This window comes from Pelophylax lessonae (assembly GCF_965119305.1).
Source record: "Pelophylax lessonae genome assembly, chromosome: 4".
Classification (NCBI taxonomy): Eukaryota; Metazoa; Chordata; class Amphibia; order Anura; family Ranidae; genus Pelophylax; species Pelophylax lessonae.
Genome location: NC_138771.1, coordinates 356423133 through 356567311, shown reverse-complemented (window position 1 = coordinate 356567311; position 144179 = coordinate 356423133). Strand labels below are relative to the sequence as shown.

General features: G+C 44.1%; 1 protein-coding gene across 1 annotated transcript; it reads left to right on the top strand.

Annotated features, from left to right (window-relative positions):
* The first annotated feature begins 29446 nt into the window (after nucleotides 1-29446).
* LOC309554343 (uncharacterized protein) lies at nucleotides 29447-93837 on the top strand. Its single transcript, XM_082256001.1, has 4 exons — nucleotides 29447-29599; nucleotides 40149-40193; nucleotides 61714-61845; nucleotides 93688-93837. Exons 1-4 carry the CDS (start codon nucleotides 29474-29476, stop codon nucleotides 93784-93786), a joined length of 402 nt encoding a protein of 133 aa, XP_082112127.1. The 5' UTR covers nucleotides 29447-29473; the 3' UTR covers nucleotides 93787-93837.
* Nucleotides 93838-144179: the final 50342 nt, after the last annotated feature.

Here is a 144179-nt window from a genome sequence, read left to right as displayed (position 1 = left end):
AAGGAGTTCTACAGTTCTCAGTCTTGGATCTACTAGACTATAGGTCTGGGATTCAACACTTACTCAGTTGTACAGAGTGTTCTCAGAGTCAGTGAGCATTGGCTGGCACTGGCTAGCGTCAAGGAAGCGCCAACGGGCATTTTTCCAGGATCAAATTCCAATTGTAATTTAGTTCAAGCCAAGAGGAGTATCCCACTCATTCCCTTCTCCCATCCCCTTAATTCATAATAAAAACCACAAACAAAGATGCCGGAGTTTTCACTGTTTCAATTGTCACACCTGGGGACTCAGCCCACATGGGCTGTAGAGGATTCTGGTACTAATGGCAGACCCACATAAGGCCACAGGCCTGGAAACCCTGTTTTTGTGATTATGCTACTTGCATAATATGCTGTTTCTTACTATATTTGTAAACTGTAATTTGTTCTTCAATTAAACATTTATGGGGAAAAAAAAACAAAACAAGCCAAAGGACTGATTTCTGTGTCTGGATGCAAGAAGGAAATGCTATGTGACTGGCCGTGTAGCAGTGGGGAACCCTGACATTAGCAACTCCTACGGGGGGTACTGCTACATTTGGGGGCTCGTCTGGGATTTTCCCATGGTAAGCTGCATGGCCATTGCCCCTGGCAACTGGAGATCCTTGAGCCAGAGACTGTACTTTGCTGTTTGTAAATCCTAAGGGGAATGATGGCGGGAAGCCGGCATTATGTACTGCTGCACTGTGAGTGTCAAAAAGGTGTTCAAGTGCTGTTGTTAAAAGACCATTATGGGGTTGCTGCCAACCAGCTCCACTGCATGCCCAATTGCTCTAACCATGGCTAGGGTGGCCACTTGTGCTACACCAGAGTCTGCCTTGATTAGTAAGAACTGTGTTGTTTGCTGTCGCTCGCGGCACCTATGGCGAGCAATCAGGCCCATGGATTACAAAGTGTCCAGCTGTCTGATCATGGCTGGGGAAAGGGACTATGTGCCGGAACATCCTGCTGAAACCAGTACAATGTACAATGTTCATGGATGTGTCTGTTGTTACCCGTGACAACCTGTGTGAGCTGGTGGCGGGATTATGTCTGTCGGCTTTTCAACCAAGGCTGAAGTGAGAGACTGTCAAGATACTATTGAAATCAGTATGACCTGTACTGTTGTTGTTGCCCATAGCAATCACTACAAACTTTTATCGTCACCTGCGCTCAGCTATTCAGCCCTGGCTGGGGTCAAGGGGCATGTTTCAACAAGTTCTGAAAATTTCAGTACATGTAAAGTGACTTTGTGTATAGCGTCTGTATCTGCAAAAGTCAGTTTGGTCAGAAAGGAATTACAGAGTGTGCGGGAACAAGCTTGCTTATCAAAGCTGCTGGCGCCAACCTGTCTGGAAGCCTTGGGGTAGAGCCAGAGAAACCCAGCATACCAAGCACCTGAGAGCGGAGGAGGAGTGCATCATGGCGGGTTACCTACAGCCCTGTGGCCAGTTCATAAGCTTCCCTGATATGCAAGTACTGGATGGTAGATACCAGAGGGTGAATACCGGTGTGCGGCTAAAGCACTTAACAATGCTGATGCCCAGCGACCAGCCACTGGAGACTTATGCTGTGAACCTGTCATCAGGACTTTGTGTGAAGTAGTGAGCAGAACCACGGTTTGCCGGTTGAAGTCTAAGGGAGGGTCGTGTACAAGACTGCAATTGGTTAGGCGTCCACCGCTACTCTTGTGGAAGAGGCTGGAGAATAGCAGTGGTTGAGAGATTGGGGGGAAAAGAGCCACAGCAGGAGATGAGAGATGCCAGTTTAGCTCAAGTTACCCCATGGAGAAGCCCGCTGCTGAAGTCCACATTGTCAGCCCCACCTGGAAGCAGCCAGCTGTTGAGGACCATAGGCCTTCAGGTCAGCCAGAGGGGAGTGGCAGTGGTGGCGAAATAGATTTGGGGTCTCCCACACTGGAGGCTGAGTTGGGCCCCTAGAAGTGGAGGCTGAGTGGTCCCCGGAGAGCGAGTCAAAGGAAGAGTGGACTTGGGGGGGATTGCTCGGGAAGCTTAAGATCTGACAGCAGGGATAACCGGGGGAGAGTGAGTTGAGAGGACTTTTACCCCTGATGGGGCAGAGTGGGCAATGGAGGAGCAGCAGCAGCCCACATCCACCTGCACAGATGAACAGCTAACAACTCCTTAAAATCAACCCTGTTGTGCCCCTGCCCTATCCCCTATCCTTACATACAGTATCTTACAAAAGTGAGTACACCCCTCACATTTTTATAAATATTTTATTATACCTTTTTATGTGACTACCCTGAAGAAATGACACTTTGCTACAATGTAAAGTAGTGAGTGTACAGCTTGTATAACAGTGTAAATTTGCTGTCCCCTCAAAATAACTCAACACAAAGCCCTTCATGTCTAAACCGCTGGCAACAAAAGTGAATACACCCCTAAGTGAAATTGTCCAAATTGGGCCCAATTAGCCAATTTCCCTACCCGGTGTCATGTGACTCATTAGTGTTACAAGGTCTCAGGTGTGAATGGGGAGCAGGTGTGGTAAATTTGGTGTTATCGCTCTCACTCTCTCATGCTGGTTATTGGAAGTTTTATGTGGCACCTCATGGCAAATAATTCTCTATGGATCTATAAAAAAAATTTTGCTCTACATAAAATTGGCCTAGGCTATAAGAAGATTGTGAAGACCCTGAAACTGAGCTGCAGCACGGTGGCCAAGACCATACAGTGGTTAAACAGGACAGGTTCCACTGATAAAAGGCCTCGCCATGGTCGACAAAAGAAGTTGAGTGCACGTGCTTAGCATCAAATCCAGAGGTTGTCTTTGGCAAATAGACGTATGAGTGCTGCCAGCATCGCTGGAGAGGTTGAAGGGGTGGGGGGCTCAGCCTGTCAGTGCTTATACCATACGCTGCACACTGCATCAAATTGGTCTGCATGGCTGTCATCCCAGAAGGAAGCCTCTTCTAAAGATGATGCCCAAGAAAGCCTGCAAACAGTTTGCTGAAGACAAGCATACTAAGGACATGGATTACTGGAACGGTATAATGGTAGGTGGAGGAGCGCAAGGTCTCTAACATCCACCAGCTCCATGATGTCGTCATTTAGGAGTGGAAGAGGACACTAGTGGCAACCTGTGAAGCTCTGGAACTGCCACACTACAGCTATTTGGTGATTTTCATCAGAAGTTCTTTTATACTACAATATCCACAATTCCGTTGGAATACCAGGGTGCATTGCTTCACCGCACAGCCTTTTGGGGGAGGCTTTATAAAGGAAGGGAGGAGCCAGGCTCTCTCTCTTGTCTCCTCACACAACACCTAGAAGGAAGCAAGTGCTGTGGGCTGATGCTGCGGACTAGGCCTGAAGCCTGAAGCCTGGGCCTGAAGTGACTGAGTGGAAGCGCTTCATCTTCAGTAAAGGAGCCTTCCCAGAGAACCCATCGATGCTCTGCAGAGACTGGTGTCGCCCACATCTAACCAAAAGCGCGGCTGGTGACAGAAATCGGAGGTGGAGAGCTCCTAAAGAAAGAGGCCATTTGGTGAGCAGGGCACATGCCCAAATCTGATTCTCGCTTGGAAGAAAGTAACTTTAGCTTCAGATAGTACGCAGTACACTCAGCGGCCTAGTGCACCTTCTAGGAGACTAAGCATTTAAACACAAGTACATAAGGTGTCAGGGGCCTATATATGCACCACTAAGAAGATTCATACGCCCAATTACGCAGTAACATTGCGGGTGATTGTAACCTTTTTTTCTCACCCTTTTTGACTATATATCCTTACTTTTGGATTACAAATAGCTTGTGCACCAACGATTGCTAGCGAAGATTCCAAACCAAAAGGAAGGAACTGTGTGTTGGATTCAAATAGGTTCTGCCTACCTGATACAAGAGACTAGACGCGTGTAAAGTGTAGTCTGAATTGGGTAAAAGAAAGATTATGAGTTATCTTTTAGTTGCATAAGTATACAAAAATAGCTATCTTAATCATATTGTTTATTATTGTGACACTAACTTTATCTTTCTTAGTTGACTCTTGTGATGTCTTATGGAGTCAACTTGTACTTTAATTCTCAGTAAAGATACTTTGGTTAAGCAAAAGTCTGTATGTTGCACCTTGTGTCACCCAGAGGGACTGCGGCTGGAGAAAGGTAACAAGTTATTATTACTTATTGGGGTGATATATCCTGAATTGTGTTCTCCTGTAGCCATTTGGTATTATAGTCCCATTTCGTGTCAGTTGTGCCTAGGGAGGGTTCGAGCCAATTCCAGGGGTTGGTAGGCAGGACGTAGACCCAATAATCTAATCAGCAGCTCCTCAGGGAGTGGTGCTACACGTGGGGACTCGTCCGGGATTTCTACGGTCCTGCAACAGTTCCCTCTCAGTGACGAAATTCCTGTTCGCACAGAAATGGACCCTACCGCTGCAGCCCGATGGTGCGCAGAAGAAAATGTCCTTATCGGCAATGGTCTGGTGATTGAAATCAAAGGAGAGAACTGGACAGAAGAGCAACTACTCTCAGTTCTGAGAACATACTCCAAGGACAGGAAACTTTGGGTGATGGACATGAGGACAGATACCAACAATCAATGCACCTACGCATTGTGTAAATGGAAGAAGGGGGTCCCAGATCACTTCAAGGGCACCAGCATAAAAACTACAGATCAAGTAGAGTTATTCCTGATACATCCAGAAGGTTCAGATGAAGACCCTATACCCACTACTACAGGGGGACTGAGCACAGAAGAAAGTGCCCAAAAGGAGGGATTCAGGGCACCACCTTTGACTACCCTTAGCTCAGAACTATGCGTTGTTCTCGGGGAAATAGTAGCCAAATGTAACAAGGATCCTCCAAACTATCTGATGGCTGGATACAGGAAGCTCAGGACTTTTTCTGGGAAGCAACCTGTACCTTCAGTGGAAGATGGGTTCGAGGAGTGGCTAGATAACGCTACTCAGGCCCTGGAGGAGTGGGAGATACCAGAACAGCATAAGAAAGAGCGAATCACAGAGAGTTTGAAGGGGCCTGCATTGGAGGCCATACGCAACCTCAAGCTGAGCAAGAAGGATTGTACTGCACAAGACTATCTGGATATTCTACAACATGTGTTTGGCCGGACAGAAAAGGTTACTGAACTTCTTTACCAACTGGAGCACTGTTACCAGAGGGAAGGAGAAAAACTGTCTGAATTCATCGGGCGTTTGGATAGGATCATACATCAGATTCTGGTAAAAAAGGGGTTGGATCCCCGGAAGGTGGATGAGACTCGAGCACAACAGGTGCTGAGGGGAGCTCAACCTCTAGACCCTATTGCTATACTTTTGCGAACTCGCCAGGACGGTGGCATTCTAGAGTACCCTGATCTGATCAGGATGGTCCGGGAAGAAGAGGTCATGTTGGATAACAAAAGGAAGAGCCAAGAACGAGAAACGACCGCCAGAGTTAGAGTGATAAGTGCAGAATAAGGCGGCTCACAAGTTGAGCTCTTAAAGACTCAGGTGTCACAGCTAATGGAAATGGTATCCATCCTGAACAGTCAGGCATCTGCTCTATCCAATAGAAACACAGAAGAGAAGCCTGCTAAACACCCTAGTTCCAGTGTTGAACCAGAACAGAAACCTAGGAGGCCGATAACCTGTTTCAATTGTGGAGGGGTAGGGCATGTCAGAGGAGTATGTCCCAGTCCAGAAGAGGCTGCCTCCAAACACCGCAAGCCGGCGGAAAACTTCAGAGGGCACGGGTGAAGGAGTCAACCGGGCGCCCAACAGTTTTAACGGACTCCAAGAGATCCCTTAAATTCAAGAGCCACAGTCATGGAGTAAAGCCCTCTTTAACTGCCTCTCATTCCACGACTTGGGCCGATAAATGGCAGGTAATCAATGCACACCAGGCCCAGGAGGAGATGAGGCCCGGTAGAAACTCAAAAAGGAAAGGAGTACGGGTGCAGATAGCGGAGCCAGGCAGAAGGGCTACTCTAAAAGAATTTCCTGTCAAGCTAGTGGGGCCTTCCCCTGTAGTCTCAATTCAAGTGGAAGGAATTTATACAAAGGCTTTACTGGACACAGGAGCCCAGGTGACTCTCCTGTATAGGGATTTCTACGATAGACACCTCAAACATCTGCCCCTGCAGAGGCTGGAAGACCTGGAGATATGGGGTATTGGAACGCAAAGTTTTCCCTATGACGGGTATTTGCCAATCAAGTTAACTTTTGACCACTCCTTGGCTGGGAAAGCTGAAACCTTCGATACGTTAGCAGTGGTATGCCCTCGCCCACCAGGGGCCAATAAGAGTTCCCTCATTATAGGGACCAACTCTGACCTAGTCAGGCGATTGCTGACACAACTAGTCCAGGACAGGACGCCCCAACTCTGAAAGTTCATCCCATGTTAAGGCAGGCCTATCAACGTCTAGGACTGGAACAGAAGGCCCCTGCCAAAGGAGTTGGAAAGATCTGGAAGCTGGATAAAACAGAGAAGGTGTTGCAGCTGGGAGAGGTGGCCTGCTTGAGGGCTTCTGTCAAGCTCACTTGGAAGCAGCCAGGCCCTTTCATGGTTCTTGAATCAGGCCCATCGGAGGCACAGAAAGGGATAGAAGTGATCCCCGAAGTGATCCCATTGAAGGCATTACAGAAAAGTAATGGAAAGGTTTTGGTGAGTGTCAGAAATACTGCTACTACTCCAGTGAAGGTGCCGGCCAGGGTGCTGTTGGGCCAGGTGAACCCGGCCACCCCAGTTGCCCCATCGGATTTGAAGAGGGAAGACGGGGGCGAAATCATCATAGAGGAGCTCTGCTCTGGAAATACAGCCCTCCCACTGGAATGGAAGAAGAGAGCCAGGACCCAACTGATTCGATGGAAAGGAATATTCTCTAGAGATGAATTCGATGTGGGGTGTGCAAAGAGTGCCACCCATAAGATCCGCCTACATGAAGATAAACCCTTTCGGGAGAGAGTCCGACGGGTTCCCTTGGGTGACTTAGAAGATCTACGGGAACAGTTGGGGGAACTCAAGAGAACAGGGATTATCCGAGAATCCAGGAGCCCGTACGCTTCTCCAATAGTGGTAGTCCGGAAGAAAACTGGGGCCCTGAGGCTCTGTATCGACTACCGAACACTGAACAGAAGGACCATTACAGACCAGTATACCATCCCCCGGAGTGAAGACGCTTTACAAAGCTTGTCAGGGGCCAAGTGGTTCAGTGTGATGGACTTGAAAAGTGGATACTACCAGATCCCCATGCACCCTGAGGATAGGGAGAAGACACCCTTCATCAACCCGTGGGGTTCTTTGAGTTTAACCGCATGCTTCAAGGGCTGTCAGGAGCCCCAGCCACCTTCCAAAGATTGATGGAGAGTACCGTTGGGGATATGAACGTGATAGAGGTACTGGTATACTTGGACGATGTTATTGTGTTCGGCAGAACCCTAGAAGAGCATGAAGAGAGGTTGGAAAAGGTCCTCAAGAGGTTATATGAAGAAGGCCTGAAACTTTCTCCGGAGAAGTGCCAGTTTTACCAGTCCTTGGTCCATTGCCTGGGTCACATTGTGTCTGCAGAAGGAGTGTCCACCGACCCAGAGAAGCTGGATGCTGTTACTTCCTGGCCGAGGCCCACAAATGTGACTGAGCTCTGATCATTCCTGGGTTTCTGCTCCTATTACAGGAGATTTGTGGAAGGGTTTGCCAAAATTGCCTGACCCCTCAATGAATTACTCAGAACCGAAGAAGGGGAAGATGATGTTCCAGAACTAGTCAAACCAGTGAAACCCGCCATGGGGCCTAAAAAGCCTAAGGAATCTATTCAGGATCAGTGGACCTCACGATGTGAGGAAGCCTTCATTCAGTTGAAGAAGAGCCTGACCACGGCCCCTGTGTTGGCCTACGCAGACCCCTCAAAACCCTACGAACTACATGTCGATGCCAGCAGAGATGGGCTAGGTGGGGTGTTGTACCAGGAGCATGACGGTCACCTGCGGCCCGTTGCTTATGTGAGCAGACGTCTGATACCTTCCAAGAGGAATTACCCCACACACAAGCTTGAATTCCTGGCCTTGAAGTGGGCTGTAGTAGACAAACTGAGAGATTACTTATATGGCGCAGAATTCATTGTCAAAACGGAAAATAATCCACTTACCTACCTGCTGACCACTGCCAAACTGGACGCTACTGGCCATAGGTGGTTAGCCACTCTCTCTAGCTTTATGTTCAGTTTAAAATACCGACCAGGAGTTGGGAATAGGGATGCAAACGCCCTCTCCAGAAGGTCTCATGCCCCCAACGATCCTACTGAAGAATGGGCCCACTTAACCTCGGAGGGAGTGCGCGCCCTATGTCAGGGAACGGAATTTCGATCCAGTGGAGGATCAAGAGCCGAAGAGATTGGGGTCTCAGCTGCTGGAGTACCCAGGTGCTATAGCAGGGTTACCCAGGTTGAAGAAGAAGGTTTGCCTAGGCTATCAAAAGGGGACTTGAGGAAGGAACAGTTAAAAGACCCTTTGGGGAAACTTTGCTGGAAGCCATGGAGACTCTGCGCCCTGAGCTGCTTCTAGCAGACTCCCCTCGGGAAGCCCGATTGTTGCATAAAGAATGGGACCGGCTACAGATACGTCATGGGGTGGTCTACCGCAGGGGCCCCTCTGATGATCTGGAAGAGAAGTGGCAACTGTTCCTGCCAGCTAAATACAGGGAAGGAGTCTTGGCTGCTCTCCATGACAATCATGGTCATCTGGGGCCTGAAAGGACTTTCCAACTTGTGAGAGACAGGCTTTACTGGCCCTGTATGCGGGGTGAAGTTGAAGGATACTGTCATTCTTGTGTTCGCTGCATCCAGAGGAAAACTTTGCCACGTCAAGCAGCCATCTACAAAGTCAGGGGCCTATGGAACTGGTGTGCATTGATTTCCTCTGCCTAGAGCCTGACTTGAGTGTTCAAGGGAATCTCCTTGTGGTAACAGATCATTTTACCAGATACGCCCAAGCGTTTCCAACAAAAGACAAGAAAGCCACAACAGTGGCCAAAGTATTAGTGGAAAAGTTCTTTGTGCACTATGGTTTTACCGCAACGCCTCCATTCAGATCAGGGAAGATACTTTGAAAGCCGGCTGATTAAGAAGTTGTTAGACTTGTTAGGCATCCAAAAGACTAGGACTACTCCCTACCACCCACAAGGGGATGCTCAGCCTGAACGGTTTAAAGGGACTCTTTTGAACATGTTGGGGACCCTGAGCTCAGAAAAGAAACAGCACTGGAGTAAACATGTAGCTGCCATCGTACATGCCTACAATAGTACTGTCAGTGATGTTACAGGATACTCCCCATACCGATTAATGTTCAGACGGGAGGCTCGGCTGCCAGTTGACTTGGCTTTCGGCATATCACCTGATCACACCTCAGCAGCATCTCACAAGGGGTATGTGGACCGGTTGACGAAGAGTCTAAGAACGGCCTACGAAAAAGCCCAAGTCTCATCTGATCAACGGGGACTGAGGAATAAAAGAAACTTTGACCTGAAAGTTAGGATCCAGGATCTGCAGCAGGGGAAATAGTGTTGTTGAGGAACTTGGGTATCTCTGGGAAACACAAGTTGGCTGACCGTTGGAAATCCCAGCCCTACGTCATCTGTAAGCAGCTGCCAAACCTTCCTGTGTATCAGATTAGGCCGGAAGGGAGAGTGGGCCTACTGAAGACTTGGCATAGGAACCACCTATTACCTCTCTCAGAAGCAGTTCGCCTACCTCCTGACCCAGTCTCACATGAAGTCCCTTCAACGTCTCAAGGGCACAGGCCAGTCACCAGATCTCAAACAGCATTTCCAGATGTGAGGGATGAAGATTCTCCAATTGAAGATCTGGAAGATGAAGAGGAGGTACCTGATTGGATGTGGTCATCTCAGTTACCAGAACCCACGACTGCGTACCTGTCTTCATCCGAACTGGTTGAAAGAGGAACCCTTCGGGCAGAAGCTCCTGAATTTGTGCCTTTCCACATGCTTACAGAAGAGGTAGCTGATGGTGAAGATCCTGAGGAGGAGGTTGCACCTTTCTCTGAAGAGGAATTAACTGCTTCTGAAACCCCAGAGTCCAATGCGTTGGGACAAGAGGAGGAAGCTCTTGAAGAATCCCCAGGAGCGGCTGGTTCCAGCACTTCTAAGATTGTGACTCCCAAAGAACAGAGGGAAAGAAGAGTCATTCACCCACCCAAAAGACTAACTTACGACCAATTGGGGAAATGCTCGGAAGAAGCTGTCCTTACTTCTAAGAGAACTCTTGATCAGCCTAGTTCTTCCACTGCAGATTTAGTGGAGGACAACCCTAGCTCACCCCCAGGCACATCTGTACAAGCCACTCAAGTGTTCGGGGTTTACGAACAGAACCACCTTCCCTCCCCCAACAATTGGTGGGAGGTTCCGCTGTCGGCCCTGTGTTTTAATGTGCAGTTGTTGGGTTTGAACTCTGCTTCTGATAAGGGACATGGTTTACCGTTGTGCATGAGTTAATTGTTTTTTTTTTATGTGACAGGGTACATACTGTCGTTATCTTTGGGGACCAAAGTTTCTAAAGTGGTGGGAGTGTGTAGCAGGGTTCTCCCCTTTACAATGTTCATTAGAAGACTGTATGACATTTTGAAGGAACTCGGCTCCATCTAGTGGCCAAACTGCCACACTGTAGCTATTTGGCGATTTTCATCAGAAGTTCTTTTATACTACAATATCCACAATTCCGTTGGAATACCAGGGTGAATTGCTTCACCGCACAGCCTTTTGGGGGAGGCTTTATAAAGGAAGGGAGGAGCCAAGCTCTCTCTCTTGTCTCCTCACACAACACCTAGAAGGAAGCAAGTGCTGTGGGCTGATGCTGCAGACTAGGCCTGAAGCCTGGGCCTGAAGTGACTGAGTGGAAGCGTTTCAGTAAAGGAGCCTTCCCAGAGAACCCATTGATGCTCTGCAGAGACTGGTGTCGCCCACATCTAACCACAAGCGCGGCTGGTGACAGAAATCGGAGGTGGAGAGCTCCTAAAGAAAGAGGCCGTTTGGTGAGCAGGGCACATGCCCAAATCTGATTCTCGCTTGGAAGAAAGTAACTTTAGCCGGTACTAACTATACTTCAGATAGTACGCAGTACACTCAGCGGCCTAGTGCACCTTCTAGGAGACTAAGCATTTAAACAAAAGTACATAAGGTGTCAGGGGCCTATATATGCACCACTAAGAAGATTCATACGCCCAATTACGCAGTAACATTGCAGGTGATTGTAACCTTTTTTTCTCACCCTTTTTGACTATATATCCTTACTTTTGGATTACAAATAGCTTGTGCACCAACGATTGCAAGCGAAGATTCCAAACCAAAAGGAAGGAACTGTGTGTGGGATTCAAATAGGTTCTGCCTACCTGATACAAGAGACTAGACGCGTGTAAAGTGTAGTCTGAATTGGGTAAAAGAAAGCTTATGAGCAGAGTTGAGCGGACACCTGGATGTCCGTGTTCGGCGGGTTCGGCCGAACTTGAAAAAAAAAAGGTCCGGGTCCGTGACCCGGACTTTTTCCGAACTTTACCTGGACACCGAACCCCATTGAAGTCAATGGGGACCCGAGCTTTCAGGCACTAAAATGGCTCTAAAAAAACAATGGAAAGGGCTAGAGTGCTGCAAATGGCAGCAAAATGTAGTTAAGAGCATGGCAAGTGCTCTGCAAACAAATGTGGATAGGGAAATAACTTAAAACAACAAAAAAACAGAAAAATAAAACAATTTTCTTTATCTGTGAAGGACGAGGCCCATATGGAGTAGGAGGGAGGTTGAGGTGGCGGTGGATGTGGCGGTGTAGGTGGAAGCGGCGGTGGAGGGGGACGAGGTAGCCAACACTGCTTTTTTTAGTCATTTTAAATTAGGGTACACCCCAAAAGAGTGAGAAAGATCAAAAATATAACAATGGCTGGGTAAGGTCGGTATCCATCTCTATTCTGCACAAGGAAAGGAAAAGTCCTGTGGGATCCATGCCTGGTTCATTTTAATGAATGTGAGCTTGTCCACATTGTCTCTGGACAGGCGTCTGCGCTTGTCTGTGATAACGCCCCCAGCTGTGCTAAATACACGTTCAGATAATACACTGGCTGCAGGGCACGCCAGCACCTCTAAGGTGTAAAGGGCAAGCTCAGGCCATGTGCTCAATTTGGAGACCCAGAAGTTGAAGGGGGCAGACCCTTTATTGACTACATGTAGGCGTGTGCACACATTCACCATGTTGGTGAAATGTTGCCTCCTGCTAAGACGTTCCATATGAGCTGCTGGTGCTGCTGTTTGTTGTGGCGTGCTGACAAAGCTTTTCCACATTTTGGCCATGCTAACCCTGCCTTCTGAGGTGCTGGCGGTGCCCTGGTTGCGTTGGCGACCTCTTTCTCCTCCTCCTTTGCCTTGGCCTTGTGCTTCCACTGTGGCCCCACTGTCAGGTGGGAATGCCAGCAGCATCGCGTCTACCAGCGTGCGCTTGTACTCACGCATCTTGCGATCACGCTCCAGTGAGTGAATTAAGGACGGTACGTTGTCCTTGTAACGGGGATCCAGCAGCGTGGCCACCCAGTAATCAGCACAAGTTAGAATGTGGGCAACTCGGCGGTCGTTGTGGAGACACTGCAGCATGTAATCGCTCATGTGTGCCAGGCTGCCCAGAGGCAACGAAAGGCTGTCCTCTGTGGGAGGTGTATCGTCTGTGTCCTCTGTATCCCCCCAGCCACGCACCAGTGATGGCCATGAGCTGGCCTGGGTGCCACCCTGCTGTGAACATGGTTCCATCTCCTCCTCCATCTCCTCCTCCTCCTCATCCTCCAGAACTGTGCCCCTGCTGGACAATTGTGTACCTGGCGTTTGTGGGTGCAGGAACCCACACTCGGAGCCACTTGTGAATGACTGCCCTGAAAGCCTTGGAAATGATCCCTCTTCCTCCTCCTCCTCCTGTGCCACATCCTCTTCCATCATCGCCCGAATCGTTTTTTGAAGGAGGCATAGAAGTGGGATAGTTAAGCTGACAACGGCGTCATCGGCACTGGCCATGTTGGTGGAGTACTCAAAACAGCGCAACAAGGCACACAGGTCTCGCATGGAGGCCCAGTTATTGGTGGTGAAGTGGTGCTGTTCCGCAGAGTGACTCGCGCGTGCGTGCTGCAGCTGAAACTCCACTATGGCCTGCTGCTGCTCGCACAGTCTTTCCAGCATGTGCAAGGTGGAGTTCCACCTTGTGGGCACGTCACATATGAGGCGGTGAGCGGGAAGGTCATGTGGGAATGCCACCAGCATCGCTTCTCGACCTTTTGGCTAAGATCAAGTGTAGTATCAGTTGTTATAAGTTATACAGTGGGGGCGCTGTGATGTCATTCTGCCTGACCAAGATTGGGTGGCGGCTATGGAAACCTGCTGGAGTGATGGGGGCTTGGAAGGTTTGATGTGTGGCCCTCAGGTTCCTTCCTCCTGGGGGGGTGGGGGGGTCTCTCTTTGGGAGAGCACCCCTGACCTAGTATTCGAGGTGGCTTTGGCTACCATGAAGAACGGGGTTCTGCCAGGCCTTCTGGCTAGGCAGATCATGGAAACCCTATGTCCCCGTCAGGAGACTTGCCAACCAGTAATCAGCACAAGTTAGAATGTGGGCAACTTGGCGGTCGTTGCGCAGACATTGCAGCATGTAATCGCTTATGTGTGCCAGGCAGCCCAGAGGCAACGAAAAGCTGCCCTCTGTGGAAGGTGTATTGTTTGTGTCCTCTGTATACCCCCAGCCACGCACCAGTGATGGCCATGAGCTGGCCTGGGTGCCACCCTGCTGTGAACATGGTTCCTCCTCCTCCTCCTTATCCTCATCCATCATCCAGCAATTTTTCAAAAAAGGTATACAAGTGGGATAGCAACGCTGAGAACGGCGCCATAGGCACTGTCCATGTTGGTGGAGTACTCGAAACAGCGCAACAAGGCACATAGGTCTCGCATGGAAGCCCAGTTATTGGTGAAGTGGGGCTGTTCTGAAGAGCGACTCACGCGTGTGTGCTGCAGCTGAACCTCCGCTATGGCCTGCTGCTGCTCGCACAGTCTTGCCAGCATGTGCAGGGTGGAGTTCCACCTTGTGGGCACGTCACATATGAGGTGGTGAGCGGGAAAGCCGAAGTTATGCTGCAGCGCTGACAGACGAGCAGAAGCAGGGTGAGAACGTCGAAAGTGCGCACAGACGGCCCGCACTTTCTGCAGCAGCTCTGGCATATCGGGGTAATTTTTAAGGAACCTCTGCACCATCAAATTCAGCACATGCGCCAGGCAAGGGATGTGCGTCAAACCAGCTAGGGCCAGAGCTGCTATGAGATTTCGCCCATTATCGCACACCACCAGGCCGGGCTTGAGGCTTGCTGGCACCAACAACTCATCGGTCTGCTGTTCCATGCTCCTCCACAACTCCTGCGCGGTGTGGGATTTTTCACCCAAACAGGCAAGTTTTAACACTGCCTGCTGTCGTTTACCCCTGGCTGTGCTGAAGTTGGTGGTGAAGGTGTTACGCTGACCGGATGAGGAGGCGGTAGAGGATGAGGAAGAGGAGTAGGAGGAGTTAGGAACAGGAGGGAAACTGAAGCACCCTGCAATCCTCGGCGGTGGAAGGAGATGCGCTAAACAAATTTAAAAGGTGTATTTCACACGTACCGATACAGACTATGCCGCAATTACATTTTTTTCACCCCAAAAGGGTGTATATTGAATAGCGGAATAGAAAAAAGTATACAAAAAGGTGTATCTCACACGTACAAACACAGGCTAGGCCCCGATTACAATTTTTTGTACCCTAAAGGCAGGATGAGGAAGAGGAAGAGGAGTAGGAGGAGTTCGGAACAGGAGGCAAACTGAAGCGCCCTGCAATCCTCGGCGGTGGAAGATGTGCCCAAAAAATTTGAAAGGTGTATCTCACACGTATCGATACAGACTATGCCGCAATTTAATTTTTTTTACCCCAAAAGGGTGTCGATTAAATAGCGGAATAGAAAATAGTATATAAAAAGGTGTATCTCACACGTACAAACACAGGCTAGGCCCTGATTACAATTTTTTGTACCCTAAAGGCAGGATGAGGAAGAGGAGTAGGAGGAGTTCGGAACACAAGGCAAACTGAAGCGCCCTGCAATCCTCGGCGGTGGAAGATGCGCCCAAAAAATTTGAAAGGTGTATCTCACACATATCGAAACAGACTATGCCGCAATTTAATTTTTTTTACCCCAAAAGGGTGTAGATTGAATAGCGGAATAGAAAATAGTATATAAAAGGTGTATCTCACACGTACAAACACAGACTAGGCCCCGATTACAATTTTTTGTACCCTAAAGGCAGGATGAGGATGAGGTAGAGGAGTAGGAGGAGTTCGGAACAGGAGGCAAACTGAAGCGCCATGCAATCCTTGGCGGTGGAAGATGCGCCCAAAAAATTTGAAAGGTGTATCTCACACGTATCGATACAGACTATGCCGCAATTTAATTTTTTTCACCCAAAAGGGTGTACATTGAATAGTGGAATAGAAAAAAGTATATAAAATTGGTGATTTTTTAATAGCACATGTGAACACAGCAGTGTCTTATGTTTTATGTCACGGTCAGCAGCAGGCTATTAAGGGGAAAAAAAAAAATTCCCCTTTAAATTTGTAATTTTTAAATAGCAGATTAGTACAGACTATGCCGCAATTTAATTTTTTTTACCCCAAAAGGGTGTATATTGAATAGTGGAATAGAAAAAAGTATATAAAATTGGTGATTTTTCAATAGCACATGTGAACACAGTAGTGTCTTATGTTTTATGTCACGGTCAGCAGCAGGCTATGAAGGGAAAAAAAAAAATTCCCCTTTAACTTTGTAATTTTTAAATAGCAGATTAGAACAGCACTCTGTAGTAAAATATAGCTGAAAGCTGCACACAATAGACTGATAAAAATATTTTTTTTTCTCCCTCCACCTCAGTGGGCTCAAGTGAGGGCAAAAAGATTGTTCACTGCACCACCCCCCACACAGCAAAATCGATGTAGATGGCTAATGGACGATTGTTCTGTCCTGTGTCTCCTAATCTCTCCCTGCCTAATCTCTCCAGCCTGTCCCTAAAATGCTCAAATATCTTTCCCTGCCTACACTCCGACCTGTCCCTGCATTCTTTTCGGGCACAATGTCGTTTTACCCTGTCTGTCCCTAATCAGCAGCAGCCAGCACCGTTATGTGTGCTCTCTCCCTACACTACAGCAGACTGACGCAATGCGTGCTGTATCTCGAGCTTATAAAGACCTGGGTCACATGCTTCAGCTGGCCAATCACAGCCATTCCATTAGTAGGCATGGTTGTGATGGCTTCTTTGGCACACCAGTTAAACGCTTGTTGATTGGCTGTTGAAAGTCCGCCATTAAAAGCGCGCCATTATATACAAAACAGGAAATAAAATTACCGAACACGGATTTTAAACCCGAACATACAGTAAAGTTTTCGGATTCGTGTCCGGGTAGCAAAAATCCAATTATCCGGTACGGACCCGAATAATACAGTCCATGTTCGCTCAACACTACTGATAACTTCCTTTTCTTTCTGCCTGTGCTGACCGTTTACCAGCTACCTCGTTCCTAGCTATCTCTGAGGTCTGCATAACCATGTCCTTTACAGAGTTGTATAAAGTACTCAAAACCCATACTTGAGTAAAAGTACAAGTGCTCGATCAAAAAGTGACTTGAGTAGAAGTGGAAGTGCTCGATCAAAAAGTGACTTGAGTAGAAGTACTAAAGTATTCAACATTTTTTGTACTTAAGTATTGCAAGTAGTTTTTTAAAAAATTTTGCTACTCAAGTACTGAAAGTAAAAGTACCAGTAGTTTTGAAAAAAAATTGCTACTCAAGTACTGAAAGTAAAAGTACAAGTACTGTGTTATGTAGTTATTAAAGAAAGAAGTCAAAAGTTTGAACATCATATTGTTTTTTATTATTTCAAATGCAGATTTTATTTATGCATACAGTAGCATTTATTTTCATATGCGCTGATAATACTCATGTTTTGAGCTTCATGAAACCTGCCATCTACTGTTCTGGCAGTGATAATTTTTATAATTGTAACTAGTAACTATGCAGCACAAAAAAAAAAAATACTGGAGTAGAAGTATTGAAATCATTGGAAAAAATGTAGTGAAGTAAAAGTGGAAGTAGGAGAAAAGAATTCTACTCCAGGAAAGTACAGATACCGCCTTTCGGTACTTAAGTACAGTAGTGAAGTAGTTCTACTTAGTTACTATACATCTCTGGTCCTTTATGTTATGAAAAGGAGTACTGAGGCAAGGACCAAAGTAAAAAAGATTTTCTGATGATCTTAAAGCAGTAGTATTGTCTGGAGGGGGAAAAAAAGCTTCCCTCTGCAAGTTAAAGGCATAATATGCTGGAACGCAGCGCATACTAGCACATTATGAAAGACTTATGGACATCTTTTAATTCTGTTAATGTTTTGCTGAGAAACACTCAATGTCATATCTGTTCAACAGTTGCTTATTCATTTCAGCCCACAACATATTCTCTCTCTTTATGTATAGAAGTTCCTACGTATCAGGAATTTCCAGGATGTATTGTAATTGCAGAAAGCATGACCTAGGCTGTGAACTTTCAAGTTCTGGTGAAGCTAAATTGTATCAAGTATAAGTATAGACCTAAAAGAAAGACATTTAAATAAAGTAAAAACATCCGTAAATTAATACATTTAAAATAAAAGCTGTATCTCTTCATTTTGTGGCTGTCACACATCTAGTAATCACTGTATACCACACATGACAAAAAAGAACCAAAAAAAAAAAACCAAAACATTCTTAGCTACTTGATCTCCGGAAGATTTACTCTCCTTCATGACCAGGCCATTTTTTTGGATACAGCACTGCATTACTTTAACTGACAATTGTGTGGTCATTCAATGCTGTACCCAAACAAAATGTCTTTCTTTTTTTCCCCACAAATAGAGCTTTCCTTTGGTGGTAGTTGGTTAGATTACCTCTGCGGTTTTTATTTTTTTGCTCTATAAGAGCCCATTCAGACTAGCGCGACACGACTTTGGGGGGCGACCTGTGAAGTTGCGTGCACCGTGACTTTGGCGCGACTTGCAGAGACTTCACATAATGGAAGTCTATGCAAGTCGCCTCAAGGTCGCCCCAAAGTAGTACAGGACCCTTTTTCTAAGTCGGAGCGACTTGTGTTGCTCCTATTAGAACGGGTCCTGTGCTAATCAATGGACCGCGACCGAGCGCGACTTGTCAGGCTGAAAAAAAAAAACAATTTAAAAAAAAACAATATTTTATTTTTTACTTTCTGCTATAAAACATATCCAATAAAAAAATGGGAAAATCGAATTTCATTAATTTCGGCCAATATGTATTCTGCTAATTATTATTGGTAAAAAAAAAAATAATCCCAATAAGCATATATTGATTGATTTGCGCAAAAGTTATAGTGTCTACAAACCATGGCATTTATTTATTTTTTATACTATTAATGGCAGCAATCGGTGACTTATAGTGGGACTGCGACATTTCTGCAGACATTCTGACACAAACTGACACTTTTGGGGAACCAGTGACACTAATATAACGATCAGTGCTAAAAAATATGTACTATCACTATACTAATGACACTGGCTGGAAAGGGGATAACATCAGGGGCGATCAAATGGTTAACTGTGTGCCTAGCCAGTGTTTTACTATACTGTGTGAAATGCTTTTACTGTCTTGTTTACATAGGCAGATCGCAGTTCTGTCTCTCTGCCTAATGATCGGCGGGTGTTGAAGGACATCGGGTACCGTGCTGCCGCAGATCGGCTTCCGCTGTGATTACACATAGCAGCCAGCATGCGCGCCCACTAACTGGAAGTGTCGGATCATGTATATACTGTATATATATATATATATATATATATATATATATATATATATATGAATACAGTAGCTCACAAAAGTGAGCACACCCCCCCCCCCCCTACATTTTTGTAAATATTTTATTCTATCTTTTCATGTGACAACACTCTGAAGAAATGACACTTTGCTACAATGTAAAGTAGTGAGTGTACAGCTTGTTTAACAGTATAAGTTTGCTATCCCCTCAAAATAACTCAACACACAGCCATTAACCGATTTACGACCACCCGCCACAGATGTACTGTGGCAGGCAGCCGCTCCCAGGCAAATTGCCACACATGTAGGGCGCTCGCTCTAGGGAGTCTAGGGGGCGAGCGCCCGCCGGCGGCGGCACGTGCTCCCACCCCCGCTCATCAGCGGAGAAGCCGATACAGCGGGCAGGCGGCTCCGATTGCTGCCTGACACCTGCGATCGCTCCCCGCTGAGAGAGAAGGACGGTCGGCTGTTGTAAACACAGCCGACCGTCCTTCTCCCTGGGATGATCATAGATGGAATTATTACAGTAACAGTGCATATTTTTAGCACTGATTACTGTAGTAAGGTCACTGGTACCCCCAAAAGTGTCAAAAATGTCAGTTAGGGGTCCGATCTGTCCGCAGCAATATCGCAGTCCCACAAAAAAAAAATCGCAGATTGCCGCCATTACTAGTAAAAAGAAAACAATAAAAATTACATAAATCTTTCCCCGTAGTTCTTAGACGCAATAGCTTTTGCGCAAAGCAATCACAATACACTAGCATATATTAATTAAAACTACGGGATAGATTTTTGGACTTTACTTTTTTTTTTTGTTTTATTAGTAATGATGGCAAACAGCGATTTTTAGCAGGACTGCGACATTGCGACGGACAAATCGGACCGCTAACTGACATTTTTGACACTTTTTGGGGACCGGTGACATTAAAACAGTAATCAGTGCTAAATAATATGCACTGTTACTGTATAAATGACACTGGCAGGGAAGGGTTTAATTACTGGGGGTGATCAAGGGGTTAAATGTATGCCTAAAGTGCTTGCTAACTGTTGGGGGGGCTCTGTGGGGCTCTGTGAGCTTAGCTGAAACACATGATCTCTGTGTGCCTGTCTTCTGTCAGTTTCCCCGAAGATTGCGGGAGGTGGACGGCGATCGTGCCCGCTCCTCCCGTGGTCTGGTTCCCGCTGTGTCTAATCACAGCGGGAGCCCAGCTTTGGCGGCGTGCACACCCTGCTGATTCCACCTGCACATAATCACATAGATCTACTCTATTATGCGCAGCCAAGCCGCCCTGCCGCAGCAAATTTGTGTAGGTCTGTCGGTAAGTGGTTAATATGTGATCAATATTATCGCCTACAAGATAATAACCCGTAATGTAACCAAACAACCAAAAGAAAGACAGAAACAGGGGTAGACAGGGAAGGAATAAGGGATTGTAAGCTGAAGCGGTTATATACTTTCAAATCTGTAAAGAAGAGCAAAGTAATGCGCTCACCGAACCCACAATATAACTTAGCTCACCCGGCGCCAAATTACTTCTGAACACAATAAATAAATTATATAAGCTGCTGCTATAAATTCATAAATGTATATAGGTGCATCAAGATTCAAACAGCTCACAAGCTAAAGACTCCTTCACGCACTAGCAGCGCTAAAAGTCCATGTAATAAAACATGAATCAATCAATAAATAAATGAATGGATGAGCACATCAATGAAGGCAAGTCCATGCATGCAGTCCCAGAATGTAAGGAGATGATGAGAGTGGGTATATCCTTGCAGAAACCCAAAAGCCTTCACCACACCGCTGTGTGCACCCTTAAGTGGGGACACTTACCAGAGCCAATCTGTATAAAAGCAGAATATAACAGCAAGCGGGAATGCCTTTATCGCCTTACACCTCTGCGTTGAAACTCCAACAGGGACCGCCAACAGATATCACATGTAGACCCCCTCACCAGCATAAGGAACCTTGTCACTATGAGTCCTGCACGTACAACGGGATGACATCAGACAGAAGCCTTCTTCTCATAATGACAAGGTTCCTTATGCTGGTGAGGGGGTCTACATGTGATATCTGTTGGCGGTCCCTGTTGGAGTTTCAACGCAGAGGTGTAAGGCGATAAAGGCATTCCCGCTTGCTTTTATATTCTGCTTTTATACAGATTGGCTCTGGTAAGTGTCCCCACTTAAGGGTGCACACAGCGGTGTGGTGAAGGCTTTTGGGTTTCTGCAAGGATATACCCACTCTCATCATCTCCTTACATTCTGGGACTGCATGCATGGACTTCCCTTCATTGATGTGCTCATCCATTCATTTATTGATTCATGTTTTATTACATGGACTTTTAGCGCTGCTAGTGCGTGAAGGAGTCTTTAGCTTGTGAGCTGTTTGAATCTTGATGCACCTATATATACTTTCAAATCTGTTAGCCATGCGACTATATGGGCTTAGTCTAGAATAATGGGTCATCTGATTGTACAAAGTAGCATTTGGGGGTTAGCAGGAGCTCCTAGAGCCCCTTATCGTTTAGAAACTTGTGGATCCAGATAGACCATTTTCCGTGAAAGGAGCGCACAGTTGTGATTGCAAGCTACTGCTCTTTCATATAGGCAATTAAGGTTCACCCTATGGATAACCTCTGATATCTCAGGTGCATAGTCGGTCTTCCATTTTTTAGTGAATACCAGTCTGGAGGCTATCAATACATGTGACACAACAGTTCTAAAATTCATGTAGAAATTTAGAGATGTGAAGGTTCAGTAGTGCCAAGTCTGGTGTGGGCTTGGTCAGGACACCCATGAGTTGTGATATTAGTTTAAACACCGCCCTCCAGAAGCTGCGTATGTTAGGGCACTCCCACAGGATATGAATAAGATTACCAATGTTTCCACAGTGATGCCAGCAAAGAGTTGAGTAATCTGAATAGATTTATGACAATTTATATGGCGGAAAATAACCCCCATGCACATGGGCATCCGCAGAACTTTTTCAGGGGGGGGGGGCTTAATTTTAAGATCACCCATGCTCCGCCCCTTTTTGACAATGTCATGAAGGGGAGGGGCTTAGTCATTATCACATAGCGCGCAGGCATCCAAAGGTTTGAGAAACCTGATGCAAAAGCTTATTAGAAGAATAAAGCTGCCATAATTTGTTTTTATGTTCACACTACTGACACTATTGAATGCATGCTGAATGTTCGCTGATCTCCCTTCCCTCCATCTGTTGGTACCTGCCATGCCAGTCCCAGGTCTGCCAATGGGTGCATGGAGCCCAGGAAACATGACTGAGGTGTGTGTGTGTGTGTGTGTGTGTGTGTGTGTGTGTAGGGGGGGGAGGTGGCCGGCACTAACGGGGGTGTGTGGAAGTGATCTGGTGGCTACACTGCTAATTGATTGTTTCCATATGACAGGTGTAAGCTGGGGAACAGGTAGCAGGTGCAAAGCTCCCTGGGATGAGCAGTCTTTCAGGCACAGATACCAAATCCAGTGAGGTAGTGACAAACAGTGCGGTGTTTATTGGTGCTATATACAAGTTTATAAACAGGTGCTGTACAGTGCTTTAAGGAAAACAAGCAGGAATAATAATAATAAACAAAAGCCTAGCCGTGTCCCGGCGCTTATTACACACAATGCAGTCCCTAACTAACACAGACTGAGCAAGCCTACAGCTTGTCAGCTTCCAAAGACACACACTGACATTGTTACCAACCTTCTGCTCTCCTAGACAAACGTTGTCTAATTTCCCAGGCTGAGAGAGCACTGCTGTCTGTCTCAGGTGAGTTTAAATTGGCCTGGTGAAGAGGACCAAGATCCGAACTGGATCACGGATCAGAGATCCCTAAAGGTATACGAGAGATGCCTGGGTGATGTATAAACCCCGAACAGGATTTTTCCTGTCTCTCTCTGGGACGCTCTGCTACACAGGCAACACTTGGCTTGTTAGATTTATACACAATAAGTGAGATGCTTTATTTTAGGCTTTGTTTTCATTTACTTTTTCAGGGCAGTAAAATCGCATGACTGAGCCACGTTTACCACAACTCAATCACTCTCCCTTATGCTACAAAGGCACTGCCACCGTCCTACAATATTACAACAGTGGTGCCAGGGGTTTTTACACACTCCCAGTTGATTTGGGCATGTGTGTAAAAACCCCTGGCACCACTGTTGTACCATGTAGGACAGTGGCAGTGTCTTTGCAGCATAAAGGGGAGTGGTTGGGTGGTGGTAAATGTGGCTCAGCCATGCATTTTTACTGCCCGGAAAACGTAAATGAAAACAAGGCGTAAAAGAAAGCATCTCACTTACTGTGTATAAACCTGACAAGCCAAGTGTTGTCTGTCATATGGAAACAATCCATTAGCAGTGTAGCCACCAGATCATTTCCACACCCCCCCCCCCCCCGTTAGTACCGGCCACCTCCCCCCCACCCACACACACACGCAGCAGTCCTCAGCCATGTTTCCTGGGCTCCATGCACCCATTGGCAGACCTGACCAACAGATGGAGGGAGGGAAGGGAGATCAGCGAACATTCAGCGTGCATTCAATAGTGTCAGTAGTGTGAACATAAAAACAGATTATGGCAGCTTTATTTTTCTGCATCTATCTGTGCGGAGCGGACGGGACTGCATACATCCAGGGCTTGCAAGCTGGGCGGGCTGAGCCCCCAATGTAGAGGAATTGCATTCACATACAGAAGCAAGCTCACCAGCGTGATGGCGCAAAAATTTTGTCTAATCGCAAACATTCAGTTTTGGATAGAGAAATATTAATTTAATTCAGTCAGTCTCCCAATGAAGAAAGATTGAGGGTTTTTGTTTCAAGTCTGGGTATTGGAATGCATTATAGAACCATGAAATTCCTCCTTTGTGTTTAGTACTTAGATAGTTCCATATTATAGGGTCCAGTGTCACAGATTTAGTCTGAAATTTGGTATGGAAATAGTGAATTTGAATCTTTGCGAGTTTTCCCAAAAATTCTCCGGGATCTCATGTAAGTCTCAGAACCCTAGGTTTAACCACTGGGTTACATTAAAAGATGGAATAAGGTGTTTGTATGTACTAAAGGATGTAGGGATCTGGATGGAACCCATGCTAGGGGGTTTTGTGCTCAAAAGTGTTCTCAAGTCCTCCAATGAGACCTGTATGAATGGGAATTCGGGACATTGGAGGTTTGGGTTCAGAGCCGCAGCCTGCAGGAGGGATGGAAGGTCCCGCTCTTTAATGAGTGGCTTTTTTAGGTTAATCTATAGTTTGTCCGAGTCAGGAGAAAACCAGGACCTTACTTGGTCAAGGAGGGCAGCGTAATGATAGTTTTTCAGCCTGGTAAATTAATTAATTTTATGCTGGATCAGGGTAGTGAATGAGATTCAAGCTCTACCTCCTTTCCACATAAGTTTTCTGAGCATAATATCAAAGTTCCTAAAGAATTTATCAGGAAGAGGGATGGGGATGGTTCTAAAGAGGTACAGTATTTTGGGTAGGGTCATTATTTTAAGCGCCGCCACTCTTCCCTACCAAGATAGTTCATGGGTCCACAGTAGGAAGTGGAATAGAGGATAAATAGGAGGATATGAGCTCCTCAGTAGGTTGAGTTGTATCAGGGTCCTCTTGCAAATTATATAAGGAATGGGAGAATAGTAATGCTTTAGCTAAATCTTCTGGGTGGTAAACTGCAGTGCCATCTAGTGGATTTTGAATGTAACACGGGTTCGTTTTAAGATGCTGTTTCTGTAGTTGTCTCCCTAGGAGTTTTCGTGCCCTGTTGCTATGGGAGTAGTAAGTAGCTTTTAAAGACTTCAATAATTTTCCTGTTCTGTCATAATTTGGAGGCGTAGGTCCTGTCTAGATTTCATTAAAGCCGCCAATTTGACGGGCTGGGGCGTTATTTTGGTTTGTGACTCTAGAGACTGAATTTGTTGCAGCAGAAACATTGGCCTGATGACACTGGGACTGGTGCAGCTAGTGATCAGGAACACTGTTGCTGGCCTACACTGATCTGGTGACACTTGGACTGGCATGGTAGTAATCAGGAAAAGTGATGCTGGCTTATATTGGTCTGGTGACACTGGAACTGGTGTGGCAATGATCTGGAACACTGGCCTGACTACCCATCGGTCTGATGACACTGGGCTTGGAGTGGAAGCAATCAGGAACACTTTTCCTTCACTGTACTGGCAACATTGTATTGGGATGATCAGGAATACTGGGGTTGGTGGCACTGGTATGGTATTACTATACTGGTGTGCCTAGAGATCAAGAACACTGGCTGGCTGCACTAATATGGTGAGATTTTACTGGTGTAGCTTGCAATAGCACTACCTATAGCAGTCAGCATTCCTGCAAGCCAAGCAAACATAACCTACTGGTTCTTAGCTGCCTACATACATTTTTACACAATACTATGTTAATTAGCCAGGAAGTATAAGAGGCTGAATAAAAGATGACCTGGGATTCCAGGAGTGCGGTTGTCCACAGATGATTGCTGAGAATCTGGGATTGGTGTCTTGCAGGAACGTAGTCAGTGCGGTGTACAGTTGGGTCAGATCTGGCAATCAAAGAAGTGGTCAGCAAACAGGCAAAGGATCAGTTCAGACAGTAAGCAAAAACGTGTTCAGGCAGCAGGCAGAGATGACACTGCATTGGTGTGGCAGCAATCAGAAATATTTTTGCTGGCTTACTCTTGTCTGGTGACGCTGGAACTGGTGTGGCAGTGATCAGGAACTCTGTTGCTGGCAGCACTGATCTGGCAACACTGGCTAGTGATCAGGAACATTGTTGCTTGCCCACACTGGTCTGGTGACACTGGGACTGGTGTGGTGGCAATCAGGAACACTGATAATGACTTTAACTAGTCTAGTTGACACTGGGGCTAGGGTGGTGGCAATTAAGAACACTGTTGCTGGGTTACACTTGTCTGGCGACACTGGCCCTGGAGTGGCCAGGATCATGAACACTGGTCTGGCTTACCCCAGCCTGGTGACACTGGCACCGGTGTGGTGGTAATTAGGAAAACTGGTCTGGCTTACATTTGTCTGGTGATAGTGGGGCTAGTGTAGCTAGCAATCAGAAACACTGTTGCTGTCTGCATTGGTCTGGCGACACTGGCACTGGTGTGGCTAGTGATCAGTGATCAGGAACATTGTTGCTGGCTGCACTGGTCTGGCGACACTGGCACTGGTGTGGTGGTGATCAGGAACACTGTTACTGGCTTACACTGGTCTGGTGGCATTGCGCCTGGTGTGAAAGTTATCAGGAACACTGTTGCTGGATTATACTGGGCTTGTGACTCTGGGACTGATGTGGTTAGCAATCAGGAACACTGTTGCTGGTTTACACTGCTCTGGTGACATTGGGACCGGTTTGGTGGTATTTAGGAAAACTGTTGCTGGCTGAACTGGTCTAGTAACTCTGGCATTGGTGTGGTGGTGATCAGAAACATTGGCCTGATGACACTGGGACTGGTGCAGCTAGTCATCAGGAACACTGTTGCTGGCTTACACTGATCTGGTGACACTTGGACTGGCATGGTAGTAATCAGGAAAAGTGATGCTGGCTTACATTGGTCTGGTGACACTGGAACTGGTGTGGCAATGATCTGGAACACTGGCCTGACTACCCATCGGTCTGATGACACTGGGCTTGGAGTGGAAGCAATCAGGAACACTTTTTCTGCACTGTACTGGCAACATTGTATTGGGATGATCAGGAATACTGGGGTTGGTGGCACTGGTATGGTATTACTATACTGGTGTGCCTAGAGATCAAGAACACTGGCTGGCTGCACTAATATGGTGAGATTTTACTGGTGTAGCAAGCGATCGGGGACAATGTTGCTGGCTGCACTGGTAATATTATACTGGGCTGGCTAGCGATCAGGGACACTGACACTGTCTGGCTGCACTGGTGACAATGTAACGAGGTAAAAAAAAAAAAAAAAAAACCTCTGCCAATCACTATAGAAAACCCTCCGCTTTCTCTCGCAGCCAATCTGTGTGAGAAGAAACAGAACAGTGGTAGCAACATCCTTTGTTTACATTTTGTAATTTGAGTAACAGAGATCACATGGCACAGAGCCAGTTTTATTGGCCCTGTGCCCTAGTCTGTGTTCTGCTGTGTCTGATGGGCACAGCAATAACAGAGATCTAGAGGGAGCGCATGAGCAGCACAAAGGGAAGGCTGTTTTAAAATTCTGCTGTACTTAAAGCAGACCTTCAGTCATTTTTTCATCTTTCCACCTATTTAATCTTCTGCCCTTAATTTAATTATAGATAGTAAAACGTTTTTTTTTTTTTTTTTTTTTTTTTTCTACCAGTAAATACCTCATACAGCCCACTTCCACTTTCTTGTCTGGTGGTTAGCCTAGGCTAATGACATCATACACAGCTCTCTCTCTCTCACTCCTGTGAGAGTCTGCCAGCAAGAGAGGAGGGATGAGTCATAGGAGGGTAAAGAGCTGCAGAGCTGGAGGGGCTTGATGAAGGCAGAGATAACAGGAGACTGCAGATATCCATGAGTATTCATCAAGAGAGGAGAAATTTGCAGGCAAGCAGTGGTGTGAAAACGGTGTATGTCCTCGCGCTTATGGTATAAATGTAAGTGAATAAATAAGTCGATAAAATGTAATTTTTAAATTTTTAAATATAGCTGCTGCTGGAAGTTTAAAGTGCAAGTGCCTTTAATAAATGTATAATCCGTAATTTTCCGTGCTGCTATATAATAAATTATTGCATAATACTCAAATTACATATATCCAATAAATATACCAAAAACATCCTAGTGTATACAGTGCATCAAAAATAAATACATGAATATAAATAATACTGCATAAATCAAAGTCCTTAAGTGAAACAAAGTGCTGTAATGCTCCACTTCTTAATATTTATATAAATCAAAGTCCTTAAGTGCAAAGTGCAAAACAAAGTGCTGTAGTGCTCCACTTCTTAGGTGAAAGTGCTGGTGCTCCCCTCGTGGCTCCCTACTTACCACAAATAGAAGAGAGTAAAGCGGTTGATGTCAATTTAGGCTTTTCTAGTGATAATAATCCTCGTGGAGACAGCCTCTTGGTATGTTGGAAAAGGATCCTTACATGTAAATGCCAATATTCATATAGGTGCCGGTATTCCTTTTTCAGCAATTTGAATTACAGCAGCTCTTCTGTACTTCCCACTGACAACAGAAAGGCTGGGAGTGTGAGGAGACCGGCCATCTGGACTGGGACACTGCTAATGAAGGAAAACCAATCAACTGGTGATAAGGTCATGGACTGCCAAGAATCACTGATGCATGTGGGAAGTGAAGGCTGGCCCATGTATTCCAATCTAACAGAAGAGCTGCTGTTATTCAAATTGCTGAAAAAGGAATACCGGCACCTATATGAATATTGGCATTTACATGTAAAGATCCTTTTCCAACATACCAAGAGGCTGTCTCCACAAGGATTATTATCACTAGAAAAGCCTAAATTGACATCCACCGCTTTACTCTCTTCTATTTGTGGTAAGTAGGGAGCCACGAGGGGAGCACCAGCACTTTCACCTAAGAAGTGGAGCACTAAAGCACTTTGTTTTGCACTTTGCACTTAAGGACTTTGATTTATATAAATATTAAGAAGTGGAGCATTACAGCACTTTGTTTCACTTAAGGACTTTGATTTATGCAGTATTATTTATATTCATGTATTTATTTTTGATGCCCTGTAAACACTAGGATTTTTTGGTATATTTATTGGATATATGTAATTTGAGTATTATGCAATAATTTATTATATAGCAGTGTGGAAAATTACGGATATTTGGCAAGTACATAATAACAGTATATATAAAATAATATGCAAAGTGGTTGGAGGGAAGCTTCGGAATGGCAACAATGTTTTTATTACAAATTATGTGAGCAGACTGCAGTTCTTCTTTAAAGCCAAAAAGTAGTATTAAAGTTTTGACAGAGTTAGGAAGTGATAGAGTGAGTTAAAACTTTTCCTAAATTGCATGGCTGTCTGTGTCCCAGGAACAGAAGGTTAACCTTTGCTAAATATACATTTTTTTTAAAATTAGCCTGAAAAATACAAAATACAAGCTGATTTAAGAATGGATGAATTCATCATGCTGCGGTCCATGATTATTAAGTAATAGTTAATCATATCTAGGTATTTTACATTCCATGATTGCATGACTTTGCATGATTTACATACAAGTTGCTCATTTTGCTTAATGCTGAAAATATTCTATGATGTATTAAAATGTGCTAAATTTCGTACTGCCATACCAGATTATCAAAAAAATACAACAGAGCAAAATTCTTATCATAAATTTTCTGTACACTCAGCATACTCACAAGTGCTTCCTACAGCTTTATTTTCTTGGCCACAACAAATGCCCAGGGTGATTTGCTATAACATGCCTGTTTTTTTTTTCTTTCATAGATCTATTATCAGTTATGTAGGATTAAGTTCTCAAATTCAAATTATCTTGCAATCTTTACCTCCCCTTTAGGTTTACAGAGTGGATATAAAACTCACACAAAGATGCCAAACAATCAAGACAACTTGACACCGCATCGGAAAAAAGCAAACTTATTTCTTGTGTGCTATGTGTACTCTACTGAAGATCCTCAGTCTACTTTGTCTTATTTCTGAATGTTCTATGAAACCCTCTAGCTTAGAAATTCAAAAAATTACTGAGGATTTGGAAACGTTGTTACAAAAGAAGGATAAGGTAAGATATTGAATGTTATACATTTTATAGCATTTTTGCTTCTCACTTGCAGCTTGACCAGTAGTAAATGAAATGGGTTTTCATATTTACCTATTGATGTTTCAGAATTGAAGTAAATGTAAACCCTAACCAGATGACATTTAGTTTGCTAAAACACTGTGCATCATACACTACTGCATTGCTTTTTTTTTTTTTTTCATTTTAAAATATACTATTTTAAACTTTCTAATAATCCTATTAAAAAAATTACAGTATATCCTATTCCTAATCCTATTATTAACTAATAACATCCTTTTTGCATCTCACTTCTGCTAATCTCCTCCAGTCTTTTTGCAGCTACTCCCTTTCTACATACATGAGCTGGGGAGGTTGAATGAATCAGGACAGGATTCCTAATGGTGACAACGGCTCAGTATGAGTTGGCACGAACATTCGTGGTCTCCACTGAAAGCACATTAGACAGTGTGAAAGATCAGTTAGTAGACAAAGGCAGAATGTTAGCCCATAACAGGAATTAGCTGAACAGGGACCTTCATGGACAGATCACCAGGCTGTATATTTATTATGACTGAAAACTACTTTTGAAATTATTTTAATGTGTTAAAGATTATATCATTAATAACTGGGTTAAAATCTTTTAAGTACATCTGTCATATTACAAAAATGTAGTCTCTGCTACCCTCTTCCAAAGTTGCTTGGGTACATCCGAGTTCAACAATTCTAGTAGGGTTGCACTGATACCGGTATCAATGCCGATACTAAGCATTTGCATGAGAACTCGTGCTAGTGCAAATACTCCCATACCTGAAATGGAAAACGAATGGGCTCAAATCGCACTGCAAAGAATCACACGATTTGATCAGGAATGCAGTGCAATTTCTGTCTGAATCACATGTGGTTTCCCGCACCACTTCTGCGTGAACCCAGGCTTGTCATTCGGAGTTCAGCCTAAGTAAATGAAGATGGGAAAACTCTGAATACTTAATAGGGTACAAGGAAAAAAGAAAATATCTATCTATCTATCTATCTATCTATCTATCTATCTATCTATCTATCTATCTATCTATCTATCTATCTATCTATCTATCTATCTATCTATCTATCTATCTATCTATCTATCTATCTATCTATCTATCTATCTATCTATCTATCTATCTATCTATCTATCTATCTATCTATCTATCTATCTATCTATCTATCTATCTATCTATATATATATATATATTTTTTTTTACAGTATATATATATATATATATATATATATATATATATATATATATATAGTGTTTACGCTTACGGGGGATTGAATGATTACAGTGAACATAACTCCATCCTATTCAATAATATAAGTAAACATTTATTTTTTTTTCATACTGAATATTTTCAAATCCTTTAGTCATTCTTTATCTCTACTGGCAGTTAACAATTTTAAAGAGGGGTTCTCACATGGCAGATTAAAATGAAATCTCTCAGTAGTTAAAACATAAAGTTAAACTGTGGGACAGAGTTTTTTTTTCTAAACCAATTCAAACAGAGACAGCTTTTGCTTATATTCCTCCTGCATGGTGGTGGGGGGGGGGGGGACTTCAGTTCAACGAGACAGCTATTGATTTGCTATAATTGGTTTTAATAGTTACTAGTAATAATGGATATGCAGTCAAGTAAGGCTAACTACAAAGAGATTGCAAAAATAAAAAAAACATGTACAGAAGGAAATAATTGTTTTTTTCTGCATCACTATGAACTCCTAACATACATTTTAAGACATGTAAATCTGTGGCACTAGTACATGATGCTTACTTGTTACACAGACAGCATTTACATGTTGCATGTTACATACTAAAAGGTTGCTAAAGTGTTACTAAACCGAAAACAGTAAAATCAGTCTGTATATGTAGTAAAGCATATTTGTTATACTCACTGCGGGACCTAAGGGGTTAATCTTCTACTTTGTGTAAAAAGGGCTGTTTGAGTCTGTCTGTGATCCTCCCCTTCTTCCACAGTCCCCAATTTATCTCCTGACAGTACAGAGCCTTGGGGGCACTCTACACATGCTCAGTTTAGTTTTTTTTTCTTGGGAGGTGCATGTGATCAGCACAGGGCCAATCAGCACTGTCCAGACAGAGAGTCATGAGTCCTGCAGCCTCACAGGACAATAAGAGTAGAATGAAAAATTATCCTACAAGCTTTAACCAGACACTGATAGAAGTCATAAGAATGCTATATATCACTGATGCAAAAAGGTATTTAGCAATTTATATTTACTAAAATAATTGCATGTTCATGTTCTGTGTACTGTGGGAGACCAGTAGTGATGAGCCGAACACCCCCCCGGTTCGGTTCGCACCAGAACACCGCAAACAGAGGAAAAGTTTGTTCGAACAAACTAACTCCATTGAAGTCTATGGGACTCGAACGTCAAAAATCAAACGGCCTCATTTTGAAGGCTTAAATGCTATTGTTATTACCCTAAAAAAGTCTATGGGGTCCGGGTACTGACCTGGGGAACATGTAGCAATGCAAAAAGTTTTAAAAGAGATAGTTTTTAAAGGGGCACTGATTTACTGATTTTAATGACACTTAAAGTGAAACCATAAAAATGAAAAATTTGTTCAAATATTGTGCCTGGGGGATCCCCTGAATGTGCCTGTAAAGTAGTGCATCTGTACGATGTACGTAGCCTGCTGCAGCAATACTGACATTTCTAAAGGACAAAAATGTCATATACAAATATACATAAAAATTTCAAATGCCATGTACTTGACATACAGGTGCAGAAAAATTGGGCCTTGGTTGTTGGTGGAGCCTGAACACCGTAACCCCTCGCAGTTACTCTTGCTGGGCACAGGAACGGGCTGTGCTGCTAAAAATTCTATACAAATTTTGAGATTGCATGTACTTGTCATACAGGTGCAGAAATATTGGGCTTTTGGTGTTGGGGGTGCCTGAACACCACAACCCCTCCACAGTTACTCTTGCTGGGCACAAGAACGGGCCCTGCTGCTAAAAATTCCATACCAATTTCAAAAAGTGTTGCATGTATTCTTATCAGTGATCTAGTGGGGGCGCTGTGCTGTCATCTGACCTGGCCAAGGTTGGCTGGTGGCTATGCAAACCGGCTGGAGTGATGGGGACCTGGAAGGTTAGTATCGGCAGGAACTGAAACTGAAATTGAGCCTTTGGTGTTGGTGGTGCTTGAACACCGTAACCTCTCACAGCTACTCTTGCTCGGCGCAGGAATGGGACCTGCTGGTAAGAATTCCATACAGATTTGAAATCGCATGTACATATCCTACAGGTGCCAAAAATTAGGCCTTTGGTGGTGGTGGTGCCTGAACACCATAACCAACCCCTCACAGTTACTCTTGATGGGTGCAGGAATGGGACCTGCTGGTAAGAATTCCATACAAATTTGAAATCGCATGTACTTGTCATACAGGTGCCAAAAATTGGGCCTTTGCTGTTGGTGGTGCCTGAACACCGTAACCAACCCCTCTCAGTTACTCTTGCTGGGAGCAGGAATAGGACCTGCTGGTAAGAATTCCATACAAATTTGAAATCGCATGTACTTGTCATACAGGTGCCAAAAATTGGGCCTTTGCTGTTGGTGGTGCCTGAACACCGTAACCAACCCCTCTCAGTTACTCTTGCTGGGCGCAGGAATGGGACCTGCTGGTAAGAATTCCATACAAATTTGAAATCGCATGTATTTGTCATACAGGTGTCAAAAATTAGGCCTTTGGTGGTGGTGGTGCCTGAAAACCGTAACCAACCCCTCTCAGTTACTCTTGCTGGGCGCAGGAACGGGACCTGCTGGTAAGAATTCCATACAAATTTGAAAATGCATGTATTTGTCATACAGGTGCCAAAAATTAGGCCTTTGGTGGTGGTGGTGCCTGAACACCGTAACCAACCCCTCTCAGTTACTCTTGCTGGGCGCAGGAACGGGACCTGCTGTTAAAGAATTCCATACAAATTTGAAAATGCATGTATTTGTCATACAGGTGTCAAAAATTGGGCCTTTGCTGTTGGTGGTGCCTCAACACCATAACCAACCCTTCTCAGTTACTCTTGCTGGGCACAGGGCACAGGGACAGGGCTTGCTATTAAAAATTACATACGAAATTTAAATTGTATGCACCTGTCATACAAATGCAGAGAAATTAGGCCTTGGGGGTTGGTAGTGTCCTAAACCAAAAACATTGTTGGAAGCTAGCAGAATCAAGGTTGAGGAACAGGATAGGCAGCATACGCAGTCTTCAAGGGATGTCAGACCCCTAGAAAATTCAATCAGTTACATCAGCATCAGGGACTTGATAGCTGTTGTTGATCCAGGAAAGAATCATTTTGATTAAAAGTCAGCTGGTCAACAGAGTCTGTGGACAGATGCACTCTTTTGTCCCTCACAAAATCTCCAGAAGCACTGAACGTCCGTTCGGAAAGCACACTGGAAGCAGGACAGGCCAGTAGCTCCATTGCTTATTGAGCAAGTTCTGGCCAGTGGTCCATCTTCAAGACCCAGTAACCCAGTGGCTACTCAGCTTGAATGGTCTCCAAGTCTGCTCTTGCGCCTAGATAATCATGCACCATATGATTGAGACACTGCCGATGGTTGCTTAAACCTAACAGCCCTGGGTGCTGCTGAGAACTAAAGAACTGTTTAAAGGCATTGGCCAGCTAGCCCCCTTCTCCACCGCTGCTCCTTTGGCTGAATGATGCCTCAGAAACATGTCCAGAGAATGTTAACCTCCCAGTGTCTGGAAAGGTGTTACACAAATTTTTTTTCAAGGCCTCCTCAAGATCTTTCATCCTCTGCTCCCTCTGCGAAGGCAGGATGAGCTCTGCAACTTTACCCTTGTAAGGTGGATCAAGAAGGGTTGCCAACCAGTAATTATCCCTCTCCTTGATAGCATGAATCTTCAGGTCATTTTGCAGGCTTTGCAGAATCAGGGAGCCCATGCATTGTAAGTTGGAGGAGGCATGAGCTTCTGAGTCCTCTGGGTTACTAAGGATGACATTGTCTGGAGCAACCTCTCCCCAACCATGTACAACTCCTGGGATTTCTGGGGAATCAAAACCATCCCTTGAAGACTGTTGTATGCTATCCTTTACATCCATGCTGCCGCAATCCCCCTCCTCATCTTCCTCCTGTGTGTTTTGTGTCCCTGCAGGGATGATATCTGCATAAAGGGGGCCTTGTGAGGAAAGGAAGTCCTCCTCCTCCTCCCGCTGTTCTGCCTCAAGAGCCCTGTCCATGATTCCACAAAGCGTGTGCTACAGCAGGTAGACTAAAGGGATAGTGTCACTGATGCATGCATCGTCCCGGCTCACCATCCTTGTGGCCTTCTCAAATGGTGACAGGACGATGCATGGCTAAAAAAAGCCAAGCTCTCCTGACCCTGTCATTGTGCCATACTCACGCAGGTACTCATTGATGGTGCTCTGCTGCGTGTGCAGCCTCTGCAGCATTGCCAATGTTGAGCTCCACCTGGTGGGCATGTCACAAATGAGGCGGTTGGTGAGCAGGTTGAATTTCCGTTGAATGTCAGATAGCCGAGTACTGGCGTTGTATGAACGCCGGAAATGGCCACAGACTTTTCTGACCTTCCTCAGGAGATCTTGGAAGCCCGGGTATCTGGTCAAGAAACACTGCACCACCAGATTCAGGACACGGGCCAAGCATGGAACATGTGTCAAGTGTCCCTGACGGAGGGCAGAAAGAAGGTTGGTGCCATTGTCGCATACAACCATTCTTGGCTCAAGCTGTTGTGGCGTCAACCATCTCTGAGCCTGCCCCTGCAGAGCTGACAGAATCTCTCCCCCAGTGTGACTCCTATCCCCTAGACAGACCAACTGAAGCACTGCATGGCATTTTTAGCCTGACTGCTTGCGTAGGCCCTTGAACGCTTAGGGAGCACTGCTGCTCCAGAGGACAATTGAGCAGAAGAGGACATGGAGGAAAAAGAAGAGGAGGAGGTGGTGGTGGAGTAGCCAGATGTGGCAGAATCAGCACCAGCTTTTTGGAGGTGTGGTGGCAAAACAAGCTGCAACACTGAACCCTGTCCTGCATCCGCCCCAGCTGTCAGCAGAGCTACCCAGTGCACCGTGAAAGAAATGTAACATCCCTATCCATGCCTACTGGACCAAGAGTCAGCAGTAATGTGAACCTTCCTGCTGACTGCTCTGTCTAACGAGGCCAAAACACTACCTTCCACATGAAGGTAGAGAGCCGGAATGGCCTTATGCGAAAAGAAATGCCTTTTTGGTACCTGCCGCTGTGATACAGAACATTCCCCAAATTCCCAAAGGGGAGCAGAGTCTACCAGATGAAAAGGCAGCAATTGTAATGCTAGCAATTTGGTCAAGCTAGCATTAAGACGCTGAGCATGTGGATGGCTGGGACAGTATTTCTTTCTATGGTTCAGCAACTGGGGTAGTGAAATCTGCCTGCTGCTCAAATCAAGCGGTGGTGTACTGCTAGCAGATTGGGTGCAAGTCTCTGTGGCACTCATTTCTATATTATCATCAGTCTCAATGCAGGTATTTGAGAAGACATGAGGTATAGGGCTAGAGATCCCAGATGAGGAGCAAGGTGCAGTATGCTTGTTTTTATCTTGTGGCTCTTTCAGGTGCTGTTGCCAACAGACTGCATGGCAGGTCCTTATATGCCTTGTCAAGCATGTGGTACCCAAGCGGCTGGTGTTCTGGCCACGCTTGATCCTCTTCAGACAGATGTTGCAAACAGCAACGCTGCGGTCTACTGCCCATGTGCTGAAAAAAGCCCACACTAATGAATTTTTGGAAGTCCGTGGGGAGTTTGCAGCACCCTGCACCTGTGGAGCTCTGTGCCTGCCTTTGTCCAATCATGGCAGAGATCATTTGATTGGCCAAAGCATGGAGGTCAGGGTGCATGATTTGGCCAATCACATAACACACTGCATGCGCCGCGGGCACATTTGTCCGTCATTCGACCAATGAGCAAATGACCGATGTTCGAGTCGAACTTAGCTTCGACTCGAACTTGAAGCTCATCCCTAGAGACCAGATATAGTGAATTCAGAGTCGTGTGTTTAGTAAAAATTTAAAGCACCCCTGACAAAACTGAAACTATTATTACTCCGGGCAATTCAGCCCTGGATTTTTGATATGCCCGCAAATATGCTGAGATGTCATTTTTTGGGAAAAATGTGTGTTTGCATTTCTGGCCTTTGGCTCTCTATAAATTGATGGGAAAGCTCTGTTGATGTAATGTGCTTTTAGTTGTGCACCAAAATAAATGAAGATTTTCAATTTAGCACACCACAATGCACAAATGTGAATGCATTGTGCTGTAGTGTACTATGTTGATTAAATTTAGTACAGGAAACGTTTTTTGTGCATTGCAGCTCATTAAAGTGTAATTAACCACTTGCCGACCAGTCGCTGTAATTTTTCCTGCAGTAGGTCGGCTCTAACACGCGAAACGATGTACCTGTATGTCATTTCGTGTAATAGACAGTGGGGGCAGGCACGCCAATTGTCTAGAGGGGGAGCCAATTAGCAGGTCCGGCGGACGCGATGTCCGCCAGCCACCCGCGATCGCTCCCCATAGAGACAGAACAGTGGTCTGCCGATGTTAACAAGGCAGACCTCCGCTTTGTCACAGATGAACACAGGGATCCTGTGTTCCTATTATTTATTAATTCTGTGTCCATCCCCTACACAGTAACCCTAGGAGCAACCCTTTGTTCGCCCCTAGTGCTATCCCCTTCCCTGCCAGTGTCATTAGTACAGTAACAGTGCAGATTTCTAATGTAGTAATGGTCTCCTCAAAAGTGTCAAAAGCGTCAGTTGGATGTCCGATCTGTCCGCTGCAATGTCGCAGCCCCGCTAAAAATCGCTGATCGCCACCATTTCTAGTAAAAAAATAATTTAAAAAATCAAAAATTACATAATTAATCCCCTAGTTTGTAGACGCAATAACTTTTGCGCAAACCAATCAATATACACTTATTGGGATATTTTTTTAACAAAAATATGTGGCAGAATACTTATTGGCCTAAATTGATGAAAAAAAGTGATTTTTAAATTTTTTTTATTGGATCTGTTTTTAGGCAGAAAGTAAAAAATAATGTTTTTTTTTTTTTCAGAATTGTCGCTCTTTTTTTGTTTATAGCGCAAAAAAAAAACGCAGAGGCGATCAAATACCAGCAAAATAAAGCTCTATTTGTGAGAATAAAAAAAGGACATCAATTTTATTTGGGTATAGCGTCGCACGACCTCACAGTTGTCACTTAAATTAACGCAGTGCCGTATCGCATACAATGGCCTGGTCATTAAGGGGGTAAAACCTCCTGGCTCTTAAGTGGTAAAAGCTCCCAAAATTATTGTTATAATGCAGTCAGGCTGTATATGGTTATGAGCTCTGTTTTTATTAATTATACTGAAGAGACTCACTGGGTGGAAGGAGACCATTTGCTTACATTAGGAAGTTGAAGCAGGTATGTTCAGGCACCTCTAGATGTCTGCACTTCATACCTAGAGCAATTCGCTCCATTTTTCCCAGTGACAGAGCGTACTGTTGCATGTGTGACTAAGTAAAACCACTCAGGTTATCTTAACCACTTCAATACTGCACACTTTCACCCCCTTCCTGCCCAGGCCAATTTTTGAATGACAATTGTGTGGTCATACAACACTGTACCAATATGATTTTTATATATTTTTTACACACAAATAGAGCTTTCTTTTGTTTGGTATTTATTACCCACTGATTTTTTTATTTTTTGCTAAACAAAAAAAAAAAAAGATCAAAATTTGGGGAAAAAAAGTTTTCCTTTGTTTCTGCTATAAATTTTGTAAATAAGTAATTTTTTCACCTTCACTGATGTGTACTAATGAGGCTGCACTGATGAGGAGGCTCTAATATGCAGCACTGATGGGTACTGATAGGTGGCACTGAAAGGCATCACTGAGGGGCACTGATTGGCCTGATGACTGGTGGGTGCTAGTGGGCTTCACTCGTAATGACTGCAAGGATTATTAGTGCAGATCCCCCCTGTCAGAAGAGCCGCTTATCGGCTCTCCTTTACTCAACGTGAATAGAGGAATGCCAAAAACCAGAACTTCCTAGTTAAGCTGTGATCAGCTGTGATTGGACACAGCTGATCACATGGTAAAAAACCTACATCATGGGCTCTTTACAATGATCAGAGATGCAATGTGTCGGAGTGAGACACCGCTCTACTGATCGCTGCACTGTGCGCCCCCGCACGAGCGGCTCGTTTTGAAAGTTGTCATATGACGTCCAGGGAGAGCCACCGCCTGGCCGTCATTTTGCTGCAGACCGGTCGGGATGTGGTTAAACTGAATATAGATTGTCTATGTGCGTTTGACAATAAGATCTTGATCTTAAAGTGGTTCTAAAGGCAGAAGGTTTTCTAACTTAATGCATTAATTCAGCGGCCCCCCCACCTAATACTCACCTGAGCCCATCTTGATCCAGCGATGTTGCACGAGAGACTTGGCTGTCCGGGACTTGTCCTCCCGATTGACTGAAACACACAGTGAGTGCCATTGGCTCCCGCTGTTGTCAATTAAATTCAGTGAGCCAATGAGGAGAGAGAGGGGGCAGAGCTCCATGTCTGAAAGGACACACAGAGAAGCGGCTCGGCTCAGGTGCCCCCATAGCAAGCTGCTTGCTGTGGGGGCACTCGGCAGGAGGGAGGGGCCAGGAGTACCGGTAAGGGACCTGAGAAGAGGAGGATCTGGGCTGCTTTGTGCAAAACTACTGAACAGAGCAGGTAAGTATAACATGTTTGTTATTTTTAAACACAAAAAAAAAACAAGACTTTAGTATTGCTTTAAAGTATATGTAAACCCTTAACATGTAACACAAACTATGCAGTTTAAAAAAGAAATGAAAGGCAAAACATATGTGTAAAGATATTAAAAAAAAATGTATATACCTTTTTTCCCATAAGTGACCACATAGCCTATGTTTTCAGCTCCATAAGGATCTCAGAGACCTAAGAGAAGAGAAACAGCAGCACACTAATCTACCCAATAAATGGCTGTGCGGGGGGGGGGCATGTCAGGACAAGTCTGATCATTAGAGGATAGCATGCTGTGTTCCCAGCACAGCTAGAGTACTGACCACACTGTGATCTCATCCTTAGTGTGGTCAGTTTTTGATAGAAAAGCAGATGGACTGGCAGGAACACCAGGTATTTCACACAAAATGAATCAATACAAAGAGAATAGGATACTTTTTTCATACAAGTATTTGGTACAGCAGGCACATATCAGGAATATGAAAGGTTGAGTTTACTTATTCTCTAATAGATATAGTTTATACAGGCATAATGGTCCATAATGCATTAGGATCAATAATCCACACTACTTATATATATTTTTTTAAACGGATACCCTAAGTTACTATATCAGTTCAATAGGATGAAGGTACAAATGTAATCATTTTCACTGAAGTCATCATACCTCTTCTGGACTGGCCATTTAGTGTCATGAAAAATATGAATATTCATGTTGTCATTTTTTTTTTTATTTGTAGCTGAATTGCCAGGGGGAATTGGTACATTCCCTGAGTGAAAACGAGGTAAGACAATGAAAATTATGAAAATACAAATACACCACACCACACCTGTAATGGTAAAGGAAAACTAAAAATGAAATGTACAGAAACATATGAGGATTATGTAAAATAGTTTTTACTGTGACTAATGGATAAACCTGTACAATATTTAGACGATCAGATATAGACATTTAAAGTGAAGGTGAAGAGAACATTATTTTTAAACTTACAATCTATGTCTAGTAAACCCATTGGACAGTGCTTCCTAGAAATTAGTCCTATACATGGCCGATGCTAGACTATTTTGCGCCCTAGGCAAGACCAGCTGCTTGCACCCCAACCCCCCATATACTGTACTTACCTTCTCAGCTCCGTGCCGTTTGGGACAACCAGGGACTGTGAGCTCCTCTGCTCTGTTGTGGATGGGACTGGAGGAGGGAATGACGCGATGTGACGTCACGTTGAGATGCGCCGCACCCACGTTCAGCACGTTCATTGGCTGGAAATGCTTAGCACGGCACCTATCCGTGCACACTGCTGGCAGCCAGGCTGCAGCCTCATCGTATTCCCGATCCGGATTGGCAGGATCTGGCGGCGGTGAAGATCATCAACCAATCCAATTCGCGCACAGACAGCGCTGCAGAGATGACCATGTCCTGTGTCCGTGTGTAAGGCCTGCACATCAAGCAATGCACAGTGAGTGACATACAGTCAGCACTATTCCCACCCCGGATGCTGTCTGGCCGGCGAACTACACATGAATGATCCATCCATCTGAGCTGGTCTACACCCTCTTCAGGCTAGGCTAGGCAGCAGTGTGCCCCTAGGTGGCAGTGCACCCTAGGCGTCTGCCTAGTTCGCCTAGCAGGAGCACCGGCCCTGGTCCTATACCATTATCATAACTATTGCTGCATTCAGTATCTACTTACACTTTTATGTTTTCCCATGCAAATCACTTGCCTGTACTGCTACAATCCTGCTTCATCTATAATGAAGGTAAAAAAATGTGTACCCTTTCTTGCTTTCATACAGGTTCTTCACATTGAGAACATGCACAGAAATAAAAACTTATAGTGTAGGGTAAGGCTAGAACTCTGTTAGCTTTTTATTTTTGGATATGCATATGGCTGAGAGTGGTGGTGCTCCAAGTGACACAACAAATGTAGCTGTTGAATAAGGCAATAGCAGCAGAAGGTCCCCAGCAAGCCTCATACAGTCCCTTTGCCATGACTACATAGTGATGGTCAATATGTTACATTGACAAAGGGAATATTGGCGTATACTGTATGCTGTGATGAAACTTACAATAAAAAGTTAAAATGAACACATTGGATTGCTGGTGACTTTCTGCTGTTATAGCTTTTTATTTTTGACTTTGCTGATAATATTTTATCACTTCCTGTCTGGTGAAAACATTGTTACTGTGACAGAAATTCAAAGGGAATCTATCTAAAACATTCATCTATGAACATTGCATATTTTTAACATTTGAAATATTGCATGTGAATAGTTGGTAGTACAACCTGCAGTCAGCAGGTAGTGCACTTGAGCTGGTTCTCCACGACCTTTGCCAAGTCATCTGTGAAGAGGTTGTAATTTGATCTGCTATTCAGAGCAACTCATGACTCAATGGGGTTGATTTACTAAAACTGGAGAGTGCAAAGTCTGGTGCAGCTCTGCATAGACACCAATCAGCTTCCAGGTTTTATTGCCAAAGCCTAATAGAACAAGCTGAAATTAGGAGCGGATTGGCTACCATACACAGTTGCACCAGATTCTGGGTGATCCAGTTTTAGTAAATCTCCCCCAATGAGTCAGAAGAGAGACCAACTCCTCTATTATCTACTTGCTAAGCCCTTATCATTTTTGAGCTGAACAGAGACAATCAAAGAGTGAGCAGCCCCTTTAACCAATTCAATACTGGGCATTTTCACCCCTTTCTTGCGCAGACCAATTTTCAGCTTTCAGGGCTCTCACACTTTGAATGACAATTACGCAGTCATGCAACACTGCCCAAACAAAATTGTTATTTTTTTCCGCACAAATAGAGCTTTCTTTTGGTTCTATTAAATCACCGCTGTTTTTTTTTTTTTTTTAGTTTTTGTGATATGAGTGAAAAAAGAGCGAAATTTTGAAGGAAAAAAGAAAACACTTTTTTTCAGTTTCTTTTATAAAATTTTGCAAAAAAGTAATTTCTGTTCATAAATTGGGGGCAAAATGTATACTACTACATATCCTTGGTAAAAAATAACCCAAATTAGTGGATATTATTCAGTTGGTTTGAAAGTTATAGAGTCTACAAGCTATGGTGCCAATCTTTGAAAACACCCGATCACACCTAGTGTACTGATCTCATTTCTTGAGGCTCTGAAATGTCAGGACAGTACAAATACCCCCCAAATGTCCCTGAACCCTTTTTTGGAAAGTAGACATTCCAAGGTATTTAGCAAGAGGCGTGGTGAGTTTTTTGAAGTTGTAATTTTTTTCCACAATTCTTGGGAAAATTTAGAAATATATATATATTTTTTTACACAAAATTGTCATAATAACACGTTATTTCTCACAAACAGCATAGGCATACTTGCAATTACACCCCAAAATACATTCTGCTACTCCTCCTGAGTATGGCGATACCACATATGTGAGACTTTTACACAGCCTTGCAACAGAGAGGTCCAACATGCAGGGAGCACCGTCAGGCATTCTAGGGGCATACATTACACTTATAATTTCCTGACGACCTATCACACTTTTGAAGCCCCTTTAGCACCAGGAAGGAAAACGACTACAAAAGGACCTCATTTTGGAAAGCAAACACCCCAACGTATATTCTTTGAGGCATTATGAGTCTTTTGAACGTGTCATTTTTTTTTTTTTTTTTTTTTTACACATAGCATGTACTTAGCAAAACTTACACCGGACAGATACTCAGGTACACTGGAGACAGGTACTCAGGTACTCTGATGGGCTGCAGTTAGGTGTGTGGGTACTAATGGGCTGGAGAAAGGTACTCAGGTATTCTGAGGGGCTGCAGATAGGTGCTCAGGTACTCTAATGGGCTGGATATAGGTACTTGGGTACTCTGATGGGCTGCAGATAGGTACTCGGGTGCTCTAGGCTGGAGACAGGTACTCAGGTACCCTGATGGGCTGCAGATAGGTACTCGGGTACTCTGGGCTGGAGACAGGTACTTGGGTACTCTGATAATCTGCAGATAGGTACTTGTGTACTCTGGGTTGGAGACAGGTACTGCAGTCCATCAGAGCACCCAAGTACCTAAGTACCTGTCTCCAGCCCATCAGAGTAGGTACTCGGGTACTCTGGGCTGGAGACAGGTACTCAGGTACTCTGATGGGCTGCAGATAAGTACTGTACTTGGGTACTCTGGGCTTGAGACAGGTACTCGGGTACTCTATTGGACTGGTGACAGGTACTAAGATGGGCTGGTGATAGGTACTCAGGTGGGCTGGTGACAGGTACTCAGGTCGGCTGGTGACAGGTACTCTTTATTACTGGGGCAATCTGTGTGCTTTTCTGTGAACTGTAAGCAGTAACTGCCTGTTATCACAATCTCCTTCTCACACAGGATCAGGGTGTGAGGAGAAGAACTCAGTAACAGGTAGTTCCCACAGTTTGTTAAGATTTGTGTCCGGCTGTGATTGGACACAGCCGGTCACATGGTAAAGAACCAATTTTATTGGCTCTTTACTCTGAATAAGGATAAGCTGTGTCAGAGTGACATGCTTCATCCCTGATCGTCAAGCCGTGCGCCCCTGTGGACAAGCACGAGCAGCGTGCACAAAGACCATTTGACCAGCTCTGATTGGACACAGCTGGTCACGTAGTAAAGAGTGATTTTCATTGGCTCTTTACCCTAAACTGGGATGGGTTGTGTCCTAAAGGACACTCCTTATCCTCGATTGCCATGCTGCATCGCACGGGAGGAAAGGTTCCTGCCGGCGTCATTTTACATAGTGTCAGTAGGGAAGGGATTAAGACTCTGCAAACATTAAGGTGGATTTATGCAAAAGGATGAGAGATTGTGCACTTAGGCAGGCCGTAGATGATGCAATTTTCTTGACTGCAACCACTGGTTGAAAGAAAGTAGCTTGATTCCTCCATTAACACAGTCAGTCGCTGGACGGGGGGGGGGGGGGGGGGGGGAGTCTTGCCTGCCAGGAGAACATGAGATATGAGATAAAAAGACTCATTTGTTGCAGAGTATGTTTGTGTAGATTCCTCCTTGATCCGACCTGCAGGACCGCTGTGATGGGTTCCAGCTGCAGGGAGAGACTGATGGCCAGCTCGGGAGCCTGATGGAGACCCTGGAAGCCACGCTAACTAGCATGGAATACACACTGGAAATTACATCACTGGAAGGATGGGGAATCAGACAACAAAGCAAGAAACTAGGCTACGTGCTCGAAACATCTAGCTCCTTCTCCGGGCCTGGGGGAGCAATACTACAGGATGATATATATAGAGCAAAAACAAGCTAGAGCCGCGACCAGACTGCAAGGACCAGTGGCTCTAGCAGGTATAGAACAACACAGATGGGGAAAAAAATCAACTACAAATTCCATAACAATAAAAAAATAATAAAAAAATATTAAATATCCAAATACAATAGTATACAAATGTAAAAATATACCCACGGCAAAGTCTATGGTGGCAATAAAAAGGAATATGTATATGAAAATAAATGATATCTGAAACCACATATATAAGTATAAATAAAAGCATATACAAGAAAACAATTTAGGAACTTATGAAATGTTATCAGGGTGTACATGCCTATGCAATGCCTCTGAAGCATGCATAAATACATGAGAAGGGGGAAAATAGTGACAACGGGGGAGAACATATATCATGAAACAGCAGGTAAAACTATCAGAGAAACCAGTAAATACTTACTATTTGGTGAAAGTATATGAGAGAGACTCCACATATGTATCTTAAACGATCAGAATTTCATGATATGAGGAGAGGGACATTAAGGGTCCATCAAAAAAATATATGTATATATTGTTAGTTAATAATTGAGTATAAAAATAATAGAACATAAGTTAAATGCATCTTTAGATAACAAAATTACATATAAAGGGGAAGGAATGGAAAAAAAAAGGAGGGGGGAGGGTTTTCCTAGTAGCAGATGTATGTACGTTATGCAGAAAGCCAACAAGCGCATAAATACAGCAGTGTATTGACCTCAATTTCCTTGTTTAACGCTCCTAGGGTGAGGGTATTGAGAGAGTAAATCCAGTAAGTCTCTTGTTGGTGTAAACGTTTGAAACGTTCAGCTGCAGGGTATGTGGCAGGGATAGCCTCAATAACCCATACCTGGAGTCCTGTGATGGATTTTTGGTGGATTCTTGTGAGTGTTTTTTATCCAATATCATTAAACTTTTAACTGGGATACTGCACTTAGCTGGCACTTCCTTCCCTTTGTTTTTTTTCCCAAGTGAACCATACAGAGCCAGTCACAACTCTGAGGATAGCAACCACAGGTGGTCCTGTGCCTCCTCTTTGTTTTATCTCACCCTACATGGACCAGAGACTATCTTGGACTACCCCTAACCCTTGTCATTGGTCTTATTGACATTTTTATTGCTGACTGGCCTATATAGTCTCGGGGCGCCAGATTTTTTTCTTTCCTAAATGCTGCTTAAAACCGATGTGTACACGGACACATAGGCTTTTATGAAGTTGAGTTTATGCCACAAGCTCCTAAACTCAAGTTTAGGAGCTCCTAGTGTACATAAAGCCTGAAGTCAGTGATAAGCATAGAGGTGGTTGCAGTTTGACCAGTTAACATATTTCGAGCATTCCCATGAAAATTATCCCTCTCCTTGATGTTGGATCCAGTGTGTTTTTGAGGGTTTATTGACCACTCTTATAAGGAAAGATAGAGGTGACCAGCGCTATCGAGTGTGCGGTGATGGTGAATAAATAATAGGTGTAAGCAGCCAACAACCAAACCCCGAGGGGTTAAAAATCAATAAAGTGCAAAAGAAGTTGATGCGGCGCTACCTATAAGTGATCAAGTGTCGGGGTGAAATTGTATGTAAACTTCCTATTTTTGAATTTGTTTATTTATTTATTTATTTAATTGCACATTAGCACCTTTCGCACAAGTTTATGACACACAGTAAGATCCGACCAATCCGATTGGATTGATACGTGTGCTGCACTTATTTAATTTATTATATTTCATTGGTGTCACTTCTTTTTTGTGGAGTCTATTATATGAAGTTTACATACAATTTCACCCCGACACTTGATCACTTATAGGTAGCGCCGCATCAACTTCTTTTGCAATTTATTCACTCTTATAAGGAGGTCACAAGCATTCTGGTAAGCCATGTATGAAAGTGAAAGGTGTCACCTTGGCTATCTTTAGAGTTACAACTTCCACTGTATGTGGGATTGTTATTCTCATTACATATACAGATTACTCTTCTGGACACTTTATGACCATTTATTTCTTTTATGTTTAAAGTTACAAGTGTATTTACTTTTTCATCCTAATTTTGGTGTTTATTTTTAGCCTCACTGGTTATTGTTGACAATCAGCATTGTTCGTATAAAAATAATTTTTTCACATGCAATTTTTTTAATCACAAGCACTGCTCTAGTTTATTTTTCCTGTCAAATGCCTGGTATCCGGGTATAGTGTCAGCTGTTGATTGATGTTAATCACTTTGCCCCAAGCCCAGATTTTTTACCCGGACATGGCGTCATCAGTAAGTCATGATGACGCCATATTCAGGCAAAATGCATTGAGGGTCCAGTACGTCACTTCCGTTTTGCGGCTGTTTGGAGCGTGGAACGCAAGCAGAACTTAGCACAGTGGTTCCTGCTTTATCTGTACTATTTATATGCTCTCAGGAAGTTCCATTCGAGGCACTTTTAAATGTGAGTTTTCACCTTTTATCTCTACTATTTTATCTAATTAAAACACACTGCACCATGAGATATTCTCCCTGCATTTTTTGAGAACCTATGGATAGATGTCCCCTTGAGCCAAATACATAGGAGACATTATTGGATAGATGTACTCCTGAGTCTCAACCTAGGAGGAGGTGGCCGCTTTAAAGACAAAGAAGTTCTACATGCACTGTAGGTCCTCAGAGGCCTGAGTGCTTCAGGTAAGTGGCCACTACTTACTGGGTGGAGGAGCATATATTCTACGTATAACTGAACCTCACCAAGGGAAGAAGCACAGCACAAGATTTGATATCACCCCACCTGATATTTTATGGACACTTTCTATTTTTTTATTTTTGTGTCATTATTAGAGTTGAGCGAACACCTGGATGTTCGGGTTCGGCGGGTTCGACCAAACTTGAAAAAAAAGTCCGGGTTCGTGACCCGGACTTAACCCAAACTTTGTCCCGATCCCGAACTCCATTGAAGTCAATGGAGACCCGAACTTTTGAGCACTAAAATGCCTCTAAAACAAACATGGAAAGGGCTAGAGGGCTGCAAATGGCATCAAAATCATCTTAAGAGCATGGCAAGTACTCTGCAAACAAATGTGGATAGGGAAATAATTTAAAAGAACATAAAAAACAGAAAAATAATAAATATTCATCTTGATCTAGGAGGACGAGGCCCATATGGAGTAGGAGGTTGAGGTGGCGGAGGATATGGCGGTGTAGGTGGAAGCGGCGGCAGCGGCGATGGAGGAGGAGGAGGAGGAGGACAAGGCCCATATGGAGTAGGAGGTTGAGGTGGCGGTGTAGGTGGAAGCGGCGGTGGAGGAGGACGAGGTAGCCAACACTGGTTTTGGTTTTTAATTTTATTTCTTTTTAAATTAGGGTACACCCCAAAAGAGTTAGAAAGATCAAATACAATGGCTGGGTAAGGCCGGTATACATGTCTTTTCTGCACAAGGTACGGACAAGTCTTGTGGGATCCATGCCTGGTTCATTTTAATGAAAGTGAGCTTGTCCACATTGGCTCTGGACAGGCGGCTACGCTTGTCTGTGATAACGCCCCCAGCCGTGCTAAATACACGTTCAGATAATACACTGGCTGCAGGGCAGGCCAGCACCTCCTAGGCGTAAAGGGCAAGCTCAGGCCATGTGCCCAATTTGGAGAGCCAGAAGTTGAAGGGGGCAGACCCATCATTCAGTACGTCTAGGCGTGTGCACACATACTGCTCCGTCATGTTAGTGCTGGGTGGTGGTGCTGCTGGGGGAGCTCCTGTTGCAAGGAAAGGACGCGGTCGATCTGTGCCAGCTACACGCACAAGTGAAACACCTTTCTCAGCTGCGAGTAGGCGACAGAACCTTACAGCAGTATTTGGCAGGGCCTAATGCGCCTCTACAAATGTTGAGGCCAGAACAAGTACAGGCGATAGTAGATTGGGTTGCTGACAGTGCCTCCAGTTCCTTCACATTGTCTCCCACCCAGTCTTCTGCTGAAAGTTCAGAGTTGCCACCTGCAGCCGATGGCCATCAATCTTTCACCTCACCCCCTTGCAAATCAGCCAAGCAGTCTGAGCCCCAAGTCATGCAGCAGTCTCTTCTTCTTTTTGATGACTCTGTTAGCATGGTTTCCCAGGGCCATCCACCTAGCCCTGCCCCAGAAGTGGAAGAGATTGAGTGCACCGATGCCCAGCCACTTATGTCTCAAGATGAGTACATGGGAGGACCATCGCAGCATGTCTCAGATGATGACGAAACACAGGTGCCAACTGCTGCGCAATTCCGAATTGTGGAGACCGACAAGGGTTGCAGGGGTGAAGACTGCGTGGAAGATGATGTGGAGGACGATGAGGTCCTCGACCCCACATGGAATGAACGTCATGCAGGTGACCTGAGTAGTAGTAGGAAGAGGCGGTGGTCGCACAGAGCCACCAGCACAGCAGAAGAGGGAGCAGGGTGCAAAAGCAGAGCGACCGTGCCCTAGACACTACGCCTGCTACTGCCCGACGCAGCAAGGGACCGAGCACACCAAAGCTAGCTCAAAGGAGTTCACTAGCGTGGCAGTTCTTCAGACAATGTGCTGATGACAGGACATGAGTGGTTTGCAAACTGTGCAATCAGAGTCTGAAGCGAGGCATAAACCTTCTCAACCTGAGCACAACCTGCATGACCAGGCATCTAAGTGCAAAGCACGAGCTGCAGGGGAGTAGACACCTCAAAAACTAAGAAAGGTCTCTGGCTCCTCCTGCTTCCTCTTCTGCTGCAGTCTCGGCCTCTTCATCCACCTCTGTAGTGACAGTGGCACCTGCCACCCGCAAACAGAGGATCTGCCAGTAACACCACCACCTGGGTCACCAACAACCATCTCCACAATGTCCCATGGAAGCGTTCAGCTTTCTATCTCCCAAGCACTGGAGCGGAATAGGAAGTACCCCCCTACCCACCCGTGATCCCTGGCCCTGAATGCCAGCATTTCAAAATTCCTGGCCTTTGAAATGCTGTCATTCCGTCTGCTGGAGATGCAGAGTTTTAAAAGCCTTATGGCGGTGGCTGTCCCACAGTACATCGTGCCCAGCTGCCACTACTTTTCCAGGCAAGCCATCCCTTCCCTGCACAACCAAGTGGGTGACAAAATCAGGTCTGCACTGCGCAACTCCATCTGTGGTAAGGGCCACCTAACTACGGATACGTGGACCAGTAAGCACGGTCAGGGACGTTATATCTCCCTACCAGCACACTAGGTAAATGCAGTGGCGGCTGGGCCTGAGGCGGATGGCAGTTTGGCGCATGTCCTTTCACCACCGAGGATTGCAGTGCGCTTCAGTTTGTCTCCTGTTCCAAACTCCTCCTACTCCGATTCCTCATCCTCTACTGCCTCCTCATCCGGTCAGCGTAACACCTTCACCACCAACTTCAGCACAGCCAGGGGTAAACAACAGCAGGCAGTTTTAAAGCTTGCCTGTTTTGGGGGGAAAACCACACACCACGCAGGAGTTGTGGAGGGGCATTGAACAGCAGACCGATGAGTGGTTGGTGCCAGTGAGCCTCAAGCCCGGCCTGGTGGTGTGCAATAATGGGCAAAATCTTGTAGCAGCTCTGGGCCTAGCCGGTTTGACACACATCCCTTGCCTGGCGCATGTGCTGTATTTGGTGGTGAAGAGGTTCCTTAGAAATTACCCCGATATGTCAGAGCTGCTGCAGAAAGTGCGGGCCGTCTGTGTGCACTTTCGGCATTCTCAACCTGCTGCTGCTCGCCTGTCAGCGCTGCAGCGTAACTTCGGCCTTCCCGCTCACTGCCTCATATGTGACGTGCCCACAAGGTGGAACTCCACCTTGCACATGCTGGCCAGACTGTGTGAGCAGCAGCAGGCCATAGTGGAGTTTCAGCTGCAGCACGCACGCATGAGTCGCTCTGCGGAACAGCACCACTTCACCACCAGTAACTGGGCCTCCATGCGAGACCTGTGTGCTTTGTTGCGCTGTGATATATGCAGACTAGGCCGCAATGTAATATTTTTCCCTTAAATAGGTGTTTATTGAATAGTGGAATAGAACAATAGTATCCAATGAGTGTATCTCACAGTAAAATATGCAGACTAAGCCGCAATGTAATATTTTTTCCCTAAATGGGTGTTTATTGAATAGCGGACTAGAACAACAGTATACAATGGGTGTATCTCACACGTACAGATACAGACTAGGCCGCAATTTAATATTTTTTCACTAAATGGGTGTTTATTGAATAGCGGACTAGAACAACAGTATCCAACGAGAGTATCTCACACGTACAGATACAGACTAAGCCGCAATTTAATATATTTCTGTCCCCTAAATAGTTTTTTTTTATTGCAAGGAGCAATTCAACAGTATGCAATGGGTGTATCTCACTGTAACATATGCGGACAGGGCCGCAATCAACTTTTTTTGTCCCCTGAAAAGTTTTTTTTATTGCAAGGCGCAATTCAACAGTATGCAATGGGTGTATCTCACTGTAACATATGCAGACAGGGCCGCAATCAACTTTTTTTTGTCCCCTAAATGTTTTTTTATTGCAAGGCGCAATACAACAGTATGCAATGGGTGTATCTCACTGTAACATATGCAGACAGGGCCGCAATCAACTTTTTTTGTCCCCTAAATGTTTTTTTTTTATTGCAAGGCGCAATTCAACAGTATGCAATGGGTGTATCTCACTGTAACATATGCGGACAGGGCCGCAATCAACTTTTTTGTCCCCTAAATACAAACCCAATTCCAAAAAAGTTGGGACATTCTACAAATTGTGAATAAAAACAGAATGTATAAGTTGATTTTAAATTTCTTGGCATCAACACATCTCAAAAAAGTTGGGACAAGGCCATGTTTACCACTGTGTGGCATCCCCTCTTCTTTTTATAATAGTCTGCAAATGTCTGGGGACTGAGGAGACAAGTTGCTTAAGTTTAGGAATAGGAATGTTGTCCCATTCTTGTCTAATACAGGCTTCCAGTTGCTCAACTGTCTTAGGTCTTCTTTGTCGCATCTTCCTCTTTAGGATGCGCCAAATGTTTTCTATGGGTGAAAGATCTGGACTGCAGGCTGGCCATTTCAATACCCGGATCCTTCTTCTACGCAGCCATGATGTTGTAATTGATGCAGTATGTGGTCTGGCATTGTCATGTTGGAAAATGAAAGAGACGACGTCTGGATGGGAGCATATGTTGTCCTAGAACTTGGATATACCTTTCAGCATTGATGGTGCCTTTCCAGATGTGTAAGCTGCCCATGCCACACGCTCTCATGCAACCCAATACCATCAGAGATGCAGGCTTCTGAACTGAGCGCCGATAACAACTTGGGTTGTACTTGTCCTCTTTAGTCCGGATGACATGTCATCCCAGTTTTCCAAAAAGAGCTTCAAATTTTGATTGTCTGACCACAGAACAGTTTTCCACTTTGCCACAGTACATTTTTAATGAGCCCAGAGAAAACACCTCGCTTCTGGATCATGTTTAGATATGGCTTCTTTTTTGGCCTATAGAGTTTTAGCCGGCAACGGCGAATAGCACGGTGGATTGTGTTCACCGATAATGTTTTCTGGGACTATTCCTGAGCCCTTGTTGTGATTTCCATTACAGTAGCATTCGTGTATGTGATGCAGTGCCGTCTAAGGGCCCAAAGATCACAGGCATCCAGTATGGTTTTCCGTCCTTGACCCTTACACACAGAGATTGTTCCAGATTCTCTGACTCTTTGGATGATATTATGCACTGTAGATGATGATAACTTCAAACTCTTTGCAATTTTTCTCTGAGAAACTCCTTTTTGATATTGCTCCACTATTTATTGCCACAGCATTGGGGGGATTGGTGATCTTCTGCCCATCTTGACTTCTGAGAGACACTGCCACTGTGAGAGGCTCTTTTTAAACCCAATCATGTTGCCAATTGACCTAATAAGTCGCAAATTGATCATCCAGCTGTTCCTTATATGTACATTTAACTTTTCCAGCCTCTTATTGCTATCTGTCCCAACTTTTTTGGAATGTGTAGGTCTCATGAAATCCAAAATGAGTTAACATTTGGCATGACATTTCAAAATGTCTCACTTTCAACATTTGATATGTTATCTATATTATATTGTGAATAAAATATAAGTTTATGAGATTTGTAAATTAGTCCATTCCTTTTTTACAATTTGTACAGTGTCCCAACTTTTTTGGAATCGGGTTTGTAGTTTTTTTATTGCAAGGCGCAATACAACAGTATGCAATGGGTGTATCTCACTGTAACATACGCGGACAGGGCAGCAATAAACTCTTTTGTCCCCTAAATAGTTTTTTTTTATAGCAAGGCGCAATTCAACAGTATGCAATGGGTGTATCTCACTGTAACATATGCAGACAGGGCTGCAATCAACTTTTTTTGTCCCTAAATTGTTTTTTTTATTGCAAGGCGCAATACAACAGTATGCAATGGGTGTATCTCACTGTAATGTATGAATGAAAAACTGAAAAAAAAAATGTTTTACCCTAAATACTGTAAAATAATTATTTTGCTTTTTGAATAATTATTGGTGCTTTTTGAAGAGCAGGTTAGAAAAGCAATGTCTGTCTGACATACAGTCTTTAAAGTTACAAATGAAGAAAAAAATGTTTTTTCTTTTTTAAATGCAGATTAAGCACACACATATGCACTGAGGTTGCATGAAATGTGCAGCACCGCACGCCTAACAGCCAGGTTGAATACTGTTGTTCTATTCCCCTATTGAATAAAAAAATAAAAAATAACCATTTGAATGAAAAACTAAAAAATTATTTTTTTACCCTAAATACTGTAAAATAATTATTTTCCCCTCACATTGGTGCTTTTTGAAGAGCAGGTTGGAAAAGTAATGTCTGTCTGACATATAGTCTTTAAAGTTATATATGAAGGAAACATTTTTTTTTCTTTTTTAAATGCAGATTATACACACACATATGCACTGAGGTTGCATGAAATGCAGAGTTGTATAAAGTACTCAAAACCCATACTTGAGTAAAAGTACAAGTGCTCAATCAAAAAGTGACTTGAGTAGAAGAGGAAGTGCTCGATCAAAAAGTGACTTGAGTAGAAGTACTAAAGTATTCAACATTTTTTGTACTTAAGTATTGCAAGGAGTTTTTTAAAAAAAATTGCTACTCAAGTACTGAAAGTAAAAGTACCAGTAGTTTTGAAAAACAATTGCTACATAAGTACTGAAAGTAAAAGTACAAGTACTGTGTTATGTAGTTATTAAAGAAAGAGGTCAAAAGTTTGAACATCATATTGTTTTTTATTATTTCAAATGCAGCTTTTATTTATACATACAGTAGCATTTATTTTCGTATGCGCTGATAATACACATGTTTTGAGCTTCATGAAACCTGCCATCTACTGTTCTGACAGTGGTAATTTTTATAATTGTAATGAGTAACTATGCAGCACAAAACAAAAAAAAATATCGGAGTAGAAGTATTAAAATCATTGAAAAAATGTAGTGACGTAAAAGTGGAAGTAGGAGAAAAAAATTCTACTCTAGGAAAGTACAGATACCGCCTTTCGGTACTTAAGTACAGTAGTGAAATAGTTCTACTTAGTTACTATACATCTCTGATGAAATGTGCAGCACCGCACGCCTAACAGGTTGGATACTGTTGTTCTATTCCGCTATTGAATTAAAAAGAAACCCATTTGAATGGAAAACTGAAAAATAATTTTTTTACCCTAAATACTGTAACAAAATTATTTTCCCCTCAAATTGGTGCTTTTTGAAGAGCAGCTTAGAAAAGCAATGTCTGTCGGACATACAGTCTTTAAAGTTAAATATGAAGGAAAAAATGTTTTTTCTTTTTTAAATGCATATTAAGCACACACATATGCACTGAGGTTGCATGAAATGTGCACCACTGCACGCCTAACAGACTGATAAAAATGTTTTGTTTCTCCCTTCTCCTCCTCACTTGGCTCAGGTCAGGGCATAAAGATCGTTCTACTGCACCCCCACACAATACAATCAATGTAGATCGCTGTCTGATTGAAGCAGATTGTTCCTATCTATGCTTTCCCTAAAAGCAATCTCTCCAGCCTGGCCCTACAGTAAACTCCTATCTCTCCCTCCGGGCAAAAACATTTTTCACTGCACCCCACAAAATCAAATCAATGTAGATCGCTGTATGATAAAGCAGATTGTTCCCCCTATGCTTTCCCTACAAGCAATCTCTCAAGCCTCGCCCTATAGTAAAGTCCTATCTCTCCCTCAGCAGCAGCAGTCAGGAACCTCTCCCTACAGTAGTATTAGCAGAGTGACGCGCGGCGCTGTGTGACTCCAGCTTATACTGTATAGAATGAATAGACCAAGGGAAGGGGGATGTTGGTGGATTTCAGGATATCAACTCAAATTCCCCGTGAGGGGTATGAGGATGTGACACGATATATAAATTCAACACCTATATACAGAGGTATATAACCTGTGAGCCACGCAACTATATATGCATAAGAAAAAAGAAGAAAAAAGGAAGGAGTTGCAAATTATGGCTCAAACAAAGATATGGTGTATTAAAAGTGAAATGACTTTATTGAGGCAACAATAAGTGATTGAAAAACAACAGCATCAAAATATGAAAAAGATAAAAGGTGTACTCGCAGACACTTGGGTAAAAACCTTGGGTGGTCCTGTCTAATGAAAATCACTGCCTACGTAGTGCTAGGCTCCGCCCACCACCCAATCCCGCACTGAACCACAAGGGGGTGAGAAAAACCACCACTGAGATTAGGTAATGTTCCGATTCCAAAAAATCTTCAAGAAATGACAGCTTATTCTGTAGCAGTTGGACACATAGGGACCTGGCTACAATTATAGTGGTGATAACTAGGTTGGATAATAATGGTGGGACCCAAAATGAACATGTATAGCATTTTCCGCTCAACCACCATACATACTAGTATATGGACATATGTTTCAGACCATTTCATATGCAAGTTATATTGATAGGAGTTGCAGAGATACAGCAAAGCACAGTAATAGCAGCAGCTTAAAGCAATGCATAGAAAGCAGCATGGGATGACATGTAGCGATAAATGAGCATTGGGGCTTGCAAGGTGAACATAGATAGTCCGTGTCACTTGCCGATCGGTGTAGATAAATTACCGATTCCCTCCTTTAGCGGCTATTTTTCATTCCAATTTTAGACATTTGTAAAAGCCGATGGGAGATTGTTGGGACTCTGGACTGATGCTGTTTAATAATGCGTAGTGAAGTCGCAGATAGTAAAGGGTATAGCAAGCTAGTATGGTATTTACTTTGATGTAATGATATTAGTTCATGTGGCCAGCTGACTTTGGTATGTTCCAGTTTCGGCACAGATAGCAGGGACATAAAAGGATGATACTTCAATGGTGACAGTTCAAAGCAGAATGCAAAGCAAGCAACATGAAGTAGCGACAGTGAAAGAGCATTAAGCTTGCAGGATGGGCATACACTGTCCAAGTCACTTTCTAGTCGGTATAAAATTGACAACCGATTTTCACCTGTGGCAACATTAATGAAAGTCCAAAGTAGACAATGTTGAAACCAAAGGGAAATTGTTTTGGCTTAGGACTGGTGCAGCTCAGCGATAGATGTAGAGAAGGCAGACAATAAAGTAACAAACAAGCCTGTTCTGCAGGTTATATATGCATTCTTCTTGTTATTGACCATAGAAGTCCGTAAGTATACGGTTCCATGCAGACAGGGAATGACACAAAGGTAACGATCCTACCTCGGTGCCGGCTTGCGGTTCCGACTGTTAAAGTCTTAGAGAATGTCAGCCATTCATTCTGGGGTCACCCAAAGTTAGTCCTCTATTGTGCCGAGTGCTGAGGTGCTGTTTCTCGTGGTGTGGCCGTCAGAGGTGTCCACCAGTAGCTGTAGGAGCTTGCTGCTTTGTTCAAGTGGGTAGAAGCCGGTTCACCGGCGGACGCTGGAGCGATCAGTTCCCGCCGTGTGTGGTTCAAAGATGGTGGGCGGAGTCAGCAGGCGTAGGCAGCGTGTGATGTCGACGCGTTTCGCGTGACGCAGCACGCTTCTTCAGGACGTTATACTGTATAGAGTCTGGGTCACATGCTGCACTGGCCTATCACAGCCATGCCATTAGTAGACATGGCTGTGATGGCTTCTAGAGCAAACTAGTTAAACGCTTGCTGATTGGCTGCCTTGCACCTGTTGAAAGCGCACCATTAAAACCTCGCCAAAACATTAAAATAACGTTACCGAACAACGGACAGTACCCGAACATACAGTGAAATGTCCGGGTTCAGGTCCGGGTACCGAATACCCAAAAGTCCGGTACGAACACGAACAATACAGTCCGGGTTCGCTCAACCCTAGTCATTATCAACAAAATATTTATTTGTTTGGGCACCTACTTCTTGGTTGTTTTACATAAGAATATATATATATATATATATATATATATATATATATATATATATATATATATATATATATATATATAATTTCATATATATATTTTTTTTGTTGCACTGACCACTTTACCTTGCAGTCCCATTTCGCATACCTAGTGCACACACTCCACCTACAGCACCATTATTATTCATTTGTCATCAGCTGATATTTGCACGCTTGACACTATTGTTAACCTTGATATATTTTTGCAGTGTACTAATTTATCAGCACTTATTGCCATCACAGCAAGTTTTGTCATCAGCACTGGTTATTATTCTATTTATTTCTTTCCAGTTTCTATTAATTTCACTTTGATTTTTATATTGTCTCACATCACAGTGGGTTGTATCTTGCAGTTGTAATTGCGATTAGTGCTGGTCTTGTTGCATTATATTTAGTTGATTTTCATTTATGCTTATGGCAGAGTAGTAGCCTCACTGCACCTTCTAACTCTTTGATAGCTGCCCCATAGTTTAGGTATTGCACTGTGTATTAGTTGCTCTCTCGTCACATAGAATGAAGGCACATGTTTGACCTATTGGGGTTCATTTCCTAAAAGAGTACAGAATGTTAACTTGCCAACTAAGTTAACAGACTCATACTTTTAACAAATCAACCCTTTGTACTTTATATTGAGATTATGGGGGGTCACTAAAGTCAAATAGACTGTTCACTTTGCGTGGGAATTATTCCCATATTTAGTGAAATTTGCCTTTGCAAAGAATACTAAATCACATGCAAGGAAATTTTAAAAACTAACATTTTTGCTTGTACATCATTGGATAATGAAAGTCAGCAGAGTTTTAACTCATTTACTAAGCTCTGGGGAAATACCCAAGCAAAATGCAACTTCTTTCGCAGAGTAAACCTAGTCTTTTTTCTTTCAGTAATTTAATTCCTTTTAAGTTGATTTTCTAAAAGAATTGAGGATCTTTACTCAATAAATGGTAGTTGTGTATCCAATCATTCCAATCATGTGTAATATAAATGTTTGTTTATTAATTTAATCTGCACACGATTAGGTAATCAAAATGAACACGGCTACTCCTCTGTTAAATCAATATTTATGTCTGTGGAGAAATGGAAGAGGACCTTTAAAGCAATATTAAACCCTCAGCGTATTTTAATTTACACACTGACAACAATAAAAAAAAAAAAACGTTTTAACACTTTTAACATTCTTATCCCAGCACTTGCATTTTACAACTTCCAATTCTTGTTGGCTCCTGCTCTCTCGTTGCTGCTTCCCAGAACCTCAAGTTTTCACAGAAAAGCATTACAAATAGACAGTGCAGTTGCGAGCCAGTCTGTTAGCTTGGAGAAAGGAAGGGGAGCAGGAAGGAGGAGCAGAGAATCATTCTAGGCTACAGGGCAGTGTTTATGTATTGATGCACACAGTGTAGGGAGATACATGTCCATGCAAGTGTGGTTCCATAAGATGCTGCAATAGAAAGGAGCCACCTTGGTACAGCAAACCTGGGGCGGCAGTCATGGCACCAGTTTAAAATGAAACACATGTAAGGAATAAAAGATAAAGATGATGCATACTCAGGAAATCAGCTGCTAAAAGTACTTCAGCAACTGAGACTTTATCACTGTCCCGCCCGGCCTATAGCAAAATGATGGCCGGTTGGAGGTTTCATTGTTCTGACTGGACATCATGTGTCATCCTTTAGAACAAACCGCTCACTGCAATTGGTGGTGCGGTGTGTCACACACAGCATCTCCGATCTCGGTTAAGAGCTTATGACATAGGCAAACTATGTGATCAGCTGTGTCCAATCACAGCTGATCACAGTGTAAATAGGAAGTGCCGGTTATCGGCAGGGGTGGTCAGGGGTGGTTAGCACTGATAATCAGTACATTGATTGACAGTGCCAATCCCATCAGTGATCCATGCCAGTTCCCACCAGTGATGCCCACCTGTGCCCACAGGTGATGCCAACCAGTGCCCACCAGTGGTACCAATCAGTGTTTATCAGTGATACCATTGCTGCCTTTCAGTGCCCATCAGTGATGCCTGTCAGTGCCTTCTCATCAGTACCACATATCAGTGCCACATATCAGTACCCATCAGTGGTGCCTATCAGTTCCAATAAAGGTTGTCCATCAGTGCCACCTATCAGTGCCCATCAATACTGCATATTAGTGCCACCTATCATTGCCCATTAGTGCTGAATATCAGTGCTCATCAGTGCTGCATATTAGTGCCACCTATCAGTGCCCATCAGTGCAGCATACTAGTGCCTCCTAATCAGTGCCCATCAGTGCCACCTCATCAGTGCAGCCTATCAGTGCCTGTCAGTGCAGCCTCATCAGCGCACATCAGGTTCCAGCAACTCCTTGCCTTTTCATATAGCTCTATTTATTTTAGGCTCATTGAAATATAAGCATTTGCTTCTGTTCATAATATATGTATATAAAACTGTAATAATATGTATGTTTGTTTGTTTTTAATATATGTTGAATAAAATCTTTTCAACTAACTTTTAAATGAAGATCTAATCTGTTTAAATTTCTTGCATCAGTGGCACATTTAAATCCCCTCTGGTTCTACCTCTGCCCCATTGGACAGGGTTAGAAACCCCCTCCCCTTTTTCTATACAATTTTTACATTGCGGAAGGTGCCAATTTATTATTGATGATTAGTAAAGCCAATTTCTCCCCCTCCACAACCATAGAAACTAAGAAAACCTATATTTGTTTTTCAAAATTTCAAGTTTTTTGTTTTTTTTATTTGTTAAGCCAAAAAATAAAAAAAACGAATTGGGGATTAAATACCAACTAAAGAAAGCTTTATCCATCTAAAAAAAATTATAAACATTTTGTTTGGGTACAGTGTTACATGACCGCACAATTGTCATTCAAATTGTGACCGCACTGAAAGCTGAAAATTGGCCTGGCAGGAAGAGGGTGGAAGTGCCCAGTAGTGGAAGTGGAAGTGGTTAATATCAAGTTTATTTATTTATAAATATTGTATAATATAAATTATTTATAAATTACCTGTCTTGGTTCATTGATGAAGAAATTATACCAGTACAACCTTGCTCACTCTCTCGTTGGTGGCTACACCTGCTATCTTTGCCCGTCAGATGTCTGTTGCTATAGAAGCTTTTCAGGGCTTTTCCCAGACCCTCTTCCCTAGAAATTGGCATTTAGTGTGAAAAAGTAGCAGGTGGAGCCACTGCCAAGAGAGTGAGTGCGAGTGAGGTCCTGGCATCTTTTATGCATCACCAAACTCAGACAGAAGCATGTTAAGGGCCATGAGCTGATACCTGAGGGTCTCTCTTCAAGTGCAGGTAATTGCTTAGCTGTACTATGATTTAATAATTGATTTTTAACTTCATTAATAAATAGTACTATATGTTATGGGTGGCACTTTGTCCACTTTTATAGCTTTACACTTACAATTCACTGAGCACTCCACTTTGCATAGATGGTGTGTTTTGGCACTTCTTCCGGACCTGTGCAAAAGTCTAGTGTGAAACTGTCATAAAGACTGTTCACTGCTGCGCTCTGTCCTTGTGCAGGGTGACTGGTCTTGTATCCAACCGTTACACATGCATTTGCAAATGTGTGCTAACTAAACCCCTATTTTTAACGCATACTGTTAGACTGGTTAATTCAGGGGGTAAGCAAACTGGTTGGTGAATTGAGCTGGGAATTTTTTCTGTTTTTGTCTCGCATGCATTGCCCTTTCATGTGCTTTTTGCTATGAAGGCCAGTTATAGGTGGGGGCAAGGGCCATTTTGTTTGTTGATGTATACTGGTGAGTGGACACACTGGATGCCTTTGCTGCCATTGTGCTATGAGCTGGGTGTCCACTGTGCCCCCAAGTGCCTTTAGGCAGGGTCGGGCTACCTCAAGGCTCACCTGCCCCCTATCTATCTATTAGAGTGCATGTGCTTCCACTGTGGAGACTCTCATAAATTTACAGGAGTTAGGACTGCAGGTAATACAGGGTGCCGTGAAGTGGCCCTGCAGCTTACACATGCATTTGGAAATGTGTGCTAACTCAACCCTTGTTTTTAACGCTTACTGTTAGACAGGTTAACTCGGTTGGTGAGCAAACTGGTTGGTGAATTGAGCTGGGAACTTTTTCTGTTTTTGTCTTGCATGCGTTGCACTTCCATGTGCTCTTTGCTATGAAGGCCAGTTATAGGTGGGGGCAGGGTCCATTTTGTTTCTTGTATCCAACCCCCCCTTTTAGTTTTCTGCAGGCTGACAGTATTGGGTGGGGCCTGCTGTGCTCTTCCCATAGCTCTGCATAGGTTACAGCACAGGGACAATGTCACCGCTAGTTTTGCAGGGTAATTATTGGGTTTGCCAAGGCATTTGGTGCACACAAAGTGGATGAATATCCTTTGGCACTCTTGGGGAATATATTTAAATGAAAGTTTTTGTGCCCAGAATTCAGTTTTAAAGATGTTTGTTTTACATTTTTACCTGTGGACCTGTTATTGTGCTTGTTTGTTCTTAAGATTATTGTTTTAAGCAATAGGTCCTGTTTATTGTTTCCTTTTACTATTGTCTTTTACCCTATTTCTCTGTGCACTGATCTACTGTACCTTAACAGGCAAATCTTTGTGTATATAGGTATATAATCTTATCATTTGCTTTCTAAGTGCTGAAATGTATAGAAATATGATGTTTTCTTTTTATTCAAACAGAGCTGGTCAGTTAAAGAAATGTCATGCAGAGCAATTCATACTCTCTCACAAATTAAGTTATGTAATAGCGATCAGAATATAAAGAACATCCTGGATAAATTAATTACGTCATTAGGTAAAGTTGCAATGTCGGTAAGTATGAATGAAAGTTAAAAGCAAATCATTGATCACTTAAACTGTGTGTCCAGCTAAATTTTTTTTTCTTTGGTTTTACCAAACAGGAAGTGAGATGAACCATTGAAAAGCAACACAAACATACATACAAATCCTTTTCTTTAGTAGAAAAGGGGAAGACTAGAATTTTATGCTCCATTCAGTACCAAAGAACTGTTCTAGTGAGAGCGACTTAAGTTGCTCCGACTTAGAAAAAGGTTCCTGCACTACTTGCTTTGACTCCTATTAGTAATTTGCAAGTCATGCTGAATAGAGCAGCTTCAGAGTCGGGCGACTTTGAAGCCTCCCCAGTGTGAACCGATCCTTATGTTTTTTTTTGTTTTTTTTAATTTCTGTCTGTGTTACTATTGCAGATTTTCTTCCACTTGTAAGCAAGTGCTTACAGATTAGTTGTGTGGAGTTAGTTTTTTTCAGGCTGCCCAGGTAGGAATGGGTTAAAGTGGTTGTAATCCTAAAAAAATATATATATATTGATCCTGTTCCCTTAAACCATGTTAAACCATGTTAAACAGCACAGCGCTTGTACTGTGCCATTTGGCACCTTATATAATCTAAAATACCTGGTTGATCCTGCCTGGTTCTGCCCCTCCCCTCTGGAAACTGACCACAGTTCATCATGGCTGCTGAGCCCTGACACCGTGGTCAGGTTGCACACCTCTGTCATCCTCTGTCTCTCCTATGTGCTCTGTATCCCCCCTCCCCTGTCAGCTCCCATCTGCTGCTGCTATTATTTCTGAGGCTTATTGCTACAATCTCCTCTGTTATATTAAATGATGCACTAGTATGTGATGCATTAGTATTAGTGCACATTATGCCTTTACTTTGCAGGTCAGAAAAAAAAAGGCAGCACTTTACTTCCTCTTTAATATAACAAAGGAGATTGTAGCAATATCACACAGTGGCTTAACAACCACTTTAAGCTAGGCTTAGCATTTTCCTGGCATTTCAGGCTTTGCCCTCCACCCTGTGCTGTCAATAAAAAGGGGGAAGGCTCTGCTCAGGGGCTTTCTGCCATGGCCCGCATAGGAGGGAGTTGAGAGGCTAAGCCAGAAGATGTAACACCAGCAATATGTGAAGCATATGTGGACTCTCATGTATGGGAAAGGTAGGCAACCTTGATCTACTGTAGGTAGTTAGAAAGGAACTGTACTGCACTGTTGGACTATTGCATGCTGAGACCTCTAGTAAAGGCTGGTCAGCTGCTTCATGCCTGATTTTAAGTTAATACAAAAGGGGTGCATGGAGATACATGGTATGTCTAGAAGAACAGGGCCTGTAAGCACATACAGGGGTGAAGATGAAGGAATGGAAGCCCATCTTGAAGGGTTAACTCAGCAGGGGAGCTTTCAGGAAATGTGTAGTTGCTACAAGGTAGCCATGAACTGGTGGGAATGTAATAGCAGCCAGGCAGTGGAGAGTGGTAGCAGGCATGGGTGATGGCTTCTCTGGTAGTAAAGGGGGTGGGTGCTCTGACTCCTTCCCTAGTGGCGGTGCCCCACAGCTGGGGTACCCCCATGTGCAGGGTGAGTAGGTCCCGCCCACACACTTCCTGTCTTGGGAAACCTTTGTTTCATTTTTATTCAATTTGAAGGCTATAGGGGGCCACTCGCAATCGTTCAGGAAAATGAGCGAACAAGGCAGACCGCCGTTCTGTCAGACAGGAAGAGAGAGATCTTGTGTTCCTACTAATCAGGAACACAGATCTCTCTCTTCCTGCAGTCAGTCCATTCCCCCACAGTTAGAAAGCATTCCCTAGGAGAACACTTAACCCTTTGATCGCCCCTGACGTTAACCCCTTTCCTGCCAATGCCATGTATACAGTAACAGTGCATATTTTTAGCACTGATCACTGTATTGGTTTTACTGGTCCCCAAAAAGCAGAAAACAAATTGGCCTAAATCGATAAAGAAATTCTATTTTTAAATTTTTTTTATTGGATGTGTTTTATAGCAGAAAGTAAAAAATATTGTTTTCTTTTTCAATTTTTTTCAATTTTTCAAAATTGTCTTTTTTTGCTTATAGCGCAAAAAAATAAAAACCGCAGAGGTGATCAAATACCACCAAACAAAAGCTCTATTTGGGGCTGAAGTGGTTAGGTGGAAAGCCGGTCACCGTGTCCTTGACAACCGATAACTCATTAGTTGTCAACATGCTTTCCCAAAACTGTAAACTAAATAAAAAAACAGTGGTACAGGGGAACAGCGGGACACAATTAAAAAAAAAAAAGATGGCATGGGTCCACCCCAAAATTCAACCAGACCCTTATCCTAGCATGCAGCCTGTCAGGCCAAGAAAGGGGGGCCCCCTGAACCATACCAGACCACATGACCTCAACATGTGGGGAGTGCTTTGGGTCAGGGGGCGCTGCCCCCCCCGCCTTAAAGCACCTTGTCAACAAGTTGATGGGGACAAGGGCCTCTTCCACACAACCCTGGGCTGTGGTTGTGAGGGTCTGTGGGTGGGGGATTCCAGTCCCTCCTATGTGAATGAGTATGGGATACCCTACCCGTTCATCAAAAAAGTGTAAAAAGTGAAGACAGTACACGTTTTTGACAATTCCTTTATTAAAAAATAAAAAACAATGTCACCCTATGTAGATCCATCAGCAATCACGCTGCCCGTCACTATCATCGGACCCGGAAAAAAAAATTGTGATGTAATCGACCCAGCATGCCCCGGTCTGTGATGTCACAAGGTATGGGGTCATCCGCTGACATCATCGGGTGACTCCGCCCCTTAGCTATTTAGGAAATGTCCGATGGAGGAGCAAGCATTTGGTGGGCAGCGGTCAGCGTGAGATGGATCCACATTGGGGGACATTGTTTTTTCCTTTTTAAAAAAAGAATTTCTAAAGAAAACTTGTGTACTGTCTTTATCCAATTTTTACACTTTTTTGGAGAATGGGTAGGGGTACTATGTACCCCATACTCATTCCAATTGGGGGGGGGGGCGGGATCTGGGGGCTCCATTGTTAACCACTTTAGCCCCGGAAGATTTGGCTGCTCAAAGACCAGGCCCTATTTTGCGATTCGGCACTGCGTGAATTTAACGGACAATTGCGCGGTCGTGGGACGCTGTACCCAAACTAAATTGACGTCCTTTTTTTCCCACAAACAGAGCTTTCTTTTGGGGGTATTTGATCACCTGTGCAATTTTTTTTTTGCGCTATAAACAAAAAAATTGCGACAATTATGAAAACATAACAATATTTTTCACATTTTTTATATGAAATTCTCAAAAAAATGTAAAAATCAAAATTTTTTAACATTTTTGGCCAATTTGTTTTCTGCTACATATTTTTGGTAAAAAAAAATCACAATAAGTGTATTTTGATTGGTTTGCGCAAAAGTTATTGCGTTTACTAACTACGGGAAAGATTTATGTCATTTTTAGAGTTTTAACTAGTAATGGCGGCGATCTGCGATTTTTTTGCGGGACTGCGACATTGCAGCGGACATATCGAACCCCTAACTGATATTTTTTACACTTTTGGGGGTACCAGTGACATTACTACAGTAATCAGTGCTATAAATATGGACTATTGCTGTCAAAATGACACTGGCAGGGAAGGGGTTAACTTTATTGGTGATCAAGGGGTTAAGTGTGACCCTAGGGGCGTGATTCTAACTGTCAGGGGGCGTGGCTTGTTAGATCATCACAGAGACATACAATCCTACATAGCAGGATCGCATAGCCTCTGTGATGATCTAAGGGAGAATGACAGACAGCTGTGTTTACATCAGCCGTCTGTCTTTCTCCCTCTGCTGCGGGAGATTGTGAGTGACGGGCGGCCACCAGAAAGGGGGGTCTCCAGATTCCGACAAGCCCCCCGCTCCCAGACCCCTACAACCACAGCTCAGGGTTGTGGGGAAGAGGCCATTGTGCCCATAAACATGGGGACAAGGTGCAGAGCCCCCCTTGCCCCAAAGCATTCCCCTGTTGAGGGCATGTGGCTGGTATACTTAAGGAGGGGGCGCTCGCTTGTTCCTCCCCCCTTTCCTGGCCTGCCGGGCTACATGCTCGGATAAGAGTCTGGTATGGATTTTGGGGGGACCCCACACCATTTTTAAAAAAAAAAAAACTATTGCCGACATTGTTTTGTTTACATTTCAGCTGCCAGTAGGGAAGCCCACTGACAGCTAATGAGTCATCGATTGTTGGAGGACGCGGCAGCTGGCTTCCCGGTCTGCAGCTTAACAAATACTTGGAATTCAAATTAGTTGATCATTTTTCGACCGACCCCAATTGGAATCGTTCCGAAAATTTGGAATTTGTTAGAAAATTAATAAACAAAATTAAATTTAATGAAAACTAAATGAATTTAAAGAATTCTAAAATGAATCAATGAAACAAATCTAGTAACCTAACGAATCTCTTCAAAACAAAACTAATTTTTCCATTCTGCACATGTCTAGTCTACATATTAAGTCCAAAGTTCACCCAAGAATTTTTTATGACTAATGGTACAGTGGGCCAGGGATCCTAATTTATCCAATTCTTGGATATTCTTCTTGGATTCTTGGATATTCTTGGATGCTTCCACAGATGATAAAAGCTAATTCTCTACTAAACATAAAAAAAAATTACTATAAGTGTATCATACTACCTATGAATATATATATTTATATTTATACCTCGCACCCACAGAAAGTCTAATGCCTATTACATAATCAATAGCTGCAGGTTCCAAGGAGCACAGCCACTACAAATGTATTTCCTCAAAATAGACATTAGAGGTAATGAGAGCTCAGACATCTCATGGAGATATTACACTATTTACACTATTTAACACAGAGAGGAACCCAAATCCCTATCAGATTACCTACAACATATGCCATAATGCCTTGTAATTAGAAAATATTGCTGTAATGCATAACCCAGTTGCTCAAATGCATTCTGACACTCACCCAGACCTGCAATACAAAACAATTTTCTGCAGAAAATAGGAAGGAGGGAGGGGGAGACACGTTAATCACCCACCTCCGCTTGATAGTACAATCCGTGACTGTGATCCACCTAGACTTAGGCATCCCTTTAAGTGCCCTCTTCATGAGCATCCATGCCATGCAATAAGTGCAGCATGTGATGCCACCATGACATGTACTTTGATGTAATTTGCATGTGCAGGGCGCATACTCGTCTGGTCCTAAATCGAACAGTCATACCCCAAACTCTGCCCAGTGGATCACACTCCCTATACCAGCTCCCTGGACTCTCAAACGCACAGGAGAGCTTTCCTGGAAAGGTACGAGAGTTAGAAACCCACAGGACAGCGGTGAAAATCAACATCGATGAAAGAGATATGCTCAGCATAAACTCTCCCTTTTTGGGCTTCCATACGCTCACTACCTAGAGAACCCCCTGTATCCCTTGTGGAACCACCAAGGTGGGAGTTTTAGATATATCTGTAAACCAGTCTTACATCTCAAAAGGTCTCTAATCATCTGGCACTGTGTTCATCCTCCATTTATTTCCAATATATAGTTTCTCTCAATCTACTCCTATATATTAAAGCACCTTCTCCTTAAAGCAGATCCCTATTGCCACAGGTTACTTAAAACAATAATGGATCTAATTAGTGCCCCCAGTCCTAAAAAAAATATAACTCAAAGATATATATTATAAATTATACAATACTGTGCAAACGTTTTAGGCAGGTGTGAAGAAATGCTGTAAAGTAAGAATGCTTTAGAAAAATATTTTTTCTAATGGTTTATTTTTATCAATGTACAAAATGCAAAGTGGGCAAACAGAAGAAAAATCCAAATCAAATCAATATTTGGTGTGACTACCATTTGGCTTCAGACCAGTATCAAATCATACACTATAATAATATGAATAGAGTCAGGTGTACAATTATTTAATTATACCAAGCAGGTGCTAATATTCACCAACTTCATATGTAGATTGAAACACAGTCATTAACTGAAACAGAAACAGCTGTATAGGAGGCTTAAAACTAGGTGAGGAACAGCCAAACTCTGCTGCTAAGGTGAAGACAGTTTCATGCCACAGGCCATACAGCCTGGCAAGACTGAGCACAGCAACAAGACACAATGTAGTTTTACTGCATCAGCAAGGTCTCCCATAAAAAGGTTTCAAAGCAGACTGGGGTTTTTAAAATGTACTGTTCAAGCACTTTTGAAGAAGCATAAAGAAATGGGCACTGTTGAAGACTGTAGACGTAGTGGTCTGCCAAGGAAACTTAATACAGCAAATGAAAGACACATCGTGGTTACTTCCCTTCAAACATCGGAAGATGTCCAGCAGTGCCCTCAGCACAGATCTGGCAGAAACCAGCAGGACTCAGATGCACCCATCTACTGTGGTCTTCATGGAAGAATTGCACCCAAAAAACCATACCTCCAACGTGGAAACAAGGTCTAAATGTGGAGTCTAAATGTAAAATATTTGGCTGTAGCAGGAGGCAGTTTGTTCACTGAAGGGCTGAAGTGGTGCAATAATGAGTGTCAGCAGGCAACAGTGAAGCATTGTGGAAGTTCCTAGCAAGTAGGGAGCTGCATTTCTGCAAATAGGTTTGAAGATTTGGTTAGGATCAATTGGTGTTCTCGATGTTGAGAAATACAGGCAGCTACTTAACCATCATGCCATACCATCAGGGAGGTGGGTTATTGGCCCAAATGTATTCTGCAGCAGGACATCGACCCCAAACATACAGCCAATGTCAATGTCAGCGTAAAGAAGAACAAGGAGTCCTGGAAATTATGGTTTGACCCCCACAAAACCTTGATCTCAACATTGAGTCTGTCTTGGATTACAAGAAGAGACAGAAGGATTTGAGGCAACCTACATCCACAGAGGATCTGTGGTTAGTTCGCCGAGGTGTTTTTAAAAACCTACCTGCCATGTTCCTTCAAAAACTGTGTGCAAGGGTACCTAGAAGAATTAATGCTGTTTTGAAGGCAAAGGGTGGTCACAACAAATTTTGATTTGATTTTGATTTCTCTTCTGTTCATTTACTTTCCTTTTTGTTAATTTATAAAAATGAACTATTAACACTTCTATTTCTGAAAGCTTTCCTAATTTACAGCCTTTTTTCCACACCTGCCTAAAACTTTTCCACAATAATGTACGTTTCAAGGTTTGGCACCATTTACCTACCCACTCAGCAGTGATATGCCCCTATTCTTAGAGAGAAGAGCTACTTGTTCGGTTGTTCATAACTATTATACGCTCAGGAGAGTTCTTATTAAATCTAGACACTTGTGGATCAGTTCAAAATAAATATCAATATTTGGTAAACAGTGATTAAATATATCAAATCGTGATGAAACCAATAATCAACATGATAAATCAATAAGACTACAGCTGAATCCTCAGGAAATAGTCCATATTGAATTAGAAAGTCCAAACAAGGATAATAAGAAAGTCCAAGCAAAAACTATATATTGTAGTAGTGATAAATAAGGAGATCCAGTGAGATTCCAGTGCTAATTAAATGAGGTAACACCCAGAAGATCCACCACCTTTGTGATCCACTTCCCTCAGATTAGCAACTCACCCCCACTTATTGCCCTCCACTCTCGTGGGTAGAGCTGGCAGCGCTATAGATATTCCAACTGGGCAATCAGGAAATCAGCAACCATAAAGCACAGGTAAATGGGCAGCCTCTCTTCAGCTCATAAGCATGTAAGGGAAACAAAATAGAAGAGCCCCTCTAGTGCAATACCGTTAAACCACTTTATTGAATAAAATACACCCAATTGCACGTACATAACAAATACTTGTCAAGCGCATGTATCGTAAATCATACAATAGCCCAAAATAAGGGGGATTGGAGTGCTCACTCTGGTCCAGATGCTGCAGCGTTGTGTAGCGTTGTATTCCTGGAACCAGAGGGACACTTCCGCTCTCCTCGATCAATCCTCCGGTGCGTCGCGTGGCCACGCCACTGACGCGTTTTGTCACTTCCTGGCTTTGACCCCCTTTGACAAAGTCAGGAAGTGATGAAACGTGTCAGTGACGTGGCCACACGACGCACAGGAGGATTGATCGAGGAGAGCGGAAGTGTAGTAATGTAGTAATGTAAAGTAGTAATGTGATAACTTTTGCGAAAACCAATCAAAATAGGCTTTTTAGAATTGTTTTACCAAAAATATGTAGCAGAATACAAATTGACCTAAAAGGATGAAAAAATTTGATTTTTAAATATTTTTTTTGGGGGGGGGGGGATGTTATATAGCAGAAAGTGAAAATATAGGTTTTTTTATTTTTTCAGAATTGTCGCTCTTTTTTTGTTTATAGCGCAATAAATAAAAATCGCACAGGTGACCAAATACCACCAAAAGAAAGCTCTATTTGTGGGAAAAAAAGGACATCAATTTTATTAGGGTACAGCATTGCACAACCACGCAATTGTCAGTTAAATTAACACAGTGCCGAATCGCAAAATTACACATTTGTCCCTAAAAGGTAATATTACCGCTCTTTGAATATGCTGTTCAGTTCCAGCCACTGGGTCATAAAGACTTTGTCGTGGATTTGGAAAGAGGACAGAGAAGGGCAATTAGATTGTCTGACCTGGCAGGAACCAGTATTTTCAAAATGTAGTCATAAATGGCAGGTGTATTTCACTCATACAATAGCTAGTGTTTTTTTGACACCTGGGTCAGATTATTTTTAATAGTCACAAAACTAAATTCATATTAAGATTGGCCACAAAAGAAACTGAGATGATAGATCCGTAAAGAAAAATTTTACTTAACTTAGTGAATAAGAGAAAGCAGGGTTGACGCAAATTGCAAAAAGCAAAATTGTCCTTGCACATGACTAGGTATTCTTTGTAAAAAAATAAAAAATAACTTAGCTTTACCTCCTTCAGTAATGTAAGTAAAATGTAATCTAATTAAACATGCTTTACCATTTTAGCAAATCCACCCCAGTGATGTCTCATATCTAAAGGTTGTGTATATACAGTGGAAACATGACAAAATAACTGTCAACTCCCCACTGAGAGAGAATGACGGTCTGCTGTTGTAAACACAGCAGACCTTTGTTCTCTCTGGAATTAACACAGAGCGCCTGTCAGGACCATGTTCACCTGCTGGTGGCACTGTGGCCCTCTGGGCTGAAAGCTGTAGTTCCAGTGACAACCAGTGGTTGTCTCCCAGCAGCCAGCAGGTTCCTGCAATCAGTTCCACCTGGGCCCAGCTGCAGTCCCCCCTCAGCTATTGCAATTCTCGTCAGTGTTTTGGTTGCCTTGCTTGCTGCCAGATCCATTCTGCTCTAGCTATCCTTGCATCCTGTTCCCTTACTGCTGCCTGCCTTGTTCCTGTACCCAGTCCTGATCCCCCCTATTTCTTGCATTGCCCCTGGTATCCTTGCTTCCTATATTGTACATATTGTATATAGTTAGTTTTCAGGGTTTCTGTTACTTAGGCATTTTTGGTTGTGTGTCATTTGTTGTTTATGTTCAATATTTGCTGGTGTGTGCATGTCTTTCTGCTTGCTGTTAAATGAATACATTTATTTCATTATACTTAGTTTAGTCCCAACAACATATATCTGGTCATCCCAGCTGTTGACTCCTGACAATAACATTCACAGGGTTGTGCTGTGACACAGTATGGATTTAGTAATGGTTTGATAGTGACAGACCTGCAGGGGTCTAAATTATAGTAATATGGCCCTCTAAACAGCAGTGATTTGACCATCTATAGGCAAAAAATAGTAATCCTGTCTACATGGAATAAAAATGGGTAATAACTTACAATACACTGGTGACAAACAGGCAACTTTTGCAATACACATCCAATAAATGGACAGTCTGTGAAATATGCAGGCAACAAGTGTGCAGTTGTTACAATACTTGGGTAATGATAATACAGTGACAGATATGATAGTGTAGTACCCCCAATAACACTGGTGCTCAGAGTGGTGCAAACTGCTATATTGGTGATAAGTAGGAATGAGTTTTGAGTTTGAGTCGAACCACGCTTGTTGTAACCAACCTGGAGGTGAGCTGCCATTGCATACACTGTAGGATTTGATGCACATCGGTGGCTTAGTCGGATTGGAGAGCCCTCCACGTGTCCAGATCACCATCATTTGCTTTATGCTTGCACATTTGCACATGAACTTATGTTTATGAATAGTGTTGAGCGAACACGGACTGTATTATTCGTGTTCGTACCGAATAATTGGATTTTTTTTACCCGAACACGGACACGGACACTTTACTGTATGTTCGGGTAAAAATCCGTGTTCGGTCGTTTTATTTCCGGGTTTTGCATGCTTTGGCGCTCTTTTCATGGCGGGCTTTCAACAGCCAATCAACAATCGTTTAACTGGTGTGCCTTAAGCCATCCCAGCCATGCCTGCAAATGTCTTAGTAGCTGTGATTGGCCGTCTGAAGCATGTGACCAAGTCTTTATAAGTTCGAGGCAGCCGCCGCAGCAGCGTCATTCTGCTGCTTAGCTAAGGGACAGAGCACACATCAATGTGCTGGCTGCTGATTAGGGAAAGATAGGCAGGAAAAAAACATTTGTGTCCGGATAGAATTGAGGGACAGGTCGGAGTGTTTAGGCAGGGCGAGTTGTAGGCATTTTAGGGATAGAGTCTGCTGAATTATAGGGTTAGTGTCTTCTACAAACTACAATCGATATTGCTGTGTGGGGGGTGGGGTGAATCTGCACTCAATCCTGATCTACGATCTCTTCTCAATCCTGTTAGGGACAGAGTCTGCTGAATTTTAGGGAAACTGTGTTCTACAAACTACAATCGATATTGCTGTGTGGTGTGGGATTGGAGATAGGCAGGTGTCAGTGATCCACATCCATTTTTCTGTGTGTGAGCTGCAGTGAACACAATCTTTTTGGGCTGCAGTGAACACAATCTTTTTGGGCTGCAGTGAACACAATCTTTTTGGGCTGCAGTGAACACAATCTTTTTGGGGTGCAGTGAACAAAATCTTTTTGGGGTGCAGTGAACACAATCCTTTTTGGTGTGCAGTGAACACAATCTTTGTGGGGTGCAGTGAACAAAATCCTTTGTGGGGTGCAGTGAACACAATCTTTTTGGGGTGCAGTGAACAAAATCCTTTTTGGGGTGCAGTGAACAACATCCTTTTTGGGGTGCAGTGAACACAATCTTTTTGGGGTGCAGTGAACAAAATCCTTTGTGGGGTGCAGTGAACACAATCTTTTTGGGGTGCAGTGAACACAATCTTTTTGGGGTGGAGTGAACAACATCCTTTTTGGGGTGCAGTGAACAAAATCCTTTTTGGGGTGCAGTGAACAAAATCATTTTTGGGGTGCAGTGAACACAATCTTTTTGGGGTGCAGTGAACACAATCTTTGTGGGGTGCAGTGAACACAATCTTTTTGGGGTGGAGTGAACAACATCCTTTTTGGGGTGCAGTGAACAACATCCTTTTTGGGGTGCAGTGAACACAATCTTTTTGGGGTGCAGTGAACACAATCTTTGTGGGGTACAGTGGTCAGAATCTTTGTGGGGTGCAGTGAACACAATCTTTGGGGGGTACAGTGAACACAATCTTTTTGGGGTGCAGTGAACACAATCTTTGTGGGGTGCAGTGAACACAATCTTTTTGGGGTGGAGTGAACAAAATCATTTTTGGGGTGCAGTGAACAACATCCTTTTTGGGGTGCAGTGATCAAAATCCTTTTTGGGGTGCAGTGAACACAATCTTTTTGGGGTGCAGTGAACAAAATCCTTTGTGGGGTGCAGTGAACAGAATCTTTGTGGGGTGCAGTGAACACAATCTTTGGGGGGGTACAGTGAACACAATCTTTTTGGGGTGCAGTGAACACAATCTTTGTGGGGTACAGTGAACAGAATCTTTGTGGGGTGCAGTGAACACAATCTTTGGGGGGTACAGTGAACACAATCTTTTTGGGGTGCAGTGAACACAATCTTTGGGGGGTACAGTGAACACAATCTTTTTGGGGTGCAGTGAACACAATCTTTGTGGGGTGCAGTGAACACAATCTTTGGGGGGGTACAGTGAACACAATCTTTTTGGGGTGCAGTGAACAACATCCTTTTAGGGTGCAGTGAACACAATCTTTGTGGGGTGCAGTGAACAACATCCTTTTAGGGTGCAGTGAACACAATCTTTGTGGGGTACAGTGAACAGAATCTTTGTGGGGTGCAGTGAACACAATCTTTGGGGGGTACAGTGAACACAATCTTTGTGAGGTGCAGTGAACACAATCTTTGTGGGGTGCAGTGAACACAATCATTGTGGGGTGCAGTGAACTCAATCTTTGTGGGGTACAGTGAACACAATCTCATACTTCTGAAGATTTGAGGGTGCTGCCTGTTCCATACTCCCCCTACTCCTCATCTAGCCTTTTAGGGGTACAAACAATAGTAATTGGGGCCTAGTGTGGTTGTGTACGTGTGATATACATACACTTTTTTTGGATCATATTTTCTATTCCGCTATTTAATCAAAAACCTTTGGGGATCAGTTAAATTGGGGGATAGTCTGTGTTGGTACGTGTGAGAGAGATCCACCTTTCCAAGTTGTTGGGGTTCATCTCATACTTCTGAAGGTTTGAGGGTGCTGCCTGTTCCATACTCCCCCTACTCCTAGCCTTTTAGGGGTACAAACAATAGTAATTGGGGCCTAGTGTGGTTGTGTACGTGTGATATACATACACTTTTTTTGGATCATATTTTCTATTCCGCTATTTAATCAAAAACCTTTGGGGATCAGTTAAATTGGGGGATAGTCTGTGTTGGTACGTGTGAGAGAGATCCACCTTTCCAAGTTGTTGGGGTTCATCTCATACTTCTGAAGGTTTGAGGGTGCTGCCTGTTCCATACCCCCCCTACTCCTCATCTAGCCTTTTAGGGGTACAAACAATAGTAATTGGGGCCTAGTGTGGTTGTGTACGTGTGATATACATACACTTTTTTTGGATCATATTTTCTATTCCGCTATTTAATCAAAAACCTTTGGGGATCAGTTAAATTGGGGGATAGTCTGTGTTGGTACGTGTGAGAGAGATCCACCTTTCCAAGTTGTTGGGGTTCATCTCATACTTCTGAAGGTTTGAGGGTGCTGCCTGTTCCATACTCCCCCTACTCCTCATCTAGTCTTTTAGGGGTACAAACAATAGTAATTGGGGCCTAGTGTGGTTGTGTACGTGTGATATACATACACTTTTTTTGGATCATATTTTCTATTCCGCTATTTAATCAAAAACCTTTGGGGATCAGTTAAATTGGGGGATAGTCTGTGTTGGTACGTGTGAGAGAGATCCACCTTTCCAAGTTTTTGGGGTTCATCTCATACTTCTGAAGATTTGAGGGTGCTGCCTGTTCCATACCCCCCCTACTCCTCATCTAGCCTTTTAGGGGTACAAACAATAGTAATTGGGGCCTAGTGTGGTTGTGTACGTGTGATATACATACACTTTTTTTGGATCATATTTTCTATTCCGCTATTTAATCAAAAACCTTTGGGGATCAGTTAAATTGGGGGATAGTCTGTGTTGGTACGTGTGAGAGAGATCCACCTTTCCAAGTTGTTGGGGTTCATCTCATACTTCTGAAGGTTTGAGGGTGCTGCCTGTTCCATACCCCCCCTACTCCTCATCTAGCCTTTTAGGGGTACAAACAATAGTAATTGGGGCCTAGTGTGGTTGTGTACGTGTGATATACATACACTTTTTTTGGATCATATTTTCTATTCCGCTATTTAATCAAAAACCTTTGGGGATCAGTTAAATTGGGGGATAGTCTGTGTTGGTACGTGTGAGAGAGATCCACCTTTCCAAGTTGTTGGGGTTCATCTCATACTTCTGAAGGTTTGAGGGTGCTGCCTGTTCCATACCCCCCCTACTCCTCATCTAGCCTTTTAGGGGTACAAACAATAGTAATTGGGGCCTAGTGTGGTTGTGTACGTGTGATATACATACACTTTTTTTGGATCATATTTTCTATTCCGCTATTTAATCAAAAACCTTTGGGGATCAGTTAAATTGGGGGATAGTCTGTGTTGGTACGTGTGAGAGAGATCCACCTTTCCAAGTTTTTGGGGTTCATCTCATACTTCTGAAGATTTGAGGGTGCTGCCTGTTCCATACCCCCCCTACTCCTCATCTAGCCTTTTAGGGGTACAAACAATAGTAATTGGGGCCTAGTGTGGTTGTGTACGTGTGATATACATACACTTTTTTTGGATCATATTTTCTATTCCGCTATTTAATCAAAAACCTTTGGGGATCAGTTAAATTGGGGGATAGTCTGTGTTGGTACGTGTGAGAGAGATCCACCTTTCCAAGTTGTTGGGGTTCATCTCATACTTCTGAAGGTTTGAGGGTGCTGCCTGTTCCATACCCCCCCTACTCCTCATCTAGCCTTTTAGGGGTACAAACAATAGTAATTGGGGCCTAGTGTGGTTGTGTACGTGTGATATACATACACTTTTTTTGGATCATATTTTCTATTCCGCTATTTAATCAAAAACCTTTGGGGATCAGTTAAATTGGGGGATAGTCTGTGTTGGTACGTGTGAGAGAGATCCACCTTTCCAAGTTGTTGGGGTTCATCTCATACTTCTGAAGGTTTGAGGGTGCTGCCTGTTCCATACTCCCCCTACTCCTCATCTAGCCTTTTAGGGGTACAAACAATAGTAATTGGGGCCTAGTGTGGTTGTGTACGTGTGATATACATACACTTTTTTTGGATCATATTTTCTATTCCGCTATTTAATCAAAAACCTTTGGGGATCAGTTAAATTGGGGGATAGTCTGTGTTGGTACGTGTGAGAGAGATCCACCTTTCCAAGTTGTTGGGGTTCATCTCATACTTCTGAAGGTTTGAGGGTGCTGCCTGTTCCATACTCCCCCTACTCCTAGCCTTTTAGGGGTACAAACAATAGTAATTGGGGCCTAGTGTGGTTGTGTACGTGTGATATACATACACTTTTTTTGGATCATATTTTCTATTCCGCTATTTAATCAAAAACCTTTGGGGATCAGTTAAATTGGGGGATAGTCTGTGTTGGTACGTGTGAGAGAGATCCACCTTTCCAAGTTGTTGGGGTTCATCTCATACTTCTGAAGGTTTGAGGGTGCTGCCTGTTCCATACCCCCCCTACTCCTCATCTAGCCTTTTAGGGGTACAAACAATAGTAATTGGGGCCTAGTGTGGTTGTGTACGTGTGATATACATACACTTTTTTTGGATCATATTTTCTATTCCGCTATTTAATCAAAAACCTTTGGGGATCAGTTAAATTGGGGGATAGTCTGTGTTGGTACGTGTGAGAGAGATCCACCTTTCCAAGTTTTTGGGGTTCATCTCATACTTCTGAAGATTTGAGGGTGCTGCATGTTCCATACTCCTCTTCCTCATCCTCCCTTTAGGGTAGGAAAAAATTTAATCGGGCCTAGTCTGTGTTTGTACGTGTGAGATACACAGTTTTTTATCCTATTCCGCTATTCAATACACACCCTTTTGGTGTAAAAAACATTAAATTGAGGCATAGTTTGCATATTTGACATTTGCATATATTGTGCCTTGTTGCGCTGTTTTGGGTACTCCACCAACATGGCCAGTGGCAATGACGCCATTCTCAGCTTAACTATCCCACTTCTATGCCTCCTTGAAAAAACAATTTGGGCGATGATGGAAGAGGATGTGGCACAGGATGAGGAGGAGGAGGAGGAGGATGAAGAGGTAACATTTCAAAGGCTTTCAGGGCAGTCATTCGCAAGGGGCTCCGAGGGTGGGTTCCTGCACACACAAACGCCAGGGACACAATTGTCCAGCAGGGGCACAGTTCTGGAGGATGAGGAGGATGAGGAGGAGGAGGAGCTGGAGGAGGAGATGGAACCATGTTCACAGCAGGGTGGCACCCAGGCCAGCTCATGGCCATCACTGGTGCGTGGCTGGGGGGATACAGAGGACACGGACGATACACCTCCCACAGAGGACAGCCTTTCGTCGCCTCTGGGCAGCCTGGCACACATGAGCGATTACATGCTGCAGTGTCTCCACAACGACCGCCGAGTTGCCCACATTCTAACTTGTGCTGATTACTGGGTGGCCACGCTGCTGGATCCCCGTTACAAGGACAACGTACCGTCCTTAATTCACTCACTGGAGCGCGATCGCAAGATGCGCGAGTACAAGCGCACGCTGGTAGACGCCATGCTGCTGGCATTCCCATCTGACAGCGGGGCCACAGTGGAAGCACAAGGCAGAGGAGGAGGAGGAGGAGGTCGCCAACGCAACCAGGGCACCGCCAGCACCTCAGAAGGCAGGGTTAGCATGGCCGAAATGTGGAAAAGCTTTGTCAGCACGCCACAACAAACAGCAGCACCAGCAGCTCAGATGGAACGTCTTAGCAGGAGGCAGCATTTTACCAACATGGTGGAGCAGTATGTGTGCACACGCCTACATGTAGTGAATGACGGGTCTGCCCCCTTCAACTTCTGGGTCTCCAAATTGGGCACATGGCCTGAGCTTGCCCTTTACGCCTTGGAGGTGCTGGCGTGCCCTGCAGCCAGTGTATTATCTGAACGGGTATTTAGCACGGCTGGGGGCGTTATAACAGACAAGCGCAGCCGCCTGTCCAGAGACAATGTGGACAAGCTCACGTTCATTAAAATGAACCAGGCATGGATCCCACGGGACTTTTCCGTACCTTATGCAGAATAGCAATGGATACCGACCTTACCCACCCATTGTTCCATTTTTGCTCTTTCTCACTCTTTTGGGGTGTACCCTCATTTAAAATTTTTGAAAAGAAGCAGTGTTGGCTACCTCGTCCTCCTCCTCAGGGCCAGATTAATGTAGGGGCTATTGGAGCTGCAGCTCCAGGCCCCTACCTTTTATATAGGCCCCGGGTTGGCCATATTCACTGTTACCGCTCTTCTGTCACTTGTAAACACAGAAGTCTGGCTTCTATGCTCGCTTCCCCAGGCAGCACCCTCAGAACCTCCCCACACAGCGTGAAGGCCGGACAAGGAGGGACAGTTGGCGATGCATGGATGTGTTTATGGGCTTCAGAGACAGCATCCCATGTTGAATTAGGCATGCATGGCTGCACCCTTCCTCCTCTGGGTGCATGGCAAGGCACGGCCCTTAAGGCCCTTCAAAATCCTCAGCACCAAGCCCATGATGCTGTTAATCCGGCCCTGGTCCTCCTCCACCGCCGCTTCCACCTACACCGCCCATAGGTGTGCGCAGCCTATTGCATTAAGGTGTGCACCCCAAAGTTGAAATACACATGCATGTGTTTGCCAGCAGGGAGAGTAATGTATCGGGGCCATGTACCTGTAGGCAAGGAGAAATAGAGCAGAGCAGGTCCCAGGGAGATCTTTCCCATCTCCTCACTGGCAATGCTATGTGCCCTAGGTGATTAGGGTGTGCCCAGGCACACCCAGCACACCCTGTGCGCACGCCTATGTCACCGCCACATCCACCACCACCTCAACCTCCCTCCTACTCCATATGGGCCTCGTCCTTCAGAGATGAAGAAGAACATTGTTTTATTTTTCTGTTTTTTTTTGTTGTTTTAAGTTATTTCCCTATCCACATTTGTTTGCAGAGCACTTGCCATGCTCTTAATTACGTTTTGCTGCCATTTGCAGCACTCTAGCCCTTTCCTTTGGTGTTTTAGAGCCATTTTAGTGCCTTAAAGTTCGGGTCCCCATTGACTTCAATGGGGTTCGGTGTCCGGGAAAAGTTCGGTAAAAGTCCGGGACACGGACCCGGACTTTTTTTTAAAGTTCGGCCGAACCCGTCGAACACGGACATCTAGGTGTCCGCTCAACCCTATTTATGAACTTTTATATTTATTTATTTACACTACCAGCACTTCCATACAGATTTTGGCATTTTTTATATTATTGATATTGTCATATTATTTTATATATAATTGATTCACATATCTTTTCACATTCAGCGCTTTATATGGATTATTTGGCATTCATTTGAATATTGTCTTTATTCACGGTTCTTTTTATGCACAGCACTTTGCTTATATGAATTTGCAATACGTTGCACAGTTATATTTGCTTACATGGATTTGCACTATTTTGCACAGTTTATCATCATTTTATGATACATTTATGAAATATTCAATTTGAATGCAGCATACTGCCAAGTTGCTCAAGTGATGAGGAGGGAGGGGATGATGAGGTCACTGACTGTACTTGGGTGCCTGAGAGAATAGAGGAGGAAAGTGAGGGGGAGGAGGATGAGTTAGCACAACTCCAACGAGGCAGGATGTGCTCCAGGGGCCGCCATAGGAGCAGCCAACCTATTTCATCACACCACAGAGCTCCACAGTTGCAGGGTGCTGCAAACTCCCCGCAGACTTCCAAAAGTTCATTAGTGTGGGCTTTTTTCAACACATGTGCAGTAGACCGCAGTGTTGCTGTTTGCAATATCTGTCTGAAGCAGATCAAGCATGGCCAGAACACTAGCCGCTTGGGCACCACATGCTTGACAAGACATATGACGACCTGCCATGCAGTCCATTGGCAACAGCACCTGAAAGAGCCACAAGATAAAAACAAGCAAACTTCACCGTGCTCCTCATCTGGGATCTCTAACCCTACTATACCTCATGTCTTCTCAAAAACCTGCATTGAGAGGGAAGATGGTATAGCAATGAGTGCCACAAATACTTGCACCCAATCTGCTAGCAGTACACCACCGCTTGATTTCACCAGCAGGCCAATTTCACTACCCCAGTTTTTTAACCGTAGAAAAAAATACTGTCCCAGCCATCCACATGCTCAGTGTCTTAATGCTAGTGTGGCCAAATTGCTAGCACTACAATTGCTGCCTTTTCATCTGGTAGACTCTGCTCCCTTTTGTGAATTTGTGGAATGTGTTGTATCACAGTGGTTTCAAAAAGACATTTCTTTTCACATAAGGCCACTTCAGCTCTCTACCATCATGTGGAAGGTAGTGTTTTGGCCTTGTTGGACAGAGCAGTCAGCTGGGAGGTTTACATTACTGCTGACTCTTGGTCCAGCAGGCATGGACAGGGACGTTTCATTTCCTTCACGGCGCACTGGGTAACTCTGCTGGCAGCTGGGAAGAATGCAGGACAGGGTTCAGTGCTGGAGTTTGTTTTGCCACCACGCCTCCAAACAGCTGGTGCTGGTTCTGCCACATCTGGCTACTCCACCTCCTCCTCCTCTTCTTTTTCCTCTATGTCCTCTTCTGCTGAATTGTCCTCTAAAGCAGCAGTGCTCCCTAAGCGTTCAAAGGGGCAATGCAAACAGTCAGGCTAAAAGATGCCATGCAGTGCTTCAGTTGGTCTGTCTAAGGGATAGGAGTCACACTGGGGCAAGGATTCTGTCAGCTCTGCAGGGGCAGGCTCAGAGAGGGTTGGCACCATGACAGCTCTAGCCAGGAATGGTTGTATGCGACAATGACACTAACCTTCTCTCCGCCCTTAACAGTTGACACTTGACACATGTTCCATGCTTGGCACATGTCCTGAATTTGGTGGTGCAGTGTTTCTTGAACAGATACCCGGGCTTACAAGATCTCCTGAGGCAGGCAAGAAAAGTATGTGGCCATTTCATAAAATGCCAGTACTCGGCTATCTGACATTCAATGGAAATTCAACCTGCCCGCCAACCGCCTCATTTGTGACATGCCCACCAGGTGGAACTCAACATTGGCAATGCTGCAGAGGGCCATCAATGAGTACCTGTGTGAGTATGGCACAAGGACAGGCTTAGGGGAGCTTGGCTTTATTTCGCCACGCCAGTGGCTTTTCATAAAGGATGCATTCACCGTCCTGTCACCATTTTAGGAGGCCACAAGGATGGTGAGCCGGGACGATACATGCATCAGTGTGTAACGCTCCTGCGTTTTTATATGGTGTGGATTTTCAGCTGCAGAAATAGTTCCACGTCAGTAGCCATGTAAGAGATATGCTGAGATACCATTCCCAACCTCAATGACTCATCATGTGTGGAAGGTCTTATTTCAGCCAGTAAATACACACAATTAGCAAGCTGGTTCTTAGAGTGACTTTATGCATGTGGTAACACAATGATGAAGGTTGAGGGATAGGTTGAGTGGAGGTGGTAGGTGATAGACACTTGAAGGTGAGACAGTAGCAGATGGATGCAGGAAGGTTTAGCAATGTTGTATGATAGCAGATGATAGAATAGCAGGTGGACATACAAAAGAGATCAACCCAGTGCAGAAAAGTAGCAGTAGTCTCAAGAGCTAGCAATCTAGTTTATGCAGATGTGATAAACAGTCTCTACTATGCAGAGCTAGATAGTGTAAGCTTAGTATAAGTTTATAGAGAATTCCCCTGCGGGGTACTTAGCACTATTAGCGATACAGCCGAAGGGTGGTTCAGGAGAGGCGGATGATCCAGTAGCGGGATACAGGGATCAGCGCAGCGAGGTTCCGTCAGCGAAGTAAGCTTGCAAGCATGGAAGCTTCAAGCAAGGTTAGCATCCAGATAAGTGATGACAGCTCCAGTCTTAAAGGTGTATGCGCACCTTTCCAAAAGTAAATGGTAGGGCGCATACACTTGTGGAAAGTGTAATTTAGGGTACCAAAGGTACCGGAACATTACACAGTGACACTATCCCTCTAGTCTACCTGCTGGAGCACACGCTTCGTGGAATCATGGACAGGGCACTTGAGGCAGAACAGAGGTTGGAAAAGGAGGACTTCCTTTCCTCACAAGGCACCCATTATGCAGACATCATTCCTGCAGGGACACAAAACACACAGGAGGAATTGGAAGAGGAGGAAGAGGATTGTGGCAGCATGGATGTAAAGGATAGTATACAGCAGTCTTCAAGGGATGGTTTTCATTCCCCAGAAACCCCAGGAGTTGTATATTGTTGGGGAGAGGTAGCTCCTGACAATGTCATCCTTATTGACATAGATCAGTGGTCCTCAACTCCGGTCCTCAAGGCCCACTAACAGGCCAGATTTTAAGTATTACCTTGGGGAGATGCAGACTAGAGTACTGCAATCACTGAGCAGCAAATGATATCACCTGGGGTGTATTTCAGTTATCTTGCAAATCTGGCCTGTTAGTGGGCCCTGTAGGCCAGGGTTGAGGACCACTGACATAGAGGACTCAGAAGCTCATGCCTCCTCAAGCTTACGTTGCATGGGCTCCCTGATTCTGCAAAGTCTGCGAAAGGACCAAAGGATTTGTGCTATCAAGGAGAGGGATAATTACTGGTTGGCAACCCTTCTTGATCCACGTTACAAGGGTAAAGTTGTAGAGCTCATCCTGCCTTCACAGAGGGAGCAGAGAATAAAACATCTTGAGGACGCCTTGAAGAAAAACTTGTGTAACACCTTTCCAGACACTGGGAGGTTAACATTCTCTGGACGTGTTTCTGAGGCATCGTTCAGCCAAAGGAAGAGCGGTGGAGAAGGCGGCCGGCTGATCGATGCCTTTAAACAGTTCTTTTGTCCTCAGCAACCAGGGCTGTTAGGTTTAAGCAACCATCAGCAGTGTCTCCATCATATGGTGCATGATTATCTAGGGGCAAGAGCAGACTTGGAGACCTTTCCAACTGAGCATTCACTGGGTTACTGGGTCTTGAGGATGGACCACTGGCCAGAACTTTCTCAATATGCAATGGAGCTACTGGCCTGTCCTGCTTCCAGCATACTTTGTGAACAGACATTCAGTGCTGCTGGAGGTTTTGTGACGGACAAAAGAGTGTGTCTGTCCACACACTCTGTTGACCAGCTGACTTATCAAAATGAATCAGTCCTGGATCAACAGCAGCTATCAAGCCCCTGATGCTGATGTAACTGATTGAATTTGCTAGGGGTCTGCCGTCCCTTGAAGACTGCATATGCTGCCTATCCTATTCCTCAATCTGGATTCTGCTTGCTTCCAACAATGTTTTTGGTTTAGGTCACCACCAACACCCAAGGCCTAATTTCTCTGCACTTGTATGACAGGTGCATACAATTTAAATTTCGTATATTATTTTTAACAGCAGGCCCTGTCCCTGTGCCCTGCACCCAGCAAGAGTAACTGTGAGGGTTTACGGTGTTCAGGCACCACCAACAGCAAAGGCCTAATTTTTCTGCACCTGTATGACAAGTACATGTGATTTCAAATTTGTATGCAATTTTTAGCAGCAGTGCCCGTTCCTGCACCCAGCAAGAGTAACTGCGAGGGGTTGTGGTGTTCAGGCACCACCAACAACCAAGGCCCAATTTTTCTGCACCTGTATGACAAGTTCGTGCGATTTCAGTTTTGTATCTAATTTCTAAGGGCAGAGCCTGTCCCTGTGCCCGGCAAGAGTAACTGTGAGGGTTTGCGGTGTTCAGGCATCACCAACAACCAAGGCCCAATTTTTCTGCACCCGTATGACAAGTTCATGTGATTTCAATTTTGTATCTAATTTCTAATGGCAGGGCCTGTCCCTGTGCCCAGCAAGAGAAACTGTGATTGGTTACGTTGTTCAGGCACCACCAACAACCAAGGCTCACATTTTCTGCACCTCTGTGTCAAGTACGTGCAATTTTAAATTTGTATGGAATTCTTAACAGTAGGTCCTGTTCCTGCGCCCAGTAAGTGTAACTGCGAGGGGTTGCGGTGTTCAGGCACCACCAACAACCAAAGCCCAATTTTTCTGCACCTGTATGACACGTTCATGTGATTTCAATTTTCGTATCTAATTTTTAACGGCAGAGCCTGTCCCTGTGCCCAGCAACTACTAGATCACTGATAAGAACAGATACTACACTTGATCTTAGCCAAAAGACCGAGAATCGATTTCAAATTCGTATGGAATTTTTACCAGACTGGCCCGTTCCTGAGCCCAGCAAGAGTAACTGTGAGGGGGTGCGGTGTTAAGGCACCACCAACAACCAAGGCCCAATTTTTCTGCAGCTGTATGACAAGTACATGCGATTTCAAATTTGTATGGAATTTTTTATCAGCAGGGTCCGTTCTTGCGCCCAGCAAGAGTAACTGTGAGGGGTTACAGTGTTCAGGCACCACCAACACCAAAAGCCCAATTTTTCTGCACCTGTATGACAAATTCATGCAATTTCAAATTTGTATAGAATTTTTACCAGCAGGGCCCATTCCTATGCCCAGCAAGAGTAACTGCGACAGGTTGCGGTGTTCCGGCACCACCAACCAAGGCCCAATTTTTCTGCACCTGTATGACAAGTACATGCGATTTCAAATTTGTATGCAATTTTTACCAGCAGGGCCCGTTCCTGCGCCCAGCAAGAGTAACTTGGAGGGGTTACGGTGTTCAGGCACCACCAACACCAAAGGATCAATTTTTCTGCACCTGTATGACAAGTACATGCAATATGAAATTTTGTATGTATATTTGTATATGACATGTTTTTTCTTTACAAATGTCAGTATGGCTGCAGCAGGCTACATACATCGTTCAGATGAGCTACTTTACAAGCACATTAGGGGACCCCCCAGGCATGATATTTAAAGGAATTTTTCAATTTCATTGTTTCACTTTAAGCATAATTAAAATCAGTAAATCACTGCTCCTTTAAAAACTATTGTTTTAAAAAATTATTTTTGCATTGCTACATGTTCCCCAGGTCAGTACCCGGACCCCCATACAATTTAGTTGGGCAGTAACTTGCATTTAAGCCTTTAAAATTAGGATTTTGACCTTCGAGTACCATAGACTTCGATGGAGTTTGTTTGTTCGAACAAACTTTTCCCCTGTTCGCGGTGTTCTGGTGCGAATCGAACAGGGGGGTCTTTCGCTCATCACTAGTCCCAATATATATATATATATATATATATATATACATACACAGGATCTCACAAAAGTGAGTACACCCCTTACATTTTTGTAAATATTTTATTATATCTTTTCATGTAACAACAGAAATGACACTTTGCTACAATGTAAAGTAGTGAATGTACAGCTTGTATAACAGTGTAAAATTGCTGTCCCCTCAAAATAACTCAACACACAGCCAATTATGTTTAAACCGCTGGCAACAAAAGTGAGTACACCCCTAAGTGAAAATGTCCAAATTGGGCCCAATTAGCCATTTTCCCTCCCCGGTGTCATGTGACTCGTTAGTGTTTACAAGGTCTCAGGTTTGAATGGGGAGAAGGTGTGTTAAATTTGGTGTGATCGCTCTCTTTCTCTCATACTAGTTACTGGAAGTTCAACATGGCACCTCATGGCATAGAACTCTCTAAAAGATCTGAAAAAAGAATTGTTGCTCTACATAAAGATGGCCTAGGCTATAAGAAGATTGCCAAGACCCTGAAACTGAGCTGCAGTACGGTGGCCAAAACCATATAGCGGTTTAACAGGACAGGTTCCACTCAGAACAGGCCTCGCCATGGTGAACAAGAAGTGGAGTGCACATGCTCAGTTTCATATCCAGAAGTTGTCTTTGGGAAATAGATGTATGAGTGCTGCCAGCATTGCTGCAGAGGTTGAGGGGGTGGGGGGTCAGCCTGACAGTGCTCAGACCATACGTCGCACCTTCGGCACTAATCCATTGACCTGACCACCTGGAGCATCACCCGGGCTGTAGGCTTGGGTTAAGATAAGGGAGACTGTGGCTGACAGTGCTCTCATCTGTCTGCTCTGCCTCCACACCTCCTCTCTAGTCAGGACTGAGACTCCAGAGACATATCTTGACTTGTCCAGCCAGTTACAGAAGCTTCCAGGAGGACAGCCGCACTGAGAGCAGAGTGGCAGGGAGCAGGCACCACCTATACTGCCCACTGACACATATGCTCGGCTCCTCCTCTCTTCGAGCTGCCACTTCCTGCCTTTGGCTGTCGCTTGGGGAAGGAGCTGTCTGAGCCTGAGTCTGAGTTCTGTTAGCTCAGCTGAGCCTGCCTGCTTGCTTGCCAAGACCACGTGGAAGGATCATCTCAATTTTCTCTGAAGTGCTGCTGTGCTGTGCTGGGCTGTGCTGGAGTCTGGACCTTAACCTTAACTCCAGGAGGACAGGTCACTAAGAACCACCAGGTGTGTCTCTCTCTGTGTGCTGTGTTCTAGATCTGAACTTCAACCATGGATCAAGTTCAGAGCTGCTAGAACAGTTGGGGTTCAGTTTTTTTCTTCTGTTCTTTTATAAACTCTTTCATAATACCTCTTTTTATCCTCCTTTTTTCATGCTTGCAATGCATACCTCAGTCTCAACGTTAGAGTGTAAAATAGGTCTAAGGTTGATGATCCCTTTCAAAAGCCAATCCTGCCATTCTGAATATAAAAACAGTGGGCAGGATGGATTTTTTATTTTTTTGCTCTTGTGTTATCTATTTTATGACAAAGATTGGCTCTGAAAAAAAGGAAGGAGACCTACAAATGAACAGGCTCTCTCTCCCCATGCCAGGCAGGCTCGACAGCGCGGGATATATGCAAGGTCTACTGCTGGCCTGGTACATGTTGGTATCCCCCCTTTTTTCCCAATATAGGATGCTGTGATGTTGTCTGGGGCAAGTTATATACTGCATATAGGCTGTAATTGTTTGACATATCTATCTTTAACAAAAACTATCTCCTCTGGTCTTTTCGATTGGTCATTGAGGATAAATTGAATATGTGAAGTGCTGCCTCTAGAGACCTGACTTTTGGACCCTCTGTAGCCGTGGTTTCCCCCTTATTTGGCTGTGAGGAGATACCACCCACTTGAATATTTCAAGCGGTGTCTCGGCTTGGAATAGGGAGATGGATACATGTCTACACACAATATGAGAATAGATATGAGCTTCAGATGTTACATATGATTACTAAGTATACCGCTATTTTTGATTTGCGTCCTGCCAAAGTCTGCCACCTCCTGTGTCACAAAAGGAAATACCGGTCTGTTATGGTCTCTCTGGCCCTGAGGAAGCCTTGAGCGAAACGCGTCGGCTTGCTGTGGACCTTCATTGACCGTGCTCCATCTGAGACCTACATATCATCTAATTATACAGGCTGCTGGCTTTCCCTTATGGGGATGTATTTCTACCTTTCTGATTCTATTTAGATGTTTGGTTTTATACACACTTTTTCTTTCTACGTATTATTTTTTTCTGTGCTAACATGCGCTTTATTGCCCATGTTTTTTATTTGTAAATTAAATAAAATTTATTTTTATATATATTGGTTTTGGTGTGATCCTTCTCCTCCCATTGGCCCGTAAAGCCCCACTTTTTTCTGTCTTTTAACGTTTTGTCTCTCCATATGTGTGTGCTATCTGCACATTCACATAACAGTGGGAACATTCTAGGATTTACTCTTAGCTGTATGGAGTGCTGTGCTATTACATTTGAATGCTGCTCTGAAGGTTATTAATCCCTGTATAAATCTATGCTGCTAGCCTGCTACATTGTAGTCCTGCTGAGGAAGTTGTTGACCCTTTCCATTCAATGCTAGGCCTACTGGTCTTAGCTTAAAGTGGTAGTAAACCACAAAAAATGTTTTCCCTGAAAGTTATTGGCATAATGTGCTAGTATGCATCGCATACATTATTATTATTATTATTATTATTAATATCACATTATTTTTATTATCACTTTATTTTTGCGTGGCTCTTCTGTTACATATTTGAATGTATCTGTGTTAATTATCTCACAGCAGAGCAGAGTCGCTGCTTATATCACTAATTAGTTATGGTTTTAATAATGATGTTTTTCCAAGCTCAGTTTCAAATTTTGGATTTTGTATGTGTGTGTGTGTCTCTTTCCCTTGTGTGCTCCTCAGGCTAAAAGTGCAGTGCAGAATTTCTTCCTGTCATTGATTCATACTATAACTAGGTATCTGAGATTGTGGAAACTGCTGGCAAAGTTTGTTGATTGAGGTGCTGGGTACTGAGTCTTCTATAATTTCTGTTGTGTTAGCCTGTTAGGCCCTGACTGTTCACATGTCAGCAATATGGGATTGTGGGCAGAATATCCCTGTCATTCTGCCCGCTGCCACACCTAGATTCCAATCCAAATCGCACGGCAATGCTGGCAAAACGCAGCACGTGTGTTTGTGTTCTATTCATTTTTGGTGACACCAAAATGTGGTGTGGTTTTGCTGTGATTGTTGAGCGATTTATCACACAAGGATCCAAAACCACACCATGTTTTGGTGCCACTAAAAATGAATGGAACACAAACATACGTGATGCATTTTGCCAGCTTTGCAGTGTGATTTGGAATTGCAGGCAGAATCACGGGGATACTGCCAGCCCATGATCCCAAATCACTACATGTGAACAGGTCCATAATGACATCGACCAAGGCTGGGCTGAGTCCTCCATTGCTGTTGTGATACTGTTGTGTGGGTGTACTGCATTCTAAGTATCTTCTCTTTTTCTGTATGTATGGACTCTGCGGTGTCCTGTATGCCTGTTTAACAAAAAAATCAGTGTGTGCTTTGCTGCTTCCTTCCATACGATGGTGCCCTTTGCATATGCCCAGTAAAGTTGGCTATTACAGTGCACCATCCTGTGGATGGTACTGGCAGGGCATTCCCTTTTTTTTTTCTCTAAAGGTTAAAAAAAAAAGTCAGTAATTACACTGCCTAACACAAAATGGTGCTCTGTCACCACAATAACCAACCCTACTGAGCCAGGGGCAAAGGGCACCATCTTGAGGAAGGTAGGCAGAAGCACACTCACTTTGTATCTGTTCAGTTTGCACAGTTTAATTGGGTAATAGCCATCCTTACTGAGCAGGTGCTAAGGGCCCCATCTTATCGAATCTCATCTTATAGAATCTTATCAGGCCAGGCTAAATGGATTAGCACTCCTATCAAGTTCACTGCTTGGAACCAATGACAACTTTGGAAGTTGCTAGGATGAGCTTGCTAATAAGAAAATAGAAACTGGGCAAGTCATTGTAGCTTTGGTAGATATTTTTTTTTTTGTTAATGTCCTCATGCATTGCATTTTCTGTTGCTGGGCCACGTCATAAAAACTGGATGAAGAAAAAATGTAAAATTTAATTTTCAAGAGTATGTGAGAAAATAGAATTAAAGATGTGCTTACTTACCATGGGCAATACATAGTGTTTCCTTTTTCCAAACTTTATGTATTTTGGTGCAAGTTATGTTACTTAAAAAGACTTTTACTTGGTACCTGATGCTGACCCCCCCCCCCCCCCCCAGAACAAAAAATTATCTACGGCACTGATTACTGGAACCATGTCCTGTGATCTGATGAGACCAAGATGAACTTATTTGGTTAAGATGGTGTCAATCGTGTGTGGCAGCAACCAGGTGAGGAGTACAAAGACAAGTGTGTCTTGCCTATAGTCAAGCATGGTGGTGGGAGTGTCATGGTCTGGGCTGCATGAGTACTGCTGGCACTGGGGAGCTACAGTCCTCCAAGATGACCACTGCCTTGCTAAAGAATCTGAGGGTAAATGTGATGGACTGGCCAAGCATGTCTCCAGACCTAAACCCTATTGAGCATCTGTGGGGCATCCTCAAACGGAAGGTGGAGGAGCGCAAGGTCTCTAACATCCACCAGCTCCGTGATGTTGTCATTGAGGAGTAGAATAGGACTCCAGTGGCAACATGTGAAGCTCTGGTGAACTCCATGCCCAAGAGGGTTAAGGCAGTGCTGGAAAATAATGGTGGCCAGACAAAATATTGACAATTTGGGCCCAATTTGGACATTTTCACTTAGGGGTGTACTCATTTTTGTTGCCAGCTTAGACATTAATGGCTGTGTATTGAGTTATTTTGAGGGGACAGCAAAATTACACTGTTATACAAGCTGTGCACTCACTACTTTACATTGTAGCAAAGTGTTATTTCTTCAGTGTTCTCACATGAAAAAATAGAATAAAATATTGACAAAAATGAGAGAGGTTTACTAACTTTTGTGAGATACTGTATATATATATATTATCTATCTATTGATCTATCAATCTATCTGCCTGTCTATCTGTCTGTGTGTGTGTTTATGTGTGTGTCTATATCAGGGTTTCTCAACCAGGGTTCCGCGGATGTCCCAAAGGTTCAATCTGTCTATCAGTCACAGGCAGTTGATGGGGAGATTGCATCTTCTCTGCCGACACATGCAGAGCTACACAGGGAAGATGCTGTTATAGTGCTGATTGTGGCACACTGTTCCCACTAGCCCCTCCTGCCCACCTCCCCTCCTGCCCATCCCATGTGCTTGAATGTGACATTATCTGGGATGGACTGGAAGGGGGAGGGGCCGATGGGGAACAGCATGCCACAAGAGGACTTATCACAGCCACTTCCCTGAGTTGCTATGCATATGAAGGAATCTCCTGCTACTGTAATGTGGCCTGCTGCGTTCACCATAATGTGCTCTAGACCCATGTAATGTGCTTTGCTCCCATGTAATGTGCCCTGTTACCATGTAATGTGTCCTGTCCTTATGTAATGTGACCTGTTCCCTCTCAGTGTGCCTTGTCTCTATGTAAATGTGCCCTGTTCCCATGTAATGTGCCCTGCTCCCATGTAATGTACCCTGCTGTGTGCCCTGTCCCATGTAATGTGCCCTGCTGTGTGCCATTTTTTTTTATTGCTGTGTGCCCCATGATGTGTCCTGTTTCCAAGCAAGGTGTGCTGCTCCTATGTAGTGTGCCCAGTTTGCATGTAATGTTCCCTGCTCCCATGTAATGTGCAAATTCACAGAGTTACCACACAGACTCACCCACAACCATAACTAGGGATTGTCCAATTGGACAGTTTCCCAGCCTATATACCCTTTCACCAAGATCCTAAGTTCAGATTGGTACAGTCCCAAGACCTCATAAAATATGCAAAAAAGGGGGGGGGGGAAGGGGGAGGAAGGGGAAAAAAGGAGTAGGTTCCCCCACAAGAAGGTCATATATGCACACTCGGGTATTAATTCAGATTATTTATTGATTAGAAATTTGTACAAAAAAAGGACCATTTATCACAAAAAAACCTTCACCAACATAATAAAATGACAACGTTGCCAGTATTAAAAACAAACATGAGAATAGGCAGCTGCACATGCATTACCTATACACCTCCTCACTCATACATCACATCCAGATTCCACTGATTATTATTGATAATATATGGATAAGTTGGAACATAGGTATACAGCTGGAATTCTGCCGGGTATGGATAAGTGGCCCCAATAGGGGAATGGGTAAGTATAGCAGCTGTGTGGTGGAGATTAGTTGAAGTTCAGTTCAGCAAGAGACTGCTTTGGGGCTGGAATATCGGAACTAAAGATGGCGGTGAGTGTGATTTTCCTGTCCTGCGCTCACAGACCGTGTTTATTACAAGTATCCCTTAAGTAGGGCTTCTCCATTTGAAATAACATGTTACATGCTATGGACGATCAATTGACCAAACTCTCTCTTGCTGGACTGAACTTCAACTAATCTCCACCACATCTGGTACACAGCTGCTGTACTTACCCAGAACTCCAGCTGTATACCTATGTTCCAACTTATCCATATATTATCAATAATAATTAGTGGAATCTGGATGTGATGTATGAGTGAAGAGGTGTATGGGTAATGCATGTGCAGCTGCCTATTCTCATGTTAGTTTTTAATACTGGCAACATTGTCATTTTATTATGTTCGTGAAGGTTTTTTGTGATAAATGGTCCTTTTTTGTACAAATTTCTAATCAATAGTGGGGGAACCTCCTCCTTTTTTTCCCCTTTCTCCTCCCTTTTTCCCTCCCCCCCCCTTTTTCCCACGTAATGTGCCCTTTTCCCATGTAATGTGTTCTGCACCCATGTAATGTGTCACGCTCTCATGTAATGTCCCCTGTTACCCTGTAATGTGCCCTACTCTCATGTAATGTGCCCTGCTCCAATATAATGTGCTCTGCTTTGTGTCCCACAATGTGCCCTGCTCCCATGTAATGTGCCCTGTTGTGTGCCCTATAATGTGCTCTGCTCCAAAGTAATGCTCTGCGATGTGCCCTGCTGCCCCCCCCCCCCCAAATATATTGTGCCTGCTGTCCTCCATGTAATGTGCTCTGCTTCCCCATTTAGTGTGCCCTCCTGTCTTTGTGTACTGTGCCCTCCTAATCCCTGTACCCCACCCTGCTGCCCCATGTACACTGTTTATCTAAAGCTGAACCCAGAATTGAGCAGGAAAGCAAGCAATCACAGGTTTCACATGCAATAGAAGAAAAAGAGAAGACCGGGCGCCGACCTAAGTGTAGCAATGCAGTACTTTAATAACAATTTAAAAGAGTGCTACTCACAAGAGTATGATAAAAACAGGCATCTCGAAAGAGTGGAGGGTTTGGGCAGTGTTCATCCAGGGGGTCCTTCCGTGATCATGGCGGAGCTGGTGCTGTGGACGATGAGCTGCAATCTCCTGGCAGGGGACGCGCTGATCGCTCGGTGGTGGTTTGGCAGCGTGGGTCCGCAGTTCGGAGGGCCGTGATGTCACTTCCTGGAGACACTGTGCAATCGAACGGCGACGCGTTGCGGAGCATGCGCTCCTTCTTCAGGCCATCAAAGTGCATAGCAACTCCACTGGACTTTTTCCCATTTAAATCAACCTCTGCTACATCTGCCCAATGCATAGACTACTGCAGCAGTTCTAACACTCTGATTGCACCAATCTCTCCCCTTCTCCTTCACATTCAATAGGTATGTTTTAATACTGACTCCAGTATTCAGTGCTATTTAAAAAATTGGCTAATCATGCCAATGTTCCATGAGCTGTAGATTTAAACATTATTTCAGGGGTTCCCTGAGATCTCAAACGTTTTGTCAAGAGTTCCTCCAAGGTAAAAAGGTTGAGAAACTCTGGTCTATATGCTAATAAATACAATATTACAATTTATTTAAAATTGTGACTGAAATACTTTGCAAATTTCTGTCCAAGAACTAATTAATTTTTCTTTTTACTTTCAGCACACATGTGAACCAATATATTCGTACTGCAATGCTGAGAAAGCTATTGAAGATCTTTTATATTTTTTTGAAAACCCTGAAAACAGAGGGCATCATTAGTTTTCATATTTATGTGTAATTTACTTTTACACTACAATCACTTTAAAACAGCCTCCCAAATACTCTGTCAGGTTAACTCCATTAACTGTGTAAAATAACATGTATTGTGAATGGGATAATGGGATTATTTAAAAATGCATTCTTGAATTGTATGTAATATTTAATATTAATTTATTGTTAGTGATACACTGAAAAAATAAAGTTTTTATATCCTTTTCTTCTCTACTGTTGTAATAGAATGCTGCACAATGAAATTTAAATAGCACTCTGCTCAAAGTATAACTAAACTTGAGAATAACAATGCAATGTGTTACAGATCATCTCAGCTATGGCAGCTGCATTAGTTTAGCTTAGCAGACAACCATGGCTCTTTCCATAGAGACAGTAGTGGTGCATAGCCAGCCAGGGACAGGAAGTGTGTTATTTGCAGATTATACAGGTAAAAATAATGAAAACAAAAACTAAGAAAAAAGGATCACCAGATGAAATTAAAGGGGAAAAATTTAGAAAAACAGGAAAATTTAAAATAAATGCAACGACCATATCTAAGGACTGGTAAGATGCAATATATTACATATTTTTGGGTTTTTGGGTTTAGATACACTTTAAATAACTGGTCTCATAAATAAATGAACTACACATACTCAGTGGTGTAACTTTACCCATAGTAGCCCACACAGCTGCCAGGGGGCCCAGGGGTGCAAGGCGGTCCCATTAGGGAGACTATTGAGGCACATTAAAGTGTACATGAATTCAAACCTTTATTTTTAACTATGGCTTGGATTTAGGGTGATACATTTAATGGTTAACTAAATAGCTTGCAGTGCAAGCTTTTGAGGTATGCAAGCCTCTTCTTCAAGGAATAAGAACTAGTAGTACGAAACATGCATTTTATACTATAAGCAACAAAGAGCATGCAGATGATATTAACTTGATACATATGAGTTGCATAAGGTGCTACAATTTTGAAAAGAGTAGGAGTAGGATAAAACTATTGTTAAGATTTTTTGCTGACTATGCCCCCCAAGAAGATTTTTCTTTACTTCATATCCTAGAGATGCAACAAGAAATGAAAGGAGATCTCCCCAAAGTGAAAGGAATTCTTATCTTAAGCTGTGTAAACATTAGTAGATTTTTGTATAAAAATTTTCAGTACATTCAATAACTTCACCCATGTCATTCGAAATTCCCTTTGAGTTAAACATTCCATTTTGAAATAAATGTAATTTCCAGAACAAAAAAAAACCCATGCACTTTTAGAAAACGCTAATTCCAGGATAAATTTCCATCCTGCTAATTGGAGTCTTCTTGTTTGATAAAAAAAAAAACTTTGATTTCCCCCCACTAACCATTAGAAAATCAAATTAAAATTTGTTATAATGAAAATTTGTATTCGCAGATTCTATTAGTGTATACCCAGCTTTTTACAGTGAGCCTCATCTCTTGTTCTGGAGACAACATTAAAGCTTTGGATTTCCCCTCTCTTCTCAGTGATATTGAGCAGGACAAACAAGGAGTAATCAATCTAACAGAGACACAGACACAGACACAAAAAAAATAGAATACTACAATATATGAAGAGCTTAAAGTGTCCTCAAAAACCATTAAAAAAGATAAATCATGATGATTATAAATGTATTAATAAAGATTTATGCAATTAACTGTCCCCCGGGGTTTTAACCCTCACAATTAAAACAATATACAGTTTATTATATACAGAATGTTCAATAATCAATAAACAATACAATTTCCTGACAGACTGCATGGCAGCATACGTATCGGGTTTTGTCCCGCCTCCAAACCTACCCTATAGGACATCCACTCCCATAAATCTTTGCACCCGGTCAGCACATGTGTTCCTTTTTTGTCCTCCTAAAGGATTACCTGTATCCTACCTGAAGATGGATTCCAGGAGATGGATGTCTCTACCATTCGGGTATTGAGTTTTTCTCCAATAAGCCCCAGCTGTTGCGGGGTATGGAGAAGGGGTGAAGATTATTTCTGATGTGCACCTTGGCCGAAAGCCCAGCTGCTGCGGGTGGCCTGCCCCCCTTAAAGAATTGTGAAGTCCGGTGTGTGCTGTATTCCCATCCATCCCTGGTGGCTAGCGGTTTCATTGGTGGTCAGTGAGTACCCCTTCCTTATTATGTCTTTTCACTCCATGGCAGCTTAATTTTTGTACTTTCAGCCAACTTGTGTGTCTCTTACCTTTTTCCTAATGTTCCCTGGTGGCTAGGGCTCCGGGGCCGGTCGGAGCTCACTTCCTGACCGGCCGCCGGTTTGCGGGCAACTGCGCATGCGCGAGCGCCTCAGAACGAGGCTTGGTTCTCGCGCATGCGCAGTGGTGGTGCGGTGCATGCGCAGTAGGGTTTTTTCGGCTTGATGAGGTCAGCAGGCGCCATATTTAAAAACCCTCAGATACCAGCAGAGTGTGTAGAATACACACTCTGCTAGTGGAAGGTGTTTTGCTACTTCTGCTCATATCGTTGGCGTTTTTTGCCTGCTGCATCCGCTGCTGCTCTGCATTGGCCCATCCAGGTCTTCCTGGTGAGTACTTGACCCCAGGTTTGTGGGAGTTTGTCCCCCCCCCTCTTTCTTCCTCTCTGATCCCATTGTCAGGCTCATCCCTGTAGGTCAGCGCCAGAATGGAGGCCTCCTCGCCCTCCGGTGGTCAGCCCACCCTTAACAGGTATGCAGGGCCTGATGGTTGGGGTGTGTAGAGAGGGGGGGATTAGGGCATTATTTATGTCCCTGGCTCCCTGTTTGTCTTTCTTTGTTCCTTTTGTTTTACAGCCCTCCTAGGTCGGAACGGCATTCGTCACGCAAGAGTGAGCATCGCTCAAGTTTCACCACCGGCATTCCTCCTCGAGATGTGCTCAGAAGTCAAAGTCAGGCTTCCATCATCGCGGGAAGTCATCTGCCTCAGCGGGCCCCTCGCGACGCCCAGATAGAGTGGGTTGTTGGGGTTGTGGTGCACATGTCCCTGAAAGCAAGTCAATGTGCGACAAATGCTTCTCTCAAGCTGCGGGAGAGAGGAACAATTCAGACCAACGACTGGAGGCCCTAGTGAAGAGGGTCGTCAAGGATTCTCTGGCAGATTTGGGAGTAGGTCGGGCACAGAGCCCAGAAGTGACTCCTCCTAGCCCTCCCCTTGGAAGACAGTCTAGGGAAGATCCTGAAACTTCTCAGCCTAGTCACCTATCAACTTTCCTGTCAGACAGTGATTCAGAGGTTGAAGATACCTGCTTGGGATTCAAGTATGCTCTAGTCCCCTCCTTGGTCAGAGCGGTAAGAGAGACCCTGAATTGGGAAGACTTGGCTGTTTCTCCGCCAATGCAGAAAAAATTCTTTAAGCAGCTCTGCAAAGAGCTACTCAACTTCCCCTTTATAGGTGAATTAGGGGACATTATTACTGAAGAATTGAATAAAGTGGTGTATCAAATGGTGGATAACAACAAAATGTATAATTCAGGTATACTGGACAGCCACTGACATATCTCGTGAATATTTAAAATGAAAACAGGCACAAGAGCAGTTTTGATAAAAAGCATAAAACAAAACTTTACTGGACATCGTAAACACAAAGCTTCCTTACACATCTTAAAAGTTACCATTACTGGACATCATAATACATAAAGCTTCCTTACACATAAAAGTTACCATGAACAAATACACTTTAAACATACAACCCTTGTCCCAAGAATATTGAATAAATACTTAGCTCTGGTGGTGGATTCAGCAGCTTTCCAATGGATCTCTGCAACAACAGGACCAAGAGGTCCTCGCCGCATGTTTTCTCCAACTACAAACGAACAAACAAGCCAGCATGCATCATGGATGTTTTTCTGTGTGACCCTCCAGAGCGAGGGTGAGGGGAAAGAGGCTTTTCTCATGCAAATTTACCATTTTTATAGTCCTGTGCACAGAAAGCCTACCCACGGGATGTGGTCATATCTTTTGACCACTCCTAGATCACTTTAAGTGAGGTCATCCACACATGGCTGCACCTCCCCCCTACAAGCATATGGTTCATTAAATATGCAGCAGCCATTTTAGAAATAAGAGACCACCTGTGGGTGAAAAATTATTATTACACATGTATGGGAACATTTCATGAAAAATCCACAACTGATACAATCCACCTGTTGATCCCATACATTTGCAATAATTACCAACATTACAAACAATTACATACATTTCTACTTCTTTACAAAAAATATGCCTACAACATGCACAAGCTAATTATCTTAAGCATGTACAATGTGTATGCAATAAAAAAAACTTCTTAAAATTCTATCAAATCTAAAACCAGACGTGTTCCTTTATGCTCCTAAACCAATCAGACTGGTTTATTTGCATATCAATTTGGAGGGCCATAGCTTGCAAGAATCTATGGCCTGAAAATCTAAACTCCATATTATGGCAATAAAGTCACTACAAATAGACCATGGCAGCACATACCACCTGTTGACTAGAGCATGTGAATCTTTAACATCTCCTAAAGCCTTTGCCAGGAAGGGGCAAAAATAACCCCCCCGTTCAATGGGAGGAAAAAATTCCCTTTCGACCCCCGTATCTTCAGAGCGGTCAGACTAAATCCCTGGCAGCTACAATGTTAAACAATGTCCTTGGCAGTCTGTGGAAAGAAAATCCCAAATGATGAAAGTTCCTTGTCCTCCTCCTTGTAAATGCTCAGATGTAAGTCCAATCCATTTAAGCCACCATCAGGAAAGCATCTGCATCTTTCTCAGGCTCTCATCTTCTGGTCTGTCCCATCCCATCCGGTTTGGTCCTGGTCCACCTCTCGATGCTCGGTACCTTAATGGAATTAGAGACAAAGCGGATTATATGTTCCTTCCACCTGTGCCAAAAAACATAGCTCACTGCTCACATTTAACTGCAAAACCATTATAGGGTGCCCACTGTTGCCTGGTTACATTTTCACTGAAAGGCTTTGACTTCCAACGAAAGGAATAAACTTGCATGTCTCTCCGTGCTGTCCTGCGAATACTAGCCTGCTGTTGTCCAATCGTCACAGCATGGCAGTATCTAGCAAAATGCCTCATTCTATGACAGCAGAAACACTTAATGTGGCTGAATAAACCATTCCCATTTACTTGTTCCCATTTCTTAAACAAAGCTGGTGTAGGGAGCCCATCTATTTTCTCTCTAGGAACCCCCGCCTTAAGTAAATCAGTCCACATGTTTCTTCTGGAGGCCTTTCTTCTGGAGGCTTTTGTCCTTTGTGGCATCTCTGCCTAAAGAAGTTTGAACACACTTCAAAGCCACAGCAGGTTTAAATTTACAGTACCTAAATACTTTACCTCGCTTGCAGTGTCTTCGGTCACCACTGCAAGCTGCTCCTTGGGCTCAATTTGAGTAGGCCCCTTTTCCACTTCATTCAGTTCATCACAAGCACTATTCCGCAAACCATTCTCTCCACCATGCTCACAATTTATTTTCCTTTTTCTCTGATGTGTGATTATTGAAAGTGCATGACACTCATTCAGATCACCACTACCATCAGAACAGGACACATCCTCTCTAGCAACTACTCGACAGGCATTACTTTGAACCAACATCTCTATCACTTCCTGCAACTCTTTCTCAAGCGCTCCATTCTTCTGCACCTCGCTGCAAAAGGCCTGCACGACCAACCACCCTGTAGTGGCAGCGGCTTTCCGCTCCTTTTTTGAATATACGCTCAAATCTAAACGCAAAGCCTGTGTACCCAGTTCAGTACCAAGGTCTGGATAGATTGGACCAGCATATTTAATCAATTCCTCTGCAATGGGTTTCCAGTACCCAGAACAGACCCATGTAGGAATCGCCCCGTACTTAGAAACAGATTCCTTCCCTCCTGTTTTCTTGCTTTTTTTAAAAAGACTATGCATCTCTACTCTCAGGGGGAACACAAATGCAAAATCAATCACGATCTTAGTGTATTGTCCTGGCTCAAGGTGACTGTGCTCAAGGCTTATTCACTAAACTGCTCACACTAGAAGCAATTCAATGAATACTACACACACACCCTCTATAACACTGTCCTTAGGGGCTTATCCACTAAACTGCTCACACTAGCAGCAATTTAATGGACACTACTCATACACCCTCTTATTACACTGTTTTTAGGGCGTATTCACTAAACTGCTCACTCTAGCAGCAATTCAATGAATAACACTGTGCTTAGGGCTCATCCACTAAACTGCTCACTCTAGCAGTAATTTAATGGATGCTCACACACCCTCTATAACACTGTCCTTAGGGGCTTATCCACTAAACTGCTCACACTAGCAGCAATTCAATGGACACTACTCATACACCCCCTCTTATAACACTGTTTTTAAGGCTTATTTCAGCCAAATATTCTATATTTAGTGACCATTCAGTATCCTGCCGACTACGCCAGTTGTATCAAATGGTGGATAACAACAAAACTTATAATTCAGGTATACTGGACAGCCACTGACATATCTCGTGAATATTTAAAATGAAAACAGGCACAAGAGCAGTTTTGATAAAAAGCATAAAACAAAACTTTACTGGACATCGTAAACACAAAGCTTCCTTACACATCTTAAAAGTTACCATTACTGGACATCATAATACATAAAGCTTCCTTACACATAAAAGTTACCATGAACAAATACACTTTAAACATACAACCCTTGTCCCAAGAATATTGAATAAACACTTAGCTCTGGTGGTGGATTCAGCAGCTTTCCAATGGATCTCTGCAACAACAGGACCAAGAGGTCCTCGCCGCATGTTTTCTCCAACTACAAACGAACAAACAAGCCAGCATGCATCATGGATGTTTTTCTGTGTGACCCTCCAGAGTGAGGGTGAGGGGAAAGAGGCTTTTCTCATGCAAATTTACCCTTTTTATAGCCCTGTGCACAGAAAGCCTACCCACAGGATGTGGTCATATCTTTTGACCACTCCTAGATCACTTTGAGTGAGGTCATCCACACATGGCTGCACCTCCCCCCTACAAGCACATGGTTCATTAAATATGCAGCAGCCATTTTAGAAATAAGAGACCGCCTGTGGGTGAAAAATTATTATTACACATGTATGGGAACATTTCATGAAAAATCCACAACTGATACAAGTGGAAAGGAAGAGCTCCATGCTTTCCAAAATGTCCCGGCTGTATCCTTTCAAGGAAGACGATGTAAAACATCTAGAATCTCCTCCTTTGGTGGATGCCGCAGTCATGAAGCTGGTCAAACATGTGACCCTTCCACTAGAAGATACAGCCTCCTTTAAAGATCCTCTAGATAGGAGGATGGATTCTGATCTCAAAAGAATCTACCTGACTGCAGGAATGGCCTGCAAGCCGGCACTAGCCTTGGCCGCAATGTCCAAAGCGATGGAGTTATGGTCTGACTCCCCGATTCAGGAACTTAAGATGGCTTCGCCTTTTCTGGGGGGGGGCATCTATTGACCTTATACGTCTGTTGGCCAGGGTTATGCTGTCCTCAGTAACGGCCAAGAGGGCTTTGTGGCTCCGCCCTTGGATGGCTGATCCAGCTTCCAAGCAGGTCTGGTGCCGTATTCCTTTTGGGGGTTCCTCCCTCTTTGGGAATAAGCTGGATGAGGCTATAACCTGGGCTACGGGCGGCAAATCTGGGTTTCTTCCTCAGGATCGACGCCCTCTCAATCCGAGAAAAGGACAACCCAGAAGGTATGTTCTACTCCCCTCTGTTCTTGGTCCGCAAGAAAAACGGATCTTGGAGACCAGTCATCGATCTGACCTTCCTGAATCGATTTATCAGAAAGGAAAGGTTCAAGATGGAAACTCTTCTTTCTATTCAACAGGCGGTGCAACCAGCAGACGGGATGGTGTCTATAGACTTGAAGGACGCCTACTCCCATGTCCCTGTTGCAGAAGATTTCCAGAGATACCTCAGTTTTTCCGTTTATCAATTAAACCTACAGTTCACTTGTCTCCCCTTCGGGCTCTCCACATCTCCAAGAACCTTTTCGAAGGTGTTGCTGGCTGTGGTAGCTCTATTAAGAACAAAGGGCATTCGTCTACATCATTACTTGGACGACCTGCTCCTCTTGTCCCAAGACAAATCTCAGCTGTTGGTGCATCTGGACCAAGTTGTGTCCACCCTTCAGATGTTTGGGTGGCTGCTAAACTTGGAGAAAAGTCATCTGATTCCCACCCAGTCCCTCGTCTACCTCGGGGCCTTGTTCAATACAGAGACAGCGACAGTGTCTCTTCCGGAGGAAAAAATCACAGTGGTCCGGGACAGGATTCCGCGTGCCCTCTCATCACCTCACCTCCAAGCGTGTCAGTGCTTGAGAATTATCGGGACCATGGTGGCTGTAGCTCCCATGGTAAAATGGGACCATTCCAGAAAGGCTTTCTTCATCAGTGGGACACCAGGCATCTGGATCAGTCCATCTTCCTGACCCCGGCCATGAGAGCGAGCCTTCCATGGTGGCTACAGCGGGAACATCTGCTGTGTTGCCATTCTCTTGTGCCAACCTCTTGGATTGTGGTAACATCGGATGCCAGCAGCACAGGTTGGGGGGCCCATTGCCTCTCGGAAGTGGCTCAGGGCAAATGGAACTTCCCCTCCCGGGGAATAGTATCCAACATTCTGGAGCTACGGGTGGCTCTTCAAGCTCTAAAAGCGTTTCCTCACTTGACGAAAGGACTTCCAGTGATGCTCAGACTGGACAACACCTCGGCAGTCGCATACATAAGGAAGCAAGGAGGGACACGCAGTTGGTCCTTGCTGCGAGAGGTGGAACCGATTATGGTCTGGGCTCAAAAGAACTTGTCCGACCTGTCAGCAGTATATGTTCCGTGAGTCCAAAACGTCCAAGCTGACTTTCTATCTCGTGTGCATTTGACAACGAGTAGTCTCTCCACGAAAAGGTCTTTGAGTGGATCCTGAACCTGGGGTTCTCCCCAGAGGTCGACCTTTTTGCCTCCCCTCACAACCACAAGTTGAGGAAATACTATGCAAGGTTCAGGGATCCTCAAGCTCTAGGGGTAGACGCTCTCACGGATCGTTAGAGGTTCAGCAGGGCATATGCCTTCCCTCCAATTCCAATAATCCTGCAGTTTTGTAAGATCCTGGCACTCTCAGTGCCTTTCTATCATCTCACTTCCGGGTTGCGTTCCACCACTCAGGTAGGTGGAACGCATATAAGGTGTGTATTCCTTTAACAGTGCTGACGTCATCATCAGGCGCCGCACTGAGCGGCTATTTCAACTGACGGTCTGCACTCACACATTGTTTGTGCAACCGCTCCTGATACCCGCCTAACCTGACACTGCCGAATCTTCCAGCTACATACCCTATACCTGGATTGACCGGAGCCTAGCTACCTTGTCCTACACTCCCTCACTACTGGCTATTGATAAGTACCCCACAGGGGACCCCCTCTTATCAACAACGCTTGCTATCTATACCTGCATTATAAGAACTATTGCTAGCTCTAGGATACATGCTCTCCAGTATCTACCATCTGCATTTCTAAACCTAGATCGCTAGCTCTTGTGCCTATTATTTGTTACAACCTGCATTACCGAACTAAGCTTAGCAACACCTGTATATCTTGCTTGCTATTATCTATCACCTGTTGATTATACTAGATTGCTAGCTCTTGTGATTGCTATCTATCATCATCTACTATCATTCCTGTAACATCACTATCTGAGTGCTTATCATCATCTACTATCACTCCTCAGAGCCTATACCTTCAGTGTAACATCTCACTGCTACTTGCATAATTACTATCACTCCTGCAACATCATTATCTGAGTGTTTGTATATGTGCATACTGAATCAGGCTGAACCACTATGATGAGTCAAGAGAGTTGGATCAGGTGATTTAACAAGATCTCTACAAGACTACTGAGTGGAATTCTGCAGCTGCAAATCCAGTATCCTTGAGCTAAAACCCAGAGCGTTACAAGTTTCTCCAGAGACTCAGGTCAGAAGCAGTGGAAGTTGTGGCGGTGATTCCATTTTGGCCCAACAGGCCCTGGTTCCCTCTTCTAACACTCCTCAGTGTTCAGGATCCGATCCCGCTGCCCCTCAGGCAAGATCTGCTATCGCAAGGCACCATACTGCATCCTTGTCCAGCCCGGCTACATCTGAAGGTTTGGCTGTTGAGAGGGGAAGGCTACAGGCCTTAGGCTGCCCTGAAGAGGCCATCTCTACACTTCTGAGTGCCAGACGGAGTTCAACCAATGAAGTGTATGAGAGAATTTGGTTGAGATTCTTCTCGCATCTGGCCGCTAGGTCCAACCCTCATTCATCCATCAGGATCCAGGATGTGTTGAGCTTTCTGCAGTCTGGTCTAGACTTTTCACTCTTGGTGAGTTCTCTGAGAGTCCAGGTTTTGGCTATTTCAGCCTTTACCGGCATCTCTTGGGTTAGCCATACTCTGGTCCGACAATTTTTTAAGGGGGCAGTAAGACTCAGGCCCCAGAAGAAGCCAAGGTTCCCCAAGTGGGATCTCCCCTTAGTTCTGGACTTTCTGTCACAACCTATTCGCAATACAGATGAAACTCTTACCATCAAGGAGTTGACATTGGTGACTGTTTTCTTGGTAACCATTACATCGGCGAAGAGAGTTTCCGAAATTGGAGCATTAGGGGCGCAGGAGCCCTTCCTAACCTTTTTTCCAGATAGGGTAGTCTTAATCCCTATGTTGGATGCTAGACCGAAGGTTACTTCAGTTTTTCATGAAAATCCGGAAATAGTCTTGCCTACCTTTAGGCAGGAAGAGGGCTCTTCTGTCCATCCACTGGATGTTAGAAATTGCCTCAAGCAGTATCTGGAAGCTACGGTCTCCTTCCGGCAGTCAGAACATCTGGTTGTCAGTTTCAGTGGAAAGAACAAGGGACTTCGGGCTTCTTCAAGGTCCATCTCCTCTTTGATCATCCAAGCTATCCAATGGACTTACAGGGCTAAGGGCTTGACTCCTCCAGTGGCGGTTATGGCTCACTCGACTCGGAGTGTCTCCACGTCCTGGGCAGTATCCAGACATGTCGCGCCTGAAGTGATTTGTATAGCAGCATCCTGGTCCTCTATAAATACATTTTGTCTCACTATTGTGTTGAGCCGGCGGCTCTTTCTTCTGTTAACTTTGGTTTACAAGTCCTGTCAGTTTGACAGAGTAAATTAAACTTTTGTTCAGCACCTGCCCACCCTGTTTGTGTACGGCGAGTTATTTCCCGATACGTATGCCGCCATGGAGTCTGTCAGGAAAATGGAAAATTGATATCAAATACTTACCGTAATTTTCCTTTCCCGATGGACTCCATGACAGCAGGAGTTCCCTCCCAGTTTCTATGGAGGATAGTTACAGAACACGTGTGCTGAACAGGTGCAAAGATTTATGGGAGTGGATGTCCTATAGGGTAGGTTTGGAGGCAGGATCAAACCCAATACGTATGCTGCCATGGAGTCCATCAGGAAAGGAAAATCACGGTACGTATTTTATATCAATTTTCCATTTTCTTTTTGGACACAGAGCCATACATCATAACATATGGGTTATATAGCCACCTTTAGGTGAAGGACACAGGCAACCAATCAGAAAGGTTTCCCCCTATATAACCCCTCACACACATGAAGTACCTCAGTTTTTTCACCAGTGTCTAAAGGTGATGGACACTGTGGAGAGTCTCTCCACATTTCTCATCAAACAAGAAAGAAGATATGCTACATTCCCCCGATCAAGGATCTCTGAATCTAAGAGGTTAGCTACCAGATCCATCTGAAACAGTCAATAGACCAAAAAGATGGTACCTGAGCCTCGGGAAGCAGATACAAGGTTTTGCCTGTAATTCTGTCAATTTTAGGCACTGGACCCTGGGATCCGGACCCTTGGAATACCAAACCCCAAAGGCGCTCCGTGCAGGGTGCTCTTCAGGTCCATGGCTGTGGCACCTCTAAAACAAGGGAAACCAGTCCTTGAAGGTCACTAAGACAAAACTCGTGATGGGTGAAGATTGGATTCCTGTTTCAAAACAGAATCATGCGGCAGGACTGTGAGTCCAATTTAAAATATTTACACATACAGCAAACTTTTTTTTTTTTTTTTTTAAATCTTTTTATTGATATAAAACAGCAAACAACAAACAGGTGCAACAGATTCGCCGTACAGCGGTTACATCAGCAGATCAAACAACAACTTGCTGCCCACACAGGGGCATCATCAAAAAAAAAGGCAGTGTAGCCTAGGTCCAAGGTATCAGAGCGAAAAATGACTAACAACAGTATAAGAAGCAAACGAGGACACCAGAGCAAGTGGTAAGCATGGACGGCAGATAGTGCCGCAAAACCATGAGCAGAAGGCACAACTAACAGTTAGGTTGACAGCGCAGCAGAAGAATCTGCCAGCAGTCTCGCCCACACCCTGTTCTGTTTCTTAGGGCAACCCCTATGTGTGTAGGTATCGCGGTACAGTGGTTTTACCGAGTCCACTAGACCCCTCCACTGCAAAATCGTGGGAGGAATTCGTAGCCACCAATGAAGTGCAATAGTCTTTCTAGCGTAGAAAAGTAATAGGCCCAGAAGAGTACGTTCCACCACTCGAGGTGACTACCAAGTCATCCAATAGGCCTAAGAGGCCAATTCTGGGAGAGGGAACTATCGAAATTTGTAGAATGGTGGAGGTCGCAGAAAAAATCTGGGACCAGTAAGCAGAGATCTCTGGACATGTCCAAAAAATATGGATAAAGTCGCCCGGGGCTCGTCAGCATCGCCAGCATTCCGGGGAGTGGGAAGCATGAATCTTATGTAAGCAGTAGGGGGTAAGGTAGGCCCTGTGAGCAATTTTATATTGAACCAAGCAGTCTCTCAAGGAAACCAAGATTTTGAAGGGAAAATCCCAAATGTGCAGCCAGTCCACCGAGTCCAAATCCGGGACATCCCAGGCCCAGCTAGAGTGGAGGCCAGAGAGCTCCGGAGAAGAGACTCGAAGGAGATGAGCATGGAACACCGAGACAGCATGCTTGGAGCAATCATAGCGCAGAACACGCTCCAGGTCTGGCTGGAGTTTGACCCTGATCTCCGAAACCACTGGGTCAAGATTAAGGACAATGAACTCAGATGGTTCTCGTGACACCCGCACCCCCAGGTAAGTAAAGCTGTCCACCCACTGCAGTGAAATATCCAGCGGAACCCCACCTCTAGCCTCCCCATCAATCGCCAGCAGCTGCGACTTGGACCAGTTGACACGCAATCCCGTCACCCTGGAGAAGGCATTTAGTATTTGCAGGGCGTCCTCGAGGGAAGGGCCCGCATCATTCAGGAACAACAGGAGGTCGTCCACATACAGGGCTACCCTCTCCTCCAGCCAGGCCACCCGTAGGCCCTTAACATGTGGAGAGACACAGAGCGCCTCTGCCAGCGGCTCCATGGCGATGGCAAATAGGCCCGGAGAGAGAGGGCAGCCCTGCCGCATACCCCGCGACAGTTCAAACAGGGACTACAACCTGCTGCCAAGGCGAATGACGGCCACCAGCGAGCTGTAAATAGTCTGTAGCCACCTGATAAACAAGAGGGGAAAACCCATCCGTCTTAGGACCTCCCACAGGAAGAGCCACTCAATCGAGTCAAACACCTTCTCAATATCGAGAGAGGCGACAACTCTAGATCCTGAGTTATCATGCCGCGTCTGTAAATTGGTATAAAGTCTGCAGAGGTTAATATCTGTGGACCTGCGGGCCTTGAAGCCGGTCTGGTCCTGATCTAAGACCGAGGGAAGCAATGGCTGTAGTCTGGAAGCAAGAAGCTTGGTAAGGATTTTGAGGTCGTTGTTTAGCAGTGCTATAGGCCTGTAGGAGGCACACAGTTTGGGGTCCTTAGGAAATTTGTGAATCAAAATGATGTGCACCTGCACCATTAAGGGGGGGGGGGAAAGCACCGACCTCTAGACAACTGTTAAATTGCGAGGCAAGCAGAGGGGCCAGAACCCCCAAATGGGCTTTGTAAAATTCAATAGGTAGCCCATCCGGGCCAGGGGCCTTGCCTCTGGGAATGGAATGGATCACAACCTTTACCTCTTCCGCAGTGATCGGCTGGACCAGACAGGACCTCTCCTTATCAGACAGCCAGCCCAGGGCAATGGGGTCTAAGAGAGGGTGCAGGTGCTCTGGGCGAAGATCCAAGGGGAGATTAGTGGTAAAACAGGTGAGAGTAAAAGGCATGAAATTCCAACAGGATCGCCTCCAGGGAGGTGATGGCTCCCCCTGTGGGAGACGTAAGCTCAGGAACTAAGGTCAAGGGGGCATCATGTTGAGACAGAATTGCCAGTAGCCTAGCATTGCGGTCACCCTGCTCAAAAAAAACGTTGCTTCGACTGATACATGGACAACCTTGTGATTTCAGATTGGTGAAGGTGTAGATCCCGCTTGGAGGCCTGGAGCCCCACAAATTAGAGGCCGTGGGGTCCTGGCCATAGCGGGCAGAGGCCTTTGCAACCGCTCCTTCCAGCACAGAAGTGGTGGCAGACTGCTGCAGTCTGACAGCCTTGGTAGCGGAAATATAGTGGCCTCTTGTGAAAGATTTGAACACGTCCCATAACATTGCAGGTCATACATAGGTCAAGCTGAGGTTTCCACTTCTGGGGAGTCAGGGTCAGAGGAGTCTGTCAGCCTCTTAAATCCAGAGATTGTTGGTTCAGTCTCTTACTGAAATGGTCCGGTCTGGACACAAATTTCCTCCCTTAGAGACAGCTGAAGTCTCCTTTTTCTCTCTAGGCTCATTGCGCCCTCATCATAGTTCTCGGACATTTCCCATACATCCGCTCGTGGAGCAAGAAATATATCATGATTGAGACCATCCTGATAGGATTTTTTGTTTCACCTAAAAAGTTTTCACTATTGTATCCCATGAAGGAAAAAGTTTACTAAGAAAAAGTATATACCCACTGTGGATGCTGCCATTTCTTTGGTTAACAAGAGTTCACACCCTCTGACGACGTCACCTAATGACAAAACGCATAGGGAGGAGCCAACGAGGAGTGACGTATACATGGGCAGAGGGCGCAGCGGGCATCTTGTTGGTTGTCAACCGGTGGATGTGAAACGCCAGCATACCACATCTGACATACTATTTTAAATGTAAGTTGCTGCTATTCCTTCGTATTAAACTATTTTAAGCATACTACACTATGAGAAGTGTCTCTTTCTGTACGGCTTGAGGACATCATCTGGCACTTAGAAAGGAACTACGGGGTGACTGTTGGGAGGACCTCACGACCATACCTGCTGCATATAGGAGTTCCTGCCCTATTTTGACCTTTGTAACGAGGGTCAATATGATCTGGTAAGAGGCTTTATGATCGAGTGCTGGTGACGGTTCCTCCACTACTTGCAGAAGACCTTTCAATTATTTGGACACTCTTTGTTTTCACCCTTTTTTGGATATGAACACTGACCTTCTGTTATGTGTTTAGCGCTACACCTATTTTACTTAATCTTTTTTGTGGTTGGATGGCGGTATTGTTTGGTGTCCCCCTCCCCTCAGATGCATTGTTTTGGGACATCCCATGTGTTATGATTTATGGCCCTGTGTCCCGTGATGTACGAAAAGAAAAATTGATTTTTTAATACAAACTTACCTGTAAAATCCATTTCTTAAAGTACATCACAGGACACAGTGGTCCCTCCCCTCTTCTACGGGGTCTTTATTGCTTGCTACAAAACTGAGGTACTTCCTGTGTGGGAGGGGTTATATAGGGGGAATCCTTTCTGATTGGTTGCCAGTGTCCTTCACCTAAAGGTGACCATATAACCCATATGTTATGATTTATGGCTCTGTGCCCTGTGATGTACTTCAAGAAATGGATTTTACAGGTACTGTATTTTCTGGCGTATAAGACTACTTTTGAACCTCAAAAAAATCCCCCAAAAATGGGGGGTCGTCTTATACGCCGAGTATAATATCTCCAAGGTAACCTAAGTATAAGTATTACTGGTAGATGAAAATTAGGGGGGGTCGTCTTATACGCCCAGTCGTCTTATACGCCGGAAAATACGGTAAGTCTGTATTAAAAAATCTATTTTTTAAAGCAGAAGCAGTCACTTTGTATCACCGTCACTCAGCACAGTGACCTATGCTGAGCCCCATTTCTATAAAGTCTTTTAGACAGCCACTCACTGATTGCTATTCAGATACAATATCACTTAAAGTGGATGTAAACCCCATTCATGAAATTTGACCTGGGCACATACAGTATATCTGTAGCGTTTACTTATCTCTCTCCAAAGCCCTAAGTCCCATGTCTTCCTGCTGCTCCATTCCTCTGTTATCAGCATGATAACTTCTGACACGTTCTCAGACACAGGAGATAAAAGCAGCTATAAATTTGTGTCGGGGTGGGTGCAAAGAAATAGTTTAGTAGGGAGCTTGTCTATTCACAGCACATCTCTGTATGTTTCTTCCTTCCTCTGCCTATGTAGAGGGGGGTGGGGGTTGTGCCTTTCCTTCAAGCTGTCACAGTCAGTGTATGCCAAGACTCCCCACCCAGTGCTGGAACAGGAAGAAAAAATTCTAAGATGATGTTTGTGACGGACTCCGGACACCCTGACTGGGAATCTCTGCCAAGAAGCTGCTTCCTAAGCTCTGGAACATGAGACCCGTGAATCTGGCTATAGTTTCCCCAAGAACTAGGCAATACCAGTTTTGGAGCAAACCAGAATAAGAACTGTTTATTCAAACACAGGCACAAAGCGATATACACTCTGGGACAACCCCCCCTTCCCCCTTAGCAGCTAATCCACATACACATATACATCCCATAATAGGTTGATCTTAAGGTAGACAGAAACAATAGAACAAAGGGATACAGGCACTTATCAAAAACAAACCCCATCCCACCTCACTATCTAGCAAGAGTCGATGAGACATTCCTACAATATTCTAGCAACCGGAAAAGTCAATATATCTTCATATATTTCTTGAGGGATATTGTTCAGAAATATTATTGTCCCAAATGAAAGAGGCCCTTCATTCTTTCAACACAAACCACACATATGGACACCAGGATAACCAGGGTAACACAAAATGCTGTCCGCGAGTCTAGTGTGGTTGTACAGCGAGTCTGATTAGTGCAGACCCAACTGGGGTTCTTGGTCACCCTGTGCCCCCAATAGACACAGGGTGACTTACACATAAGAGGGGCTGGGGAAGCTGGACAAGGAGTTTCCCAACCTCTCTAAGGTAATCTGGGTTCCACGAGTGGTACACAAACCACATTGTTAAGTGCCTTTAATACTCCTTTAATATGACAACATAGAAAATTATATTGAACTAACTGTTCTCCTATAAATCATGGGCATCTATATGTGATAAATGGTAATGGTGATATAAATTTCAATATAATCGGGTCCTTCTGTAACCCATGCCAATGTTGACTCAAAATTCTCTTCACCTCCGATGACCTCTCTGTATATCTGGTTGGGAAATGGATGGATGTTTTTTTAAATTATATACCATATGTTTTTGCTTAAGAACATTTGCATGATGATAAGCTTTCCTCAAAATGTAATATTTCTATTCTCTAGCTCTAAATTGGAGTCAAAGTTTCTTGGCATCCTTCAAAATCTCCTAAGAGCAGTTCCTTGAGATTTGTTGGCATTGACAAAAGGGTCAGTACCAAATTAGGAGGGTGAAAGCTCTCGACCATAGGTGTGTGCACAGGGTGTGCCAGGTGTGCCCAGGCACACCCTAATTACCCTGTGCAGCACAGATTCCCCCTACTGCCCTGGCTCCCCTCCCCCTTACCCCCACAGCTCTTCCGGCTTCTCTCCTCTCCTCTCCAGCCGGCTGTTGCTGTGGGGATGTTTTAGGATAAATGGGGAAAGGGGCCAGTAAATATATAATTTGCCGGCCCCCTCCTTTTCTGAATGAATATCGTAAGTGATCGGTAGTGTGTGTTTGAGCTTTGGTGTGCACAGCCTAATGCATTAGGCTGCGCACACCTATGCTCTCGACCCATATTTAAAAAGGGATCAAAGTCTTTACCAAGTAACTATAGACCTGTTAGTTTAACTTCTAAAGTCCAGAAGATACTGGAGAGTTTAAAGTGGGTGTAAACCCTCACATATACCCCGTGAAGTGAGCAGCCTCAGATGATACATAGAAATGAAACAAATTTCCCTACATCATTTTTTCATGCATATCTGCTGTCTTCAGCTTTATATATTTTTCAGAAAGTGCACGTCATGCAGATTTTCTCTTCCTGTTCAGCACTGGGTGTGGAGTCTTGGCATACAGCCAAGACAGCTGATTGGAGGAAAGGCACACACCCCCCACTCCCCATAGGCAGAGACTTTCAGAGCTGTGCTGTGACAAGACAAGCTCTCTGCTAATCTCTTTATAGCAACCTCCCATGACACAAATTTCAGCCTGGTTTTATCTCAGTTGTCAGAGAACTTGTCAGAAGTTATCATGCTGATAACAGAGCAACAAAACAGCAGAAGAACACTGGACTTAGGGTTTTGGAGAGAGTTAAGAAAACACTACAGATATATGTGCACAGGTCAAATTTAATGAATCTGGTTTACATCCACTTTAATAAAAAGACCACATAGATCCGTTCTTACTGGAAAAAAATATTTTAACCACTTGCCGACCGCCGTCAGTATATTTACTGCGGCGGTCAGCCCCTCCTGGGCAAAGTGACGTAGGGGTACGTCGCTCGCCCCCGCTCGTTCACTAACATCCCCGCATGAGTGACCGGCGGCTCCGATGTCCGCCGGCCACTTGAAATCTCCCACCCCCGCTGTCAGCAGTGGTAGTGACGGGGTGAGATTAGTGACAGCGGTGGTGTTGAGGAGGTGAGATTAGTGGAAGCAGTGGTGGTGAGGGGGGGGGGTGGGATTAGTGACAGCGGAGGTGGTGAGGGAGGTGGGATTAGTGACAGCGGTGGTGGTGAGGGGGTGGGATTAGTGACAGCGGTGGTGGTGAGGGGATGGGATTAGCGATAGCAGTGGTGGTAAGGGGCTAGGATTAGTGATATCGGTGGTGGTGGGAGGGGTGGGATTAGTGACAGTGGTGATGTCATCCTCCCCCCACCACCTCTGTCTCTTACTGATCCCCCCACCACAGATCTCATTCCTTTCTGTTGTAGAGGTGATGGGGGAATAGGGAGGAGATCTGTGGTGGTGGGGGGGGGTGGGAACATTAAGAGGCAGAGGTGGTGGGGGTTGGGATCAGTTGCACTAGCAATTTGTCCCTTACCTTGTTAGTCAGACGATTCCCCCTCAATATTCACTGCACGTGCCTTCAGGGATTCCCCTATATCATGGGGTCTCCTTTCAGAGGGGAGAGCTCTTCCCCCTTAACTCAATTGGTGTCAGCTAGTCAGCTGACATTTTTTTTCCTCCTTCCTACACGGCTTCTCCCTCTGCCTGGAGAGGATAGGCGGGCTTCTCTCCTGGGACTCCAGTGCTCAGCTCTGCCTCCCCTTAGCAGCCGGCCACACCCCAAAATGGCTGAATGAATGAACAAACAGACAAATGGACTGACGGACTGGCGGCCATGCATCCCCACAGTGGCGGAACTTGTGAGTGTGAATTCCACCTGCCATTAAACCACTTGATTTTTGACATGCCCACCAGGTGGAACTCAACTTCGGCAATGGTGCAGCAGCTGCACTTGCAGCAGAGGGATGTCAATGAGTACCTGTGTGAGTATGGCACAACAACAGGCTCAGGGCGGGCCTGCTTTTTTTCACACTAATGGATGCTGATAAAGGATGCATGCACTGTACTGTCACCATTTGAGGAGGCCACGAGGATGGTGAGCTGGGGCAATGCATGCATCAGTGACATGATCCCTGTTGTATTCCTGCTGGAGCAAACTCTGCGTGGCATTATGGACAGGGTACTCGAGGCAGAGCAGCGGGAGAAAGAGGAGGATTTGCTTTCCTCCCCAGGCCTGCTTTATGCAGACACCATTCTTGCGATGCCACAGAACACACAAGAGGAGAGGGAGAAGGATACTGGAAGTTTTGGAGGCATTGAAGCAGAGGAAGACATACGTTAAACCTTAAGAGGTGGCTTTCTGTCCCCAAAACCCTTGGGAGTAGTACATGACTGGGAGGAGGCAGTTCCAGATACTGTAATCCTCAGGGACCCAGAGGACTCTGCTTCTCACGCCTTCACAATCTTTTGCGGTGCATAGGCTCCCTTATTCTTCAAAGCCTGTGAAAAGACCCAGGAATTTGTGGCATCAAGGGGAAGAATCATCATTGGTTGGCAACCCTCCTTGACCACCGTTACAATGGGAATGCCTCGGAACTCATCCCATCCCCACAGAGGGAGCAGATGATTAAATATCTTGAGGACATCTTAAAGAGGAGTTTAGGCAATGCATTTCCAGACTCTGGTAGGTTATAATCTCATGGATAAGCTCATTTTGAGGCTTCTGTTGGTCAGAGGAGGGGGCTGCTTCAGTGATCAATTTCAAACATTTTTTAGTCCTCAGCGCCCAGAGCTGTCAGCTTTCACAACTCATCGGCAGCATCTACATCAAATGGTGGAAGATTATCTAGGGGCGAAAACAGGCATGGAGAGCTTTCCAGTGGACAATCTACTGGGTCATGAGAATAGACCACATGCCAGAACTTGCCTATTATGCAATTGAGCTGCTGGACTGCCCTGCGTCCAGCGTGCTTTGAGAATGGGCATTCAGTGCTGCTGGAGGTTTTTTTTTTTATTCAATAGCGGAATAGAACAACAACAGTATCCAACCTGTTAGGCGTGCAGTGTGTAGCGGCCATTTAATGCAAGCTCAGTGCATATGTGTCTGCTTAATCTGCATTTAAAAAAGAAAAAAAAATTTTTCCTTCATATTTTACTTTGACATACATTGTTTAGACAGACACTGCTTTTCTAACCAGCTCTTCAAAAAGCACCAATGTAAGGGGAAAATAATTATTTTTCAGTATTTAGGGAAAAATAATTATTTTTCAGTTTTTCATTCAAATGTTTTTTTTTTTATTCAATAGCGGAATAGAACAACAACAGTTTCCAACCTGTTAGGCGTGCAGTGTGTAGCGGCCATTTAATGCAAGCTCAGTGCATATGTGTCTGCTTAATCTGCATTTAAAAAAGAAAAAAACTTTTTTCCTTCATATTTTAATGTGACTTACAGCGTTTAGACACTGCAGTCCAAATCTGCTATTCAACAAGCACCAACAAAGGGGACAATTATTTTTCAGATTTTCATTCATACGTTACAGTGAGATAAACCCTTTGCATACTGTTGTTGTATTCCACTTTGCAATAAAAACCCATTTTAGTGGATAAAAAGTTAATTGCGGCCTAGTCTGCATATGTTACAGTGAGATAAACCCATTGCATACTGTTGTATTCCACTTTGCATTAAAAACCCATTTAGGGGAAAAAAATAAATTGCGGCCTAGTCTGCATATTTTACTGTGAGATACACCCTTTGTATACTGTTGTTCTATTCCACTATTCAATAAACACCCATTTAGGGAAAAAATATTAAATTGCGGCCTAGTCTGTATCTGTACGTGTGAGATACACCTTTTAGATACTGTTGTTCTATTCTGCTATTCAATAAACACCCATTTAGGGAAAAAAATATTAAATTGCGGCCTAGTCTGCATATGTTACAGTGAGATACACCTATTGGATACTGTTGTTCTATTCCGCTATTCAATAAACACCCATTTATGGAAAAAATATTAAATTGCGGCCTAGTCTGCATATGTTACAGCGCAACAAGGCACACAGGTCTCGCATGGAGGCCCAGTTATTGGTGGTGAAGTGGTGCTGTTCCGCAGAGCGACTCATGCATGCGTGCTGCAGCTGAAACTCCACTATGGCCTGCTGCTGCTCGCACAGTCTGGCCAGCATGTGTAAGGTGGAGTTCCACCTTGTGGGGACGTCACATATGAGGCGGTGAGCGGGAAGGCCGAAATTACGCTGCAGCGCTGACAGGCGAGCAGCAGCAGGGTAAGAACCCCATAAGTGCGCACAGACGGCCTGCACTTTCTGCAGCAGCTCTGACATATCGGGTCATTTCTAAGGAACCTCTGCACCACCAAATTCAGCACATGCGCCAGGCAAGGGATGTGTGTCAAACCGGCTAGGCCCAGAGTTGCTACGAGATTTTGCCCATTATCGCACACCACCATGCCGGGCTTGAGGCTCACTGGCACCAACCACTCATCGGTCTGCTGTTCATTGCCCCTCCACAACTCCTGCTGGGTGTGTGGTTTTTCCCCCCAAACAGGCAAGTTTTAAAACTGCCTGCTGTCGTTTACCCCTGGCTGCGCTGAAGTTGGTGGTGAAGGTGTTATGCTGACCGGATGAGGAGGCGGTAGAGGATGAGGAAGTGGAGTAGGAGGAGTTAGGAACAGGAGGCAAACTGAAGCGCACTGCAATCCTCGGTGGTGGAAGGACATGCACCAAACTGCTATCCGCCTCAGGCCCAGCGGCCACTGCATTTACCCAGTGTGCTGTTAGGGAGATATAACGTCCCTGACCGTGCTTACTGGTCCACGTATCCGTAGTTAGGTGGACCTTGCCACAGATGGTGTTCCGCAGTGCACACCTGATTTTGTCACCCACTTGGTTGTGCAGAGAAGGGATGGCTTGCCTGGAAAAGTAGTGGCGGCTGGGCACGACGTACTTTGGGACAGCCAACGCCATTAAGCTTTTAAAACTCTGCGTCTCCACCAGACGGAATGACAGCATTTTAAGGCCAGGAATTTTGAAATGCTGGCATTTAGGGCCAGGGATCGCGGGTGGGTAGGGGGGTACTTCCTCTTCCACTCCAGTGTTTGGGAGATAGAAATCTGAACGCTTCCACGGGACATTGTGGAGATGGTTGTTGGTGACCCAGGTGGTGGTGTTGCTGGCAGATCCTCTGTTTGCGGGGGGGCAGGTGCCGGTCTCACTACAGAGGTGGATGAAGAGGCCAAGACTGCAGCAGAAGAGGAAGCAGGAGGAGCCAGAGACCTTTCTTGGTTTTTGAGGTGTCTACTCCACTGCAGCTCATGCTTTGCACTTAGAAGCCTGTCCATGCAGGTTGTGCTCAGGTTGAGATGGTTTATGCCTTGCTTCAGGCTCTGATTACACAGCGTCCAAACCACTCGTGTCCTGTCATCATCACATTGTCTGAAGAACTGCCATGCTAAGGAACTCATTTGAGCTGACTTTAGTGTGCTCGGTCCCTTGCTGCGTTGGGCAGTAGCAGGCGTAGTGTCTATGGCACGGCCGCTCCGCTTTTGCACCCTGCTCCCTCTTCTGCTGTGCTGGTGGCTCTGTGCGACCACCACCTCTTCCTCCAAACTACTCAGGTCACCTGCATGACATTCATTCCATGTGGGGTTGAGGACCTCATCGTCCTCCACATCATCTTCTACGCACCCCTGCAACCCTTGTCTGTCTCCACAATTCGGAATTCCGCAGCAGTTGGCACCTGTGTTTCATCATCATCCAAGACGTGCTGCCATGGTCCTCCCATGTACTCATCTTGAGACATAAGTGGTTGGGCATCGGTGCACTCAATCTCTTCCACTTCTGGGGCAGAGCTAGGTGGATGGCCCTGGGAAACCATGCTAACAGAGTCATCAAAAAGAAGAAGACACTGCTGCATGACTTGGGGCTCATACTGCTTGGCTGATTTGCAAGGGGTGAGGTGAAAGATTGATGGACATTGGCTGCAGGTGCCAACTCTGACCTTTCAGCAGAAGACTGGGTGGGAGGCAATGTGAAGGAACTGGAGGCACTGTCAGCAACCCAATCTACTATCGCCTGTACTTGTTCTGGCCTCAACATTTGTAGAGGCGCATTAGGCCCTGCCTAATACTGCTGTAAGGTTCTGTCACCTACTCGCAGCTGAGAAAGGTGTTTCACTTGTGTGTAGCTGGCACAGATCGACCATGTCCTCTCCTTGCAAAAGGAGCTCCACCAGCAGCACCACGACCCAGCACTAACATGGTGGAGCAGTATGTGTGCACACGACTAGACGTACTGAATGACAGGTCTGCCCCCTTCAACTTCTGGCTCTCCAAATTGGGCACATGGCCTGAGCTTGCCCTTTACGCCTTGGAGGTGCTGGCCTGCCCTGCAGACAGTGTATTATCTGAACGTGTATTTAGCACGGCTGGGGGCGTTATCACATACAAGCACAGCCGCCTGTCCAGAGCCAATGTGGACAAGCTCACGTTCATTAAAATGAACCAGGCATGGATCCCACAGGACTTGTCCGTACCTTGTGCAGAATAGACATGTATACCGGCCTTACCCAGCCATTGTTGTATTTGATCTTTCCAACTCTTTTGGGGTGTACCCTAATTTAAAAAGAAATAAAATTAAAAACAAAAACCAGTGTTGGCTTCCTCGTCCTCCTCCACCGCCGCTTCCACCTACACCACCACATCCACCGCCACCTAAACCTCCTACTCCATGTGGGCCTCGTCCTCCTCCTCCACCGCCGCTTCCACCTACACCTCCATATCCACCGCCACCTCAACCTCCAACTCCATAGGGGCCTCGTCCTCCTCCTACATCATTCAAGATTATTATTTTTTATTTTTCATTTTTTTTATGTTATTTTAAGTTATTTCCCTATCCACATTTGTTTGCAAAGCACTTGCCATGCTCTTAAGATGATTTTGCTGCCATTTGCAGCCCTCTAGCCCTTTCCATGTTTGTTTTAGAGCCATTTTAGTGCTCAAAAGTTTGGGTCACCATTGACTTCAATGGGGTTCGGGATTGGGGTAAAGTTCGGGTTAAGTCCGGGTCACAAACCCAGACTTTTTTTCAAGTTCGGCCAGACCCGCCGAACCCGGACATTCAGGTGTTCGCTCAACTCTAATCCTGTTTTGTCTTTAAGTGTGTCTGTGTCGCAACAATTTTCCAATTTCCCTTTGGCATTAATATTAATTAAAAGTATTCTGTATTTACATGTTTTTACAGCAAGGCCCCTTCTTGAAAATCAAGAGTATCCCTATAAGGTTACTGTGTGATGGCACCACCAAAACCGAAAGCCCAATTTTTCCACCACTGTTTGACTGGGGCATATCATTTAAATTTTTTACAGCAAGGTCAATTTGTGCTTTCATAAAGAGTACCTCTATAGGGTTATGGCATGAAGGCCCCACCAACACCCAAAGCCCAATTTTTCCACACCTGTTACTTCTATCCAAAGTCTGCGAAACAGACACCAGAATTTATCCAAAAAATCTTTAATCTTGTTCCAAGTGCACTAAATTGTGGCCTCATCATACAGATTGGTTCCCCAAGCTGTTGTTTACAAAATAAAGAAAGATTGCAGAGAAAATGTCTTTTTTTTATTTTATTTTTTTATATATATAATTTTTGGCTGCAGCAGGTTCTATACATGGTACAGATGTGCCACTTTACAGGCAGACTAAGGGGATCCCCAAGCACAATATTTAACCACTTCATCTCCGGAAGGTTTTACCCCCTTAATGATCAGGCCATTTTTTGCGATTCGGCACTGCGATTCTTTAACGAGAAATTGTGCGGTTGTGAGACGCTGTACCCAAATACAATTGATGTCCTTTTTTCCACAAATAGAGCTTTCTTTTGGTGGTATTTGATCACCTCTGCGGTTTTTAGATTTTGCGCTATAAACAAAAAAAGAGCGACAATTTTGAAAAAAAACACAACATTTTTTACTCTCTGCTATAAAACATTCCCAATAAAAAACATTTAAAAAATCTAATTTTTTATCAGTTTAGGTCAATTTGTATTTTGTTACATATTTTTGTTAAAAAAAAAAATCCCAAATAGCGTATTTTAATTGGTTTGCGCAAAAGTTATAGCATTTATAAACTACGGGATAGATTTTTGGACTTTTTATTTATTTTTATTAGCAATGGCGACGATCAGCGATTTTTAGCGGGACTGCGACATTGCAGCGGAAAGCTCGGACCCCCTAACTGACATTTTTGGCACTTTTTGGGACCAGTGACATTAATACAGTAATCAGTGCTAAATAATATGCAGTTACTGTATAAATGACACTGGCAGGGAAGGGGTTAACACTGGGGATGATTAAGTGGTTAATGTATGCCTACTGTGCTTACTCACTGTGGGGGGGTCTCTCTCTGCCTGTGTGACAGAAGACTCAGATGACTTATGTAAACAAAGCAGGCGGGTCTTCTGTCAGTTTCTCTGACGATCGCAGGAGGCCGGCGGTAATCGCCGCCGCTCCTCCTGCAGCCCGCCTCCCGCTGTGTCTAAACACAGTGGAAGCGCGTGCACAAAATCACGTAGACATAATTGATTTTGCACAGTTGAGCCGCTCTGCCGCAGTATACAGTATCTGAGGTGAGTGGTCGGCAACTGGTTAAAGGATTTATTTATTTTTATTGTTTCACTTTAAGCATCATTAAATCACTGCTCATTTTAAAAAAGATCTTTAAAAACTTTTTTGCATTGATACATGTCCCCCAGGGCAGTACCCAGACCTCCATACCCTATGTATTTTCAATAACTTGCATAAAAGCCTTTAAATGGGCACTTTTGATTTTTCCAGTTCGAGTCCCATAGACTTTAATGGGGTTCGTTGTTCGGCTCTGAACTTTTGCGATGTTCTAAAATTCTGGCTTGAACTGAGCCGTGGGGTGGGGGTGTTATGGCTTTTCTCTAATACAGGGAATATTCAATTGCCTCTTGGTGGATCAGGAAGGAATTGTACCCCCTGTGCTGGAGCACATTGGATCATGCTCTGTTGTTTTTTTTTTTTTTTTGCCTTCCTCTGGATTAACTCTGGGTACAAGAGTGTGGGTATAGGAAACATTTTTTTACTGGTTTATTGGTTGAACTAGATGGACTTTTCAACCAGACTAACTATGCAACTATATGTAATAATACCTTATCCGCTGTGGGCTTCCAAAACAATGAGATTGATCCATCCAGTTCTTTCAGCAGATTTATATATAGAAAATATATTGGTCAAATAACAACGTGAACTTAAAATTTTCCTAATGAGGATTTAAAATGTCTGTAAATTCTTTCAACATATCCAGAGGGCTGGTCCAACAGAACAAAACGTCCTCTATGTACCTGGCCTGAGATATTATATAGCACAGGTACTGTGACAGATCATAATTTGCAAACAAATCCCTTTCCCACCCCAGGTACAGGTTTGTATAGCATGGAGCAAATGTATTGCCTATTGCTGTACCATGCACCTGGAGGTAGTAAAACCTAGAAAAAAATACCTAACTTATAGGTAGAGATGGCCTTGCGGTTCGCCCGACGGTCGGTTCGCGGCGAACTTTGCTTGTTCGCAAAAAGTCGGACTTTTGTCGATGTTCGCGAATATGTCTGCGCCGATGTTCGCGAATATGTCTGTGCCGCCATTCTCTTTTTCATTCAGAAGAACTTTGACCCATGACACAGCTGTCAGGTGGAACGGGACAGCCAATCGAAACATTTCAGCACATGGACATGCCCCCTACCCTATAAATAGACCTGAGCTGTCGGCCATTTCACATTTCGCTTTCTGCCAGTGTAGGGAGAGTTCTGCTGTGCTCATGAGGGAGAGATTGCCAGACACAAATCGCTCTGTGAAGATCCAAAAAAAATTCCTTTTCAGGGCTGGTATTTCGGCATAGGTCTACTAGTATCTTTTCAGGTTAGGGAGAGGTATCCAGTCGGTGCTTTAGGGGCAGTTAGAGATTGGCAGCAGTCACACAAATCGCTCTGTTAATGTCCACAAAAGTCCTTTTCAGGGCTGGTATTTCGGTATAGGTCCAGTCTCTCTTCAGTATAGGGACAGGTATCCAGTCTGTGCTTTAGGGGCAGTTAGAAATCGGCATCTGCATTGACACAAATTGCTCTGTTAACCACTTGCCGACCAGTCACTGGGACTGTACTGCGGCAAAGTGGCACGATTCCGTCCAAAAGGCGCGCTCCCGCTGTTTTCAGTCACAGCGGGAGTCGGGCCAGGGGAGGAGCGGCGGCGATCGCTGCTGCTCTTCCCCGATCGTCGGGGAATCTAGTTTGGAGATCCGCCCGCTTGTGTAAACAGAGCGGGCGGATCTCCTCAGTGACAAGGAGTGACAGATTGCAGTGTTCAGCATAGCTGAACAAGCGATCTGTCCTTGTGTCACTCAGTCACCTCCCCCCCCCCACACGTTAGTAAGCACCAGGCATACATTAACCCCTCCCTCTCCAATAAAATTAACCCCTTCCCTGTCAGTGTCATTTTTACAGTAACAGTGCATATTTATAGCAGTGATTACTGTAGAAATGTCACTGGTACCCCCAAAAGTGTCAAAAATGTCAGTCAAGGGTCCGATCTGTCCGCCGCAATGTCGCAGTCCCGCAAAAAAAATTGCAGATCGCCGCCATTACGCGTTAAAAAAAAACACCAAAAATGACAGAAATCTTTCCCTTAGTTAGTAAACACAATAACTTTTGCGCAAACCAATCAAAATACGCTTATTGTGATTTTTTTTTACCAAACATAGGTAGTAGAAAACAAATTGGCCAAAAATTTTTAAAAATTTTGATTTTTACATTTTTTTGGGGGGGGGGGGGATTTCATATAAAAAAATGTTAAAAATATTGTTATTTTTTCAAAATAAACGCTCTTTTTTTGTTTATAGCGCACAAAGTAAAAATCGCACAGGTGATCAAATACCACCAAAAGAAAGCTCTGTTTGTGGGGGGAAAAAAAGGCGTAAATTTCGTTTGGATACGGCATTGCACAACTGCGCAATTGTCAGTTAAAGTCGCACAGCGCCGAATCGCAAAAAGTGGCCTGGACATAAGACAGCAAAATCCTCCGGTGGTAAAGTGGTTAATGTTCACAAAAGTCATTTAAAGCGCTGCAATTTTTTTGATATTGCTGTGCAGTGCACTATATAGGGGGGAGGGGGGTAATCCACTGTATAATATACTTTGTAGAAAGCATATTAAAGTGGATTAGTAGTATTATTGTGCACTGTGCAGCATTGTGACAGGTGTGGTGACTGAGCGTTGCTGCAGCTCTGACGGGAATATTAAAGGGGAACTCTGAACGCAATATTAAAGAGGCACTCTACAGGAATAATAAAGGGGAACTCTGACCGCAATATTAAAGGGGCACTCTGACCACAATATTAAAGGGGCACTCTGACCACAATATTAAAGGGGAACTCTGACGCAATATTAAAGGGCACTCTGATGGGAATAATAAAGGGGCACTCTGACTGGAATAATAAAGGGGAACTCTGAGCGGGACACATAAAGGGGCACTCTGACGGGGACACACTGGATGTAAAGGAGCACTCTGATGGGGACATGGATGTAAAGGAGGGACTCTGACAGGGACACACTGGATGTAAAGGAGGACTCTGATGGGGACATGGATACAGGCTGAATGACATCGGGGGACACGGGCTGCATGACAGCAGTGACATCGGCTGAATGACGGGGAATACAGACTGGATGAGGGGGGACACAGGCTGACAGTGTGTCCCTGTCAGAGTGCCCCTTTATATCCAGTGTGTCCCCGTCAGAGTGCCCCTTTATGTGGGCTAGTTTTTGGGGCCTATACTGGCCAACACTTACTTCTTTATCCTGTGAATGCCTAATGTACCTTCAGCCACAGAATACTACATTCTTAGCTGTCAGGTAAACCCATGTGGGCTAATTTTTGGGGCCAATACTGGCTGACACTTACTTCTGTATCCTGTGAATGCCTAATGAACCTTAAGCCACAGAATACTACGTTCTTAGCTGTCAGGTAAACGCATGTGGGCTAATTTTTGGGGCCTGGAATGGCCGACACTTACTTCTGTATCCTGTGAATGCCTAATTTTTCAGACTGGAAATGAAAATCAATCGGTCTGTTAAGGTTCTGCCAAATTGTGGAATGGATGCGGACCCATTTTACAGATGTGTGAATGGACCCTATATTTATTAGACATGTATTTACCGGCTCCTGTCAGTTCTGGCTGATTTATGAAAAAAAAATGAATTTTTTTGCTGTAAAAAAAAAAGAAATTTTTAGGGCAACTTTTCCAATTGCGATACTTCTGTTATGACATTGTCCATGTGCTGGGTCTATTTGTGCACAGCTAGTATGTGGTTTGTGGCTGTAAATATGACCTAAAGGTTTTTAAAGTTCACCTCCCATTAAAGTCAATGCGGTTCACAGACTTTTGAGAAAATTCGCGGCTGACGTTCGCGAACCGCCCCGGCCGATGTTCGTCCATCACTACTTATAGGTAAGCAAATAAGAGATTATTTATTAAAAGAGACCAAAATGGTCCCATGAGGAAAAATCACATCACATAAAATCTGAAGTATATTTGAAGTGTCACAAACATTTGAAGGCAATGAGATCACACGTTGTTTCAAAAATAAATCAATATATTAACGACTGCTTTTTTTATCCATAACATGATGTAACTCCATTACACCATCACCAACTCTGGACCTGTGCTCCCAGTTCACAACAATCACTTGTAAACAGAGAAGCTAAGGTTCTGTGCTTACAAGTGACAGAGAGACTCTTTGTGACGATAGTTTTCATCAACGAACGAACAAAAACAGAATGCAAATATAAAGGGAGGGATGTATACCAACCTGAACTTCCGCTTTCCTCAGAGCTCCATCTGTCTGGTAAAGCCACAGCCCCCTGACCCTTTTGACAAGCTGTGTTGGCTGACAGACACAGGCTCCCTCTTTCTGGCCATCCCTCGCCCTCATTTACTTCCCCATCCCCATAAACTAGTCTGTGAAAAACACTTCCCTACATTATACCAAATAATTTTCACTCCATTACCACTCTTTATTATCTCATATTTTCAGATAGCACATCCTCTTAAATCCCGTGTGATTAGTTTTGGGAGAGCGGAAAATACAAAGGTTCGGGATCTGACTACCCAGTCACATGTATGAGCATACATATCTTATTATATTAATTACAAATTATGTTGTATTACCCTAATAATGCAATTCTGTGACATATATAAACCATATCTTTCAGACATGGTGACTCCTCCTCTTCCTTGATAAAGGCAATATACCACAAATAATGCCGAAACGCGTCGGAAGTACCTGAGATACTCTCTCTACATAAGCTCACACACTTGAGCAAATAGATAGAGTTCCAAGTCACCATTCACCTTGTCATTTTACCTCACTCTCTCACATGGGTCTATAACCCATTGGCACAAATGATGAATTTTTACTTTGTGTACATAATATCTTGCTCAATTTTCTTCTAATAAATTGTTATATACTTTTATTACGTGTCTACTACCTGACTGGCCCTTAAAGTCCTGCCCCCCTTGGCACCAAAATTGTTTCAAAACTATTTTCTGGGATGTTGGCCACACCTACTATTTGAGGCACAGGGATCAAACATTTAACTTCCCTCGCCCTCATTTACTTCCCCATCCCCATAAACTATACTGCACACTCCCATCTATTTTTTATAAATCTAATCTCTCCCCCCTCATCACACATTCCTGATCCATTGAGTCAGTGGACTCAGTGCACTCTCTAATAAACTGAATTATCAATACTTTCCCTTTCCTATGCAGTTCCACACATTACACTCATTCACACTATGAATTTGGTGCCCTCTGCTGGCCTTTTCTAAATTGGCAACACAATTCAATCCCCAGCCTATAATAATAGCACAGGGATATGCAAACTGTGGCCCTCCAGCTTCTGCAAAACTACAAGTCCCATAATGCCTCTGCCTCTGGGTGTCATGCTTGTGGTTGTCAGAGTCTTGCTATGCATCATAGGACTTGTAGTTCTGCAACATCTGGAGGGCCACATTTTGCATATCCCTTAAATAGCACATTTAAGTCTAAACATGTATTGCACTATTGCACTACTACAAACGAATAAGTAGGGGGCATCTACTAAGCCGCTGAAAGGAAAAAAAATTAAGAATAAGGCTTAAAAACAGTTCTTACTATTTAATGGTGGTATTCTATTCAGGCAATATGTGAAAAGGCATTACATTACATTGTAAATGTAAAAATGTAAATGCATTACATTTTTTTTATATATTTTAAAGTGGCACTTCTGTTTGTCAAAAAGCAATATATATGTTTGTTTATGAAACTTGGTTTTATTTATGAAGAAGGTATACACCACAACTGCAAAATCTGTGCCTGTAGTGCATGTTCAGCAAAGGGAAAAAACACATGTGATGGAGAGGCTGCACACCCCAAATAGGAACTAGAAGAAGGAAGTACAAAAGTACAAACCCCCAGGGTTTTTTTTTAGCAGCAATAACTCTATAGGTAGAATGTATGAGACTGTAATTTTATCTAAAAAATTCCTTTATTGGTAAATAGAAAATTTACATTTTCTATTTACCAATAAAGGAATTTTCTAGATAAAATTATATATATATATATATATATATATATATATATATATATATACCTCCTGGGGTGTATACATATATATATCTTTTAGACCAATTTTCAGCTTTCAGCACTCTCACACTTTGAATGACAATTGCTCAGTCATGCTACACTGTAACCAAACAAATTTTTTATCATTTTTTTCACACAAATAGAGCTTTCTTTTGGTGGTATTTGATCACAACTGGGTTTTTTTTTTTTTTTCGTGATATAAGCAAAAAAAGAGCAAAAATTTTGAAAAAAAACACTTTTTTTTAGTTTCTATTATAAAATTTTGCAAAAAATTAATTTTTCTTCATACATTTGGGCCAAAAATTATACTGCTACATATCTCTGGTAAAATTAACCCAAATTAGTGTATATTTTTTAGTCTGTGTGAAAGTTATTGAGTCTAGAAGAAATGGTACCAATTGCTGAAAATTAGGGATGCACCGAAATTAAATTCTTGGCCGAAGCCGAAGCCGAATAATAATGAAATGCTTGGCCGAAGGCCGAATACCGAACGCGGTGTTTCACATTTTTTCCATTTATTTTGCCATGTCCCTTAGCATAAAATAAGGGGCACGCTGATGGGCACATTTTATGTTAGGGGGCACTCTGATGGGCACATTTTATGTTAGGGGGCACGCTGATGGGCACATTTTATGTTAGGGGGCACTCTGATGGGCAAAACAAAACATTTAAATCAGCGTTGCTCTTAATATAAAATATGCCCATTAGCGTGCCCCTTAAAATAAAATATGCCCATCAGAGTGCCCCTTAACATAAAATATGCTCATCAGAGTGCCCCTTAACATAAAATATGCTCATCAGCATGTCCCTTAGCATAAAATAAGGGGCACGCTGATGGCCACATTTTATGTCAAGGGAGCACTCTGTTGGGCACATTTTTTTTCTTTTTTTTTTTAAGGGGCACTTTATAGGGCACTCTAATGTAATGAGCATGGCAAGTGGCAACAACATATGGCAGTCTGCACACTAATGCTTGTGCAGCTACCGTATTCTCCCCCAAATGTGCTCAGCTCCACATACCTGAACTGCAGCCAGAGCCAAAAGCCGCGAACAGGGGGGCGGGCGTGCACATAGTGTCACGCTCGCTGGACCTAGTGTGAAGGAGCCGCAGTCAGGAGCAGGGGGCGGGACGCGCGCGTGACGTCACACCCCCTACTCGCGGCCGGACAGGACACCGGCGGCGTGTGAGAAGGGAGCCGGGAGCCGCAATGAGAAAGGGGAGCGGTCCGGGCGGAAGCTGACATTGTTGGGCACAAAATTATTCGGCCTTTTGACTTATTCAGCCGAACACCGAAAGTGCTATTTTCTCTATTTTCGGCCGAATAATGTTCGGCCGCCGAATATTCGGTGCATCCCTACTGAAAATTGATCACACCAGATGCACTGACGGCCTATCTCCGTTCTTGAGGCCCTGAAATGTCAGGACAGTACAAATACATCCCAAATGACCCCTTTTTATAAAGTAGACAGTCCAAGGTATTTAGTAAGAGGCATGGTGAGTTTTTGAAGTTATAATTTTTTCCCACAATTCTTGGGAAAATTAACTCGGGTACTCCGATGATGGGTACTCCGTTGACAGGTACTCAAAGTACCAGAGTACCTGTCATCAGAGTACCCGAGTACCTGTCATCAGAGTACCCGAGTACCCATCATCAGAGTACCCGAGTACCTGTCATCAGAGTACCCGAGTACCCGTCATCAGAGTACCCGAGTACCCATCATCAGAGTACCCGAGTACCCATCATCAGAGTACCCAAATACCCATCATCAGAGTACCTGCGTACCCGTCATCAGAGTACCTGCGTACCCGTCATCAGAGTACCTGCGTACCTGTCATCAGAGTACCCGAGTACCTGTCATCAGAGTACCCGAGTATCTGTCATCAGAGTACCCGCGTACCTGTCATCAGAGTACCCGAGTACCTGTCATCAGAGTACCTGAGTACCTGTCATCAGAGTACCCGCGTACCTGTCATCAGAGTACCCGAGTACCTGTCATCAGAGTACCCGAGTACCTGTCACCAGCCCATCAGAGTACCCGAGTACCTGTCATCAGAGTACCTGATGGGCTGGTGACAGGTACTCGGGTACTTTGATGGGCTACTGACAGGTGCTCTTTATTGGGGGGGGGGCAATCGGTGTGTTTAGGGTGCACTGTAATTGGTAACTAGCTGTTACCACACTCTCTTCCTCACACAGGATCAGTGTGTGAGGAGGAGAACACGGTGACAGCTAGTTACCCTGTTCTCTGTTGACATTTGTGACCGGCTGTGATTGGACACAGCCGGTCACATGGTAAAAAGCCAATTTCATTGGCTCTTTAGCTAGATCAGGGATCGGCTCTGTCCGAGGGATGAGCCTCGTCCCCGATCGCTGCTCTGCGCGCCCCCGGGGGCGCGCATTGCAGAGAGAACGAGCGGCTCGTGCTGGAGCCGCTCATGTGATCGGCTGTGATTGACAGATGTTATAAAGAAGAACGTACAGTAAAAAAAAATCATATGTAAATAGTTGGTTTGGGCTGCTCGTCCTTAACCGCTTGCCGACCGCCGCGCGACTATTTACTGCGGCGCGCTCCCGCACGGTCACGGTCACGGACCCCCCGCGCGTGTGACCTTGTGGTCACTTGCGATCGTCCGTTAGAGCAGGAGAAAGGCAGGCGGCTAATGTAAACAAGCCGCCTGTCATTCTCCCCTGTGTATGAATAGTGATCATACGGTTCTACTATGTAGGACCGTTGATCACTGTTCCTACACCTCAAGCCACAGCCAATCACAGTTAGAATCACACCCCTAGGGACACACATAACCCCTCCCTCTCAAAAAAGTTAACCCCTTCACTGCCAGTGTCATTTTACAGTAACAGTGCATATGTATAGCACTGATTACTGTAGTAATGTCACTGGTAACCCCAAAAGTGTCAAAAATGTCAGTCAAGGGTCCGATCTGTCCGCCACAATGTCGCAGCACCGCAAAAAAAATCGCAGATCGCCACCATTACGTGTTAAAAAAAAACAACAAAAATGACAAAAATCTTTCCCTTTGTTAGTAAACGCGATAACTTTTGCGCAAACCAATCAAAATACGCTTTTTGTGATTTTTTTACCAAACATATGTAGCATAAAACAAATTGGCCAAAAATGTTAAAAAATTTTGATTTTTACATTTTTTTGGGGGGGAATTTCATATAAAAAAAATGTGAAAAATATTGTTATTTTTGCAAAATTGATTTTGCACATGATCAAAAAATTGCACAGGTGATCAAATACCACCAAAAGAAAGCTTTTTTTGAGGGTAACTTATTTACCTAGTTAATGGTGGTAAAATAATGCAATTTAGCCTTAGATAATAAGGAAACATCTGAATAACCTTAATTTGAATTAATGACTACGGCTTTCCGAGGCCAAGAGGCATTATTTGTCACCCAGAGAATCAAAGGTGCTAGTTAAGATGGAGCAATCAGATTGCTCCACATTTTAGCAAATGGGGAAAATGTGTATATTAGGGAAGGTTATTTTGGCTGAGCTATGACATGGAAAATTGGGTTCTCTGAAGGCTTTTTATTATTGCATGAATATTATAAGAACCCAGTCTGTATATCTGTTCTGTTCTGGGATACAATAAATGCTAATCTCTCCAGAGAATCAAGTTGCTGTGGAAGTTTATTTAAACTGGAGAGGAGTTTGCATTGCATACACCCCTGTTTCCATAGTAGCACTAAAATGTTCAATATCAATTCTTAGTCTTCACTCATATATTTACAACAATAGCTAGGCCAGAAATTAGGCCAGCCAGGCCTGCAACTAGCTGAGCAAGTCAGCCTGCACTGCCAGTTGTTCTGCCTTCATGATATACTTCTGCTTTAGACTTAAGAGTGAACAATTACTCTCTAGACATGAAAAAAAATTGTGAATGAAAGTGAATGTCAAGTGAATTTTTACTGTAGGGTAAGCTCATATTTTTACAATGACATTTACATTTGTTTTGTTACATTTTTTTACGTTTTCTGCAATTCTCTTTTTTTATTGAAGGTTTTCCAGGTAATCTTTCTCAACCGCACCATACATTTACTGTGGCAAGGGGGCCACTATGTGCCAGATCACCTACCTAGTACATGATCTGACACACAGCGGGAGCCCAGCGGCGTGTACCATAGACTCGATGTTTGCCGCCACCCGCAGGTTAGACAGTACAGAGGCAGAACGACAATCTGCCTATGTAAACAAGGCAGATTGCCATTCTGTCAGAGTGGAAGGTAGTGATCTTGTGTTTCTGCTAAGCAGGAACATGGATCTTTGCCTTCCCCTATTTAAAGCACCTCCCCAAAGTTAGTAAGCACAACTTAGGCATACGGTTAACCCTTCGATCACCCCTGATGTTAACCCCTTCCATGCCAGTGTCACTAGTACAGTGACAGTGCATATTTTTTTAGTACTGATCACTTTATTAGTGTCACTGGTAGTGTTGAGCGAACACGGACTGTATTATTCGGGTACGTAACGGATAATTGGATTTTTGCTACCCGGACACGGACCCGAATACTTTACTGTATGTTCGGGTTTAAAATCCGCGTTCGGTAATTTTATTTCCTGTTTTGTATGTAATGGCGCGCTTTTAATGGCGGGATTTCAACAGCCAATCAACAAGCGTTTAACTCGTGTGCCTTAAGCCATCTCAGCCATGCCTACAAATGTATTAGTAGCTGTGATTGGCCATCTGAAGCATGTGACCCATGTCTTTATAAGTTCGAGAGGCACTGCTCGGTGCGTCATTCTGCTGTAGTGTAGGGACAGAGCACACATCATACGTGCTGGCTGCTGATTAGGGACAGACAGTGAAAAATTGTGCCCAAAAAGAATGCAGGGACAGGTCGGAGTGTAGGCAGGGAAAGTTATTTGAGCATTTTAGGGACAGGCGGGAGGGATTAGGCAGGGACAGAACAATCGTCCGTTAGCGATCTACATCGATTTTGCAGTGTGGGGGGTGGTGCAGTGAATGATCTTTTTGCCCTCACTTGAGCCCACTGAGGAGGAGGAGGAGGAGGGAGAAAAAAATATATTTTTATCAGTCTGTTGTGTGCAGCGTTCAGCTATATTTTACTACAGATTGCTGTTCTAATCTGCTATTTACAAATTACAAAGTTAAAGGGGAATTTTTTTTTTTTTCCCTTCATAGCCTGCTTGCTGCTGAGCTGACCGTGACATAAGACACTGCTGTGTTCACATGTGCTATTGAGTGATTTTCAATTTTATATACTTTTTTCTATTCCACTATTCAATATACACCCTTTTGGGTTAAAGAAAACTTAAATTGTGGCATAGTCTGTACTAATCTGCTATTTAAAAATTACAAAGTTAAAGGGGAATTTTTTTTCTTTTCCCTTCATAGCCTGCTGCTGAGCTGACCGAGACATAAAACATAAGACACTGCTGTGTTCACATGTGCTATTGAAAAATCACCAATTTTATATCATATTTTCTATTCCGCTATTCAATCTACAACCTTTTGGGGTAATAAAAATTAAATTGCGGCATAGTCTGTATCGGTACGTGTGAGAAACACCTTCCAAATTTTTGGGGCGCATCTTCCACCGCCGAGGATTGCAGGGTGCTTCAGTTTGCCTCCTGTTCCGAACTCCTCCTACTCCCCATCCTGCCTTTAGGGTACAAAAAATCGTAATCGGGGCCTAGTCTGGGTCTGTACTTGTAAGATACACCTTTTTATATCATATTTTCTATTCCGCTATTCAATCTACACCCTTTGGGGTAAAAAGAATTAAATTGCGGCATAGTCTGTATCGGTACGTGTGAGATACACCTTCCAAATTTTTGGGGCGCATCTTCCACCGCCGAGGATTGCAGGGTGCTTCAGTTTGCCTCCTGTTCCGAACTCCTCCTATTCCTCATCCTGCCTGTAAGGTACAAAAAATTGTAATCGGGGCCTAGTCTGTGTTTGTACGTGTGAGATACACCGTTTTATAAATTTTTTTCTATTCCGCTATTCAATATACACCCTTTTGGGGTAAAAAAAAAAAAAATTGCGGCATAGTCTGTGTTTGTACGTCTGAGATACACCTTTTTATATCATATTTTCTATTCCGCTATTCAATCTACACCCTTTTGGGGTAAAAAAAATTAAATTGCGGCATGGTCTGTATCGGTACGTGTGACATACACCTTTTAAATTTGTTTGGCGCATCTCCTTCCTCATCCGGTCAGCGTAACACCTTCACCACCAAATTCAGCAAAGCCAGGGGTAAACGACAGCAGGCAGTTTTAAAACTTGCATGTTTGGGGGAAAAATCCCACACCGCGCATGAGTTGTGGAGGAGCATTGAACAGCAGACCGATGAGTTGTTGGTGGCAGCGAGCCTCAAGCCCGGCATGGTGGTGTGCGATAATAGGCGAAATCTCATAGCAGCTCTGGGCCTAGCCGGTTTGACGCACATCCCTTGCCTGGCGCATGTGCTGAATTTGGTGGTGCAGAGGTTCCTTCAAAATTACCCCGATATGTCAGAGCTGCTGCAGAAAGTGCAGGCCGTCTGTGCGCACTTTCGGCATTCTCACCCTGCTGCTGCTCGCCTGTCAGCGCTGCAGCGTAACTTCGGCCTTCCCGCTCACCGCCTCATATGTTATGTGCCCACAAGGTGGAACTCCACCTTGCACATGCTGGAAAGACTGTGCGAGCAGCAGCAGGCCATAGTGGAGTTCCAGCTGCAGCACGCACGCGTGAGTCGCTCTGTGGAACAGCACCACTTCACCACCAATAACTGGGCCTCCATGCGAGACCTGTGTGCTTTGTTGCGCTGTTTTGAGTACTCCACCAACATGGCCAGTGCCGATGACGCAGTTGTCAGCTTAACTATCCCACTTCTATGCCTCCTTGAAAAAACGCATCGGACGATGATGGAAGAGGATGTGGCACAGGAGGAGGAGGAGGAGGAAGAGGGATCATTTTCATGGCTTTTAGGGCAGTCATTCCCAAGTGGCTCCGAGGGTGGGTTCCTGCACCCACAAACGCCAGGTACACAATTGTCCAGCAGGGGCACAGTTCTGGAGGATGAGGAGGAGGAGGAGATGGAGGAGGAGATGGAACCATGTTCACAGCAGTGTGGCACCCAGGCCAGCTCATGGCCATCACTGGTGCATGGCTGGGGGGGATACAGAAGACACAGACGATACACCTCCCACAGAGGACAGCCTTTCGTTGCCTCTGGGCAGCCTGGCACACATGAGCAATTACATGCTGCAGTGTCTCCACAACGACCGCCGAGTTGCCCACATTCTAACTTGTGCTGGTTACTGGGTGGCCACGCTGCTGGATCCCTGTTACAAGGACAACGTACCGTCCCTAATTCACTCACTGCAGCGTGATCGCAAGATGCGCGAGTACAAGCGCACACTGGTAGACGCGATGCTGCTGGCATTCCCACCTGACAGCGGGGCCACAGTGGAAGCACAAGGCCAAGGCAGAGGAGGAGGAGGAGGAGGAAGAGGTCGCCAACGCAGCCAGGGCACCGCCAGCACCTCAGAAGAACCCTTCAACTTCTAGGTCTCCAAATTGGGCACATGGCCTGAGCTTGCCCTTTACGCCTTGGAGGTGCTGGCGTGCCCTGCAGCCAGTGTATTATCTGAACGTGTATTTAGCACGGCTGGGGGCGTTATCACAGACAAGCGCAGCCGCCTGTCCAGAGACAATGTGGACAAGCTCACTTTCATTAAAATGAACCAGGCATGGATCCCACAGGACTTTTCTGTACCTTGTGCAGAATAGAGATGGATACCGACCTTACCCAGCCATTATTATATTTTTGATCTTTCTCACTCTTTTGGGGTGTACCCTAATTTAAAATGACAAAAAAAAAGCAATGTTGGCTACCTCGTCCCCCCTCCACCGCCACCTCAACCTCCCTCCTACTCCATATGGGCCTCGTCCTTCACAGATGAAGAAAATTGTTTTATTTTTCAGTTTTTTTTTTTTTGTTGTTTTAAGTTATTTCCCTATCCACATTTGTTTGCAGAGCACTTGCCATGCTCTTAACTACATTTTGCTGCCATTTGCAGCACTCTAGCCCTTTCCATTGGTGTTTTAGAGCCATTTTAGCGCCTGAAAGTTCGGGTCCCCATTGACTTCAATGGGGTTCGGTGTCCGGGTAAAGTTCGGAAAAAGTCCGGGACACGGACCCGGGCTTTTTTTTCAAGTTCGGCCGAACCCACCGAACACGGACATCCAGGTGTCCGCTCAACTCTAGTCACTGGTCCCCAAAAAGTGTCAAAAGTGTCAGGTGTCCAATTTGTCCGCTGCAATATTGCTGTCCTGCTAAAATTCACTGATCGCCCCCATTTCTAGTAAAAAAAAAATTCCATAGTTTTTAGACGTTGTAACTTTTACTCAAACCAATCGATATACGCTTACTGAGATTTTTTTTACCAAAAATATGTAGCAGAATACATATTCACCTAGATTGATGAAGAAATTTATTTTTTACATTTTTGTATTGGGTATGTTTTATAGCAGAAAGTAACAAAGATTCATTTTTTTTTTTCCAAAACTGTCGCTCTTTTTTTGTTTATAGCGCAAAAAATAAAAACCGCAGAAGTGATCAAATACCACCAAAAGAAAGCTCTATTTGTGGGGGAAAAACATTGATTTTACTTGGGTACATGCAGTTCCATATCGCAAAAAATGCCCTGATAAGGAAGGGGGGGGGGGGGGGTAAACCTTCAAGAGGTGAAGTGGTTAAAAAAAGGAAGCCACACCCTGGTGATCTTTGATTCCTTCCTTGTTGCTCAGGTAGATCTCAACCTCCCAAAGGTTGCCTAATTCTACTTAAAACATTATAATGATTGCAACATACACCTTTTTTGTGTGATTTTTATTTTTTTATATCCAGGGGATTAAAAAGATCTTTTCACATACACATGGTGAATATACACATTCCTGAAACGCTGCAGGAGAGGTTTAATGGATCTTCGGATTAGGGACATGGCATGACAATGAATTCAATTCTGAATCAGATTTGATTTTAATAACTAGATTTTACTCCCCTCTCTTGCAGGGTTGCATGATTCATTAAAACAGTTCAGCAAATGTAGTGATTAGTTACTACCACTAGATGTCCCTAAGAGCAATAGTTTTATGTTCACATTCAAGTTACAGTATAAAGGTGTCCTTTTATGAAACGGAGATGAGCAGTGATCCTGCTGATCACAGCTCATTTCCGATCATTCTCAGTTTATGAAACAGAAATGATCAGCGGAGAACATGTTCTTCGCTGATCATCTCTTCACATGGGAATCTGTCATTGCCTGACACAGAAACAGCCAGGTTATGAAGCTGCGATCCCTGCACTTCACTGGCGATCTGTGCCAGAATTCACACTCCCGGATTTACCAGCCTGGAGCTTGTGAAGCGGGGAGTGAAGACAGAATCGGGGGAGAACTGAGGGGGAAAAAGGAAGATTATGGACTTCCTTCTTCCTCGTTCAGACCCCCCAACACAGTAATCATGTCCCCCATGCATATTTATGTATACAGGCGTTCCCCGGGTTACGAACACAATAGGGACTGTAGGTTTGTTCTTAAGTCGAATTTGTTTGTAAGTCGGAACATGTACTTTTTTAAGTGTAACTCCAGCCCAAAAAATTAATAAGGATACAGACAGCAGTACAAACCTCATTGTGGCTCTAACCCCACACCATACAGTAGTGTACTAGCCAAAACTAAAAGGCTAAAAGAGACCCAGAAGGATAGTTACATTCAACATAGCTAGAAGTACAATACAGTGGTCCTGCTCCCAATACAGAGTAATGTAATCTCACCAGTTTCCAGACAGTTCCACCAGCTTCTGCTTGTGCAGTGGGATGCTTCTGGGCAGTGTGGGGCAATCAGTACATGTAGTACATGCAGAATGCGTTGTGGCCGGCACTAAGATGGATGCTATCCAGCACAGGAAGCCGGAAGAAGCCAGCAGTGACATCACGCGGGCACCGCCATCGTTCGTAAGTAGGAGTCGTTCGTCATGCCCCCGTTCATAAGTAAGAGTCGTTCGTCACCCGGCCCCGTTCGTAAGTAGGAGTCGTTCGCAACTCGGATGTTTGTAAGTCGGGGACTGCCTGTATACAGTATATACATGTATATATATACACACATACATGTAGATATATATTTAATGTGTATATATATATATAATGTATGCATGTGTGTATTCAGTGTATATATATATATATATATATATATATATATATTTATGTAAGGGGACTATTATTTATTAACCTTAGTGGGGATCGTGTACTCAGCAGTGATAATTTATCACTACTTGTTAAAGCGCGCCAGGGATTTTCATACTACTGTAATCTCGCTTTGTCTCACGAGATTACAGGCACTCCATTGACTTCTACACAGATCTCCGAGAAAACAGTTCACCTCTGATCACCCTGGGAGAACTGAAGTTCTCTGCTTCATAAAAAGGGTGCCAGAGGTGATCATTTTCCCCGGAGAACTGCAGAGAAGCCAACGGAGAAAAAAAATTCACCCGTTCATAAAAGTACACCATTGATTGTATTTATGAATGAGTTCAAAAACAAAAAAAGTACCCTCTGTCGCTCTCAGCCTCCTCCAGTTCTTCAAATCCATCTTTTTTGTTTTTTTGCTGCTGTAAATAGTCCACAAAATATACATAAATTGCAATAGTGCTCCAAAAATGTCCATAAATGTACAAAGGTGCTTGAAGATATAGAAAGTGCTGGAGTGCTTCAGACCAATCGGGCAGTGGGGGGTGTATCACTCCCCTCTTGTATCCCCACTACCCAGAAACAATGGACCCTCAGCTTTTCAGTCCGGAGGTCAGAGAGGCTTATATTTGATGAGATGAGTCCATATTCCACCTGTTTGATGTTGCCACTCTGTCACTGGGTAGCGCCTTGTAATGGGTCTTTAGAGAATAGATTCTTGTATAGGCAGTTTATAGGAAGAAAAACAATTCTTCCGGGAATGCCGTCTGGCGTGCGTTCCATGGAGGACAGGAATTGACGTCAATGGTACAGTACGACCGGAAATATGTCAACGCATTTTGCCGCACCTACCAGGGACGTCATCAAAGCTGCCTATACAAGAATCTATTCTCTAAAGACCCGTTGCAAGGCGCTAGCCAGTGACAGAGTGGCAACATCCAACAGGTGGAATAAGGACCCCAGACTGAAAAGCTGAGGGTCCATTGAGTGGGCATACAGGAGGGGAGTGATACACCCTGCACTGCCCGATTGGTCTGAAGCACTCCAGCACTGTCTATATCTTCAAGCATCTTTGTACATTTTATAGTACAATTTTGGAGCACCATTGCACTTTATGTATATTTTGTGGACTATTTAGAGCACTATTGCACTTATATATTATATTTCTTAGCACTTTATTGTGTTTACAGATTTTTTGCACATGAACACTCTATTATATCATTTATTATCATTATAGGTTATTGTTAATATGTTCATTTCAATCGGCTGCCAAACGTGCATGAATGTGCAAAAAGTACTGCAGGCGTGATTTTTAAACTTTCAATGCATCAAACTGCATGGTGCTGCAGTACCATGCAGTTGGGTGGTCACAACTGCATCCTCGTTTGCTAGATACATTGGCTTGCCATTGGCACCCATGCACGTCTGCAGAGATGATGGGTGAAAACGTGGGTTCTGGTGCTGCAAGTAGTCTAAACCAGTAAAGCCCCATCCATTTTCTCTTCTCTAAAATTCATATAACAATGTGTGGGAGTGACATAATCCTGTGCTGGCCAACCAAGATGGCTGAAGACCAGCACCTGGAAGAAGCCAGGGAGAAGATGCCAGTGCTGACAATAGCCTGCACAAACATTAGACCTTTGAAACAAAGGTAAGTATTTCTGCCCTTTATTCCTCTTAAAGCACTGGTTCACATACAGTAAATGCGAATTGGATGCGTTTTGAACCACATCTGATTCGCATGATATGGGAAATAACCTTGGTTTCTATTGTAGCTGTTCACATTTACGTTTCTGTGCACTGCGGAGCGGTTCAGGTGGGAATTACAAGTTCATTGACCTGTATAGGAATTTTCTGAATTGCACATCATCAGTTTTGAACACGATTTTGGCAAGCCGGCCGCCTAGACCTTAACAACCAATGACTCATCAGTTGTCAGCAGGGTTCCCTGCTGACAGCTGAATGTAAACAAAAGAGTTGCCGGCAATTAAAATTGAGAAGAAAATAAAACAGCGTGGGGGTAACCCCCCAATCCATACCAGCCCCTTTGGGTCTGGTAAGGATTTTAAGGGGAACCTCATGCCCAATTTTTTTTAAAAGGGGTGCCCCCAAATCCATACCAGACCTAAGGGTCTGGTATGGCTTTGGGTGGGACCCTCACTGCATTTTTTTTACATTTTTTGGAGTTGGGTTCCCCTCAAAATCCATACCAGATCCTTAGGTCTGGGTTTGGGGGGCACCGCTTGTTTTTTTTTTAATTTAGGCATAAGGTTCCCCTTAAAATCCTTACCAGGGGCTGGTATACATTGCCGAAAATTCTTTTGATTACATTCAGCTATCAGTGGGGAACCCTGCTGATAGCTGATGAGTCATCGGTTGTTAACCACTTAAGGATTTGGCTGCTCAAAGACCAGGGCCTATTTTGCGATTCGGCACTGCGTGACTTTAACGGACAATTGCGCGGTCGTGCGACGCTGTACCCAAATTAAATTGATGTCTTTTTATTCCCAGAAACAGAGCTTTCTTTTGGTGGTATTTGATCACCTGTGCAATTTTTACTTTTTGCGCTATAAACAAAAAAAGAGCGACAATTTTGAAAAAAATAATATTTTTCACATTTTTGTATATGAAATTCCACCCAAAAAAATGTAAAAATCAAAATGTTTTAACATTTTAGGCCAATTTGTTTTCTGCTACATATTTTTGGTAAAAAAAATCGCAATAAGCGTATTTTGATTGGTTTGCGCAAAAGTTATTGCGTTTACTAACTATGGGAAAGATTTATGTCATTTTTATTTATTTTTTTTTAACTAGTAATGGCGGCGATTTGCGACTTTTTTTGCGGGACTGTGACATTGCGGCGGACAGATCGGACCCTTGACTGACATTGACACTTTTGGGAGTACCAGTGACATTACTACAGTAATTAGTGCTATACATATGCACTGTTACTGTAAAAATTACACTGGCAGGGAAGGGGTTAACTTTATTAGTGATCAGTGGGTTAAATGTATCCCTAGGGGCGTGATTCTAACTGTGGGGGGGCATGGTTAGTGATGTAACCACAGAGACATACGATCCTACATAGCAGGATCGTGTAGTCTCTGCAGTTAGATCAGGGAGAATGACAGGTGGCTTTGTTTACCTTAGCCGCCTGCCTTTCTCCCTCTCCAGCGGCAGATCGCGAGTGACCGACGGACATCGGAGCTGCCGGTCACTCACGCGGGGATGTCAGGGAACGAGGGGGAGTGCGCCTCCGGCGGCGCACACTGGCCCCCTAGAGGCTCCTGGGCGAGCGACGTAGCCCTACGTCGGTTTGCCCAGGAGAGCCAGACTGCCGCAGTAAATAGTCTTGCGACGGTCGGCAAGTGGTTAAGGTCTAGGCTGCCGGCTTGCCAAAATAATGTTCAAAACTGATGACGTGTGATTTAGAAACATTCCCATACATGTCAATGGTGGCTTCACCCCTTAGTTTATTTTAGCGGTGGGAGGCAGGGGAGCTGTAAAATGGCGGGAGCCAGTGTTGGGTGCAGAGCTCTTTTTTTTTCAGCAGCAGCAGCGTTTATTATGATTGACGCTGGATTTATTTTCGGGGACATTGTTTTTGTTTGTTTTTTAAATTAAGGACTTGTCAAAAAACTATCTCTTTGTTTTTATTTATTTATGACACTTTTTTTGGTGAATGAATGTAAAGACCTCCACAACCACTGGCCAGGTTCACACGACTTTGAAGTGACTTTGATAAGACTTTTACACTCTCTGGCACTGAAGTCAGATCAAAGTAGTGCAGGAACCTTTTCTGAAGTCCCTAGCGACTTCAGTAGTGTCAATTGGAATGGCATTCATAGAGATACATGGCATTTCACATGTCCTGCAACTTTGGGTCTCACAAGTCAGATCTTAACCACTTGCCTACAGTGCACTTTCACCCCCTTTCTGCCCAGGCCAATTTTCAGCTTTCAACGCTGTCACACTTTGAATGACAATTGCGCGGTCATGCTACACTGTACCCATATGAAATTTTAATCATTTTTTCCACACAAATAGAGCTTTCTTTTGGTGATATTTATTCACCTCTGGGTTTTTATTATTTACAAAGAAAAGAGACAGAAAATTTTGAAAAAAAAAAAAGTGTTTCTTATTTTCTGAGTACATTTTGAAAATAAAGAATTTTTCTCCTTCACTGATGTGCGCTGATGAGGTGCACATCAGTGAAGGATGAGCCCTGATGAGGTGGCACTTATGGGCACTGATGAGGTGGCACTGATGAGGCGTACTAATGTGCCGCACTGATGGGCACTGATAGGTGGCACTGGTGAGCACTGATAGGCGGCACTGATGAGCCCTGAGAGGTGGCACTGATGAGCACTGATGGGCGGCACTGATGGGCAGCACCATCACTGCCCACAATTAGTGCCCATAGTGGTGCCAGTCAGTGGACACAGCCTATCACATGGGTAAAGAGTCATGTCATCGACTCTTTACCAAGATCGGGGTCGCACCATGTCCTAGCAGCACGGCGCGGTCACGATCGCCGCTCCGCGCGCCCCCCCCCCGGGGACGCACGAGAGAGGCTGTTCTGGTGCACCTTCATATGATGGCGTCCCAGAACAATAGCTACACCGCTCCCCCGTCATTTGACTTTGGGCGGGTAGCAAGTGGTTAAATTGCAGGAGTGTGAACGGAGCCTTACCTAGTAACCAAAAAATAAAACATTTTAAACACAATGTTTTTTTTTACTATGTATATGTAATATTTTACAGAGAAGTGTTTTTGCTATCTGTGAGCACCTGGTGCCTGATGAATAGCCTTTTAATTTGCTAATTCATGTGTTGGCATTTGCTAATCAGGCTTCAGGTGTAGAAATGTTGACTCGCAGCCCAAATTGCTGCTGCCCACACGGTACTTTGTGCTGCAGAACAGTGCGGCAGGGGTGGTAAGGCTCACATTTTATCGTATTACACAGATCCATTTTTTTCTCAACTTTAAGACTAAGATCACATATGTGCGAATTGGATTTGCGGGTTTCCCTGCATCAAATTCGCATGACATGCGAGTGTGACCGGCTCTCAATGGAGCCGGTTCACACAGGTCTGGGGCAGCGGCAGTCCGGATTGCAAAAGGGTCCTGTGTGTGTTTTGGTCTGGTTCAGTTGCAAATTCAGGCATAAATTTGGACCTGAATCGCACCTGAACCGGTGAACAGGGACGCACCGGACCCCAGGCACGAACCCTCGGCCGCACATATCTGAACCCGGCCTAACTGAAGTGTACAAAGTGACAGTTAATTCTTGTCACTGCACAGTAGCGCAGTATGCTATGCTTGCTGTTCGGTGACATGCAGGGCCATTCAGAGCGGTGTGATATTATACAAACATGATGAATGATATGGCACAGCTCTGAAAAACAGTGAAACACTGCATTCTGGTACGAACATGACACACAGAAAATTATTGTTATCTTTGTGTCATTGCACATGATGAAAAACGCAATGAATTAGATATAGAGTGAAAGGGGGGGGGGGGGGGGACCCTAACCACTGACCTGGTTCGTTGTTGCAGATCAGCATTAATGCAGTCATTGCCATGCACACTAGAGGGCAGTCAGAGACTGCAAAAATCAAACTAATCATGGTAACTTTGTTTTTGGATATTAGTTTCAAGATGATTAGAAATGTTTCCATTATCTACAAGAAACATTTGATACTTGCACTGGAGGAAGGAGACTCCTTAATACAACTTTGCAAGGGAAATTGCCCCAGGGCTTAGTAAATGTGGTGAAGTTACGATTTTCCAAGAATACCCAATCAGGTGCAAGAAAATTACAAAAAAATCACCTATTTTGCTTGCACACGATTGGATGACGAAAGTCAGCTTATTCACTAAGCTCTGGGGCTAATTCCCTTGCAAAATGCAACTTACCTTTGCAAAACGAACACCCTATATTTTTGTAAATCAACCCCAGTGCCTAGAAAAATGTTTTTGTTATGCCTCCAGGTGGACATGTTTGGCCTTCATTGTACCCATGATACAGTACATGAATTTAGTGGGTTACCCCACCCACAGAAGCAGCCAATCAGGAGGGTGAGGTGTTTTATTCATCCTATAAAAACCACAGGCTGTAATACCAAGTATTTCCGGAATGTTGTGAGAAAAGATGACACACAGGCCTTTAATATAGAGCAAGAAAACTGTAACCCTTTTGCTGCAGGAGCTGGTTTTGCATTTTTGCACACAAGTTTAACCACTTCTGGACCGGAAGGATTTACCCCCTTAATGACCAGGTCATTTTTTGCAATTCGGTACTGCGTGACATTAACTGACAATTGTGCGGTCATGCAGTGCTGTACCCAAACTAAATGTATGTCCCTTTTCCAAACAAATAGAGCTTTCTTTTGGTGGTATTTAATCACTTCTACAGTTTTTATTTTTTGTGATATAGACGAAAAACCGAAACTTTTGAGAAAAAATGAAATTTTCTACTGTTTCTTATAAAAAATATCCAATTAACTCAATTATTGTCATACATTTAGGCCAAAATGTATTTAGCTACACGTCTTTGATAAAAAAAATCTCAATAAGCGTACATTTATTGGTTTGCGCAAAAGTTATAGCGCTACAAACTATGGTGAATATATTGGAATTTACACAGATTTATCTTTCTGACTGCCTATCTCATTTCTTAAACTATAATGTCAGGGCAGTACAACCCCCCCCCCCCCCCAATTACCCCTTTTTGAAAGGTAGACACCGCAAGGAATTTCCTGAGAGGCATGTTGAGCCCATTGAATATTTAATTTTTTTGTCACAAAAATGACAAAAAAATAAAAATAAATCATTTTTACACAAAGTTGTCATTGAAATGATATATTGCTCATGCATGCCATGGGTATATGTGGAATTACACCCCAAAATACATTGTGCTGCTGAGTACGGGTATACCCCATGTGTGAGACTTTTTGGCAGTATAGCCGCGTACAGGAGCCCGAAAACCAATCACCGCCTTCAGGCTTTCTAAGGGCATAAAATGTTGATGTCACTCCTCACTACCTATCACAGTTTCGGAGGCCATGAGATGCCAAGACAGCACAAAACCTCCCCCCCCCCCCCCCCCCCAAATTACCCCTTTTCATAAAATTTGACACCCTGAGCTATTTGCTGAGAGGCATGTTAAGTCCATGGAATATTAAATATTTTGCCACAAGTATTGGGAAAATTACAATTTTTTTTTTATTTTTCTACACAAAACTGTCATTAAATGATATATTGCTTTTTTATTTTGAATATTTATTTTATTTTTTTTATTTTTTGTTTAGTAACTTTTTTTTACACTTTTTTTGTAACTAAAAAACAGTTCCAGGCTAAGGTCTCTCAAAATGTGATAGCCAACATTTTTTTAGGACCCTGTGTGAAAAAGTGTGCTCTAGACTATGCTGTGCTGTACCCTATACTAATACTCTATTAGTGTATGGTAGCGACGGAAACAGTCCCCGACGCAGAGACCAGGTTGGCCAGGATAAAAGGGACAAAAAAGCGAGTGTTACGCCTATATCTGCGTTTCCTACAGACACGACATCTTCTTTGGGGTGTTCTTTGTTTAGGGGTCCTAGGGAGGACGTCCGGAAAATGCCTCTCATGCAGCCGGCTCACTGCATGTGGATTGTGAATTTTGGCCACAGCACCTTCTGTATACAGAAGGGCTGTGATGATCTCTTCCTGGAATTTTAGGAAGGATTTATTTCTTCCTGATGCTTTGTATAGCACAT

What these genes read in the sequence shown, in the direction of transcription:
- LOC309554343 (XM_082256001.1), top strand. Translation starts at nt 29,474, where the DNA reads ATGTGTACTCTACTGAAGATCCTCAGTCTACTTTGTCTTATTTCTGAA. An exon ending in TGTTACAAAAGAAGGATAAG is followed by an intron (nt 29,600 to 40,148) that starts GTAAGATATTGA and finishes TTTTATTTGTAG; the next exon opens with CTGAATTGCCAGGGGGAATT. An exon ending in TAGGTAAAGTTGCAATGTCG is followed by an intron (nt 61,846 to 93,687) that starts GTAAGTATGAAT and finishes TTTTACTTTCAG; the next exon opens with CACACATGTGAACCAATATA.